At 40.3% G+C, this 144,179-nt stretch overlaps 3 protein-coding genes across 9 annotated transcripts in view; 1 reads left to right on the top strand and 2 right to left on the bottom strand.

Moving 5' to 3' along the window:
- dachd (dachshund d) overlaps nt 1-62,388 on the bottom strand; it is an 88,887-nt gene extending 26,499 nt beyond the window's left edge. For all 5 annotated transcript variants that reach the window (XM_026295759.1, XM_026295763.1, XM_026295760.1 and 2 more), the window contains exons 1-3: nt 61,586-62,388; nt 16,154-16,269; nt 9,589-9,741 (exon numbers count right to left, since the gene is read on the bottom strand). In XM_026295759.1, the coding sequence (XP_026151544.1) occupies nt 9,589-9,741; nt 16,154-16,269; nt 61,586-62,142 (826 nt within the window). In that variant the 5' untranslated portion in view covers nt 62,143-62,388. The remainder of the gene's footprint in view (nt 1-9,588; nt 9,742-16,153; nt 16,270-61,585) is intronic.
- A 31,937-nt stretch (nt 62,389-94,325) lies between these two features.
- Nucleotides 94,326-98,313, top strand: klf5b (Kruppel like factor 5b). The gene is made up of 4 exons (XM_026294511.2): nt 94,326-94,745; nt 95,432-96,329; nt 96,439-96,498; nt 96,894-98,313. Exons 1-4 carry the CDS (start codon nt 94,575-94,577, stop codon nt 97,070-97,072), a joined length of 1,308 nt encoding a protein of 435 aa, XP_026150296.1. The 5' UTR covers nt 94,326-94,574; the 3' UTR covers nt 97,073-98,313.
- Nucleotides 98,314-100,447: 2,134 nt separating this feature from the next.
- On the bottom strand, nt 100,448-140,605 carry klf12b (Kruppel like factor 12b). Of its 3 annotated transcripts, none has more exons than XM_026295196.1 (6): nt 140,465-140,605; nt 120,303-120,385; nt 114,139-114,685; nt 110,979-111,114; nt 105,372-105,529; nt 100,448-104,332 (listed from the first exon to the last, which is right to left on the bottom strand). In XM_026295196.1, the coding sequence occupies exons 1-6, from the start codon at nt 140,556-140,558 to the stop codon at nt 104,151-104,153; spliced, it is 1,200 nt and encodes a 399-aa protein (XP_026150981.1). In that variant the 5' UTR covers nt 140,559-140,605; the 3' UTR covers nt 100,448-104,150. The 3 variants fall into 3 exon arrangements, with proteins under 3 accessions (XP_026150981.1, XP_026150983.1, XP_026150984.1); XM_026295198.1 differs by lacking the exon at nt 140,465-140,605 and adding an exon at nt 140,170-140,432; XM_026295199.1 differs by lacking the exon at nt 140,465-140,605 and adding an exon at nt 122,023-122,104.
- Between the last annotated feature and the right edge of the window lie 3,574 nt (nt 140,606-144,179).

The raw sequence follows: 144,179 nt of genomic DNA, 5'->3' as shown, positions 1-144,179 counted from the left end.
CAGACAGAGGTGTTTGTCCTTTAAGTGTATAAAATCTAAGGCAGGCAACTTTTACAGGATAATTTAAATCCTCGGCTCTAATGGCACGCATTCCTTATGAAAATTGAAAGATCAATCATTTCTTTGACAGATCTATTGTGAAAAAAGTTCCTCCTATCTTTGAAGAGAAAATGCTAAACACGTTTCGCCACCACCCCACCCGCACTAGCCCCCATTTTAGCTGTCTATTTGTCTCTTTGTTGAAAATGTTAACGCACAGGGCAATAATCAAGCCATATGCTTGCATGTGGCAAATCTCATTACAGTAAATGACCTTTACCAACCAATGCCAACATCCTTGTGCTTGATAACACAGAGCGTAAAGAGCGGGAGAGACAATGGTGGGCTTAGTTAACGCAATCATGCACATGGCTGGGGGTAGCTGGGAGAGCCAGGCCTTCAGGACACATTAGCAGACACTGGTCGCTTCTCTAATTTGGGTCGGAACCAGGTTCACTTTGCATTTGTAACACATCACTCTTGATAAATACACAACGTCAGTGTGAGAGCACAAACATCAGATTACTAACAATAAGCCGTGGCACAGAAAGTGCTGTGAGCAGAAGAGGAAAGCAGAAGTAGTGAAGAGATATTACTAGCAGCTGTTACTACTGCGGGTGCAATATATTCAAGCCCAATCAATAAAGCTCCTACAGACAGTGACACCCAAGCAGACAGAGGAATCATTTTCATCTGATACTTAGCAAAGGCTCCCCTTTTAAAAAGATTGCTTTCAGTCAATGACAACCAGTTGTCATTTGACTAAGGCTCCTGAAATGAAATATATTGACGAGCGTTATCAATCACAGCCCACTCTGCCGTCATATCACTTTGATGGAAGGGGGGGGGGGGGGGGGGGGGGGGGGAATCAGTTTACATGTGGTCATCAGATCATCTGTTTTAATTACAAAATTAGCATCACTACCTCCTGCACTCTCACTTCCTCCATTACAATCACCTCATGAGAGAAAATCAGTAATGGAGTATAATTTACAGTTGCAGAACTAATGAGTTCAAGGTGAACTGTGTGATGTATTTGACTGTAATGTGAATTTTGTTTCACTGCAATCTAGAAATATGCAGTTAATTTGGATTAAATAAAAAATAACATTATGTTGAAGACATTTTAATTATTTTGCTGGAATGAGTATTTTGTTAGGGATTCTAAACACAATTTACCAAGAAATACCTTCCTCTGTTTGTTCACACTGTGAAGGACATGCTGAGATTGTGAAATTCCTTAACACTGTTTGAACTTGCTTGCTCTCTCCCTCTTTATCTTGGTCCCAGAGGAGAAGCTGTGTGATGGTGAAGATGTCTGGGCTCAGTATGGCTGATAGCTCTATTTGGATGAGGGTCCCCATATCATAATTGAGAAGAAACACCTTTTGGTTCAGGCAACCAACAGAGTGCTTTTGTGGAACACAACCAAGTATTTGTATCACACAAATGCTCTTTGATTCTCCCCATGATTGCTGCATAGTCGGGCACTGGAACATTTTTACAGCGTAATCACAGTAAAAGAGATTGGCATTTTCTTGTTGTCATCACTGTATTGTTATTACTGTTATTTTGTACACAGCAATATTATTACTCCATGCTAATGTGTCCTCTTAGACATAATCATACTAAAATGAGAGCACATGATATCCAGGCTCTAATGCTGCACCATCTTAGTTGTATGTGAAAACTGCTTCACACTGTATGCAATTACATGCTGTGCATATTTCACATTACTCCAACCTGCGAAAGCTCATCATCACTGAAAGGTTGAATGTCATTTATTACACGTATCACATTTACACCAAGTGACATTGTCTTTTCGAATTGTGTTGATCTCTTCACTTTCAAAGGTCAGCCCCTTCCCTGGCTAAATTCAACCTGACAGAGAATAGTGAGGAGGGGACAGCCGAACGCATGCATCACCCCCGCAACACCCCCGCATCAAAGCGCTCCAAATTAATCTATCCAATTAATGAAGAATGAGGCCTAATGTTGATGAGAGATGACAACTCGACTGGTCAGTTGTTTTTTATAGCTCTGCTCTCGCTATTGTGAACTAACCACAAGAGACAATCAAACAAATATTTCCATGACACGAGGTTTGTCTAGCATGCTGTCTCTCCGTGTGTCTCTTCCTCTCTAGAACACTGCAACTCCGCTGTCACTCAAAAATGATAGAACTTGATATGGATCATTACGGAAATAATGTTTAATCAATTCCCCCTGTTATTGTAATCTATTTCTGCACTTGTCTGCATTTGTGTATTTTGTAGCTACATCAGTGTGCCACACGATTTCACAATCATGCATATTCAAGTATTACGCTGATGCTTAACAGCCAACGCAACTGGAATTAGAACGAGGACATTAGACTTCATTAAAAAGAGAAATCATTATCAGGTTTATCTTTTGAAATGTCTATTAAAATGTGTGTGTCGTTCCTCACTTATCTGTCACCTGGCTCCCATGAGTCTGGCAGACTAATAGAGAGATGGTGAGGGCCAAAGCCCAAGAGAGAGACAGAGACCCATCAAGCTCTTCACTCAAGCTGGAAGGCTGTCTGTCTGCTCTGCCACTCTCTGTCTAGCTCAGTGTGTCTGACTCCTACAGCCACTACTCCCCTTTATCCCCAATACTGGCAGCTTAAATTTACCCTATTTCGTCCAGTGCAGTCTTGATACCAGAATAAAGAAAATCAAAACATACCACTGTGATTGCGTAAATCAGACAAGACAATAATCTGTCAGTAAAAGAGGTGTTATGATATATTCATGAAATGAATTCTATTCAGCCTATGGCTACAATCTAGCTTCTCTCAAGAGCTCTGGCTGACAAAGGCTCCCACAAGAGAGCTAGAGAGGAAGATGGATGCAGTTGCCCCTAGACACTCATATCAGGTCAGTATGTGCTTTATCCCCTAATGGTTAAGGTTAGGATTGAGTAGGGGGTGACATGAGATCTGAGCCTGAGGGCCATTGTTCTGTCTAGAGGAGCAGGAAGTAGCCACCATCCTCCATCATGGCCCACATTTAGTTGCGCTGGGCCACTAGCACTAGTTCAGCTAGCAGGTTGGAGCACGCAGCTAGCTAGTTGGATGTGTCCTTCCACCCAGAGAGCTTTATTATTAGAAAGGACATAAACAGACTAATTAAATCGCAGCAGTGGAGCTGGGCTGACAGCTGGCGCAGAGAGTGTGACCAAACAGATCCCTATCAAAGAGCAGGAGCAGTGTCTATATATGTGTGCTACTTTTGTGTGCATGACTGCCTGCGTCTGCTGACACTCATACTTGTATGCTCCGTATGTATGCATGCGTGTCTGTTAATTTTACCTACTTCCAACTGGTGTTTATTTTATAGCTGATGACTATAATTTTTCTAATGTAATTTCATTCATATACACTGTCATCTCAAAGTCTTATTTATTGGTCTAGTGCAAAGCACATTGACTCACTGATATGATCCAAAATGGTACAAATGCTATCCAGCAGAGCAGTAAACACTCCAGTAATTAGTGCATGGTCTCCAGGCTGACTCCACTCAGCTCTGCAGCATGGCCAAATGCGGACCCCATATAGAGAGGAGCCTAGTTATGCATTGATCTCGGAAAATTAAGGCTAACTGCCCCAGATTGCAGCGTCTTGATGTACCTTCTGGATGAGCAATGTACTATACTTGTATTGTTTGTAGAGTAAACAGGATGATTTGGACTTGCTGTGCTTTAAAATGAATACATCTTGAATAATTAATGACACCCCTTAAAGTGTTATCTGTATGACCGCAAATCTAGAACCAGTGATGATGAGAAAATATGGTTTTAACAAGTCAATAATCGTGAGTGCAACAAGAACAGCCTAATCAATGAGTCTGCAACGTTTGCAAACAAGGACTTGAATTATAATGCCAATAATTGATCCCTTCCATTTTTTCCCCTTCCCCTTCATGTGATGTCATTGGTTATTGATTGTTTCCTGCCAGTGGAGGATGATGGGAAGTTTCAGAGTTTGTTTTTGTTATGGCTTTTGCCCCCTTCCTTTCCCTCTACCTTTCCCTCATCCCCCCATCATCTCCCCCTCCACCATTTGAAATTTGCAAGCTGTAGCACCAGCTTAACCAAAAAGGATTAAGTCCCATACCCAACTGAGAACACAGATAATGCTCAGTAATTGGTAAAAAATGAAGATGAATGGGACAGCTAGATAAGGACCAATTAGCTGCTGGGAGTGTACAGCTGTGGTCTCCTCACAGAGCGCTCTCAGGGGCCAAGGCCCCCTCTTTCTCTCTCATGCAAGCATGCACATGTGTGCGCTCACACTCGCTCGCTCGCTCACACACACATACAGACACACACAAACTTGCAAACACGCAAACATGAGGGTGGGGCCTGCAGAAATTAGCCTGATGACCCTGGGAAGAGAGAATGATGCTTCCTCATCATCTCACCCAGAACCTTTGCTTTCGAGCCTCGGTCAGGCAACACTCCAGGTACCTGTCACCACCCGTCCAACTTCAGCCTAGCATGCAGCTCTGCACTCCCTGTTGGGTGCAGGCAGTTTGGACTTAAGCCACAGATGTGGGACAAAGGGCTTCTAGGTTTTTGAACAGTGCTGCAGAAAGTAACTGCTCACACAGCTTACTTATGGCGTTATGGTGGGTTTTGGCCCGATTTAAAATGTACAGTAAGGTCTCTAAGTTAGCAGTCTTCTCTTTTTACTGCGGTGAGTTGTTTGGTCCGCATGTTGTGGCATCATCTGGCCGATGCCAGTGGAATTCCCATATCTAATTACAAACAGGATTTCAGCTCCATTAGAGTTGTGTGGTGAGGAGTCAGATGAGTGGCAGGGCAGCACCCAGTGGCCAAAGAGAGACAGAGGGTGAAAGACAGAGAGAAGTGAGAGAGTAAAAAAAGAGACAGAGAAAAGAGGACAAAGGTGAATGCTGCCTTGTCTTTTCTTCCCACTGCTTTTCTGAAGGTCTAAGAAACATTATTTTTTTGTGCAGCTGAAAAAAGCAATTCCTTCTCTTGAAATTGGCAGGTGTTTGTTAGTGGGTAGCTGACAATATTTTCTCTCCCAGTAATGAAGGTTGTGGCTGGGGTCAGTGCACTGGGAGGGAATGGCAGGCTGTTTATCCCCCTCAAGGCCCAGCGCCACACGTGTTTTGCTTGGTCTGTGATCTGTAATTGTGGCATTTCCTGAGAGGTGCAGGAACAATCCGCATTGTGCTTGAGAGGGCTCCCTCTGACCAACTAAAGATTGTGAGGGAAAAATCAAGAAACCCCCACATACCTCTAATTTTGTCTCTTTTTTTCTTGTTTATGTCACTTGATCTCTATCTTTTATCTGTCTCTCCCTCCTAAAAACAATCTGTTTCCTTTTTCTCCTCTAACACAAGATGTTTGGTTATTACGGCTCAGAGTTGAACTGGCTGTTTTTTCCTTATAATTAATAACATTGATGCAAACAGGAAGGTCTAATTGTGATGAATATTTAATGTGAGGGAGAAACATCAGCCTGTTCAATTTACATCAACACAAAGACAGCGACAGGCAATCCAACAGAACAAAGTGTCCTTCACTGGCTGGCTCTGCTGTGCTTTGCTTTAAGTGCTTCACAATACAAGATCTGCTTCAGACAAACACTGACATGGGGCACCTGTATTTTAGCCCAAGGAGGTCCCCCCCTCCCACCCCCCCAATGGGTTTATGTGAATTGGACCAATGTGCTTTTTGGTATTATCTGAAGCATGTTCATTATCATATCAGGTTTATCATGGTTGGTTGGATGACTGTAAAACTCCAGACCATTTCCTCAGAGCAGCTGTGGTCTGAGTATGTTAAAAACAGCATGAAGTCATACCCCAGTCATCACTGGGTCAGTCAGGCCAGTCCCAACAAAGCTATGCCCAAACCCAGTTCCCCTTCTCCCCAGTCCTTGCTATATCAGTCAAGTGATTTATATGTTTTGATTGCTGGTGGATAATAGGCTTGAGAGCAGGACATATTAGGCATTCGCACTCCAAAATAGTTTGCGTAAGCAGACCAGAGTACAACACTTTTGGAATGTTAAATAATCCTGTAATTATAATTTCTTTCAAGGCATTTGATATTTTTTGCGAAATGACTTAATTGAAAATAAACATGTGAGTGGAAGCCTGGGGATAGATGAGGAAGGCAGCACACTCCTAGCTGTTTTTCATGGCCCTGTGGTGCAGAGCAGGCCATATTTCTCCAGCGTATTATCAGGATGACTCCTGCTGGCCACCCTGTCACAGGAGAGTGCTTGATATAAACAAGAGATTGCTGCGACACCCAGTAATCAATATTAGGATGGTTTCAGTACCAAACATCATTTGTCTCTGCGACCATTCCTTTGACCAAACGAAGCATTAATTCAAATCATAAATCTGAGCTGATTTAAATCCGAGGAGAGTGAGGGAGAGAGAGAGGCCCCTGTCTGACTGCCTGCCCCTAATGATTTATTTTCTACATTTCTGCGAGCGAGAGATTTGTCCATACTCACTGACAGGTCACCTTCAAACGCCAGTGGCAGACTGTTCATCACCATGCAGACGAGCATCTCATCGCTGCGAGTAAATATTAAAGGAAAAGAATCCAATTGATTGTGGATGGGGCCGAAAGGCGTCACTGCCATATATTTCACTCAGAGAGCTAATGCTGTGGCCCATGCACCCACACCTAGAGCTGCTCCCCCTTGCCAGAATTATGATTCTACCGGGAGCCTGTGTGGCTGGCTGTGGGCTCAAGGTTACAATTTAAATTGTAAAAAGATAAAACAGTTTCTTATTAGCTCCATTGCCATAGCCTTGCTGTTGGTACTCACATTTATCTTTATTTCCGTGACCTCGTATGCTCATATTCTCTTTTTTACACACTCCATTCTCTCGGAGTGATGACCTCACGCTTTATGCATTTTGCATTGTTAAATCTGCTTAGAAACACATCCTGTTTTGATCTCACACACCATAAGCTCCATGGTGTCATGTATTACTGCTGGAATGTATTCAGGAGTCAAGCCATTTATTACTGTAAGTGAATCAAAACCTCCATTTAGCAACCAAAGCTACAGGGATTACATTTTGTCTATAATTTGGAATGGGCTCTTGAATCTGCACTAACATACATTGTCATTGTCTTTAAAACACTAAGTGGTTCTGTGTGATATTATGAAAAGCCTTCTGCATTTTGAGCTAATAATTAATTGAAATACCAAATAGTGAAAAACCAATGCTCTCACAGCAATTCAATTAGACCTTGTTAAAAGCTGATAGCTTTGGGAGACTGTGTTCACACTTTCAGCTAGCTATTAAGAATGTTTTGTTTTTTTTTCAACACAGAAGTATAACATTTAAACTTACTTACACCTACCTTACCCAAGTCAACATTTACAGCACATACAAACAAAAACAAAATATTTACAAAATAATGTTATAGTTGATAAAGTGTGGATATAGCAAGTCATTTGCATTTAGGGCATTCTCTGTGCATAGGATGACTTATTGAAAACTGATAAAGCATTAGTTTACATTAATTTTATGGTATGCTTTATCACATTCTCATACTTGGCTCCCAGTTTCTTGTAGGTAACTACAAGCAAACTTGTAAAATGTGGTGTAACAGAAATATGAAGCTTAAAACTTTTTAGTGATCGTAACTCTGAGTCACTTGAATTTCTAACTTTCAAACAGGATTTAAGATTCCTACAAAAAACATGGCTGGGATCACTCAGTCTTCCATGATATTCAAACATTATGTATGCAGCTGCAGATTAACACACACATTTAAATTTGGTCTTTGAATAATTGTGCAAGCCCACAATTAATTTAATTGACGGGTCCACACATTTACTTACTTCCTGCAAAATTTGACGTAATCTGCCAATAGGTGGTGCAAAACTCAACTCACAACCCAAGTAACATGATTCTTCACCACACAACAATTTAAAATACTTTTTTTTTTTTTTTTAAATTAATGGCTGTCATCAGCACTGACAACAGTGCACTGCGATGTGAGGGTAGATGGTATAAAAAGTACACCAGTAACATTTGCCCTGTGATATGGATTTTGCCTATATCATGCTGATCATATCATGCATAGGACATATTTCACATAGTAGAGGTATTTTAAGAACATTTATTGTAGGGGTGGATGGTATAAAAAGTACACCAGTAACACTTGCCCTGCGATATAGATATTGACTATACCATGCTGACCAGCTGAGCAGGATTCAACATCATAAGCATGCAGCAGCAAATTGGCTGGAAATCATAACAGCCCATGCTGTTTTGTTTGGAGACCAAGAAATGGGTAAAAGCACTGTGGACAATGAAGGGGAGGAGTTGATAAAGGAACAATTCAACTTCTATTACATGGACATGGGTTGGGTTTAAAAAGTCAAACAAGGAGCAGAATACAATCATCTGGAAACCATATAAAACATGGGTTGTTGCGAAAGGTGGTTAATAGAATCCATCTCTTCTATCAAATCAATTGAATATGAGAAAAGCAAAAGAATGTGTCCAGCACAAGCGACAAGCGAACTGTCAAGCAGCAGTGAGAAGAAAAACAAAACAGAACAATATATTAGACCTCACTGTCTCAGGCAGTTTTCAAAGGCTGTCCTTATGAGAAACACAGCGTTGGACTGAGAGTTGTTTTATAATTTTACATTATGAGTGTTTCATTGTGTATACTGGTTGTCCTACTGCACTTAAATTTACTTTTCATTATATGATGTTAGATCTTATTGCATTTAAGCATACACGCAATGAGTAAATAAGCACAGACAAGTTATTTTGGGTTATGCAGAAGCAACCATGTTGGTTCCAGCAATACTGTGACAGAAGTTACTCACTTGACCTAATTTTGCATTTTGAGAGTTTCATTTGAGTTTGAGTTGAACCTGCTGTACTTGAAGTCAGTTTTTATTGTACTTCATGAAATAGTTTTTTATAATTACAGTATTACTGCAGTTTTGCACAATAAATGTTCTTAAAATACTTCTATGTGAAATATGTCCTATACATGATATGATCAGCATGGTATAGGCAAAATCCATATTACAGGGCAAATGTTACTGGTGTACTTTTTATATACCATTTGTGTGAAGAGTACAGTGCTGTCATATCACTGCTTTATCCCTTCAGAAGCATTTATATTTAAATTTAAGGAAAATTGAGTACACTGATATATACCTTTAATGTCTCTGTTTCAAATTATACTGTGGATTAAATTTTAGGTCATACTGCCCAGTACAATTTAGATGAAGTTTATACTGTAAATGTCCGCATGCTAAGGAAATGCTAAGGGAGAATGGAAAAGGTATGAGGTCTCTAAGTTTGTTTCAAACGATAGGAGATAAGTATGCCAAGTCTTAATGTGTGTGTGTGTGTGTGTGTCTGCCCTGCACAGGCACAGAGAACCATTTGCAGCATGCATTTGTCTTCCTTTTCCACGAGCATAGATGTGTTGGTAGGTGTCTGTGACAGTTTGTGTGTGTGTGTGTGTGTGTGTGAAGGGCATTCTCACCGACGCTGGAGCTGAGGTCTCCATTCTCTCCGTCGGCCCCATGGTGGTTGGCGTTACCGTGGTAGCTGCTCATCGCCTCCAGCTTGATCTTCTTGACCTTCATGGCCTCTGCGATGGCTGCGTTGGCAGCTGCTGCCGCCGCTGCTGTCAGGCCTGCAGAGAGAAGGTAGAGGAGACAGAGTGCTTACAGACCACTACATGTCTGCTGGGGCTGAGCCACTGCACCTGCAAAACCTGCCCTGGCAATCAAAAAAAATAAAACAATGAAAGGGGAATTTTAAAATAATAAAACAGAATAATTTCAAACGCTATGGGAAATAATCATCTAAGAGTTTTTTTTATATTCTGACAGGGAATCTACACAGCAGGTTATCATGCTGATGGGATGGATCCCTGTGTGTATGGCAGCATGATTCTTATAAATGTTTCACCAACTCCAGGATTCCTCACCACTATATTAATGTATTTGCACTGTGGTGGAAACAGATGGAGTCAAGATGATGCAAGCATTTTGTGTTTACGACTTATAATACACAGTGTGAGTGTGTGCGAAATGGAGGCATAGTGATGATACAGTGTGACACAGGAGGATTAAGGGAGAGAAAGAGTGAAACGGGATGTGAGAGGTTCAACATGTGAACATTTACAGAGAACTATGTCTTAAAAACTTCCTATCGAGGGTACTTCAATGATATCTTCTAATGTATTCATCAGCTCAAATAACCCTGAATAATGCCCAACATTAGTATTCAAATTCTTCACAGTTATATACTGTAGCGCTTTATAATAAGAGGACTCTTCAGAAAGTCAAGGCCAGTCATCATGCAGAATGGAAAGCTCTAAACAATATACCAAGGATTCAATTATTGGATTTCTTTAATACTTACAGAAGAGTTTAGTAAGATTGAGAGTATCTTGTACTTTTGGGGGGGGGGGGGGGGGGGGTCATGTCATGGGGGTCATGTGTAAAAATTAAGTGAGGGATAGGATCCATCAAAAAAGAACCCAATGTGTGAAATTTGTTACCATTGTCAATATATTCTTACAAATAATGTCAGGACTTTTAAAAAAAAAAAAGGTAATTAATGAAGCAATAGAGAAAATGACCCCTCATCTTTAATAAAATGGGGCCAGGACTGGATATATAGGTACCAAAAAATATGGCAAAAAATTACAGAAGCCAGAGAATAGATTCTAATATTATGTGATGTTTTGTGCTTGTCTGTAAGAAATTTTTAAGAAAAGTGTTAACTGCTCGTAAAACCTCAAGAACTCCCCTCAAAATCAGTGTACAGGAAAAACAACAGAATCATAAAAACTCAATTTTCTCTCCTCACAGTCTTGCCTCCATAAATGTTTGTTCTGCTTTATACAAAACAGCAATTATAACATGGTATGCATATCACTTGAAAATTTCCAACAACATGCCAAATCTCTTTGAGAATTTAAATAGATTCCCCTCAGGCTCGAGGCTGCTGTTTTCTTTCTTGAGCAGGCTAAATGACTATTGACATCACATTTTAAATAATCATTCACATTTCCACTGCCATCCCTGAATATATACTGCAATAGCAATATCTGACATGGTCGTCCACCTCGATCAAAATGGACTTGATGTGATTGATATAGTAAGTCTGAGATTATAGACACACATATGCTGAGCGCACTGCAGAGATCATAAAGCACTGGTTTGTCATTGTGATAGTTCCAGGGTTCTGGTGTATCGAACGTGACTGAAATCTTTATTCATGAGGCTGGTCTCAAACAGCAGGGACAGATAGTGCTAAAGCCCCTCTAGTCCTGGTGTGTCTCAGGAGAGTCCCACTACTCTTCTCACCAGCAACAAAATCAAAAATGCAAGAAGAGGAAAAGGTATGTACCCATTAGTGGAATCACTCATATCCACAATACAGTGTATCACCTACATTTTACAGAGGCTGTTTAGATTTGATATGTAGGTTTGCCTTATGTTTGACGCAGAACAAGGCAATGTCTGCGTTTATCATCACTAAGCTGTCACATCTCCATGATGGGACTCAAGAGCAGCTATTAGCCATGCATTTGATGGGAGACAGTAGTACAAGGAGCAGTAGAAATCGAACATGTGGCTCTAATGGATACATGCAAGGATCTGCACACACAGACAAACACACTGACAAACACGCACACAAGAACATACCGGCTTAAGCACCCTCTCCTCTCATCCCCAGCTGATAGGCAGATGGCGAGAGTCACTCTGAGCCACTGACATGGAGGTGCATATAATTTAAAGCCTTGTTTGCATCTTAAAATACATCAGTACCATATTGACGTACAGTATACATCATGTCAACGAGGGCCCTCTCGTTTGCAATGGGCCCTGGCTGCTGTTCCATATGCATAGGCTGGGCAAGAAAAAAAAGCCATTGCCTCATAAGAAGGTGATACTTCTTCACATAATGAATGTGGCCTCTGCCCAGTCTGAAGGTCAGCCTTCATTTGTGTATAATGGGCAAGAGTCAACTGTTTTCCAAATGAGACGTATGCAGAACAGACTGCCGAGTAAATATTGAAATCACCTCTGGGCTGTTTGTGTGATAAATTCCCCCCACAAATCAGGTGCCGCTCAAAGGAGTGCCGCAGTGGTGCTTTCTGATGCTCTCCAACTTGGGCTGTGAGAACACTGTGGTTTATGGCACTGCAACCTGTGTGCGCTAAACGTTTGCTTTTCTCTAGCAAACTGACTGACCAGTAAAAAAATAAATAAATAAAGAAGGTAATCCATGCAGAATAAGGCGATAGGCTTTTGATCAAATGTGTAGTGAATAGATAAAGACCTGTATTATTTTGAAACAGACAGAATAATCACTTTTCCATTTCCATTTATCATTCTGCTCCAGCCTCCTCCCTGTGTTTGACTAAGTGACACACTCCATAAATCGAAATCTTTGTTCTGATAATTGTTTCATTTCAAAAGATCAATTGTCATATCCACATAACACACACCTCAATACAGTGGATGTAAGATGTTGGGAGATGTTGGCACCCAGCAACAAGTCGATTAAGCCACTAGAAGTTTAAACATCAACAATACCAATCCCAGTCAGTGCTAATCTGCATTCATTGATATGCAAACAAAACAATCCGGCCTCATATATTCTTTCAAAGTCACCTTTAGATTCAGACACTTTTCTTATATAGACGCACAGGCAAGTCAGAATCCTCCCGAGTACAAAACAAACAGTGCATCGCGGCCGCATGTAGAGAGCCACACCAGTCAAAGAACAGAAAAGGGAACATTTCAACAAACAGAGAATAGCATGGCACTGTCACATGGGGAGCACAAAACAGCAAATAACAGAGACAAGGTCTGATGGTAGCCCTTGGAGCAGCTGTCATATTAAATAATAATGAAGGATCTATTAATATGCAAAGGAAGCAGCAGCCGACTGGCTTAACGCTGTCATGCCTCTGCATATTGTCAGGATCTTCATCATTAATTAACATGCTAGCTGCCCCATACCTGCGCCAATGTCAGAACATTCTTACAACAAACACCCCAATGCCTGTGCCCTCCGCAACTAACTCGTATAATTAAATTAAAATCAGATTAACTTCACATCAGTACACAAAAGACTGACTTTTATGACTTTGTCTAGCAGTGATAAAAAAAAAATAAAAAATAAAAAAACATAACCAGGGATGATCTGTTGTGTTTCTGTTCTCTCTCTGTTAGGGACTGCACCATGGGCAACGATGAAAACACACTTTACTTATCGGTGGAGCAGGATAAGTAGAGAAGAGACACTCCATGTCAATGAGCATGTGCGCCTAATTTTATGCATGGACTGGTGGCAGCAGAGCAATGACAAACAGGGGTTGGAAACAACGCGACTCTTAGGTACACTGCACCACTTGAACTGTGCTATCCACATCATGACGAATTTAGTATCAATTACAGAACGCGCTAACCTTATGACAAGCAGTGGACTGAAAGAGGAGGGATACAGGCGCACAGAACTGACACTAAATTACCTGGTGCATACTGGACCTATTTTAAAGCAGCTTGAAGTGGCACTGGACTAGATGATCTACTCTAGAAGCTGACATGCTAATTGTACATCAAAAGAACATAAATATTACAATATGTGTCCACCTGCTATTATCCACACTCATACATGTACAGTAAAGCAGAAGCAGTTAGCATCAAAAAATCTTTTTCATCAGCAAAATATTGGATACACCTTCCTTAGATGTAGGTGACATTCATTTCTCTAATGGTAAATGCAGTACTTTTGCATTCAAAAGGTTGAAGCCATATCCAGGACATAAATGAATTATACTGAAGCTGCTGCTTAAGTAGTGGCCAGAGTGTGAGTGGAGGCCCTGTCCCTTTTAAAGGAGATGTCATCTCAGTGTGGTGTCAGTCCACAGCAAATAATCCGATTTGGAGGCCAATCTGCCTGTAATGCATCAGCAACTGGAAAAGCTCCAGCTCAAACCCACCCTTAGGGCATGAATGCAAGCATGCACACATTCAGACACTCACACATGCATACATGTGCTTTCACACACATATGAGGGTATTTCCTTAAATGGAAACCTAAGCATATTAAGATGTCCTTTTCTAAATGGAAGTGGTGTCAAGGGCAAAGATACATATGTTAACAATGTGTTTCACATAGACTCTCTGGTCCTGTTAGACTGTGAAGAAGACATATTTCCATTGTGTTGAATATGGTCACTGAATTTAATCTAATGTGATTTGAGTCTGTCTAAAATCACTAAAGCATTTGTTGATTGTGAATAAAACAGTAAATTGGGTGAAAAATGATGCATGTTCTGTCAGCTATAAGACAGAAATATTAGATAACTGGAAAACATCCTCTGTCTATCGTAAAGTTAGAACTTTTACCAAAATGTAAGCTACAGTCAACCACTCCTAATGGATAAGGGACTGGCTAAGAAGCAACGGCATCATGTATTTGCAGATGTAACACCAGAAGAGAGATGACATACTACTGTGAACGCAACATTTCGTGGAGCGTTTCGCTCTTTCTCTGCAGTCCAAATTAAATGGTGCAGTGACTTTTTCGTGGCGTCTTGGAGAACTGGGGAAGCCTCAGGAAGATCCGTCATCTGAAAAATGAACTAATACGACATGACATGATAGTGTAACTATTTAAGACAGTTTCTCAATGTCGGCTTTTTATCATCAATCAGAACATTTGGACATGACAGGGAGTTCAATTAGACGCCTACTTAGATGCTAACTTGTGTGTGGTCAATTATACTTATTATTAATCTGTCAAAATCTCTAACTTCCTTGACGTTTAATGCTTAATACTATCACCAAACAATAAATGGTTTAATTATAACACAGAAATTGATAGAAAAGTTCTGTCTCACCACAGTTAGGAAGCTTAATGCAGTTACGAGAAGACCAAAAACCTCAATTACTTTATCGCTGCCCTCTGAATACCCCGACTAAATGTCAAGATCATAGAGTCCCTCTGGGCTTAAAGGGGATGATATCAAAAGGCTTCTCTGTTGCTTTATGTTCCACTAAATAACATGGGTCTTTCTCATCATTGTCCTCCTCTGTGTTCACTTCGGCCTTTAAGTTCGCCTTCTATACTACAGCCCAGATAGCCAGTGACCTCACTCTATTCCCAGAGTTCAAAGCACTAGCCTGTGAGCCTCCATTGTACTGAATCACAGGGATGGCTTGATCTGTGTTTAATACTGAATTTCAAACCCCCTCACGGATGCTCCATTGCTAAAGAAAAAAAAAAAAAAAAACAAGACTGTTTTTACAAAGAAGAAGAAAAAATGTCGGCTAAGATAAGTAACAAGTCTTTTAAAATTATTATACACTGCAGATCACCATGGAAAAACCAGCCCTGGCGTTTTATCTCTTTGTAAAGTACTACAGTTAATACTTGGTTAAGTACAATGTGTACTGTATGCCGAGTGAGCATTCAAAGAGCTCCTTTCGACATTACAATATCATTAAAGACATATCAAGAAGGAGAGCAAAATATGCAAATCAGAGCACTTACAGCCAACATCAAAGCAGTCACAATGAAGCCAGCCACAAATAGAACAAAAGCATTAGTTGCAATAAGACTTGGCCCCGGGGTAAGTTAGGGCACAAACGGTTGTTGTTGATTCTTGTGGCGATAAGCTTGCTTTAGCATCACCACTGCCTATGTACATATACCAGTGGAGTGGATTTAATCGCACTAATTAGAATGCACTCAAGGCAAAATGCAACATCCACTGGAATAATCTGAGAGAAAAGATCTCCACTCCGATTTATTCTCCCCTCTTGGTTTCCGGGGTTTGAGCAGAGGATCTGTTTATGGTAAACCAGTGAGCGGCTGGTGTCTGGTGGTTGGGTGCATGTGTCACTTTGGACTGGTTGCCATTTCGAGGACAAGCTGCAGGGAGGCCACGCACAGGGGAGGTTTTTTGGTGTGCGTGTGTGTGTGTAACAGGGGAAAAAAAGGGAAATAGAAGACACCCAGAATGAATCAGAGCCCTAGCAACAGCAAAAACACTACAGAATAAAACCAAACCGTACCTGTGGGAGGGATCATGCCGGGAGACATGAGACCAGGGACCGAGTGGGGCATGATGTGGGGGTTCTCTGGTGATGTCACACTCTGGGTCCTCTTCGGAGGCCGGCCGGGTCTGGAGCTAAAACAGAGGCAGAGAAGGAGAATATGGGTGAGAGATGAGGAGACTGGCAGACGGAGGTGGGGTTGTGTGGGTGTTGGCGGCAGTGGGGGGGAGTGTTAACATTTGGAGCACTCCAGAATGCAATTCCATTCCAAAGAGCTAACATGTACTGTAAATAAATTTCTTTTCAAGGACAGTTGCTTTCTGCAGCTCAACATAATAGACTTCCATAACTAATTAGATTACACGGTGAATTCATTTCCTTTATTGAAGATCAACCACTTTTTGATGCATAATTCATAACCCGTACCTCGTTACCTGTTCCTCCGTATTAATATCCCCACACTATTTGAATTGCCTCGTTTGCATATGCTAAAATCCAGAGCGCGGCCCTCGGCCTGGAAATTACATGTTAACTTGTTATAATTATTGCAGTCAGGCCACTATTGATTTATGAGACTTTTAAAAACCAAATATGTGTAGTTCTGGTAATGAATGATATTTTAAGGTTCTTCAGGAAATTAAAAGGCAATGGCTGCCTTAGGAAATGTTCTGCTTGCTTGATTTAATGCGTGCCTTAGCTGGAAGGTGGTGTGACAGAGTGATTCAGACCTGTTGGACGGTTCTGATGGGGGAGTTTTATTACACCAAACGAGGGGCACAGATCCAGCTGTGATAAATGACTATGCCACCTTACTATGGAGGAGAAAAGGCCTTCAAAGCAGATACACCCATGACTTTCCACACATCTTACTCATTCACTTATTAATACAAGCTTCGAGTTGCAATCAATACCTACTTTGCTGGCTTATAGTTACAAAGAAAAGCCTACAGGGTCAGAAAAAAAACGCAATGAGCATATAATGAGGGGGGCAAGATCGCGTTGAGGTATATTCTTTATGAACAAGGACCTGGATGTCTCAGCTGAAGATGAATTATGGTCACTTGACACAGGTGACATATTGGCTTCATACATTATTTCACATACAATAGTCCATTTCAAGTTTTACCAGCTTCTCTCCAATACGACCAGAGTCTAATCTGTCTTTAACAGTGGGAGAAAACCTGGAAAAACATCAGTAAATTTTACACAGAAAGGACAAAGCTGGAAATCTATCGTGTGGAGAGTTCGTTAAGTGGCTGTTCTCCTCCTAACAAGACTGCATACAAGTGCATTCTTATAGTACGCAACTTGTCAGTAGTAATTTCCTCTCCATAAATATATAAGTATGGATTCTACTTTTAATTCATTATATATTTGATATGAAACTATACTATGACTATTTTATTGTCTCACTATAAGTAGGTGAAGTTTAATTTGTCAAATAATTAACGTGATCACTGGTATATGGGTTTTTAGAAGTTTACAAGGAGTTTATAACCAATGTGGTTTACAATTTAATTAATAAAAGTAATCAGTTGATTTCTTTTTTTTTTTAAGATGGCTGATTCTAGACTTTACCATATAGTATATGAGGCTGTTTGTGTTACAGTACATTTCACTACATTTCCCAAAGGCAGTATCTACAGTGTAATGTCGTGTTTTAGTTCAGATACCACACAGCTTTAGCAGTTGAATTTATTCAGCCGTGTCTTGTGAGGTTTATTTACCTCAGTCCTGCTAATAGAGTGCACTCGCTCTATCTGTCTGAATGTGCTGACTCTCTCACATACCAGCTCTGGAGATTTTAGGACTAAAAGCAGACCTTCAACCAACTGTGTCCTTTTGCAGCGAAAACACACAAGTGATAGAAAGAAGTAGCAAGAGGTAGAGCGAATGACAGAAAGTGAGACGAGAGCAGCGAGAAAAAGGAGAGGGAGAGTGCGGGAGAGGGGGGCAGAAAGAGAAATGAGTGCCCGTTCAACCCAGGAACGTCTGGAAATGTAATTCCTATTTCTATAGAAGCACCTCTTTGATCTTATGAGAGGGAGAGATCGCAGACAGTTTTGCTGTCATCACTTTCACTTGTACTCTGGCTGAATTATTTATGAAAGACCTCAATAGAGGGTATGTGATGGGTAAAAGGCTTTTTACCAACAATACTAAAAGCAAAAAGACCCTCAAATGGGCAAAAAATGTCACATCAACCTTAGATCATGTCAAAGGATGTGAACCCAGGTACAAAGACCCAGTTAAGTAAAGGTAATGTTTAGATAGCCTGCTAGAGAATCTGTCTGTGTGTTTAAAGGGATAGCATTTCAGCTACTCTCTGCACACAAATAACACTGGCTAGCCATGAAAGCAATACGCCAACTGAAAAAAAAGCTTTGAACTAAGGAACCTCCAAGCAACAGGAAAGCCTCTCAGAAATTAATGTTATTGTTTCCTTTCCTCATAACTGAGTAGGTGTGTAGATTTACAGAAATGGCATATACTTTAGTTTAGACAGGGTGCAGCTATTATTTTACTTATTGTTATTATGTTTTATCCAATAATAATGTTATATATAACATTAACTAACAGTAACTAATGACCTAATACATATATATTTGTATGTATTTACATATTTAGCTCCTTGAAACATCACATATGAGGCATGCATGCTGACATTTGAACAGATCTGCGATGGTCAGAGCCATCCTGGTTAATAAGCTGAGTCCAGAGAGGAACTCAACCTGGCCTCAAACAAAAGAGCCAGGCTATTTATCAAGCAGCAGATGCTGATTCCCTAAATAGCCTGGCACAGAAACTGCTCCAAACTAGGCCATTATTGCAGAAAAAAGACAGAACAACTGGATTTATGATTGAAAATTTGGTACATCTCATTTCTAACTGCTGTTGTCCTTTCTACTCTTTCTCACCATCTTTTCATTTTGTCTTCTGTAAAATGTTTCAGACTATAAGAACCTCTGGGTATTAAATTGGACTTATTTGGACAAAATTATTTCTATGTTGGAGGTCAATTATGAAAGAACTTTATTCCCTGCTTTATTTATATTTATATTAAACATATTCAGGGTCCTGATATCTCTGGCTTCAATTAAGGAAACAAAATAGGCCCCACCAGCTTTGGAGTGGTGCCACAAATATGTTACACATCTATTCTCCCTTTTTTGTTTTGCTGCCATGGTGAAAAGAAAATAGTGGTGAACTTTCCCTGAACCAGACTTCCTTTAATGGCCCGGCCGTGTGTTGACCCAGCAGAGTCGGCTGGAACCTGATACTATCCAACACACTACGCTGCACAGGCAATCAGATTACACGGGGCTCAACAATACACTCCACACGAGTCCAGTTTCAGCGCTACAATGCAATAAAAGCACAATAATTAAATTCACGTTCTCACCCCGTTTACAGGAAGCCAATACAAGGTGATAGGTATAATAACAGGCATAGTATCACATGAGATATCACAACGGTTTTTGATCTCATGGCAAAATTCTGACATCTCACTATCAGACACTTTTCTGTCAACGGAAGCAGCGACTCAGATCTTATTACCCAGAACGCCGTTAATGCAGTGATTATGATCTGTTATAAATCAATTGAAACCACAAATGTAATGTTTAGCCCAAGTGAGCACACTCCCTTAGTAGATTTAGTTACACACAAAAATCATCTGCTCACCCCATCTTCAGATATCTTTAGGAATTCAACCTGATTATGTCAATAGCAACTCCAGATTGTAGAGAAAGAGCATAATATTATTTCCTGGTGGTTATGATTGAGCCATTAACCTTTTATCTCAGTCCTTTGTTTGACGTTTCTAAAAGGTAAGGATGAAGATATTTATTCCATTTCCGCCCAGTCAGCCAAAACAAGCGAGTGAATCATTCCGTCTGGGGCTTGTGTAAACAAAAGGCCTCTCCAGGTCTCTGCCAATCAGGCCTTATAAAATATTAACCCAATGTCATTGCCCTTTTAAAATCTCTCACCTAGAATTCCCTAATTGTTCCTTTTCTTTATCTCTCCAGTGCAGAGAGTAAATAAATTAACAAAATAGCTTTTATCGCCCTGAGTAACCTTTTAACTGAAGGATTATCTGGGGTTTATTTTTCATTTCTCTCACAGCGATAGCAGAGCATGCCCCATTGATTGGTTTGCTGGGGTGGTGACCAGCCATGAAAACAAGGTCTTATTGATAAAACAAAGCAGCTCCTTACCTTTTAAGTGCCAGGTCAGGCAGAAATTCAGGGGTCTCAGACCATCAGTAGCTTGAATATGCTGAGATTATACTTTTTTTTGTTGTTTTGTTTTTTTGTTCAATTAACTATTTTAATAATATGCATGCAACTCCCCCGAGAGTTAAAGCATGTTTGTTTAAAGACAGGGATAACATGGCTGTGCTGTGCTACCAATTTAGGATCCATACAGATAACAGTGGTGGTAAAGGGTTAAAGATGAAATGTTTAATCCTAGAAACTGGGTATTTTAGAAAGAAGCATTTCTGTATTGTTTTTCCCTTGAAGGAAAAGCTGCCTTACGGCAGCACGAGATGGACTGACGTATAAGCATTCAAATAAAAATTCATTTCAAACTACACTGTGGAGTGAAAATGAACCAATACACTAAATTCCCAGTGTGGATTTGTGATGATAACAAATCTATCTAATTAATTATCAGATGATTTGAATGTGATCTCAGTTGTCTGGGTCCCTGTAATCAGCTGCACAGAAAACTGTGCACAGACGCCAACACAGCTGCCCATACAAACTGACAGAGGAATTTATTAAATAGCTACTGTTTCGTGGATTATTCTTAACAACTCTTTGACAATATTAGTCAATATATTAGTCATTTTAGTGCAAAAATAAAAAACATTTTTCAACTTCACACTTTTTTTTTTAACACTTTACACACAACATTTTATGAACCAAAAATTATTAAAATAAAACCTTAGATTAATTGATAATAAAAAGGACAGTTTGTTAAAGCCCTAGATAATAATGGGAAATAATGTTCATAATAATCTGGCCTGTGAAAATGACAGGAATACATGTTGCTTTCAACAAAAGGGGGAAAAAAAAATAGATGATTTATATTTCCTGCTGACCTTGGCAGTCTATTGGTTGTGATGATCATAATCTCAGAGTCACAGTGTGATACATGGGAATGTAGTCACTCATCCGTCTTTTTCATGCATCCATCTATCCTCACCTTCATCTTGTATCTGTATTTGCATTGAACCTATTCTTGGATTATCTCAATCAGCTTCCCCTTGCACCTGTCAAACACTGCCTCGCACAGGTAGCCACATTGCGCTTATCTGATCTAGATAGCTGGATTACAGTGAGTTTGTGAGTGCAAGGAGGAAAAAAAACACACTTTTATTTATTAGGGGTAGGAACAGCTGCATCCGCCTGCGAACTGTGAACCTTTGTTACGGAACAATATATCACAGATCAAATGGTGTGAAATCAAAGGCGGGAGAGTTAGCATCAATCCCACTAAAACCCCTTTTAAAGTGATGTCTGCGCTATGATCCCTATGTGGACTAATGTGCAGCGTTGAGATCAGTAGTAGTTAGGAGAATGGGTGCCTTCCTAGTGCTTTTGTCTGGTCTTAGACCCGATTAGGACCATGCTGGGTGAGACCATCACAGCGTCTGATGGTACCGAGGAACCTGGAGTCAGACACGATCTTTTCACTGTCCAGCCTGTTTCATGAAACAGCCAGACTTCAGGAAAAAAAAAAAAAAAAAAGACACTTACAGTAGCTACAAAGATTTTACTCTGGTAATCACATTCTATTACAGCTGTTTGAAGCTTCTCAGCTGTGAAATAGAGTCTAAAAAAGATCTAAAATATGATAAATTGCTGATTATTCCCATGCATCATTAATGTTAAAAGCTGATTTCATAATTGTATGTCCCATAACTACAGAGTCTAAGATTGTTTAGCATCACATCAACAGACTGATAATGAGTAAGCAGACTTCCTACATCACGGGAGCTGATGAGGAAAGCCTAATTGGTTGACTTTTCCATGCCTAATGGATGATTCTCTTAATTAAAAAGATACTGTACCAAATGTTAGAAATCAGATAGCGCTTAAAGTAAATGCAGTTAATCAAATGTATGAGAATGAGCAGTTCCAGGAAAGCCTAAATGAGATTGGTAGATATGATTTTGCTCCAATATTTATTAATTGCAAGTGCCTTTGGTTAACAAAACAGAACAGGTCTTATCTTCAAACTGCGAGGAAATTTCATCTAACCACTCTCACTGATCTCTCTTTTTCATGAACTGCGATGCATATGAAACAAGTCTTCAAAACAAGGCTTTAAAAACTTACCCAGTCAGGGTGCCTTTGAGGATATTTAATTAAAATCTAATCCTGCATTCATTAAGGCTCACATAAATTAAGCTGTCATTCATAAGATTTATGGATTCTCATTTGCATATTGCATACAATTCATCAATTACTCAAGTATGAAAGGAGCGCATTTCCCTTGGAGCTGCCTGCTAGCCTGCCAACATTTGAAATGAGAGAAAGAGCACGACTGTCAGGCATTCACTGCAAACTTTTCCCCACAATGTCTGTGCACTGATTAATCTCATTTTCTAGGCATCCCTTACAAGATTGTACACAGTCCAGCTGCACTTTTCAATTATTTCTCCTGTCCTCTCAACTAAGTTTGAAAGCAGGACAGACTAAATGTGGACTGGGGGCTACTTTACTCTTTATGTATATAACATGTCTTTTTGCCAGGGTAATCATAAATTAGAGACAGGGGTTTTAGAGATCCTAATGGAAAGGAAATGTAGTAATTTTATTGCAAATCCCATCAGGCAAATATTCTGCATGCTATAATAGCATATTTCCTGTCACATTTAGGGAGGAATACATCCAGCAGGCATTCTGACAGTGGGAGAAAAAGATAGAGGGGGAGGGTGGACGGATGAGAGGGCGAGAGTGGCAGAGAGAAAACAAAAGAGAGGGGGAGAATCTTAGTGCTGAACACATAAAAACTCCCTGTTTGGACGTGATGCTATGGGAAACACAGTATGGAGTAAGTGCTTAAACCAAGCGGAGCGTGAACGCATCTAAGATAAAAGGTCAGGCAAAAACAAACAGACCACTTGCGAGGATGAATGGAATTAATTGACTCATTAATATGCATGGCTAATAAAGCTCAAAATCCTAAAACAAAAATCATTGTCAACCATTCCCTTTTAATGGCTCTTATTTTCAGCTTGAGAAGAGCTAGTCTACAGGGTGTATCAATCTTAGGAGGGGTGGAGTTCCTCCACCAAACAGGGTTGGGGTAACCTCGGTGTTGTATGCTCATGTCCTCCCCAGCAGACAAAGGCAGAGTTGTTCTGGTGGAGGGATTAATTGAGAATTAATCCCAGTTTCTGGCAGTGGAACAGACTGGCAGTTAGAAGTGAAAGTCATCCTGAAGGGTAGTTAATTGGTTCCCCATAGCAAAAGCTTTGGAGAACAGAAATCAAGCTGCATTTTCATTAATCCTCCCCATTGTTTTGTGAAATTGTTGTGGAGAGTGACTTCAGATAGAGTCAATAGTTAAGGCTTTTAATTTGCTTTTAATTCTGCCAGTGGGGTGACAATTAACAAACCCCAAAGAACAATAGCTGTGAAAATGATGCGTTCGATTGACTCTAAATGACTGAAATCAAAAACCGATAAGCAATTAATATACTGTACTCTACAAATGGTTAAGTACCTTCAACATGCTTGATGCGCTTGTCTATATCTCCTTCCATCTCTCTCATTCTCTATATACCATATATCACTCTCTCACCACTAAAGCTTTTCGACTTTGAGAATAGCGCTACTAGATAGTCGGATGTGATTAATTCCAGGTCTAAATGGACACAACAGACAGAAAGGGTGATGTAATCATAACACGAGGAGACATGGTGACTAACAGCAGAGATGGAGAAGGAAGAGGAAGAGCAAAAGAGAGCGAGCATAAGGGAAGAGAGACAGCAACAACTCACAAACACACTCCAAGTTCAAACTAAACAGGAAGACCATGGTGATTAGCATTAATTGCACTGAGGATTGGAATCCTGTGTGAAACATTAAACAAAAATTATCTACTGTTTATTCTTTTTTTTTTTTTTTTGATTTTCTTTTTTTTTCAATAATTAATGAAAAGTAAATACAGTACTTGGAGAAGTCCAAAAATGATCTAGGGAGGAAAAGAACTGTTTACATAATCTGAAAAAATGTTCCTGTCTTCTCTCGCTCTCTGTATACATGGAAAGGTTAGGGCTGGGCCTGTTTCTCACTGATTCCCCATCAGAAGTAACAGTGTCTGTTCCCCCGAGTGTCGACTGCTGTGAGAGTGTTTGCATATTTAGATACAAGCAGTCCTGTTTATGCAGCCCCACTCTCAGCTGCTCAAGTTCACTCCAATGCAAGCCCTGATCAATTTGGCCAGCTGTGCTTTAAACGCTGTTTACAACAATAACATCGCAGCTAACAGAGCAGAGCTTAGCGTGCAAGTACACACACTTCCCAGAGAGAGAAAGCAGAGGCTGAGGCAGAAAGAGAACGAGCGAAACAACTTCACAGGGAGCCCCCAAACTGCACATTCCCAGACGAGCATTTGTACTGAGTTAAAGACGAATCAAAGCCCGACTCCTCTGCAAGACATGGAAGAATTGGATTCCATCTGTGTACATCTCTCTGATCCTTCCGGAAGAATCTCTGACTGCAAGCAAAGACAGGAAATAACAAGAACTCAAACTAGAGTCCCACCCTGAAGTGGGACAAATTGAAGGTGGCAAGTTATGGGCTTTATTCCTGATGAGTGACTGGCATTGAATGCAAAATATAAAGCTAGACTCGCTAAAATCCCCATATACAGTACATGACAATTGCTTCTGACAAGCTGTCATGAGTTTCACAAATAACTCTGTTTGGGTGAGACACTACATTCCTTACGACTTCAGAGCTCACTTAAAAGCTTCATGAGATAGAAAAACTCCATTTAAGCCTGGCAGGAGAGCAAATAGGTCTACTCAGCAGATAGCAGTGAAGCTGCTGGTGTCCTCTCGCTTGATGATATAATTCTTAATGTACAGCCTGACTAGACATAAATCTTACCCAAGCATCACCTCACCTGAATTCTTTTCTCTCTCTCTCTCTCTCTCTGATGATGAATTGTTTGCTACATCTCGGAGACTAAAACCCTTCAACCTCTTCAAACCCGGGTTTCTAATAACGCGTAGGTGCTGGGGAGAGGTGACAGCATGATGAATATCACAACAGACAGCTCCAATATGGGACAATTTTACCAGATCGATATCTCACTGCAATATCAGAGAAAAGGAGCTGATATTAGTCTACACAGTGTATTACAGATGGGGTACATTTCTTCTCTCTGCACTCCCTGTGAACCTAGGCTATATTTCATCCATGTCGGCAATGGTTTACACACTCACAAACGCTCTGGAAACTAATCATAGCATGGTAGCCACGCCAGATGCATCTGCTTAAAATTATCTGTGTGTGTGACGCACCCATAACCCCTTGTTCAGCACTGCGATGGACTTGCAAATAAACTGTGAATCACATTAGAGGATGTTACAGACCATTATTTCTAGTGAGAACAAATGTTTTGTCACATTCTAATAGAGATCTCGGATCTCATATGGGAGATGCAGCTTTTTAGAGGAAAGCTGACACCAAAGGGGATTGTCACGTTTAAAAAAAATGTAGAAACTACACAGTCAGGCTGCAAAGAGTAAAAGTATCATTGAGTCAAACACTGCAATAAAGAAAATACATATAATTTGCTGAAAACTATTAAACTATTTAAGTTTCACTACACAATTTAATATCTAGTAGAGTGTCAGTGTGAATGAGAAATGTCATACAGGAAAATTTATCAGACCTTTAACATATTGTGATACCAAAACAGGGAGAATAACAGGGTCCTAACTATTTGTCTACAATAAAACAAAAAGTCTGCAGAAAAAAAATCCTCCATAACAAATTCGTTCTTAGCTTTTACATGTGGCTACAACTTTTGTGCTTAATAACTCTTGGACATCTTGGATAAACTTGGGTCCCAATAAGTCAAATAAACATTTTTTAATCAAATGGTACACACATATAAATGTGTGTCACTAGAGGTCTGAGTTCAATTTGCAGTATATTATGGTTCAGGGGATTCATCACAGTGCAAACATTTGTTGAGCCCTAGATGAATAAATCAATCACAAACACTGTCTGACAAATTAACTGACACGGTTCTCTTTGTCAGGCTCCATGCTAAACACTGTGGTCAAGTAATGTGTGCCTGAAGAAATAGAATGAGACACCTTTTACTTCCAAGGGAGACAGATTCATATAGGGAGAGAGAGTGAAGGAATGACAGTGAGACTGAAGGAGAGACGCTGCTAACGCTTAATATCTTCCCTCTCCAGGGGTCTGGGGATGAGGGCCCCTCTGCTGTCAGCTGCAATAGGACCAGCCTTTTTCTGAGTGCCCAAGGTTCGTTAAGGGCTATTAATGGAACACAGTATCCCTTGTGCAGGGAACCTGTCAGTGTTTCATTAGAGACTGATAAACATATAATACATAAGTGTCAAACACAGTGTGTGTGTGTGTGTGCACTGTGATGTAGTGGCAGGATGTGAAAAAGATTTTGGGATTGCAATGTAGCAGTCATTCCCATGCTCTACACTGACAATATTAATCATTTTATAAAGAGGGAGGAGTGTGGGGAACACATCAGGATCTACAGAGCATACTGCTGGCAACACAGACAGGAGCTGTATAACTTGGGTGCAGCCTAGCAAACACTGAACTGTGATTTCAGCTTGAACTCTGATCTAAGTAAAGAAAAGTATTCTTGGGTCGATATCTCGCCACGATAAGACAAAATGGTATAGCTCTGTTGTTCTCTCCTGCAAGAAAAAGAAATACATCATTTTCAACAAAAGATCTTCTTTCACCACTACAGAACAAATCAGCCCACAGCTGGGACTCTGGGTCTGGTTCACAAAGTCCTTTTGATCATTGTGTGGCAGTAAGAGAGTTTTGAGTCCCATGGAGTATGGGACCAAGCTGATCTTATTATGATAATTGGAATACATCAACTTCAGATAGCACTAATGGAATGAGATTTCAGTGACCAAGTGCACATATTCGACTGTAGAAGCAAGTTCACTTTTTGAGAAGGAGGTATTATGCAATGCTGTGATTGTGTTCCCAGTAGGCTGCTACTGAGACCGCCAGCACAACCAAGAGTATGCTTTTAGCTTTGGTGTTGGAAGCTGGAAGTTGGAATGCTATACTCTGACGTTTAGCTTTGAAGAGTGTTACTGTGGTGAAGTTACATCTATTTCCCCATGAGTGAGTAATTGGTTACCATGACCATTAATCAGTTAATCTTCTCTTTTTACCCCCTCATTTCAACAGAGAAATATCAGAGGTTCAATAATTAAAAACGTGTCAGGTGAAAGTCCAACGCGCTTCCTCACACTGTATGTTCTCACATTCCCTGCTTTGTTCATCTTATTAACCTCCTCTCCGCTCGCCGCGCCTTTAAATGAAATCTTTAGCCCCTTACATGTGAAATTAAAACTGCCCTCCCTTGAGCGCTTTTAATTATTCTTCTTCAGGAGAAACTTCCACTTCCACTTTTGTCAGGGCGGCCTTCTTTCTTCCCAGTCGCCCTTTTCTCACTCCCACTCACTGCCCAGGTCTGTCATGCTTCACTCCTCCCTCCAGCCCGTTGCTCCCTTTTTTTCTTTTTCTCTTCTTCTGCGGGTCTGTTTAATTCTCACCTTGCTCTGCCCTTGTCATCAAGCCGTTGAAGCACAAAGCCAGGAGCAAGGGAGTGTTTACTCATTTCCCCACTACATTACCCCTCCTATTAATCACTGCATGGAAACTTCTGGACACTGAAACATCTCTGCAGCCACTGCCCCAGCTGCCCCCTGTGCTAACAGGGCCAACTTTAAATAACCTGCAATCTGAATTTGACTTGTATTATTTTAAGCTTTAAAATGAATTCCATTGTTAACACCAGCCAAGAACAACTTATTCAAGACAAAAGTGACAGTTATGAAGGGTTCAATATGTCTAATTATTGAAAATCTATTCTTTTAAATGCCTCAAATGATGCGTTTGTGGAAACGAAACATAATGATGGCTCATGATAAACACTAAGCTGAAGTAAACATGGGTTGTTTGACATTGAAATGCAAGATACATAATGTGCACACAGGACGGGCAGAGGTTAGTGTCACTAATTAATCAAATTTAATTGCATGTAAATTGTATTTTAAATGCAGATGAGGAAAAAAAAAAAAAAAAAACATCCTCCTGTTACTCTTCACTTATTCTATCTACCAAGATCAGAGAACAGAAAAATTAAAATAAAGTAAAAGTAAATGAATGGAAAGCTGCTATTTAATACCAGGGTTTAAATACTTAAGTTTCTCTATTATATCTTCAAAAACCAAAAAAAAAAAAAAATTTAAAAAACAAAAAGATTTTTCAATTCAAAGTCCTGTGTCCACATTTACTCTTTAACAAGGCAAAGCTGCTGCGAAGGATTCTTATGAAATTCAATTAACACACCTACAGCTTTTCTTTTCACTCCTGCTCTAATTCCCACATTCCCGCTGAAATGACTGCATTCCCAGCAATTATGCTAACCGCTTGGAGTGCACCATAAATTCACAGGTCTGGGAAAGGCTGTAATGAGAGCTCCTTAAATATGGGAAGGAGACATTTGAAAAGATGGATCGCCATAGGCTAGCGGTCGACCGGCAGTGGGCAGGGGGAACTTGTTTGTGAAACACATGCTACTAGCTGCTGTACTGCTTCTAATGAGGCTATGGACATAAGCAACATTATCATTAATGACTGAACCCCTCCTTTTCCTGCTCTCTCTTCATGGTTTCTTTTTCTTTTTTGCCACTGCCCCCTGTCCTTTTACAATTATTGTTTTACTGGATGGCCCGAGGCAGCAGGCTGCATGTGTGTCGGCTATATATGGGAAAGAGAAAGAACCCAAAATATTTGAAATTCAAATAAACGAGTAATGTAAATAGTTTTGAGAGAGTTTACCCAGTGAACAATGGCCCCTTATGAGACACAAGTGCGACAGAGGGAGAGAGAACAGGACTGCTGGTGTGGGGACCAGAACGGTGGGGGTTGGAGGGATGATCCAACACAATGTGGCCCTTCTCCTAAAGCAACTTGTTATCAGGCGCTACGCAGAGCCCCCCATTCAATCTGCATTTAAATACATTTCAGTCCACTCACTCATTTGCATTAATTTCTCCCATTATATTTGAAAATGGCCAAATGTCTAGCCAGCACAATGTGAGAGCCTATCACCGGCCAGGGGAAGCCCACACCTGATGCCAATTTAGCCTGCTTGGATCTATTCATTGCCATGGCCTGATCTGACAACTCCAGCTCTTCCCCATCCAGGAGACTTTTCAATTGGATCTGCTTGTGGTGACAAAACTGTTTTGCTCATTGAATTTTTTTTTTCTTCTGTCCCCCCCCCCCCCCCCTTTCCATCTCGCTCTCCCTCTCTCATCGTCACTCCCTCCGTCTGAGTTTGGGTGTCTGTTTGGGAGCCATGGGAAAAGGAGAGGCAAATGATTCTCAGTGGCTTCTGATTTCCACTATTTGTTCAGCATTAGGCCCACTTATCTCTGAAAGAAAAAGCAACATGTGGAGAGAAAGTGACAGGCAGAAATTCAGCCTCACTAACAGGCCTATTGTGTGCTGAAGATCTGCATTCAAACATGAGGGGCCCTCTAACTCTTTCTCTCTCCCACTCCCTCTCTCGCTCGCTATAAAACACACACATACTTGTGCATAGACCTCTGTCGCAGTCAATTACTGCTGCTAATCTGAACTGCAATAGAGAGTAAATATTTCATTACTTTTTCAAATAAACAGTTGGTCTGAGCTCATGAAGTGTCATCTATCCTGTGAAAGGAGTGGTGACGTTCACATTCAATTACACCATGCAACCGCCAAGTTTCTGAAGTGGACTTTTTTGTGCTGAGAGCACACTACTAAAATCATTAGAGTCGGTAGCAACATCTTGAGATAAAAAGCTGAGTTGAGAGCTCACCATTTACAATACAGCACCTTTTTTTTGGCCCCAAAAACATTCTGTGAGCACTGCCCCCACCTTGCTTTCCTCTTCCACCATAATGCACTCTTCCCTTGCTTTTATGCCTCGCAGAAAAGTTCATCAGAGCTGGTGTCTACGCAGCTCGGCAGAGACACAAAACACTGTTTTCTTCGTGACATACTAACTAAGTAGTGTTGTGTGAGATTAGCAGATGAAATAATGCAAAGAGCGGTGAGGGCAGGAGGGGAGGGGGATTGGTGGGGGGTTGACAGAAAGATCCCAGAGTCTACTGCTCATTAATCACTGCAGTGTCTTTGACCTTTCATTTGCCAAGGGCGCAAAGAGAGGAGGAGGAGGGTGGCCACTGCTGCTAACGCTGCCCAGGAAAGAATGAAGGCGATCTACAGAGAGGGAAAACACTGTAGAAGAAGCAAAAATATGACTAAGAGACTGTGTGATGGTACAGAGATATGCTCCAGACCAGAGAAGATGCCACAACATATTCTTAATGAACAGTGAAATTAATCAGCTTCACGGGCTGTTAGATGAATCAGGCGTTTCCCAGCCCCTAGGTGGTATCAGCTGCTCTGCTCCGCTCGCCAGGCCTGATAAAGACCGATAGGCCCCTTGCCCATTTACACATGTTATTAAAAGCATTACAAAGATGTCTGCTCCAATCCCTCCCTTCACACCAGCCTGGGCTTCGGGAACTGGGTGCTGGAAATGGCACAGGGGTGTGACATTAGCGTCAGGCATATTTTTAGTGTCTGGATGCTCAGCTCTAAGTTACCAGGTGGGATGGGATGACTGAAGGCAGCCAGGCTGTGGACATGAGAAAAGCATCATACCACAACTACCAAAGAAAAGCCAACATGTCTCTATGTGTGACAGAGTGAAAGAGAAAAGAGTAAGTGACAGAGAGAGGTGTTACACAGCTGTAAAAGCTGGATTGTGACCCTGCTTGAGAGTGTTGATTGATATGTAGAACGATGCCTGTTATACATCATTACATCTCTATTGTCTATTGTAACTTGGAAACACACTCCTGTAATTAGATAATGAAGTCTCAATGTTTCACAACAAGAGCGCTATAAAAAAAATACTCTGATCTAAATAATTAAGCTACAAATAAGAAGGAGAGAAAATAAATGCTAATGTAGGCTAATCAAGTGAAAACAATGCCACTTACACAATCAATACAGGGGGAAATGAGCGATACAAGTGTAGTATAGTTTAGCATCAAATATGGTGGCCAGTTATTAATATACATTTTAGCTTATTTTTAACCCTAATTGATGTTCAAGGTTAATCTAATCAGACCAATTGTACCTCTGAAGAGCCTGCTCCAATTTAATTGGCTATTTTTATTGCCTTAGCGAGAATTTAATTGAAACCAAAAGGGATCTAACAACAACTGTGACATGTTGATGTCTGGGGGATAGTTATAAATATGTGGCAAAATATGTGCATTATTAATGTGATTTCTTAATGCATTATTGTAATGTGTCCCCAGAAAGACACAGATATTATTTTATGCAACAAGTAGGGGAGAAGAAAAATCATTTCATCCCGAATATGTCAACAAAATAATACAGACATTTCCCTCTGACTCCAGGCAAAGTATGAGGATTTAAGTCATTAACATTGCAAAGAAAAATTTGAATTTGTCAAAAAAAAAAAAAAAAAAAAAAATCCAGCAGTGGCACGAACAGAGTAAAGTCTCATACTGAGATGGTCTGTACTGTTGAAACGTGTGTTTATGTGAATATAAAAATATCACAGATTCAAAAGAGATCACACGGGCTTGAACTACGCACAAGACTCCTGGATCAAATTCTGTGTGGCAGCAGTAACTATTGATGATTATCCATCAGAATCATGGCTACTACAAATATACCCCAGCCAGTGTGCTGCCACTTTAAAAACAGGCTTCTTCTCCTTATAAATATTTGTGGACATTTTCCTGAATATCTGTATGAGTATGAGTTGCTCTTTCATATTTTCCTCCCATTTTGGCAGAATTGTGATATTAGAGCTAAAAGGCATATTAATTGCATGCTTGCATTCTGCTGACAGATCCACTGAGAATTTAGAGGCACAGAGGATTCGGCGCTGGTGGAGTGTTGTTATTTGTCCTCTAAGGGATGACAGTTACTCTTTACCAGTGCTTTAAATATCAGACCTATTTACAGACCAGGAATGACAAAGGTTAAGATATGGAAAGATAGAGGCAGAGGCAAATAAGGAGAAAGAGTAGGAACAGATAAAAAGTGCTTACTTAGTACTGTTCTGTCCTCTGCTAATGAAAAGAATCTAAGGGGGCCCACAGTCACACAGTAAGAATGGAAAACACCACCTATTGAAGCCTGACATCTGTATAAAAACAAAAATAATCTGCTGTCAGCAGAATGTTCAATGGCTCCTATCACCCGGGTGCTGATAAAGACTCTGGCCGCTGTAAGGATTGGGCCGATATGCGAGGGGCTCAGTGGATTGGAATGCATGCTAATTGCCATCAGAAATATGTGGTGAGCCTTACAATTTCTGGCATTGCTCCACACCTTGGCGAAGGACATGCCAGAAGGGTTCTAGCAAAACCAAGATTAATGAACAGTGTTGAATCGCTGTAATGCCATGTCAACAGTACCATACATTTCATTACAGAGGTCACCAGTGCTTCTGTGTTAATGCCATGCGAAAAAATTTTTCACAGCATAAGTATTAGTACTTCCAGCAAGCTGAAAAGAGGAGATAAATATTTTACTTGTTGGATGATATTATACTGTTGATGTGATTACATGGACCCATTTACAGTGGCCAAATGCATTTACTCAGCCAAAGGTATAAAAACAGGGCGCTGAAAATGGAAAAGTTCACAGCATCACCACAGTGACAGCAGAAAAATATATTCAACGTGTCAGTATAATCCAGTGTGTCAGTAAAACCTGATGTTCTAAACAGGAGCAAACCTCCCCTTTTAAATAATTGATATTTTCTGATTAAATGTGGCAGTTTGGAGATAATGAATTCTTTATAGTGTGCCTTGAGCAACTCAACAGCTTTGCCCTGCATGACAGCTTTATGGGGCATCTTTTTGCCCAAATTTTGAAAGTTTAACCTATGTAGATCAATGTGCTTCCTTAAAAGAGTTTAATAAATTAAAGTGCAGGGGGCTTTTTTTCTCAGCGAGCAGAAAAAGCTGATGAGACAGGTTTAGTTTAATCTCAGGCAATAGAAGTCATTAACCATTCTCCCAGGAATTAAAATATAGCTTGCCCTTTTCTTCTCTCACTTATCATTAGCATCACTTTAATCTCCCCGCGTTTCACACTGCTATTTTAATCATTACTTACTGCCTTTTGACAACTGAAGAACATGGCTTCTCCCCGCTCAGGCAATATCCTGATTTTAGCTGACAAAATGTAGGACATCATTTAAAAATATCTAAATTTCCTCTTCCTTTTTTATTCTTCTAACTTCCACTCTTCAGACCTCTGAATGCCTGTCTATTTATATCAAAGAAAGCACAAAAGACGAGAAGAGATTGCATGGACGACATTCAAGATGTAATTTGAGTTAGCTGCAAGGGTAACGAAATACAGAATATAGTTTATTTGTATCTATCATGTTATTTTAATGGATGGTGAACTGCATATATTGCTCTATGTGGGTCATGTAGGGTGTTGGGGGTATAATTGTCTGCCCTTGAATCAATGAACATTTACAACAGAAACCACATATCTCCAGAGTGGAATATAAATAAAGTATTATGGCCAGTCTTTCAATGACAATGACAGATGTAGGGCAAGCAATTTCTTCAACTTTTGTTTCTTTATTGTTACTAGTAACAGTAAAATTGAACAATAGGAGTGGATCTGGAGCATGATTAATTTGAAAAGATGACATAAAGCTACAATAGATAGTTCTAATAGTTTATTATATTTCTAAATTGGGTGAAATTTTTAGTTTGGGGATTTCATGATCCAAATTCAACAAACTTGATTTAATTTTCAAACAAAATACATCAACATGGCTACAGTGGTAAATGTATTCACTGAAACAGCAAATACGTCACCTAACTCTTTGCTGCTAATTTACAGATTCAGTTGCAAGTTTCTTCGTGTTTACGGAAACATACATTCCTGCATCACTACATTTCATTTCACTGATTCGACAATGAGCCATAGAAGATAGTGTAGTTCTCCCCTAAAATACATTAAATTGAACTAATCAGCTTTTCCCTTAGTGACTCACTACTTCGCTGCCTTTTCTAAAACTGTGCCAAGATTAAAGGCATTACCAAAGAACAGAAACCTCAAGTCCTTTAGATTAGTGTTCAATTACTTAATCCTTTAATAGAATTTGAGTTTTGTCCAAAACAACAAAGCACCTCAAATGCACATTATTACTGCTATCAAAAGACAAGTAGATTAAGTATAGCTGCTATAGGATGGTTTAACTCTTCAGATTCTGTACACATGCAACTCTTTCACTGACATAATGATCATTTAGCAAAACATATGGATGGTATATTGTCCTAATGAGCTACACAAGTCAATGCAGAGACTTTGGAGTAACCTGAAGACTGTATCTAAGAACACTCCTCTGCTGAGGGGAATAAAAGACGTTGTTTTCCTTTCCTTGTCACTGGGTGAATATGAAACCGGCACCCTCCCGCCTTTCCTCTCTTCAAACCCTTTGCCTCCCTCCCTTTCTCTTGCCTCAATTTAAAAATCAACACTGAACTTGTTCTCTAAACGGTTGGAAGCAGTTTATGAACATTTCAACAATAAAATCCCCTCCTCTTACATCAAAAAAGAAGCTCGATTCATTTCTGATCTCTATCCAAGTTCAAAGGCTAAGTTAAAGTGATACTTCAAAGAAGCATGTAATCAAAGACATGCAGCTGTTAAAACAATCTTTTGTTAGTTCATTGTCTTCAAACTAGACTCTTCACAAAATCCCCAAATGAAGGGAAGCAGAATCAAATAAGGTACATTCAATCACTGAGTGGGAGGCTTTGGTGTCATGCTAGAATAAATGCAACACTAAAGATTTACTACTATTTACAGCAGCTGAAGCAGTACAATAAGGCTGGTATCCTGCCGCAGGAAAACTACCATGGTCCTCTTAAATATGCCAAGGGCTGGAGGCACAGTAAAATATGCCCTAGACAAAAGTGAGGCATTTTGACAAATAAAGCACCTAGTTATGAAGGCTACGTTGTTGTTTTTGATGTTGTATCCTTGCCTCCTTTTTCAAAAGCTCTGTGTAAGCAGTATAATGTCCTATCAGTCTTTTCACTGTGGCCTGCTGCACCGTGTCATTTGATTTCCTCCACAAGGGCAAGTTGCAGCTGTATTAACAAGTCCCTATCACTACTTGATGGCATTGAAATTCTAATGCTAGACCGTCCAAAAGGTGTTACATGGAAAAGAGAAAGAAGGGGAGGAAAAAAAAAAAAATGAAGGTTTGCCAGTCCAGTGGCTTAATTTTTTAATATGCGTTAGCACCTTGCTTTAATCCGACTCTAATGTACATCATCAGGGGTTACTGTTGAGATAGAGAAAGGGGCTGTCAATCAAGGCTTGGTCAAATTATACCCAGACTCCATTAGGTCTAAAATAGAGTGATGAGGTCTAGCGTGAGTCAATCAAATCATTTAAGGATGGCTGTTACGGTTATTACGTTCTACTTGTTATGGAACCTGCTCTTACCTTTATTACCATGGCTGGCAAGCAAAAGTGAACAATCACTGAAATGCACCTGTTGTTTTCATGTAAAAAATGTTATTGTATATTTCCCTGGGATATATCCAACATCAGTTGTTTCTCATACAGAAAAACTGACACTGTACTTACAGGACATGCCATCTGTCTTTTTCAAAGATAAGTATTAAACAACAATGGATTTTTTTCAGTTGCTCATGAAACGTAGAATAGATAGAGAAGGTTGTCTTATACACCATTAAGACCAAAAAAAATAATAGTTAAATAATTATTTTTATGCAGTACATAGAAATACAAATATGAAATAATAACACAGAGGATTAAGTGTAAGTGCATTTAACTGTACCTTATATTTTGGGAGTTTAAAGACTACTAACCTGTATATCAGGAGATCCAAACAGGAAAGGAGCAGGACACCACATGGGGAAAAAAAAGGAAACAAACAAGAAAAAGTAAGTATTATGATAAAAGCAAACCTAGAGTATAACGTTTTATTAGCTAAGTGACAGGAACCATATTGTGTTGCATCTCCAGAATAAAGACTTTCACATTGTGCTTAGCTTTTTAGGCATAACTCCTTAGATGGGTGTAATTGCCAAATAAGACAAAGCAGATGCATCTGTTCTGCAAGGCATCCACAAATTCTTTGGAGTGAAATCTGTAAGAGAATAACATGCCAACTGACAATATGTGTAAAATGAGAATATTGTTGTGAAACATTTTCATTTGGGCTGTTTGTAAACATGACATGAGCTGTATAAATGCCAGGCAGCTCTTAACAGCCACATTTACAACTAACAGAAAAGTAGGGGAAAGACAAATTGCCAAAAATGACATTATCATTTCCGTATATGTCACAAGGCGAGTAGATCTATGTCAACCTCTGAAACGAAAGTGTGTGAACCTGCCTGTGTGTGTGTGCATCTTTCTGTGCATAAGCAAGTGAGTCTGTGTGTGTCTGACCTGCTCCATCTGGAGGATTCGAGCACTCGGGGGCTGTCACACAATAGGGAGACGAAAGCCCGCTGAAGGATAACAAATGACTTCATGGCAAAACAGCCATTGAAATTCTTTCAGTATGTGGCATTAAAAACAACTGAACAAATAGAGATAAGAAGGTGGGTAGGATTTGAAATGAGATTTTTTTTTCACTCTCCCCTCTCCCTTCCTCTCTCCCTCAGCTTAAAAGCTAAACAAAACAAATGGAGCTTATTACTGCAGATTACCTTACACTGGACAGATTCACCGCATGAGGCCTAGTGTAAACAATGTCTTTCTCTCTGTGCACTAACTATGTGCCATTTATAACAGTGAGCAATCATATCCACAGTGCCCATAGATAAAGGGAAACATATTCCGGCCAGCAGTTTTAAAATATAATTGTTTAAGGGGCCGTTTCTATGTGAGTTACCACAGCAAACACTGATAAACCTATTAGAATCTGTTATATTACTGCACCTCTGCATAAACAGTGGCTGCCATAGGAGGCTGACTGGGTGTCTCTCAGCCAGGGGGAAAGCTGAGCCCTGTATCCTTCTCTCAGTGTCACTCAAAACCCATTATTAGCATCACTAATAGTTACTATTTCCATTGACTGAATCATCGTATAAATCATATTAAATAAGGTGGATTGTCTTTTTTTTTTGTTTTGTTTTTTTAAAACTAGTTTAGCCATAACTTTTCTTATCTCAAAAGCCAAGTTTGCAAATTTTAATCAAATGTTCAGAAAATCATCAAGAGACACTGCAAATTAAATACATGTTTCTGGCTAATCCTCTAGTCTGAAGAAGATGGAGGAGCAACATAGCATGACAAAGCGAGTCCTGTCAAATCACAAATGAACAATAATGTGGAAAACATGGAAATCTATAGTTTCCCTATATGTCAGCACAGGTATGAATTTTCTGTCTATTGCAAGTTATCAACTCTTCCCTTGTAAAGTAAAAACTTTTTCCAAAGCTCAGATTTTTTTGGGAATTTCCAGCATTTCTTTTTTGTTTTATTCACAATTTGCAAATGCATGGACAACACATTTAATGGCTGATGTAAAGCAGCATCACCTTCTCTAGAGGCAGGCAGTGTGTCAAAAATGAGAAAAAAAAAAAAAGGATTTTGTGAGGTAACTTCTTTTACTTGTCTCCAATTAAACAGCTATTATCTACACTGGGAGTAGGTGGTCACAGGAGGAGGAGTGGAGTTTAAAGAAAGTGTGATTCACGTTAGATACAAGGGGCAGCAAACACACAGCCATTGCACAGAAACGATGTTCTGAAAATTTATCATGCGACCTAGTCGGCCTAACAATCAGGCATTAAAGAGAACAAAAGCCCATTCCAAATAAATTCCCACTGTATTTGTGCTGGGATTTGATTTACTGGTCTGTGGGGAGGCACCATTTGGTAGCACAAGAAGAGGCGGGGAGAGGTAGGTGGTGTCTGAGAGGAGTGTGTGTGTGTGTACATATGTGTGTGTTTGTGTGTATGTGTGTGAGGGGGCTGGGCACCAAGGGATGGTGGGTAAGGGGGGTGCTCATGTGCCAGAAGTGTTTATTGTGTCATGGTGATTTATTGAGTGAGCTTCATTTCACTGAATGTTCTCAGATATTTATTTCCCTAAAGGCCTCACAAAGATATGAACAGGCCTGCATCCACATATGTCATCATTGCCCATTTTACAGCGTCAGGAGATTTCTCTCAAACTAAGAGGGGGAAGAAAAAGAGAGAGGGAGAGAAACAGCTAGTGGCGATCAGGGCACCTCTCCATCAAAGCCCTGTAAACAATGGTACCTCAGCAACACGGAAATGGCATTTTGGAATATGGCTGACGACTTTTCAGCATTTATCCCTCCTCCTCTTCCCCACACTTTCCTGCCAAATACATACTTACAGAGCATACATAATTTAAATCAAGACTTTGAAGGCCCACTCAGCAAGACTGGTTCAATGTTAAAGAAATCCTCTAAGCTTTAAGTTTTCATTGCATCAGTTTCTAGCTCCTTAAGCAGAAGTTAAGGTTTGACTAAAGACTTGGACAGTGTTAGGATCTGCAAAGAACTAAGGACAAAACCATAAGTGAAAAGAGACAAATCAGAGGATTTTATAACTCTGATGTCCATTCTGCACATCTGGCAAGCACTGGTCTAAAAACAATTTGGTTTAGTTATCTTTAAATTAGCATTTAATATGAAACTGCAAAACTGATATATGAGGAAAAAATGAAGACATTTTGAAAACTATTATTCCAAAACATATAATTCAAATGTATAGTGGAGATCTGAAAAGTGAGCATGTGAGACTGATTGAAAAACAATGATGGATAAACATGAGGTTTGGCAATAGAATAAGCATATGTTCATTTTAAAGTCTGATTTCAACATATGATGTTCGACAGATGAGGGTCAACTCCATTTCCCCATCTTAACCATGTTTACGAATGCCGAGAAGCGTTTTTCTTTTTTTAAAAACTTAAATACAGTTTTACCAGACTTTTTCTGCAAAAGGCTAAGGAGTGTTATGGCAAAGTACTATCTGGTTGATTCTTATTCTGTGGGGGTAGAGAGTGGGTGAGGCAGCCAGATGGTAGGAGTCTTTGATTCTCCAGATGGCTGTTCTGTGTGGTGCTCAGTGACACTGGGCAGGCTCATTGACATGCTGCCTCCCTCCCCTCCATCTCTTCGCCTCCTCTTCCTTCACCTCCTCCTCCAACATAGTCACTGTTACAAAGATGGATACCAGCCCCCTGGCCTCTAGCTGAAGATCTTGAGAGGATGAGATGAGTCTTTCCACTTAGCCCACCAAAGAAAATGTCAGTGTTTGGTATCATATTGATGACACTCATTTGCCACTGTCAATTCTACCTAAATTGTCTACGAGAGGTGACTGATATTGAAAATAAAATGATTTGAGGGATGAGCAAGCTCTGATCTTAGGTCAGTTACAGCATGTCTCCAGGGTATGTTTTAAAATATAGCTCTCCCCCTCTGCAAATCTTCAGCCTCACATAAGAGCATGCCAAAGAACATACGTGCAGTCTGTTTATTAAAATTATGTGATTTCTCTTTGCTGCTATTAAAATTAACTCTGGGAATGTAACAGTACCTAAAATTTTTTAGTTCTTATATGACAAGACAACAAAGACAGACATGCTGTTATTAGGTCATTTTGTCAGAGCATATAAATTATTATATGAGGCGTTGGCTGCTGACACAGAGAAAATTGTCATCTTGACCCTCATAATTATTTTTATGGGAGGAGAAAACACACCCTAGCCATACTCACTGCTGGAAATGAATCTACATTCATGCACATCTAAATTAGCCAGTTAAGCAAATCTTGGTCTAATTTGAATTGGACCAGTTAGGACCGTGTTTCTGCAGATCAGCCAAGCTATGGCATTAAACACTCCCTGCTTTTATTCCCTGACCTCTGGTGCACCTCTCCTTTTGGGGTCATATCATCATTACCATAGTGCAAGCTCAGAGACTATGTTTGTGTGTGCCTTAATTAATGTGTGTTTATAGGGGGCCACAGGAGTGAATGCACTTAATGAAACATTGCTACGGCAGCCTCCGGGGTCCAGAAGAGACAGCTTCTCTATTGTGCTGCTGATTCTTACAGGCTGTAAACACTTAATTGATCTGAGTAGCATATTTCACTGCACATTCTAGGGAAATCCTTTTTGAATTGGGACCATCCATGATTACTTTTTAACTTCTCTTTAAGGGGTTTGAAAAAAAAAAAATTATGTCTATCTGGTGTCTGTTTATTTGTGCAAAGCAAGGGTTAATTAATGATAACCCTGCATACAGGCTGAAAGCAAAACAAAAGAAAGGAAGATGGCAACTAAAGGTGTAAAGAGAAATCAAGACACAGAAAGTGTGTGTGTTTTGGGAGCGGGGGAGTGTCTGGTTATGATGACACCACTGCAAATGATCTCTGATTGTTGTGATGTCACGTCTGGGGGTCTTGGGGGGGGAGTATTGGTGCTATAAAAAGGCCTGGAGGTCCCTCTCTTGTGGTGGATTGGTTTTCTCTAGCATAGAGTGATCCTGTGTGTGTGCGAGTGTGTCTATGTGCATGTGTGTGTCTGTGTGTGCACTGGGGCCGATGACAGGGGCCATGGCCTCCACACCCGGGGGACCGCCAATGAGAAAGAAGCATTTCCTCTAACATTCCATGGGTCACAAAAACAATTTGCCCAGAGAAAAGTGGCTAAACAGCCGCAATGCTACTCAGCGGAGCTGGGGGAGAAAGCTAAAACTAACTGCCAGGTTTTCTTTCACTCTTCAGCTCTAATGTGCAATACCGTACAATTAAGCAGAGAAAACGTGACAACATTTAAAACTATTATTCTGCTAGCTCAACAGTGCTGTATAATTAATAAGTTTACTGTGTGTGTTCTGAAACAGTTCTGCCTTGGAAGAAACAAATTCATTTTTCACGCTTCAATTGCTTTGTGATTACTGTTAATCGAGAACACAGAATGATTCCCTACTTCATTATCCTGTACACAAACCATGTCTGCTGCAGAAATGTAACTACGTGACTAACCCCTCTGAAGTGCCCCCATCCCAGCAATTCCTATTCTAAATACGTCCACTTCAGTTGGCCATATTATCTAAATATAAACATAGACGATTAGCAGCTCACACACACACACACACGAGCACACACGAGCACACACGAGCACACACGAGCACACACGAGCACACACGAGCACACACGAGCACACACGAGCACACACGAGCACACACGAGCACACACGAGCACACACGAGCACACACAAGCACACACATGATTATCTTGCTGTCCTTTAATCAGCACAGTGTCTGGACCCCCGGAGAACATTCATGATGACATAACATCAGGTCAAGTGAAACTCGGAGTAGGAATGCCAGGCTAAACCCACCTCCAATAAGCCTAAGCTGATACAGACAAACAGCCTGAATGCTGCTAGAGCACACAGACCACTCTCTCTTTCTAACATCCCACATGGGCTGACTTCTGGGACTGGGACAGAGAACAGAGCGGACATTCCTCAAAATACTCTCAATGTAGGACAAGTGAAAAACAGACAATGACAAGTGGCTGGTGCAGTGTTACTAGGACAGTAATCTGAGGACATGAAAAAATAAATAAATAAATGACTTTTGTCAAATGACTGTGAGGCCTGCCCCTGATAAACTGCTGTGTTGTGGGACACCGCGCTGTGATTTAGGGGAAACAGCACAGCTTGGCTTATGCTTTTCACTCATCCAGATAAAAGTTGGCAAGAGCGTGAAGTGGAGTTCGCTCGCTGGCTGAGTATGAAAATGTGTTTAGCAGCAGTCTTAAGAGGAGTTGATTGGGGGTGGAGGATTCTCCCTGAACACAGTGCTTTCCCTGGGAGAGTGAGGCCAGGTAGTTAATAGGGGTCAGAGCCAGGGCTGAAGTGTAAATTGGCAGGGGTGCATCAATTAGAGGGTGGCAGAGGCTATGATAAGGAGAGGAGAGAAGAGCTAGATGGAGCAGGAGACAAGCATATAATCTTTATCACCACTGTGAGATGCTGCATGCAGGAGGTCTGTGCAGAAAAAAAAAAAAAGAAGAAAAGCTCAAATATTGCACAAATTAATAAGACAAAGTACTGGCTTCACATTCTTGTCCAGAATGAGATTTGACTAATCACTGTATTATGGAGAAGCTTGTCAAGCTTAACAACTCAGACTACATCAGACTGGCTATATGATTTTCAAAGTCTTTTTCTTTTACTTTTTCTAAAGAAATACAAATAAGCTTTTTCTGCTTCTCAAGTATCTGCTTTTATTTGCATGAAGGGACAGAAGCGACCACCCAGCCCACCTGAATACAGAAGCACTTCAGTGTATGTAGAGTTACACAGGTTCTTTTTCTCTTGTACAGAGCAACTGAATGGATCTGATTGTACACGTATAGATGTGAGTGTGTGCGTGTCGGTTTGCCCTCTGCTAACATGTGTGTCTTTATGTGCATGTGCAGGAGTTATTCAAAAGGAGAGGTATTTGATTATATTGTGTTCACCTATCCAAGTGATCCAAATGATTTGAACATTGAGCATTGGAGCACACGGGCACTACGGAGCTTACATTTGCAATCTTATACCGTTTAAGTGTATATTGGAAAAAAGACAATCTCGCTTATTGAACACATTCACCCTGGAGGGCAAACTGCTACGGTAATGAACACCACACTCTCAGAGAATTACAGTGTCCTTTATCCTGCTGTAGTGGAGGATGAAAAAGGATCTGGCCGACACGTACACACACACACACACACACACACACACACACACACAGAAAGAGGCAGAGAATAGACAGGAAAAAGCAGAAGAGAGGGAAAGAGAGCAAACATGCATTTCAAGACCCCATAAACCTGTAAACAAAATCTGTGGAGCAGATAAATTATAAACGGCACAATGCAATTAAAGCCAAATTCAATTTGAGCACACACTGTCCATCTGTCACGGTGAAACAAAAGCAGAGAACCTCCATTATTATCAAATCCCTGCTCCTGTTAATTTGCTTGCTGGGAGATTTTTAGTTTCTAGGAGCGGGCCATACTTAAATGCCAGTGTTGCTCACTCAGGGCTACGTCCTCTGAAAACAGCCTCCAGATGCTTCCAATCAGCCTTCATCAAACTGCCACCTCTTTTTCTTCAAAAAGAATATTTTTTCTTTTTTCCTCTCTGATCTTAATGAGGTTTTTTGTTCAACAACAATACAGCAAAACAAGGATACCTCTGGAGAGAGGCGCAATAATCTACATTCTCCAGCACTTCCTAATGGCGCAACAGAAATTAACATAAAACTCAGAAAGAAAATCGAAACATCTGAATAAGAATTTGTACTGGAGTGTGGCTTTTTAAAAATGCTCTTTTGATCACACCAGCATGTCTTACAGAGGATGTCTAAAAGCCCCTCTAACAGGTGAGAAAATAACAGCTGATACTGTCACAGTGTGCATCTAAGATCTTTAGTCAAGCTCTAGTGAATCATTGTGTACGCTTCCTTGGTCCTGGTGAAATAGAAGCACTCCTCTTCCTAATCCTGTTTGGCCACTTTAGAATGGGAGATAGAGATCTGTGCCCTAGAATCTGAGAGTGGGGTTCATGGGACTGAGCTTTCTGTGCTTTAAGCCAGTGGGAGGAAAGAGAGAGGAAAAAAAAAAAAAAAAAAAAACCTATCATCTTCAAAGGTGGAAGAGTGTGTCAATTTAAAATCAGAAATCTATCTGGCATCTTTATGCCTCTTAAACTACAATACATCTCGGCTGATTAAAGCACATCAAAGACTGCTCATTCATTCCTCAGAGCGATGAGGGGAGATTTTAATTGCAAAATGTTAAACCTCACAATTAAAGGCTTTGTGCTACTCTCAGAACTAACCCAAACACAACCATTAAGGACAGCATACAAATTAGCCTCAACACGGATGAGACTAAGGGACATGGATGGTACTAACAAGTGTGCTACGCAAATGATAATCTTCCATCAGAACCATCTTAAGGCACCATCCATGCTATTAGAGAGTGAGGATACAGCTGGAGATGGGCTTTTCATGATCTCTCCTTTTCTCTAGAACACTTTTTCATGCACACTCTGGGGCAGGGCTACTAACGAGGATAGAAGAAAAAACAAAAACAAGAAAGGTATTGAACACTGTTACTTAAATCTCTTTCTGAAAAAATAAAATAGATTTATATAAATAGTACACTACAGAGAGATATAAATACAACTTGAAGACATAGATATATGCATGCAATCAAGTGCCTAAACATACACAAAAACACACACACACACACACACACACACACACACACACCATTGAGGTGTCAGTGTGTCAGAAAGGGCTGTGCCTGCCATGATAAGAGGCTGACAATGATACTGTACAGCTATTAGGCTGGAAATAGCCTGCCAATACAAACAGTTGTCAGGTCAGCCCATTGTGAGGCTGTGGATTTACAGTGAAGCCCAAAGAATTTAGTCAACTGCACTTTTGTAGGTAGTTTCCTGAGCCTATTCACAACATTGTTTTTCTTCAAAATACTGGAGCATTAATAAAGAAAAATAAACACATTGGAAAGGTGTGACAGCAAGTGAACAGAAACCCTGATGTTACCTTGCACACACACAATGCACACACATGCCTCCTTGTAACAAGCACAGAGCCCCCTTTTACAACCCCTCAGAGTAACAACCGTGTCTAATTAAAATTCACATTTCAACCAAAAAGGGAAAACAAGCCATCTTTGAACAATCCTGTCCGTCCTCGCCCTGGTCATGAATTTCAGATAAACACTGCGATACACCGAGAGTAGTGCCACATTAATTAAAAGCCTTGATAGACACGGCTTCCATCTAACCAACCTATCAGGAATTAAATTTGTATCAGTGGCAGAAAGAGCAGTTGAGGGGTCCCTCAGGGGGATTAATGAAACAGACTTTCATAGAGGAGTCATCAGAGCCCTGGGCTGAGGGGAGGAAGAAGGGAAGAAAGGGCCAGCAGCAGGATGTCATGTGTGGGACTGTCGCGTCACTGACCTCTCATTTCATACTTTAATAAAGTCGCACCCAGGTGTCCTTGATGCCTTCCAGTCGCCTGGGGCTCTGGGAAAAGCTAAACAGGAGGCAGCCATAACATAATTCTGAATGCTCACCCCTCCCTTTCAGTGTTCCCTCTGTAGTATTGTGTTATACATCCATGGGCATGCACACACAAGCACTCCTCTAAACACACAAAAACATACACTGCAGACACTTGATATGCTTTATGTTGCACTGGCTGTACAGATTTTAGGACCTTTATCAAGATGAAACTGTGCTTTAGTTGAGAAACACAGGGCTATTTCCCCATCAAAGTATTCACCTCACATATTCAACTTGTGCAATACAAAGTAACAGTGTTCTGCAAAACAAGCCTCAAATTCTGTCCTGTTGGTACAGCGTTTGCCATGTCACTTCAGCTTCATGATTTACTATCATGTGCAGTTGGTTACAGGAAATTAGAACAGCGCTGGCTTTCTTTTGAATTGTGGTTGAGACAGTTTTCTGTTGAAAACAGAAGCAGATTATCTCGATGAAAAGGCAACAGATTTAGAGATGTACAGTATGCAATATGTTATCACAACAGCCAGCCCAGACAGCTGCTATCTGTCATAAACTCTGGCTATTGTTGGCCACACTACACAGCAACATGTGACCTAATCAAGATGAGCAGCCACTGAGCAAATATAGAGTGGAATGGTGTCATTTTTAATAAAGCTGTTTTATGGACTCCAGTCAACAGAGCCAGAGGAACAGGCTGAAACTTCCTTGTGCAAATGATATGGCAGTAGGAGTTTCATAACTTCCTCTGCTCAGACAAGCCTGTGGCAAGTCTCCTAACAGAGCGCAGTGCAGCAGAGAGAGAGAGAGAGAGAGAGAGAGAGAGAGAGAAAGAAAAAAGTAACCTAAGCCTTATCAAGATTTAACAGAGACATTTCTTTAATTAGTTTTAATATTTCTTGTTTAGATAATGTCAGCCAATTGACAATTGGGTCCCAAACGGAACAGGGGGGAACTCTGCACTTCTCTGATACAGAGAAAATGGCTGATTAAAAAGATTGCTTACTTCATTTGATTTAAATGCATATGCATATTTTGGACAGGAATCAAATACCTTCGCATGCACAAACTTTCAGTACTGATCTTATCACTAATGCCTGAATGGTATCACACCATAGTATTTGTTAAACTCGTGAGTAAATTGTTGAAGAAAGAAAGCTATCTGTGAAACATTAATTGTGTAAACACACTCACGGCAGCTTTATGCTTTCCTAGTGTTAATGTGCTCTATTTGCTGCCTGGAAGGAGACGTGGACGTGAAGCGTTCTCACTGGTGATGGAGTGGTGATGGAAAAATAATTAGCGTTGCTGAGGAAAAGTTTCCTCTCTCGGAGATCTCAGACAAACATGCTGGGCCTCAACCCCAAAACAACGTTGATTAAAACACGTAAACATCTGGAGCAATGAGACTTCGGAACAAAGATATCTATTTATATTTTTCCAAGTTTACCACTAAAGATAACCAGACTGTGCATAAGGGAACACTTAGAACACCAAAGGTTTAGAGTGATACTGTAGCCTACCTGCATATCCCCACCTGTCTCTCCTCTAATCTTTGTTTTTTTTTCCACAAATCTCACTCCCACATTAACACATTCTCAGGCTTTTGTACTCATGTCGTCTCTCCCTAACCACCTATCTCTGCCCCCCCTCCCTCACACACCTTTTCTCTACACCGGGCAGCAGGTGTTGAGTGGTTGTGTTTACTCCCCCCGCCTCCCTCTCACTAAGGCTCTCTATCCCTTTCTCTCTCCATCTTTCTGTGTGTGCCTCTCTCACTCTCTGGCAGCTGGTAGGAGGAGGGAGGAGGCTATAACAGCTGCACAAGAGGGCGGGTGGAAAGAAAAAAAAAAAAAAAAAAGCACACAACGCAAACAGTTCCAATCCCCTCAGGGTTGTCAACTTCAATCCTCCCAACCTCTGGCGTTTTTTAACCAGGCAAACAGAGGGGAAACTGTTGCAGTCAGAAGACATCAGGGTCCCCATTCCATCAGCCCTACCTGGTGATCTCAGCCACGCTGGGAAGAGTTGACATTCCTACAAGGTCTCATTTCAGAGTGGTTTAGTAGTGGCCTGCATGAGAAGTATCCACTTTAATCCACTTACTACTATTTAATAATTTCAAGTTTGAAAAACATGTCACTTCCACATGGAAATTGTGCTGGAGGTACTTACATCTGTTGGAGAGAAATACAAAACAACAGACACCATCAGGGTGCTTTTCTCTGTCTTTTTTCATCGCTCCGTAAGTCTGAGCCGTGTGTGTGCGCGTGTGTGCGTGTGTGTGTGTGTGTGTGTCGTTTTCACAAACAGCATCAAAATACATGAGATCAGCTCTCGGGCTTTGTTTGGCCCTGGCAAGGTTAGGCCAGCCTCATTCCAAATTTCCTGAGGGGGAACAGAGAGAAAAACGATTCCATGCAGATAAATCACTCGCACAGATCAAAAGACAAATCAGTGGCAAAGACAAAAGATGCTGACTTGCAGAGAACAATGGAGACAGGGAGACGTAGGTATCATAGGAGGCGGCCCTAAGATCCCCGGCCCTGCTCAATCAAACCTGCTAACTAGGGTTTGCATTGTAGGTCAAACAAACTTTGCTTCTGCATGACAGAATGTGTATGTAAACCGATCTTGCTGAGCTATTTTTTTTTTTTTTTGTTTTGCAGGAGGTACAAGTAGGATTGAGTTTCTGGCTTTGCAAACTCATCTTCTAGGTTTGATTTAATAGCTACCATGAGAGTGGGAGATGCCCTGGTTTGAAAAGAAAAATGGGAAGAGAAAGAAAGAGAGGGGGTAAACTATTTGATATAGAGCATCGGTGTGTGTGGGTAGTTGTGCATGCGCACGTCTGTGTGGTTTGATGTATGTGTTCAGCCTGGCTTTCTATAGTTCTGCATCTAAGACAAGAAGTCCTGTCCCATGCAGCCCTTCACGCATCACAGCCCACAGTCTTCCATTAATGTCTTCAATACGAGCAATAAATAAATATATGAAATCCACAACTCTTTATCATCTATTCAGCGCTTTACAGAATCGAGGTGTCACAGCGAAAAGAGCCCTTTGGGAAACAACGTGTGGCAGACAAGTACCAGCAGAGACCCTTCACCAATATTGTCTTCTGATCAAACTACTTCACCAAAATCAGAGGGAGCGACACATCATTTTAACAGCTCTGTTCTCTGTTTAAAAAACAGTTCCTACAAAAGGAAGGGTCAAATGAAAAGCACCTCGTGACATAGCTTTAAAGTGTATTTTATAATGCACCAAACAGAAGGTTTAAGACGCACCACTGACATTATTTGATCCCCTCCTCTGAGATCCATGTATGATAACACATCAATTTAGATTAAGGTGATATGAAAGAGAAATGTAAAATAGCTTTCAAGGAGGAGGAGCTGATGCATTTGAGATGAATAAAATGATATTAAATTAACACGTTGAGCTTCGGCAAAGTCGCAATTGACCTGTGAAGTGTGCTTAATAAGGAAATATTTTAAATTGTAGCACTGAGTCCAGATAGGTTGTAATAGCCAATGTCTGCCGCACCTGTCAAAAAAAAAAAAATGTCACACAAGTCTTGACATCAGGCTTTATATTCATATATCGTGGGGGATAAGGAGGCCGATAAGGTCAAAGGATTTACCTAATAGATTTGGATAAGGCTAAGAGCTCCATTGAGGTGTCATGAGGAAGATTAGCATGAAAATGTAACCATTAAGTGGAGCTGGGTTGAGCCCGTGATGAAACTGACCCACGTTCCACACTCCATTTGTTATCTCCAGTCCAAACAAGAGAGATTTGATACCGCTGTTCTGGCCTGGAACAGAGGGAAAAAACAAGCCCACTGCCACAACAAAGACAGGAAATTCAGCATAGATTCCTACTTCTCTCTTTTCTCCTGCCTCTCTATACCTAACAATGCTGGTAATGGAGAGAGAACAGTGCCCGGAGCTGGCAGAGACACCTGCGACATATTTTCTCCCCCACATCACCCCCCTCCCACCCCACCTCCCGCTCTTCCCACCCCCTCGACATTAAAGTCCTTCACAGAAATCAGAATTTAATAAATCACCCCAGAGCCTGACAGAGTTTATCTCCGGGGGTCGCCTCCACTGTGCAGAGACTCACAGACAGACAAAGCCCGGCCCGATAAGATGTGAAATTAAATACAGTTAGCAGTTTGAGACAAAGGAGGGAGAGTGTCACACCGAGCTTTGTAAGGCGTAAACGGCTGGCTGCTACTCGGGGCACACACACACACGCGCGCACATACACACACACACAAATGCTAGACAGCAGGGTGATTCATTTCAGGTTTCCTCTCACATTTAGCCTCATTTGCATCATCCACTGTCAACATATCGCCTCTCCCAGATATGTTCAAGAGCTTTCATTAGACGTCCAGGGGATGACATCCTTTTTACCCAGATGCACCATTATTAATCACTAGCTCTACTCCTATGTGGACTCATCTCCATCACGGATCAAACGCTATCTGCCTGTGTTTCCTTTCATTCAGCAGACATTCCTGACACCAGCCATCACTACAGCTAAAGGAGACTTATGGGAGTGTGGTGGGGCTCAGACGACCTTATGAATGCAGTACATAAGCATTTAGTACTGAGAGGATATAAATGCGAGGATTTGTTCAACACTGGTAGGATCTGTCAGAGCAAACCTCCGGCAGCCTAGCGCACATACTGTACAGCATACCAACTGGAGGGCTCTGTAAAACAATTAGCGGTACTTTAAAAAATGAAACATGCAACATAAAATCGCTGCCTGGTGTTAAAAAGAAGCCTGATTGCAATGCTTTCATATGAGCACACAGTAATAGTCTTTTCAATTAGATGTGGTCTCCAGTACACATCAGGATATGGCCAACCTCAGCTGTTCAAAGCTGATTTTTCCCCTGCTCGGTAGTTAAGAGAAAGCACAGTCAGGTTTCCAGGAAGAAGCAGTCCGGGTTGTTTAATAGGCTTAGCCTGGTCGTTGGACCTGACCTTTCCCTTTAACAATACTGAGGCCAACAGGCTCGGGCCTGCTCTGGGAACACAATGACCCATGGGTGAAGCCTAATCTTCTCCAACTCCATTCTCTCTGCTGACCAGACGGCCTTCATCCACTGCCTCTCTGCTGCTCCAACTTACGTCTTCCTACTGAGAAACATTGCCAAGGATCTGTCAGCAGGCCCGGCCGAGCAGGGTCCCGACTGGGCCTCTCACACAGTGCCCTTCAGGGTCCACAGGCACCTCCACCGCACACTCAGAGCACGACTCCGTAGAATGTCGAGAATGACAGGAATGCTGGGTGCCATCATGCATCCTGAGCACATTCTACATCTAAGACCATGATTACCATTCTCTATAGACAGCCCAACTATGGATGTGATGGGGGAAAAAAATCGGCTGCTGGGTATTGTAGGCCTGCCATTACAGGGGAACAGGTTGTCATTTTGAATAACCCGATTCTGAATCTCCCACATCACACATATAACCATCAACTATAAATTATATTGCAGTAGCAGTATTAATAGAAAATTATTATATGTGTAAATTGGGGCTGCAAGACTGAGGATATAGTAAGTACAGCTCAGAAAGCTAACATTAACCAAGTGCTATTAAATAAAAATGCAGTGGTGATCTCACAGTCACACATTCATTTCACCTAAAGCTTTGTCTTTCTTTGGTCTGACTTTTCTAATTACACATTGTGGACAGCTTTTTGGTGGGCAGGATCAGGTGAAATTATATTAGCCTAACTAAAGTGTAGCAACAAGAAAAACAAATAGCACAGATATGAAGAAAGCTTTCATTTACGTTAGTTTTCTATAAATAATATACTCTAAAGAGCAACACAAACAATACCGTAAATGCGTTTTAGCATGCTCTATATGCAAACACACACACACACACATTTAGGAGCCTACTCCCAGATGATTATGAATCCCCAAACATAAAGGCCACTGCTGAGGCAAGAGCATAGTAGATAAAGGAAGAAATCAGAAAACCCAAACATATCCGATGCTGCATTACTTAAACTTTTTACTTGTTTGATCTATGCAGGCGCTGACAAGGCATTTCATTATTTTCCAAATGTGTTTTAGTTTTATTTCTGCTATGTTCAAATGAAGCGCTGTGAAAGATTGTTCTTTCTTCACCGTGAAAGTAAACTATACAAAGAGGCGTTTGATCTCTGAAATCCGATCTGTATTTCTAGCATTGTCTCCAGTTCCTACTGTGGCATCTTAAAGGTCAGGAGTGAAAGGCCATTTGATAACTACAGAAAGACCTTTTGGCTTTATTACACTGCCTTTCATCTCCTTTCCTGCAGAGGTTAAAACAAAGCATTGCATCTTTTGAAAAAGAAAGGATAAAATGGATCGCTTTGGAGCCTCAAGCATTTTTTTTTTTCCACTGGGGGAAATCTGGCATCCAGTGTACAAGGAAAAGTCATGTGGGATATGGTTCTAAGAGAGTGGAGCCTTCTCAGGCACAATTAGCATATGTCCTCTCAACCTTCTACCAAACATGATGAGACCCTGAAATCCTATTGAGATATTACTGCTCAATCAGGGCAATACACAAAACATCTAAAGCATGCACCCTCACACTCATACAGGTACACACACGCACACAAAATCAAAGCTCAATGACACCCACTTCCCACTGAATATTCCTTTCTTTTAATGGTAACCTTGGGAGACGGGCTGCATTGGCGCGACACTTAACAGCCACTAGTCTGAGAAAAATGTTTTTGATATGCTTGTGTCATTTAATCATCCACATTCTGCCGAGGCTGTGCAGGACAATTTTGCAGGATATTAACTCCCAACTAAACCCTGGCTTGTATCATTTGTGGGGCCAGTCAAGCAGGAGTCCCAGGAGGAGCTGAGACTTCCTCCTCACAGTCGTAGTAATCTAAGCTTGACTGTGCGTGCACACTAAGACGCACACACACGCGCAACCACACAGACAAACACACAGCTAATAGACAGGTAGAATGAACCATAAAGGAATAAAGGTGTCAGGAAATGTATGGTGTAAATGAAGCCCTTTACCGACAGTCACAACGGTAAAAGGATGAGTGTGTGTGAGATCTGGGTGATCAAGTAACAACAATAATACAACTGATATAGTACAGTAAGACATAAGTGGTAGTAGGTAACGGCTTAGTGGGTGCTGATGATACATATAAATTCACAGATAGCAAAATTACTTTCTTTCCCTCTTATTTCCACACCAAAGTTAGAGATTGAGGAGCATTCGTAAAAATGTCACTTTAACGTGATCCATTTGGACAGCTCACATTGCTTAATGGGGTAGGAAATTCATTTTTTCTGCTGTGGAACAGACATAGTGGATGATGTGATTCTATGCAAAATATATGAAGCCATTACTAGAAAAATGCACGAGTTTCAATAGTTTGAGGGGTGGGAGGGGTAAAAAGTATTTCATTGCATGGAGGCTATAACTATTCTTTACCAAGGAGAGTCTCTCTCTCTCTCTCTCACACACACACTCACACACACACACACACACACACACACACACACACACACACACACACACACACACACACACACACACACACACACACACACACACACACACACACACACACACACACAGCAAAAGACAGCAAAGGCAACTGATGAAACCCATTTTTGTTCCATCACAAAGAACTAGGTCACCCTCTCATAATTGTCAATCATGCAATAAATCTCTCTGTGGCACAAATGAATACAGCATTGGAAATGAGACAAAGCTTATTGGCATGCTATGTCAGCTTGACTCAATTCATCCTCCTTTTCACACAAGACCATTCATATGTGAAGTTGTGTGAGGGTCTCTCTCTCTCTCTCACTGACACACACACTCCTCTCTGTCACACTCACATATGCATACTCTCTTACTGAGCATTAAACATACACTTGCACACAAGCAAACACGCTCACACACACACACACTCCTAATGTGAAAGTTACGCAGTGATAATGTATGTGGACAGACCATTTCAACCAAGGGCTGCTTTATTATCCTAACCATGTTTATTTCCCAGGAGAACGTGTCTCACTGTATTTTCTGCACTAGTGTGGAATAATGCAAAACATACACAAGTAACTGTTACAACACATTGCTTTGAAGGAATTAGCACATGCATAGACAGTTTGACGACTTAAGATCACAATGACAGCGACTCACGCCAAACAAACTTTATTTTTCTGTTGAGTGTGAAACATCTGACAACCGTCTACAATGATTAGATGCAATAAATATTAGATTTTTTTTCTTTTTAAGTAAAGAAATCTATTTTCTAATGTATGAAACTGAACTACACAGTCTCCTCACTTTTCTGCTAACTTCCTAGCATTCCAGGTGTACCGTGGTCTGTTTCGTGCTATCTGATTGGCTAGGAGCATCGGCTTGACACAGCACTACAGCTCCATCCACCTAGGTTTGTGTCACGTCTCTGAGGACTCGACTGTCACTCTTTAAGAGGAGGGTAATAATAGCCGGGCGCCACAGCAAGTGGTGGCTCAGGCGATTTTAAAGAAACATCAGGGAGATGGTGACATTTGAGTCTACGAGGAGAGAAACCCAAGCGCTGCAGCCAATAAAGACTCCCACTGATATTCTCACCAGGCTCAAAGAGAGCGAGACAGAAGCAGAGAGAGAGGGTGAAAGGCAAAGAGAGATGTCAGTGTTAGATGAAAATGTGTTGACCTGGTGATATTGATACCCCGCTCATAACCTCTACAGGTGTGCAGTGCCGTCAGGAAGCAGCTCCGGGTGTGGCCATCTCTATGGATGAAAGCCAGAATTGCAGACCTTATCATTTTACAGGACACTGAACGAGTTGCCTAGTCGGCTTTGAACTGCTGACAGCTGAAATGATTCTCTATTGAAAATAGAACCACTGTGCAACTAATACGCTGATACATTTTGACTTTTAATGTTTTATCCTTTCTTTTCCTCTTAATTTGAACATTTGGAACTTAAATGTGTAATTAGGTTACTTTAAAAAAAAAAAAAAAAAAAGGAAACTCAGCCAATAAAAACATTGGTTTTATTTGACTGTGGAACCACTATAGCCTGTCACTTGCTTACCAATTCTCGAATTTGAGATATGTTTTGCTGAAAATGAGCTTGATCTCATGATTAATAAAGCATGACAACATCCAGCAACAATCTTCTGATCAGTGTTTAACATACTACATAAACAAGTCATCTAGATTTGACCTATATGTATAAAAGTTTGGTTTCCTTCACTACCTGAGGGAGACTTATTAATTTAATAAGATTTTTATTATACTACACCAATTTACTGAAGATTAAAAGAAATGCCTTTCAATAAAAAAAAAATAAATAAAATAAAAAGTGACTTGGCATCAGCATTGTATAATTATTCACTGATGCTGCTGATTAAGTTAAACATCAATTTGTATTTTTTTTTTTTTTTTTATTCAGTTCATTTCTTTCCAAAGTCGATCTGATGATTGAATTGAGCACCAGAATCTCCAAAAACTCAAAAAGCAGAGAGCAGTTTAGGATCTAGCCTGCTGGCTCAACACGAGCCCATTTTATGCACAGTGTTAGTTATAATTCAATGCAACAAATTGACTACATAACACGTTTCTGGTGTCTAAGTGAATTCAGAATTCACATAAATAGCTGTGGGGCCATTTTCTTAGTTTTTCTATCAGAAGGCAGTGACTTAGCAGATGCTTTGAACCACCATAGAATGTGCTGTTAGTCTCAAGTGTCATTAGCTTCAGGGCTTTTGCAGCCAGCACCAGGTAAAGATTAGATAACAATCAGCCCTTTAATAGATACTGTTGGAGGTACTGGAGCCGTTCCTGTGCTGTGCCGTTCATCTGAAGCTAACAACAGAAGGAGAGAGTCGAAAGCGATGTCATTTCCTCCCTGGTTCCTTTTCTGTGATGTACCACTGAGCCCGGCAAGGAACAAGGCTGCTGTTAAATTACATGGAACTGTTGAGTCAAACTAGTGTCAACATACAGTGTATCCGTCTGTCTGTGTTTGGGCTGGTTGATGTGGCACATTTCTAGTGTCAAAGTTATTAAACAGAAATATAATGTATTGCAATATATGAAATACATTTTGATTCCTATTATTTTAGCATAAGTTGTTTTTAATTATCACTAAGTCTTTCAGTGCATCTACACTGCAATCAGCTGCCATAAACATACAATATCTAACTCTTAACTGTCGTATTAAACTTGACACCATATGTCACTTGAATTTACATAAAAGACGGTGCATCTGGCTAGAGTGGCTTTAACTCTCGGTAAAGGAAAAAAAAAAAAAAGTTGCATTATATGATGTGCTTCACTTCACTGAAATTCCAAAAGGACAAAGAGCTTTCTGTTGGATGACATTCCTTTCTTAATACACTTCAATTATTAAGGAGGAGTCCTTTGTAATGAGAAGAGGGCTCCAAAAACACTGACACTGGAGAAATAACATCAGCATGTTTACTCAGGAGAAGATTCATCCCTGATAGCCTCCACGAAAACGAAGAGGGGGAGAAAAAAACAAGTGGAGGAAATTTGTGGAATCCCATCTGAGATTGCTTCCCTGATGGATTCCTTTTCCTGTCAGCTCAGACGAGAAATGAAGCCAGGGAAAATTAACTCCTGATACAGCTACGCTGAATTAGACAGAGAGGGGGGGGGAGAAAAAAAACCTACACACTTTTTAAGGATTCCAGCCTTGTCATTTTCAATTTTCTGCTCTTTGGACATGCTTGTATTCAGATTCCCCAACATCTATTCGCCATATCAATCCTAATTAGACAATCTGGGCCCACGAAGGATGGGAGCAGAGTTATTTGCATAATTTAATCATAAATACTCAGTGATACATATTTCCAAATGCATTTGTACAATTATCTTTTCATCCTTGGGGCAAAAGTATTAATATGATTAGGCAATAATTCTTTAAAAAAGGAGAAAATAGGAAACCAGCAAGTGTGCACTCTTTTTTAAACTTCAGCTTTGGGCTATATGAAAAATTAATTAATTTCTGAAGAAAATCAATTTCTCTATGTGACCATATTAGACAGAGCCAGGCATGGGCCTGCATTCCTTCTTCAATCAGGAAATCTCATCTGCTCCCTCTAACTTCTGTCAGTAGTATTTAACATCCTGGTACGAGTGTCAGTGACTTTCGCTATGCTCCCTAAATGTCCTGTAATGTGAAGGAGGCTGTGAGTAAAGACAAGCTCTGACTGAGGAAAGAGAACAGCAATCAGAGTGACCCATAATCTATTGCTCACCTGTCAAATGGTTTTAAGAGCAAATTCATTAGTTAAATTCACAATTAAAAGTAGTTTTATATGCTAGATAAAGCATATTAGCAGATATTTTTAAAAAGCATATGTCTGTTGTCTATGAAAATCTTAGTTAATACCACTTTATGCTTGGCCAACATGGCAAAAATAAGTAATTTTAATATGCCCATCAATTTGGAGAGACCCCATATTCATGTGTGTTTTTAAACCATTTCAGTTTGCAGAATTAATTGGTAATCCAATTGCTGTTGCCGATCCAGTAAAGGCATGCAAATAAGATAGGAGCTTGGACAACTAATGCATCCGACAGGCAAATTAACAAAACAGGCCTCTCTGCCATGCAAATAGCCTCTAAATCCACAAATGACATTAGACACTGTCAAACAAAGCCTCTTTAACAAGTGAAATCTGTAGTATCAGCAGTCTTGGCTCAGGTTCACTGTAAGCTACAAAAATATGGTCTTAAAATTAATGAAGAAAATGAATACTACTTTTGTTAACTTAACTAGTCTGTTTTTTTTAAACCATGTTTTAATTTGCACTTGTTCCAGCTGAATGTCAAGTCCATAAAGCAATCCTGATTTTCAAGGAGACTATTTATTTAAAAAGAAAAAAACACACACACACACACACCTTGCCGCCATCTGCCAACTGCACAGTTGACTTGAGCACATGTACTGTACCTAATCAAATTTAGCAGAGCCCCACTGAAAGAATAAAACTTTAAATGTTTTTTTTTCACTTGAATAAAAAGAAACAATACAATATATGGGCCAATTTGACTTTCAAGAAAGTACTTGAATAGATTTGGATTTTAAACAGCTTTGTATAACATTATCTCTCCCTCTCCTCTCTCTCTCCTCTCTCTCCCCTCTCCTCTCTCTCTCTCCTCTCTCTCTCTCTCTCTAATCAGGCATCTGTCACTCTGTTTTTGAAGTTATTATCGCCCAAGCTCCCACTTGGATGTGGTTGCTGGGTGACGGGTATCTTAGCACCCACTCTGACTGGGAATGATTTGAATGGAATCCAGAAATCTCCCCTGAGTACCTGTAAACACATCCGTGCGTTGTAGAAAACAAATATATTATAAGAGAGCTCAGCAGAGGAGAGGAGGGAGAGAGACAAGCTGGCACCCTCAGTGGCAGCTCACACTGAGCGCTAAACAAAACAATTACCGTCATTTGCAAATATGTGTGTTTAGGCATAAACACTCTTGAAATAGGAACAAGAGAGGTGATAGCTCTCATAACACTTGCTGTCATATCAGTATCAATTAGATATATTTGTTAAAGAAATAATTTGTTTCACTGTGACATGTCACTCCAAAAAATTTCAGTCAGATCTGTTTGACTGAAAGCAGCCGAGGAAAATCTATTTAAGAAGGGCATGTAAGTGAAAAGCCGTCCCATTCCCAGTGGTGGGACATTGTCTGGGGCGTGTGGTTAACCTTCAGGGGTAGACAATGATTGTCAATTAACTGCCGCATTTCTGCGCCCCAGCATCGGATAGCTTGCCTCCACAAAGCAGACCAATGAAAGATATGCGATATCTCTGCACCGCCCCCAATGTTATAATAACCTTTCAGAGAGTTCAAGTGTCACACAGCAATAAGAACCTTTTCCATCCCACCACAGGGAAAATGAAAAGGAAAACAAGTAGCTGGAACAGAGAGCTCCTGGAGGGCTCCTGGAGGGCCAGAGTCATAATGTAGGGGAGATTACTGAACCTGGATCAGTATGGGAACAAGAGCGAACACTGCTAATCTGGCACAAGAGTGCTTAAGAAAATGAAGGGGTCGAGAATGACTACATTACTAGTATTAAAGATTAACAATAATTACTAAAATACTGTGTCACTTATTAGGCAAAGTACTCACAGTTCAAACTCTCGCCATGAAAGTATGAAAAAGGAATTTTTCCATCATAAATTCTCATTTTCAAATCCATCACCAATACAAGAAAAAAGAAAAAAAAAAACATTTCTGAAAAGTCCTGTTTTCCTATTTAATGCATTCAGAAAGTGTTTTGTTCCGCATGTTTGAGTCCACATCACAACTAAAACAGTGGGTTGCAGCGGTGCTGTGTGACGCTATTCACATTCATAGTGTGTGCAAAATGAGAGTAATGTTTTAACACAATAGACCATGGGAGGGAAAAAAACAGCATGTGAAATGGTAAGACCCATTGTACAGGAGTATTATTCACTGCATTGTTACCATTCTGCCACTGCATAAAGAGTACTGACACTGTGGTAATAGGGAGATAAAAAGCTAAACTATCTCAGGCAGCAGGCTGTTGTGTAACCTGAGCAGGTTAACCGGTGAACTCGGATACTTTTCATCTCACAGAAAGTCGGTCCAAAAACGGAACATCGACTTTGGAGAGAGAACTTGTTTTCACCTACAGGGCACCCAGTGTCCTGTTTACTCTTACCAATTATTTTGTCAGCAGCAATTCAGCAACAGAGTAAAGCACATATACCAGCAAATAAAACGAACTCTTTCTAAGTAACAGAAGCCTTTTATCCAACGGATGCCTCACTGTTCCATGATGTAATTCTCCAAATGGGGCAGGCAAGCAGGCAGGCCGGGTCTGAGTGATTGATTTCAGCCCAGCACCAGGAGAACCTGGCTGCTTTCAAAGACAATTACAGTCCTGTCCATGTGCCCGTAATAGCCCAGCACTTTAGCGTCATTAAAGCGACGCGAGGCACTGCATTATCCTTTAACCCCATCGCTGGCCATCCCCCCACTGACAACCCAGATAGTTCAACCACATACTTTGTCACCTGAATCCCCAGACCAGGCTTGATCAGCACACGATATGTTTCTCTCTACGGAGCGACAGGGTGCTCCTCTCCCGTGGTGCTTTATGTAAATGATGCTTAAGCACCAAAGTGCACAGGTGAGTTGTTGAGACAAAAGCCACTGGAAAGACAATATGTAACTGCAACATTCATAAGCTCCAAATGATGTATGTAGACTGGTTGAGCTATTAAAGCAAACAAAGAAAAATGGAAATGTTTACTCATAGCAAAAAACTATAAGTCACTAAAAAATGTTAAATGAATAAAAATGAGAAAACTTTTGAATTATAATGTGTAGCTGTAATAATACCCCTCTCAAAATTCCTCAAAATGCTGCCTGACTTTATTGATATTGCATATTTTTTGACCAGGCCTAATAGTGCACTTACAGATGTGCAGATACAGCAAAAAATCCAAATGTATTCCATCTCATCAGTCACATGGATCTTAATGGCACAAAAACAGTACATTAAATGTTTGCATGTATGTGCATATCGGTTTTCCACATGCTTGTGATCCTGAAGCGTGTACCCCAAAGTCAAAATTAAGTTTAATCTTACACAATCATTTTCTAATTCACCAAAATGATGTGAGTAACACTGAAATAACAAGTGGCTCACAGTGTTTATTGCTATTCCCCACTGATGTGAGCCCTTCCATCATATTTGCATTTCCAGCTTATTTCTGGGTATGAGATCAATATGGAATCAATCATAGTGACAGGTAAGATGGTAAATTTGACCAGGCTGAACCATCCTGTGAGACTGAGCGATACATCAAAGCTAGGAGCAACAGGACAGTAAAAATAGCTTTTAATCAAATATTGATCCCCAGTTAAATCACTCCATATTAAAACATAGAAAGCTCAAATATTTGATTTGGTAATATGGAGCAATGAATTATTTTCACACGTGTAGTTATTTACTTCATTTAGGCAATATTAATCTGCTTGTTTTATAGACATCATAGACGATTAATAGGGGCACATTTCCATAGACTGCATCTGTGTGTGTCAATTATCCCTAGTATTTACAGTGTAAGAAAAACTGGCTTCATGCACTTTTTTTTTTTTTTTTTTGCAGGAGCCGTGAGTGTGCTGTGACCTCCTCAAGACATAACTCTCCACACAAATAAAACTAATGCAGTGTGTGTAATACAGAAAAAAATAGACCATGTCATCTAATCTAGATGTCTTTACTTTCTAAAAATTAAACTGAAAAACGGAACTGAAATCATACTGCTCATGTAGCAGTCACATATATTAAGGCACAACCTAGTCACTTAAAAATAGAGGTGAGCCAGAAGTTAAATTAGAGAAAATTCACAGTAAAGGAAGCTTCATAAAAGGTGACAGGGTTCTTGGGTCTAAAAATGTCTTTCCAGTGGCAGCTGTGCACCTGAAGTTTATTCAACAGCATTGTGAAACTCAGAGGAGGTGTCGTCTACATTATCGATTCATTTGTTCTGAGGCAGACAGGCTATCCATCACGACACAGCGCTGCCCTGCACGTGTTAAAAACTTTCTCTCAACTTTTTCATCGACGTTGCGCGCTGGTCTCTTCCCGTCCAACACACAGCTACGAGCACATCACTTGGCTGCCTGGACAAAGTTTTGCGCGCGCGCACACACACTTACACGCACGCACGCACGCACGCACACTTACAAACACCACGGTAAGCGATTATTAAATTCGGCTGACAAGTTAATCGCACTGCTTAAACCGCTAGTTTCAAAAGGAAAAAACGCCTCCCACCTTTTCTTGCCCGGCGCCTTTACGCACGGCTGTCCATAAAGACATTGACAGCAAAATGTCAAACACAGCTCTGCACTAACCTGGCATTGGTGCAGTCGTTGTACAGAGTCTCGAAGTCTTTTCTGGAGATGAGTTTACAGCGGTTCACCCCCGGCTGGATGGCGCCGAGCCCTCTGAGGATGCGGACCTGCTCCACATTGCACACCACCGGCGTGATCTCCAGCCGCTTCAGCTTGGTGTAGACCGTGTGCAGTCCGCCGACCAGGTGCTTCAGGAACAGGTCGAAAGCCTGAGGAAGGCAGATGAGCTCGCAGCCGTCCACGGTGAAAGAGGCCACTTTGGCACCGCGCAACTCTACCATCTTGCACTCATTGTTTTGCGGTATGTTTTCAACAGGCGACGGGGTCGAGTACACGGGTTTGCTGGGGGGTAGAGCCGCGCTCGGAGTTGGGATGCCGGGGCTGCTGGTGGCGAGGAGCTCTGATCTGAACAGGTTCTGTCCGGCTCCGGATGGGGGGGCCAGGGATGGAGATGGTGATGAAGTTGTCGACGGCGGGGACGTGGTCGCGGAGGGAGTCGAGATCGGAGGCGGTGGGACCAGAGGAGTTGGTGGGATCAGAGCAGCCGGCACGGCCATGGTCACCTACAGAAGAGGAAGAGAGTAGCCGAAGTTCAAAGTGTAAAACCCAGCCTGCCGAGACACCCCTAAATGAAAGAATCCACGAGAGTTTAGCTCCTCAGATAAGTTGGGAAGTAAAAAGAGCTGCCGAAAAAAAGGCGTGCTGAGTGAGGGTTCTGGGGGGGCTGAGCGGCGGGACAATGATCAAAGATAGGAGGAGGAATGACAGGAGGAAAATGAGCTGAAAAGTGCAGCTCCGCTCTGTGGATGAGTTGTTGTTGTCACACGGTACAGAGAGGGAGGAGCTAGGGGACAGTGAAGCCTTAGAAGAACAGATAACTGGGCTCTGCCACTGAAATGTATCAGGTCTATTTAAATGTTGCATTGTTTGTTGCACAAAAGAGACAGGCTGTTAAATTGAACCATTGCGGTGTAAAAATTTGCATGAGTGTTTCTTCCTGTGGTCAGAAACATGAACGCAATAGGTGTTTAACCAGTTATTTCTGAAGTTTAACAGGCGACACCTGTCCACCAGTATGCAAATCCACTGCACAACCGTGACAACTGTTCAGCCTGAGCACCACAGTGTTGAGCAAAGTTTGTTTCCTTCCATCCTAAGACTGTTTACATGCTTTTTGTAAACTTTTTTTTATTTTCATTCACGTTTTTTTTTTTAAAACTCTTAAATGTTTTGAAGATCTAATTCTGACCGATCCAAACTGTTTGGACTTTCTGTCAACACATACCTCCAGCTTATTCAGTGGTTGTGCCATTTTATGATGCCGAGTCCTAAAACCAAACTAAACTCAAACTTTCCTTTAATCTCTAAGACAGTTCAGTTTAGACGTTTATGAGGCAAATCATAAATAAATCAATCTGCTGTTGTAGAGCCACAGTATGTAAACAAGCAGCAAAAAGTAGCAGACAATTCATTCGTGGATTACACCCTAATAAAATCAGAACTCGTAAGATAGGTAAGATCGATAGATGATACTCAGCTTTTATTTGTTATCCATGCTATGTGAGAAAACCACAAATGGACTTATTCAACTCTGAGTTACAGGAAGCTAGTTAGTTTTTATTTTTCTGGACCCCAAGTTGACAGCGCTCATTTCCTTGGGTTTTCAGATTAACCAGTGGAGACAGGCATATTATCGTTTACGTCACAACCAGCTTTACTTTTGCTTCCCATAGTTTTTAATCATAATTGTCATTTTGTTATGTGATTGTATTAGATGCAAAGTGCATCTGCATGTGTCATATTCCCATTAGGCGGAATGAATGGGGTGCACAATAGTGTTGCTTATCACGGTTTCCATTTGCCTTTATATTCTGGACATTCCTGTTGTCCTGTTGTGTCAGATCAGGTTTAAGATAAGCAGTGTGCCGTTTCTAAATTATCATTCAGGGAAAGAGGTAGCTTGTAGTGTAAAATCAATAGCTGCTTAAAATTCATTGCCAGGCAATCCATTTGCCCTTTATGTTGCTAACCTTTCACTTAAATATGCACCATATTAAGATTTCATTATATACAATGAATGTCACAACAGTTTGCCCACCATTTCTCTTGTTTGCATGGGTTAACTGCAAATCATTGTGCTTGTAATGTCTGAACAATGATTTCATTAACATTATACAAGAAAAAGCTAAAATATGTGAGCTTAAATAGCATAATAGATATTAAAAGGGACCACGGGATATGTATGGTATTTTAAATACAAAGACCTTTCCATAGACTGGGTGGGCTGCATGCGTTTGACCCTAGTTATGACAACAGAGCAAAACACAAAAATGTAGTCAGTAGACTGATAAGAGTTCATTTCACAACATACTTCATTGATATAGTTCAACACAAATACAAAATCATTACTGCATGTAAACACTGGTTGGGAACCTCTCGGAGGGAAACGGCTTACTAAGAAAATGGTTTACTTGACAAAAAATGTTTCAGAGATTTTCCTCAGGCATAGTGGAAATAGTAGTACTTTAAAAACATGCTTGCAAAAACTTAGTATTTGGAAATTAGTACCATTAATGAAGTTTCCAGCGTGACTGAATACTTGGTCAACTAAGTCACAGAAGGACACAGAACTACAGCACATGTGGATGAGATTGCAGTAAACAAATGACTACGTCAAAATGTAATCACCCAGCATGATGTATGGCATCAGGAAAGTGTTTGAAAATGTATAGATATGGCACAAGACTTGTGTATGATCAATGACACAGTATATTGTTTGATGTAATAATTTATTCAGCCCATAAAGCTTTGATAAAACAATGTTGAAAAGCAATTTAAATTGAATTCATTTAAATGTCAATTCTCATGGTTAGGATTTTTCTATAATTGGCTATTTAATTAAAATAATTTTCATAGTCATTAATACAGCCAGCAACTTGTAGCGCACTGACGTGTTTTAATTACATGGTATTAACAAAATTGATATGCTTTAGAAAGCATGGTGAATAAGAAATAATTAGACCAATCATACATCATCCTCTTATGGACATTAAGTGTATCACAATATAATTGATGAACTTAAAAAACGAGAGAGATAAATAACTTTAATTGTACAGAGTTGGTGTACAGAGCTTGGAACAAAGAATCATACTCACGATGTATTATATTTCAGAGGCAATTCATTATCTGTAACATCACTTAGCTCTCTGGCCAGCACTCTCCCCTAACCTATGATTACATGACATTTGAAAGCAGGGATACTGTGTAGTCTTTTAAAATGTCCTTTTACCTAGTCTGCATAAATCTTCCAACTGCTTCTGCATGGGTAAATAAGGGAGAGAGAAGAAGCTCCATACATAAGAATCATTTAGATGCTTGGAATAAAGCACTTATTGATCATGAATATTTGTTTCTCCAAGGTTACACTGCCTTGACCCCATCTATCCATAGACACCATCCAACACAAACATGCCACTTGGGGTGAAGGGAAGATGCCAGAGAGCACTCTGCAGGTGGAGGCTGTGTGATAATATTCTGCACTGGCCACATCAATTTCTTTCCAGTTACGAATAAGAGCACAGACGTCCTCAAATGTCAAGTTACTAATTTTTTAGTGATATTTTTGTAATCATCATAATCACTAACCTCAGTCACAGTGCAAAATGTGACCCTGTTAGACAACCTACATTACAGAAGCATTTAGTTGATAAATCCTTTTATACAAAACCTCCAAAAATCCTCAGATTCCAGCTTCTCTGATGATTCACTGTTTTTTTTTTTCTACTTTGTATGACTGTAAATTGAATTTGGATTTTGAGATGATCGTTGGAAAGAAAAGGCATCTGAAAAAGCTCCTCTGGAATCTGAAAAACTTTGATGGATGTTTTTGATCATTTTATGGCATTTTATAGACCGACTCATTTAATCTTAAACATAATTGGCAGATTCATTTATAATGAAATTCATTAGTTGCAGTCTCTGTATTTTTGTTTCACAGTTGTTACTTGCACATACTTTGCCAACTACTGTAGCTCTGCCCAAAGTTTTACATGAACCGTGAAGTCAAGTCGATTTATGTGTAAAGCACCATACTGTCTGGAATATTTGTTGCACCTGAGTATTAGCAAGAAACAGGTTGTTGAAAGGAAAAAAACAAGTCAGTTACATGTCTAAGCCCAGGGGTTACCTGGGCACAGAGACATAACCATCGACAGGCCTCTGCCAGCAGCTCGCCGTTTAAGGACATGCAAGTGGACTTCTTGTTCCTCCAGTCCAGGCCATGATCAGCCTTCTTTGTTTGTTGTCATAGCATTAGGAGTTGTCTTTGTTTTGCAGTGAGTTTTTAAACTCACTCCAAACTTTTTCCCTCTCTGTTGTTCAGTTGCTGTGTTGGCCTGTTTGGCTGCAGGCCTCATAATATTCATTTTAAATGCAGCAACATAGCTCTTTCTTGTTGCTTATAGTTAGAATTATACCTCAGTGATGTGTTAATTTAAACTGTTTTCTTTTTCAGTGGCATTATTTTAAGTTGAGTCGCGAGTGTAAGCTATACCATCTCAAGGCCGTATGAGAGCAATCGCATGTAAGTCAGTTTGAAATCAGCCAGATGACTCAAAAAAGTGACAAAGTCTGGAAAAGCCAGTGTATTGAAAGCAACACGTTTAACCACAATGACCAAATATGCAAAAAGGAAAACAGAAAACAAATTTGGACAAGTAAAAAAAAAAAGGAAGACAGAATGCAACATTTAGCAAGAATTATGAAATGTGTGTGTGTGCTTTTTCTTTCTTTAAAGGCTGTCAACTTTGTAACACAGAAATGAGATCAGTTAGCAACCTCTTGATATAACAGCACAGGCAGGACTGGGTTTCTGCTGAGCTAATAGAAAGCACCTTCACACAAAGCCTGCAAAATAACAGCTTTCTGGTAATGTAACTGCTCAAAAGAGAAGCAAATGGAGCTCACTTCATTTTCAAACAGCCAGCCTAACCAATAGTCCCACAACTAGAGTAGTCACAGCCCACATCCTACAGTACTTCATTTGATGCCATGCAGCTTCTAATATAGCAGCTGCAAGAAAGAGAGATTTGTGGATATCTAAATTGCTAAAGCAGAAACCTGTATAAACAGCGGTAATTACTGGGCCATTGACAGTCTCTCAGTGTTGTGCTCATTCTGCCACAGCCGCAGTGATTAAAATGAATCCTCATCGACTTCTCCATTAAAGCGCTGGCAGGAGCGATCCTGTGACCTTTCCCCATTGATTGAACATAACAATCACAATTCAATTGTAATGCAAAGAGAACATTTGTTATAATGTACACGAGATGCATGAGCCATTTCCTGGGAGCGGGGAAGGGTAATCAATGGAGTGACTCTTGGCGTGATGCAAGGAGAATGAGGCTGTGTTTGCAGGCCCTAATTCATACAGCCTGAAGTGTATGATGGAGGGCAATGATATGCATGTAAACACTCTGACTTCTCCCTGGTCATCGTTCAATAGGATAACAACAAATCTTGATTTCTATATCCATATACACTAACAGCCCAATGCTGCTGTGATTGGCAGTGATGTACATGTGCACACAGCTCGATAAACTTTTAATTCAGCCGGAGATTCAACGTTAGGCTCGTTCCACCTGCTGATACCTGTTGCAAACTATTTTCCAGAGAAAAGCAACTGCCATCTTTCAGGAACATAATGTGACATTATGACCTCAGAGACAACAGGTTGTTACCATGACACATGAACGTATAAGCAGAGGGCTGTGTACCCACGTAAACCTATATAATATGGGAACAATCCAAAATGCAGCCGTACTGTATGTTCCAGTGACAGTCAAGCAAGGACATGCTTGTAAAAGCATAATTACTAATGATTAGCTAAACTCAAGGCATAACAAACCATTGCCATTCAGTCCCACTTTAAAAGCTGCACTCGATCATGTCTTTCAAAAACTGTCTTATGAAGAGTGTATGCGAATGATGTCCTTAAGGGATTTCTTTTTAGAATCAGGAGATTATAGTTTACACGGACATTAAACAGATTAAACCAGCCAGCTCTCTAAAGGCAGTTTATCTAATGGAGAAAATGTGGTATGCTAATTGAGAAATTCCGATGGTAAAATTATATTTAAACCCTTCTCTCTCTCTCTCTCTCGCTCCCTCTCACTCAGTCTCTTTCTCTCACTCACTCTCTCTCCCTCTCTCTCGCTCTCTGTCTCTGTTAGAGGATTTTAGTTTAGCTTGATGAAATCAAATAGCTAATCACAGCCATAAGCTGTGCGACGTTAGCTGAGTCAAACAGTGTTTGCCATGCTAAAAGGTAATTGTCTCGGAAAACTTCATCGATGACAGATTCAATTCCATTTAGTAAATGTTTAATAAATGCTGTACAAACAGGCAGGCCTATCTCGCTGTGCTTAGAAAACAAAGGGAAACTTTAATTGTGTTAATCATCCCTAGCTTTGACATTGTTATTGGCCTTAAAAATAGCAGTTAACAGAAACTGTCCTGCTGAGGAAATTGAACCACATTTGGAAAACGATCCGTAATTAAGATAGGGGCATCCCGAGCAGCTAGGTCCAGGCATACTGTTGTGACTAGGAGAAACATTCCAAGTCATACAAAGCTATTCAATTAACAGAAGGACCCAACGAAAACAACCTCCCTATTATGTATCACTTACTTTAATCAGATTGAAAGCGATTGTATCCCTTTTTTGAAAATCCCTTAACACAAACATGTTAATTAACAGATACGAGGGTGGAAAGATGTATTTTTCATTAGTGGGTGAAATAATGTTCCCCTTTAACATCAAGGAAAATCAACTGCTTACTGCAGTTAAACCAGTCAGCGGTGTAAATTCCCTGCCAGCATTTTTATTTAAAACCTCATTAATGTGTTTCAACCCAGCATAGCTGTACCTTTAATCTGCACTAAAAGGAAATAATGCGTTTCCTGCTTTATTTACCAGCCTTACTTAACAAGTGTTCCTGTACAATTAGAATTGTTAATAGATCTGGAAACAAAAGGACTTTGAAGGTGGGAAAGTGCTGACATTATTTCACAGGGGAAAAACACTCTTGAGAAAAAAGATCTGCTGTAAATGTAGTTTCCTGGAACCCAGGCACACTGCAATGTTGGTCTCTCTCATTAGAAATGCCATGCACAGGACATAAATCAAGGCCCGTAAAACATTTCATTGCCACACAACACTAAATTACACACTTGCTGGTCTGCCACACTGATTGTGTTTAAACATTGTAATTTTACTTTATTCCCATTAAATCTATGTAGAGTTTTACAATCCATAAACAGAGTATCTGTAAAAGTTAATAAATGTCAGAATTTGCATTTGGAAAAAAATACCCTGCAACATTTTTGCAAATATCAATCTATGAACCTTTCAACGTTTTGTCAAACAAAATGCTAATTGTACCTTTAGGAATTTAGGAGACAAGTGACAAGAAATGAGATGCAATGTCCTTTAGAATCAGGAAATCAGCTAAGCTGGAATATATTAAGTGTAGAGCTGTTGTGGTACAGATCAAAAGAAATGGGATTATATACTATGTTACAATAATCAGGGACAGGGTATATAGGAGTTCAATACACTGTAATCCTGCACAGTACGGTATATGTTCCACTGTAATTCAGGTCATTAAGCAGTGAAAACTACTTTTTTTTTCATGTGAGTGTGTGTTTCTCTATTCTATACTAGTATCGCTCCTCCAGATTTCACTTTTCATATTATTACTATTGAATTATACTGATATACGATACAGAGAATTGATCATGGGAGCATTAGAAATGGGACATTTAAAAACAGGTTATATTACAGTGACTGAGGCTGAAAATAGTGTCAGGCTGAACTTTCATTGACTGTAGTGTTATTTTAGTTAACACTAATCAGTAAATGACTGTGGCTCAAGATCTACAAACCAGTGAAAAGATTTGTGCTACTTTGTGAACTAATGATCCTCTCACTAGTGTTTGTCTCCTGATACTGTTTCTCTCGAAGGTATCGGCCAATACAGAGTACCGTTTTCAATTTAAAATTTGTATTCATTTCTGTGTGCAACAGATTTATTGAAAAAAAAAAAAAAAAAATCATTTTTACATTTGAGTGTAAGATAATATGAGGCTGCTATCCCACTTTATTTCTTAGCTAATAAGATAAGATAGGTTAGCTATCTTACATTTAATTACTTTGTTTAATGTCCCCCAATAACAGATTAACAGAGGGATAGTAAAAGAAAACTGACATGCCATGTCCTTCAAAGTTAATAACACTAACTGGTTAGCAAACAGTTTACTACTGACACATTGAGCAGTTGTGAACCAAAACTAACATTTACTTTGAGTCCTGTTTCTCGCCACCTGAATATAAGTCCAGTAATCACTGTCCAATAATTTGTTTTTGGGCTTTACCAAGTCCTAAGGAAGTTGAGTCTGCAGCTGCTAAATGCTCCACTATGTTCATCAGCAGGTAATTACTTTTAATGTGGATCGCCAATACTTAATCAGTCAGTATCAGCACTGATCCCGATTCAGCTCATGGATCACTGTATCATTAACAGGAACACCAGACTTCAAACTATCATACATGTAAGCCAAAGTAAATGTAAGTTTCTCACTAATCCAAAGAGAATAAAACACAAGGAATCTGTGATGTGGAGCTGTAGTTAGTAGGTCACACTGGTCATATTGATATTTATTTATCATGATCAAAATATGATCCTGAAATGATGGCGCATGATATGATACTAAAATGTTATATTAACAGTTTGTATAAGAAGTCGTTCTTCATTTTAGTATCAAAGCTGCAATATATCAAAAAGTCCTGGCAGGCCAACACTATGTGCTATAATATCTTTCAGTTTGTAGTATAGGTCACTATGCTCCGCTGACTTAATAAACTATGCATCCAGCAACAATGATTATTCATGTCATTCTTCAAAGGTCCTTGAGAGAATCTCGATGCAGCAGCAATTCAACCTTTCGTATTAATTCAAGCTTGGCTAAGATTGTACCATCTGGGCCCTTGTACTTAATGATTAATGCCAAAGAGTTGATTCATATGTGCAATTGGAGTTTAATAAACAAGGATTTCAGAGTTAAATGGCACATACAAATGCTTGGGATGAACTCATTCATAGTATCTCATTTGTGTTCTTGGTAATAAAGCCCACTCATAATTGCTTACAACTCAGAGATACACAAATATAGGGATTTTGTGATTAACTTAATGTGTTTCTTCCAGAAAGAAAATAATCCTACAATGCCTTCAGACATATGTACATAAGATTTTATATTTGGTCCAAATCAACTTCCCACTGCTACAGCATGATTAACAATGGCATAAAAAATAATTACTAGTCATCACTGTACAGATTAAGCACCAACAAACTTTTCCCTTTTAAATTATGTTGTTTGTACTAGACATTATGGCTTGGCAAACAAAATTAACTTTGTAATCCGTCTCTTGCTCACATTCCTCAGCCTATTTCAATGTCACAGTACTTGCTGCAGTCTTTATGAAAGAAGGCATTACAGCTGCTGATGGTATCCCTAGCTGATAAAGAGGCTCCACACAACAGTGACCTCTACAGGACCACAGGACACATCAACTGCAATCTAGTTCATCCTTACTATAATACATGTCTTAGATGTTTTAGGATGTCATGGATCCCAAAATAAGACATATTAAGTATTTAAGTCAAATAATTTTGTACTACAATATTAGGATGTTTTTTTTTGTTTTGTTTTTTGCTGACATAATATTGGATTATTTATATTATCACAAAATCAGACCATTAAAGTTGTTCATATAAAGGCTTTCACTTTATACTGTGTGGTCTATGACAAAATTGTTTGGAATTTAATTTTGGATCATTAGATCTGGTTGAAGGGCCCATTACAACCCAAGGAGTCATAGCAAATGTTCACAGTGGTTAAAAACAAAAAGTTGTTGCTCTCAAAAGTTTTTTTAAATATTGCAGATCAAGGTAATGCAAACAGATGAGACTGCTGCGTATCAAAAAAAAAAAAATTAAAAGTACACACTCACACACTCACCCTTCAGATTTTAGTTGAAGGCAAAGAACAGTAGAGAGCAGTGTCTTAAGTGGTAGAGGAGGAATGGGAGGGTGCCAAGCAACGCAGACCATGGCCAAGTGCAGGATCATGGAGGAGGAATGAATGATGCTCAGATAAAGGGCAAAGTAACGAGGGCAGACCAAACAGGAAAACTGAGAAGAGAGAATGTACGGGGCGTTGCCTGCTCACGCAGGAAAATGTGCTGATACAAATATGTTGCATTCTTTTTTGTTATTTGTTGTGTAATGTTGTGCAGTTTTAACACAATAAGTAATTACAGAAAGCATTCCAGTTCAGGAAATACACAATCCAGGCATTGGAACTATGAGGCACAAAGTAGTGGAAACCTCTTATGATGCCATCTTTAAATCTTCAATTGTATTACGTCAAATTCTATAATTCTATATAAACAAATTCTTTAAGGTTTGAGATCAGGTTTCTGTCAGTTTTCCAGCTAATATAAGACAGTCTCCTAGTAGGGAACGTGACATCCACAGCACTGCCAGTACGCTCTTTGACCCAAGCTCCATCTGTCCAAACTTTGCACAAATCTATTGAGGTTTTGAAACATCTAGCTGACAGACAGGCTGAGAAAAATAACTAGGCACGAACATGTGACCTCTTTAGTGGAAGCAATAAATCTGTGCTACACTTGCCATGATGCAATGCATCTGTAACAGATTTGTGCACTGGTAATGGACACTTTCATTAGAAATAAATGAACTACCATTGAAGAGCAACACATATGACACTTACCAAGTGTGGTGTGCGGGGGTAAAATATGCAGTTGTTGAGTGAATGTACTCACGGCACAATTGCAGACCTTAAAATGCAGAATTAGTCATTGAGAATAGGGCCAGAGTAGAAAAACCACAGGGTAAACTGCCTGTTTTCCCACACAAGGGACTAGGAGAACACAGGCTATGTTGTACTCCCCTTTCCTTTTTAGCCGAGTTCTCCTTTATGTATTCAAATTCACTTCAGCAGCATAAAATTCTCCCAAGAGACAGCATTGTCCTCCTGCTTGTCCCTTGGGCTTCCCACCTCTCAGTAACATCTCTTCACTTCACACAATTTAGCCCTGCACCTAGCAGACATGTTCCCCAGTACCCTCTTTTTACATAATTCAATGCAATTGAATAAAAATTAATTAAAATAATTTTAAAAGCATCCACTGTATGCATGGAATGTTTAAAGGTTTTTGTTTTTTTTTTCAGTTTTTCACTAGGGCAGTCTGAAACAAATGTACTGAAAAGCCTTTCACTGGTATAAACCCCTGAATAATAATCTCTGTTGTGTTATTATGTGTGAAAATAAAGGGTACACACATTTTTCTCTCTCTTTGTCTCATTGCATTCAGGAAACCTAGAATAGCAAATTTTACACTGATGGCTGAGTTGCAATTGCAGTTACAAATGTACGAACACTATACTTTCACAATAATGCGGTCCAAATGCTTCAAAAGGCGTGCAGGTCTGCTCTAGTGAACTTGAATGAATGGTCCTTGGTGCATAAAGTAAGCATAAGGCCAAGTCTATAGCAATGAGGCTTTACTGAATGAAATGAAAAGCCTAAGGCATCAGAGTTAATACATTAATACAGGAGAGGAGGAAAATACTAAAAAGTGACAGAGTAGATGACAGAATAATGGTGAAGTTATGACTGTTTGGACTTGTTTTTTAAGTGTTTCTCAGTGAAGGTGCGATCATGAGCTATAGTCTAAACGTAAGGTAAAAAAATAAATGAATACAAAATGTCAGTGTGGACTTCTCTGAAATCATGATGGGTTCTGCCAGAGGCTCTCACTAAAGAAAAATCATCACAAAAACCACTTTGTGAGAGTGATTCGAAAGTATCACAATATTATCATATCTATTCACTGCTAGCATGATGCAAATAGGCTCAATGGCAGGCTTGCCTCTACAAAACTCTCCCACAGGGTTCTAATAAAACAGTACAATTTCTCAGTTTCCATTCTCCCTCAGAAACGTACCAGTCTGCAGCCCTGTGATCTGCGACAGACAAAATGAGACACAGCAGCTACAACAGAACTGAGACGCAGTCAGAGTATTCCCTGTGCTCCTTGAATAGATAATGCTTTTCCTTCACATTCCTTTATTCTTTCAAAAAGAATGCATCAGAGGCCAAATATTAATTCTTCACGTCATATGGAGCAGCTACGCAAGTGGCATACTAGGATGGGCTTTTGAATGATTAAGGGAACACATAAAGGGTTTCTTGTGGCGCTTTGAACTTTCTGCAGAGTTCTGAGCACTCTCAACTTATTCCCCACTCTGCAGGAGACTTGATGTTAAAAGACAACATTAATGAAATCTCTGTAACAGGTAGAGACAGAGGGATTAATGCAATCTAAACACAGCAAGCCTCACAGAACTGGCTCTGGCTAGCAGGTGAATGGGGAAACACTTCCTCACTTTTCCTCTTTCCTCCCAACATGAATCTCCTTTAAAGAAATGCCAATAGATCTGATTGCCTAATTCTCCATTCTTTCCCTCCCTGCCTCCCTCCCCAGGCCCATGAAGATGCACATGTGGGGGAATCACTTCAAGGAATGACATTGACTGGGCAAGTGCTGACTTGCACCACTGTTTGTCTTTTGATGCAAGAGATCAAATCAATGTACACAGCGTTCTCTGAGCAATGTGCAGGCAGAGCGGCATTAGCCTGAAGGTGCCTGCTTGCCCTCAATCATTAGCGTTTACGTCTGACTCTCCAAATAATCAGGATTTACTAACAGCACAGCATTGGAGGGTAATATAAGGTTGTCATAATGAGACTTACACCTACAAAAGCCATAGGCACTGCCTGACACTGACATTTGTTATTGGTGTGAGCTGTGTTATTTGTCACTGGTCTGGTGTGCAATGGTGCCTTCACATGGAAAATACCGCGATGAGATCTCCTGACTGCTTAAGTCAGATGGATTGAATGCTCTTGAACACTGATAAAGGTTGATCTCAGGTTGTGCCAACATTATTGTGGGCAAACTAATGCAGAATAATTGTCATATTTTGTCCTGTCAAAACCCAGAACAATGACATAGTTAATGCTGTAAAGTTTGCCTTTACAGCAGAGATGAATTACCAGATTGTATCAATATATGAGTATATTTAGATTTATATTTAGGTATACTTTGACAGACGCATATCTTAACTGTCCTGTCAATGTTAAAACATAAGTACTCAAACAATAATTGTGTAAAGAAACTATTAAGGGATGCAACTGAGATTAAAAAAGCATTAGGATCTTGGCAGTGCATATCTGCCATATTTGAATTCATACTGTTTGCCTGTAACTTCATGCTAATGATCAAAGTTGGGGGGGGGAGATTCTCCTGAGTGCAAGTTATGAAGATGAGATTGGGGGGGGGGGGGGGGGAGAGGGAGAGAGAAACTGCTTTGCTGCCCTGCTTTGAACACTTTTACACTTTCCAACAAGCTTTGTTTTTTAATTGGCTGAAATTAATCTTAGGGATGTAGATGCCTGATTTGCATTCATTAAAACCCAACCAAAAGAAGTCATGCTTAATTCCAATCAAATTTGCTTAATTATGCATGGCGAGATATTCCCAAATGAGCTGTGGATTTTTGTTAGACCCTTTTTTTGTTTCCTATAGCAAATAAAATGTAATGAAGCTGTCTTTTTGTGTTTTACTGAATGTTGAGGAGCATATGAGGAGCACCTTGAGCCCGAGTTGAAAACAATATTACTGCTAAAGTAATTATAAGAATCTGCATTTTTCATTGTTAATTGTGGATGTCAGCATCATTAATTTTAATTTACGGCAGGCAATAAAATTAAGAATACTTTGTGCTGATGTTTTAAATCATGCCTGTGAAGGGGACACATAATGCAACTTAAATCTCAAGTAGATATTGATTGGGGTGGATGGTCTTTTCTATGAATCTTAAATAGGCAGACGCTGGGAATCTGCTTGAGACTTCACTTTTACGAGTTAACTACAGCAGCAGATAGCACAAGTGCAATACAATTAAAGAAGTGTCAGTTTATGCACACACGCATATGCGTGCGTGCACACACACATTTCATCAGCAAACTGCATAACAAGAGAATGATGTTGCACCGGACAACAGCCAACAACTCATAAAGGAACAAATGCAATTCCATATAATCTAACCATGGCTAACTTCTTTATGAAGACTTTAAAATAAGAGCATGCCTTCATAGACAAAATCAAATAAATTGGCATCGCGCTACCTCCTCTGAGGGATGTTCAAGTTCTTGTTTTGATATTTTGACAGTCATATTAATTAGATTGTCGGACACTGTCAGACTGTTTGCACAAGCAGAATGCAAGCAGTATGGAGGAGTTTGAGGTGCGGTGTGGTACTGTACAGTACATGGTCTATGGGGGATGACATTATGTGTTTCTGCTCCAACACTTGATTTATAGCTTCATTTGGACCACGCTTGTACGAAACACATCCTGCTGCTACAGGAGCTTTAGTGCATTGTAGTCTGAAAACAAAGGAAGAATAAAATTGATCTTTCTGGACACACACAAAATCAATGAATGGCTATTTCCTGTTCCATGGCATGTTAGTCCAACTGACTTGCTCAATCCTTGAACTTTCCTTGTGTCCTCATTGCTGGAGAGGAAAGGTCTTCAGAGTTCAGTGGAAACTTAAGATGATGTCATTTCAAATTCTTTGGATCAGAGAATTTGTTTTCACTCTTTGCCTTGACCCTGAAAAGAAAACATTAAAAGGGTCTTGTGTTCATATTCATGCCAACATTTGCCTTATTGCTTATTTTAACCAAATGATCTCATTCCATTATTTGAATTTGTATTTTGCCAACTTTTTCTTTCATATATTGTGAGATAACAGTGACTGGAAAAAAATAACATAGGTATGTCCTGGAATCCATGGTCTGTTTTGGCTGAAATCACCAGGTTTGACTATTATTCTGGAGGATGTGCTTGTACCTGTTGTACAAAGCATTCTGCTCTCCAACAAGGTGATTGTGTTTCCAGCACAAAAAGACTCGACAGTGATGTTCAATTGTTCTCTTTCAAGCTGGCTGTTAGCCAGTGGCTCCTTCATGACACATGGAGCTGGTACACTATCAGCTCCCCTCTCCTCTTCCTGTCTGTTTTCCTGGCGGTGACTGAATCAAGTCACTCTAATGCAACAATGATGGTGATTTCACTCTGCTTATCGAAGCGAGTAAGTACTTAAGCAGCTGCTTGTACTTTGATCCAATTTACTTCCTGAATGTGTGGTTCCTCATGCACAGTAAACAGGCCTGCCTAAACTGTCATTAGTTCAAAGCCAAGGCAAATAGTTCACATGATTATTGTTTGCTCATTTCTGATCTGCTTTGTACAGTAGCTCTGTTAACAGAAGTGAGTTAACTTAAGTGACAAGCCCTCTCAATATGGGGCATATTTCAGGTATCAATTTGTACCTTATGGCAATGGCTGTAATTCAATATTGCCAGTGAAGCTCGTGAGGTTGAACAGGAAAGCCATAAGTTGAATACCGCAACCTTTAACATCATTGTGTGCTTGACTCATCCCCAAGGACAGGACAGATAAAAGATGATCAGTAAGAAAATTGATAGCACTGATTTAATAAACATCCTCAAAATGATCTCTGTGACCTGCGGGTAGCGCAGCAGTCACTCGTACTTCGCCTGGGTTAAAGAATCAAGTGAGATGATTCATTTGAGTGACTGAGGTAGTTGAGTTTGATGGATCATTCCTAAAAGCATCATTGCTAATCTTCAGCTCCTCTTTTTTAGGTTATTCACAGATCAGTGAATTTTCCGGCTAATCCTGGACCTGACGCTGCTCTTGTCTGTGTACATGGTATTCATCATACTCTGACAGGAAGAGTCCTTCAGACGACAAATAACCTTCAGAGAGGGGAGGCAGGCAAGCAGTAGGTGTGCAGTTATTTTGGATACATTTCACAGTGGAGTAGGAAAGCTGCATGGGGAGATGTATGGTGTCCTTGTTGGGTACGGAGAGATGGACCCCTCTTCGTTTCCTAGCATAATCATTCTGAGCCTCAGCCATGCCTTCGACAACTCAATCAGACAGCCCTCTACCTGTAAAGTGGCTGGGTTGATTTGATTGCCATTTTTATTGGATCCCGGTCACATAAATCAAACCAATGGGGACGGCTGTACAGACGTGACCACTCGTCATTCGCTAGTAGCCTTGGAAACATTGTTTCGGGGCCCGCGTGGCTGTCATCGGAGGTAAATCAGGGGTCTGAAGTTTCTTTCCTCCAACACAGGAGCATGGAGTTAAATCATCTTGAAAATTGATGTCACTGTGCCGAAGTGTTTTCACCTATCCCTTGGATAGAGTCCCATCAACTGGTGACAATGTCAGCACTTTTACCCTTCTCTCAAAAAAGGATGATTCCTGTCCTCGGGTCCACAGGCCTGTTGTAGCTGAGAGGACCTGTTAAAGTTTCTGCCTTTTCCATTACAGATGTTTGTCTATGTGATTAAAACACAATATACAATATACTTTTAGTTGCTAATTTCTAATTTACAGATAGATCTATTTGTATTATGACAGTAACGTATCCTGTAAAATAAAGTAGATCTCCTTTTTAGGTAAGTTCAGAGACCCAGTCTTTGAAACTTAATACACTGTTCCTCACTAAGCATTGTCTGGTGAGCTTTTGATTCAGTGTGAACTGATTAAGTCTATCATGTCCACCAGCGGTTACAGTGGGAACATATTAGATTAAATACAGGTAGGTAATTTCCTCCTCTGCATGGGTGAGTGGGAGTATGAATGAAAGTGATGTAAAATTAATTTAGACCTCTAAAATTTTGATCATGCCGAGGCTATTTTGGTTCTCATGATGTAAAGTCATAGGAGATTGTTGCTTTCTAACCTCACAATATTACCACGTTTGCCTATAGGGCTTTCAGGATCAATTTCATTCAGCATAAATATCACTTGATCTGTAAAACAAATTAGAAATAATAAAAGCCATAAAAATGCACCCAAGCTCTATTGAGATGTCCCTTCTAGCCATGTGTCAAGACTGAAGACATTAATGATACACGGAGGAGAGAAAATTACCATCTAGGATACGTCCAAACCAGTAAACTGGTAAACAAGCTGGCCGTTAGGAGTAGGGATGATTTGAATCAACAAGGGTGAACAGATATGGATACTCGGCGCATTAGTGTTAATAGGAATAGATTATGGAGGGATTTCGTGGAGTGACCTTCAGTGCACTAATTGAAATAGTATTCCGAGTCAGCAGTGAAGTAATCAACTTAAACACAGAATCATAAATCATCATGAATAGCGCTGTCACAACCAAGCCATTAGCCTCGTGTTTTTTCCCCAGCAACCTCATGAAAATATCTGCCACACCGATCCGTAGGTTAATAGGAACAGAAATGGCATTTAGAGTCTATTTGGATCAAATGTACTGTGAGCTTGAAAGTAGAAGTTTACTAATTTGCAGGTAATGTGAATTGATGTAGTAAGGGTTGAAGACAGTTCAGGCGACGCGTCAACACAATAACTCTGTGGAAAGACGCAAGAGCTTGATAAAGCCTCGATCATAACACCGCGTCCTGACAAGTCCTCTCTCTAACCAAGGGGCCTAGTAGTGGCTAGATATGTTATCAGGCAGGGGTTAGGTAATCATGTTTGCTTAGTGTGACCTTTGTCTTTTGTTATTAATTATGGCTGACAAAAACACAATAAACAGTGGGACTTTAGAGCCACACTTGCTCTCACTAAGAATGTGCAGGGAGCAACCCTGGCTGATTACTGCACAATTGACAACAACTCCTTGTGTGCTATTGCAGGTTGTTAGTAAATACACTCTTTACGAGGTCTAATTTACATAATGCAAGTTACGTATTATTACTTAATGCCACATTTATTTTAAGTATCGATACAGCGTGCTTTGTCAAAGTTTACAACATCTATATTAATATCAACAAGTGCTCTCCCAGTAAATAGCTTTTTAATTGCAACTAAAGTGAACGAATTAGATACTAAACAGTCGGTTAGCGTCAGTAAAATGTCTTTCACACAACAATACCCAGCAAACTTGTCAGAAATGCTGATAAGAGGGCCGATCCTGAGCGCTTACACGGCATTAATCAAATAGCAGGTCTAATTAAAAGCGCTTTAAACAAAGCTTTTTTCTAAATGTTGCTCAGGTATGGCAATAATTTTTGATCAGCCAAGCCTGGAAGACAAATAATTAGAACTGCCACAGCGGCCTGATGAGTGATGTCAGCATCTCCGAGTGACCTTCCCCTGCTAATTAATTTTCATTCCAGGGAAAAAAGACCCCGTTGTTGCACATTATTAATTGAGTTCATGAAAAGATGCACCTGATTAATTTTTGTTGATAATACTTGTCATTCTGGCCGCCGTTCGTAATCATTTTATGGGTTTTCATCTTAGTGTTTTTCAAAGTTGATCTAAGTCATCTTTACTGGAGATTAATTTGTCGAAAGTAGAGCTGCCCTGTCCCAAGAGACAGCTGGGTTTCAGTCTGTCTTACTTAGATACCTGACGAGCACATGTTTTCTCTTTATCAACGTTTATTTGTGCCTTCTTACCCTAATACATTTACAGAGGCCACATTGTAAGAGTAAGTGAGGGTAATTATCAACTACTAATAGTCAACTTTATTACCAAACTATGTTAATGTATAAAAATGCCACTATAATACTAAATTATTGCTTCGTAAAATAAAGTTATGGCATCAAAAAACTTTAAGCAGTGGCTGTTTGCTAAATCATTTTTATATCTATCTAACAAAATACAACTAACATTACTAGATGAGACAAGACCTTTTAACTTTACTGTGAGGAAAATGTTTTGTATAAACTATTTTGTAGCAATAATATATGGCAAACTAGTTACAAATTTAAAGGTTCATTTTAGTTTTTTGACTCTTCCTGTTCCAAGTGGAAAAGAAATACACAGCAAGAAGCCCGATTTCAGTATTACAGTAGATCAATCAGTTTGAAGGATTTATCAGATGCCAAAAGACTCCACAGCAGCTTATAATACTACCAGACTGGTTTTTACAACTTGATCCCACTGTAAAATTTGGTATCAGCCTATTCAAGTTCCACTGCACCGAGGAAAGAGCTGTGCCAGGTTCTACTTTACTTATAAGACGACCTTGCATTTTCTCTGCCTTGCCAATGCAGTGGCCTCATTCTGGCTGCTAAGATGATGGAGTTGAGTAGGAAGGCCAGCACTATGTGAAACTAATGTGCTGGTGCAGTCTACACCGTTTGTTTTGTCCCCCCCCCCCAAAAAGCCATCAGCAGCCTCTGCTTCTACTGTTGGGAAGTGCACTGTCTGTCTTTGAGGTAGAAAACATTACGTGTCTATGAGAATAAGATTTGGGGTTACACCGCTGCACTAAATACAGAATAAGATCTGTAAAACAGAGAGTTGCATAAGGAGAATAACTATGAACTTATTTTATCTGATGAGGTCGACATCACTTTGTAGCTGGGAGCGACACAGTTTGACCAGGAGGAGTGAAGATAGTGTACTGCTAAGGAGCTGCAGCCACTTGGCTCAGAAAATCCCAAACGCTGGGAATTCAAGGCATATGGCCTCATTGGGTTGTTAGTTTTTCCAATATCATGCACATAGACTCACTTTTAGCTCTATTTTCACTTGCCCTGCTAAAGTTAAATCCAACATTTTCAGAATTTTAAAAAACTCAAACAAGCTCACAGAAAGTAAATTGGACAGAATCAAAATTCACTTTACAAACATGTCTATCAATAAACAAACATGTTTTAATTTTTTTTTTTTTAAAGTTAATAATCCTTAAATGAATGAATGGTGTCCAGTTACCAACAGTAGCACAGACTACACGAGTGTATCAGTTAGTTTTTATATTTACTATAAACATAAAGCCAATATTCTTCCATACCACATTTGACATATGTTAAAATTTCTCCATTTTAAAGTGAGAAATTAAACAAGCATATGACAAAGTTTACCTGATACAGAGCCCATGTGGCCATTTTGTAGAAGAAAGTGTAATTTGAGCTTAATCTAATTGTTCCTAAGTTATTTGATTCATTGTGAAATATACTGTATTAGCTAATAAAGATGTATGAACAGTCTAATTTAATCTGTAGAAAGTACTACAGTGATAAAAGCTGGCATGGTAATTTAATAATCACCAAAACAGCAGAGTGACATTTTTACCAGTAAAACAAAACTGCACCATCATGGTCATCTCATTACTTTGTACCATCACACTGATTAACCATCACGCTGATGCCTAAACAGCCATTAACTCGCATCAACAACAAGTTTATAGTCACTCTCAGTAAATTCCAGCTGACAAACTGTCTCTAAACCCTGAAGTCTGTTACTTTCCAACAACAAAAGATCAGCTGTGATGTCGTCAAGGAGCTCCTTTTGAAATATGTCATGATGTAATGAAAATATAATCAGGTAGATCAACAGCCCTGTGGCGTAATCTCAACAAAAAGGAGAAAACACACAACAATTACCCACATACCAGAGTCCTCCACAGCTGTAACACGGCACTTTGCAGAGTCACTTCTCCTGTTTGCAGATGCTGTTGAGTCTCCAGTGTCAAAGTCAGTCATTAACATTATGGACGTAACGTTAGATGCTGTAGGACGGAGGCCTGGACAAAAAAACAAACAAAAAAAAAAAAACAATGCAATTTCAGCTTAAAGTGTTCGACATCTTGAAATTACTCACGTTTGAAATTTTAATTAAGTCTTCGTACTTTTCTCCAAGTGTATTACAGGTGTTTTACACAGACTGCAGTGTCTTTAGTCACCCAGAAACATCTCTCCAACACAGTCTGGTTGCCTGTGTGCGCTCGGCTTGTGTCTGACTTTGTATCCAACATTTCATCCTATCGCTTCAGGCCCACGCTCCTTGTATATTACACAGCACTGGCTAAAAACAGTCCCTGCGCATTTCACTAATTAGTAGGTTCCTATTAAAGATGCTTGTGTGGGTTTATTTTAATCAATTAAACCAGGATCTTTCTAAACACGTGCGCAAACACGAATCCTCCTACGCACTTCCGCCAAGCATTTGTTTGCTTGCGTGCGTGACGTGCACCGGTCACATACAAGATGGAGCTGATGGAGCCAAACTCACCTGACACCTCTGGCTCCTCTTTTCAATGGTCTGGTGGTGCCTGGTTGGCTGATGACTGATCACCAAGGGTCTTATTTGATTCTAAGCTGGGCCGCAGGGTGTCAGGGCGACAGCAGTCCTGACTGAGAGTTAGGATCACCTCTGCTCCTTCTAATTGTACCGATATTAACATATTTTTTAATCACAGAATACAGCAGAGTGTTCAAGGTGACAAAAAAAGAAAGATGATGCAATTCAATGTGGTTACAGCAGCGTAAATGACAGTCTTCTAAATGGCAGGCAGTGCTGAAGGATCACTTCATTCTGCAGTGGTTTTGAAGTGGATTTCATAAAAATTGCATTAATGGTAAATAGTGGTAATTTCTATAAACATAATAATGTCTTGATGATGAGAATTTTATGCTCAATTTGTCAACCATCAGAATTAATAAGGACTATTACCCTCTTTCCTTTTCCTCTATTTTTATGTCATCATACTGGTGTGCAGAACACAGTTGTGGTGTGCACAATTGCATGCGGGGATCGGAGTTGTTTGAGGAGGTAATACAACAATCCTCATCAAAGATTAAGATAATATAGCTTCAGGTTAGTGAGATATTAGCTTGTGTATTTCGTGTTAAGTATATGGATTTCCATTTCTCGTGTTGCTGTGTTGTATCCTTGTTCCCATTAGACTCCTGAAATAGAAACCTCAACAGCATTTTTTTTTTTTTTTCATCTTAATGGAAAATACCTTTACAGCCACAAAAGCCTGCTATTGTATGATAAGCTGCAAATGTAGAGGGGTGTCTGAAAATCCATTTAGAATTAATAATACCAAAACCATTCTTGTTAATGAAAAAGTGTAATTTGTCTGAAGAGGCTCAGAGTCATCTTTGAAATGCAAGATGTCACTGAGCTGGTATAAATGTAGGCTTTAATGGATACACTGACAGTGTTGCAGTATTGTTCTTGACAGAAGAAAATGATGTGAATAGCTTTGCTTGTCATTGTTGTGAAACTATTAATAGATCTGTAATTATGGCGGGCAAATTGTTGATTTTTTTTTCCTCTGTGGTGTTTGATATGCTCAGCACAATGAGGAGATGAATTAGGACTAATAAACAGGTCTCATGATTCTGTCTCTAATTGGAGGATCATTATATCTCTTCCAGAGAGATGCCCACAGCTAAAGCCTTTAACAGCACTATTTCAAACAGGACACAAAGGCCTTAATGAATACTCCTGTGACTTCGCACCATCTCTCACAAAGGGAAGCACAAATTCTGTTTTTATCTTATACATAGCTTCCTGTAATTGTTGGATAGAGGTGTAAGATCAGCCCTGTTTCCCTTGGAAATCACAATAATTATACCATGACTGCATTTAGGTTAAAGAGCTAACAGATCATTTGAGAATGTATTTGCAACCAAAATAGCACCATACTATATTTAATAGAGGAATATTTGAGTGTGTGTGTGTGTGTGTGTGTGTGTGTGTGTGTGTGGTGTAGGGAGGGTGGGGGGGGGGGGGGGGGGGTAGTATTTAAAACAAATCAGACATTGCTATGGTGCAAGTGTCAAGTGTTTTACAATGTCCTTACATGCATACTTATGCATTACCATTACAACACAATAACGCAAATACACAGAGCAAATGTAATGCATGCTCAGGGAATGTGCTGAAATCTCTGGGTGCCATTTGCTCCCATCAGTGTAGCTGATAGAGTCATTAGAGAGCTGCTGCGGCTCAGCTCTGGGGTCCCTCTCCTGTAAATGGCCCTGTTGGATGGGTGAAAAACCTCCTCATGGCTCTGTGGCCTCAGAGCACTTTACCAAAGCTAATAGGTCATAGCTGCAGAGATGGGTGACAAAAGCACGAATGTTAACAATCGATAAAGTGAGAATGAATTGCAGTTATCTAGTCCTTTTGCTGTCTCATGATTCAAATGTTTGACTTTACATCAAGTGAATTTCAGGTCTAAGTCACAGTGTTTATTCTCTGACTGCAATAACAGGAGGCTTGGGAATTTTTTACATTACACATATGACCTCCATGCTAATGGAGGAGCCTCGTCTTTATCTATTAGCAACAAACGTGATCACTCTTGAACAGCTGGAAAACCAAAAGTGCTGAAACCGTCTAAATGATGAGCTGAAGGATCTGTGGGTTTTTGCATATCGCACCTCTTCTATGGCTTTAAGAAAAGGGTGAATGAGGTCAGGCCAATATGCATATAATTTGGGGTTACATTTGAAGTTTGGGTTTTAAGCTTCTTGATGAAAGACAGCTATGAATAAATGTAATCTCTTCTCTCACATGTGGTCATTTGCTGAGAGCCAGAAAAAAAAGGCTTTGTATGCGCTTTTACTATTAATATTCCTTATTACTGTTCCTAAGGAGTCATTGTCCTTTTGAAACACACTTAATGACTGAGCAGTATCACTGATTTCAGATATTTATTTACAGAAGTAAAGTTTTCACTGAATTTCAGTATCCAACATCACGAAACGACAGAAAAGTTTAGGCCACACTAGAGAGCAACTTATTTGTCGAGCAAGGGAAAACACAACGAGACGAGGGCAGACTGTCAAAGGACTGAACGCCATTCATCTGCTAACCTGTTCAAGGTGTGCCTGGTTGATGTCCTCCTCCTTTGGTGGCGAACATATGTCCACAGCAGCTGTGCCACCGTGAATAGGCAGTGATTGTGTGCTAGCTAACTGCATTCCTGGGAGCCAGGCCAAGTCTGAGTGGAGTGAGCTGTCCCATTTTTGATACAAGCATCTCCTACATTCCACTTGATTTACATGTCTCCTTTTCCAAAGAACTAGTGGCCATTCACACAGGCCAAAAAAGCACCTGACTTAGAAGATGTAATTTTTCTCACGTCAAAGATGCTGAAGAGGTGTTTCTGAGACATATTTGGGATAAAGTACTAGTAGGCGTGTGACTTGAACAGCTGTGTTACTGGATCATTGCAGTGACACAGTTTCCCAGACTACTCTACACTTTCTAATGTGGTGACTTTTGTTGTACTGATCCGTGATGGAAGTATAATAGATGCTGGACAGGCATGTTATTTCTGTTTGGGATTGAATGAAAGCAGACAACAGAAGTGGATAGTACTATTTTCCCCGTTTATTTTAAAACACACAAAACAATTAAAGGCACAAAGCTGCAGAAAAACAGTTACAATTACATTTCTAATGTATACCATGTTCGGGAGTTTACTTTAGTGTGTTAACATGCTTGGAGTTGCTGATTAGCATTAAACCCATGTACAGCTGAGGCAGATGGGAATGTTATTAGTTAGTGGGTGCTCGGTCAGATGATGGCAGTGTAGTAGATAAAAAGTTAAGGGATGATGAAAATTATTGCACTGAGTCCTGAGGAACATGAATGTCTGTTCTAAAGTTCATTTCACTCATAAACATAAAAGTCGACCTCATGGTGGCACCAGAGGTAAAGTCAGGGAATCACAAAGCCAACAGGGCACATTTCCTGGGGACTTTAAATGTCCAAACCAAACTTCTTAATAATTCAGTCAGTATATGTGAAGATAGTTCAGTTTAGACCAAAGTGGTGGACCCACCAAAAGAGTTATTATTTTGCTTTTGTGTAAACAGAACATCTTCATTATATACCAAGGTACAAAGTTAGTTTGGTAGTTGGTTAGTTTAAAAATCATCTGCAGGTTATGACTAAATAATAATAATAACAATAATAAAGCAGATATGAAAAGGAGAGCGCCCTAGCTCTAATACCTACATGACTTAATGGCTTGAAATAATTGCATGAAACTAATCAGAGCTGAATAATGTTGAGTACTTCATCCTTCAACACGGTCGTTATTTTCAAATACAACATTCATCCTCTCTTCAATAAACCGAACCACCTGTAATTGTTATCAGACAGTTGCACAGGAAGACGGGGCCTGTAAAGTCAATCTAAATGTAAACATTAAAAGGCAGTTACAAAATGGAAATGTCACTTCTGTGTGGGCCGACGTGTCATCACAAACAAACAATAGACATCTGCAATATTTCTCTGTCCTATCGCCGACCGCCGTCCCATGAGGGACAAGGTCAACAGAAGAGCTCCAAATGGGATGGTGATCCCAAAATAACAATCCCAAGCACCAACAACCCCCCACCCCACCCGCCCGATACAACACAATCACACAATCAAAGCCCTACTGCCTTTCCCTCATTGTTTAATTTCTGTTGGCTATCTTAGATATCTCTGTGGCTGTTCTTATCTTTGACCTTCAGCTTGTTGCTTTGTCGTCAAATCCCCCCACCACCACCACCCTCCTACCCCCAACCTACCTGCTCCCACCCCCACGCCAATGTGCTGCGACCTTCAGAGGGGTGTCATTACTCCCTGACCCATTTGACGATCCCCTCATGTGGAATGTGCATATGCCGAATCGCTGTGGATCTGCACAGTATGGGGTGAGGTGAAGTACTTACAGAAATATGACTTGACACGCTTTATCAAATGGGGAAAGATGAAGACGAAACAGCTGCTGGTGCTGTCGTAAGCAATCTGGCCGTGATTGAATAAAAGTGTCAGGAAAAGGGCCGCTTGATGGTCTTTTGTTCTCCCCCATCCAGCTTGATGTTAGTTTGAGCTGTCAGGAGGGAATCACAGCTGGGTGATTTATCAATACTTGGAGTGACCTTGCAGCCACACTGCTGTGTGCACGTATGTGTGTGTGTTTGTGCACATGCTCATATCTGTGTGGCTCTAGTGGATTAAAGAGACACAAAGTGGAATATTTTCAAAATAGTTGGCACGCATAGACAAAGACTTGGCTTGAGTTGGAACAAAATTCTCTCTTCTCTTAGACACAGTAAGTGGATTGTTCTGCCAACACATAAGGGTATTTTTCTCAACATCAGAGCACTCAAAGTACCAACAGCAAATGTTTGAGAAACGTGTGCCTCTTTTAACTAACACTCCTTTTGAACATGTTTTTCCCTAACTCTATTTTTCCTAACCTGTCCACACTGGCTCTTCACCTCTCTACTTTCTTTGAGATGTACTTGGACAGCCTGTTTTCACAGCAGCCATTGACTGTCTCTGTTGTGATTAAGCAGATGTTTTATTGCAGACCGGAACAGTCATTACTGCCATAAACCCATCTGTGGAATTGCTTTTTATGCAAATTTACAAAGCATCTGCATAAATAAAGTTCTAATTAATACCTTTCTGCAAACCTCTGCGCTCTTTGATTCCTAAGTGTTCTTAATTGTGTACAAGCAGGTAGAAAGTACAAATCAGTGCTCACAACATGAGAGGGTTTTGTTCTCCATGTGCATCATTTGCAATTTTGCTGTAATGCTTTTGGTAGACCTGAAAAAATAACAGAAAATTGTTGCTGGCACTATTTTACAGGTTTATAGATTTTTGAAAGCACACTGGTCAGCTGTTATTCAAAGATACACCGTATATTTATACACAATTAGATTTTGACAACCCAACATGGTTAATTGACAAATCTTTGATTAAGAATGAGCTTAAAGCAATTTCAATCAAGGATAACATTTATGTAAAGTTGCAGTGAATAGCATTTCTAGCTCCTGTTGTAGGTTACAAGGGAAATAAAACAAAATCTGCTGCTACCGGTTGACTGGGAACTACTGAAGAGTAAAGTTTCCCTGAGAACATTAAGGCTGCTTTATAGATCCCTTTGTTGTGAGGGTGCCAATGGAAGCTCATTAATTTCCCCAGGTTTTAATGGGGAGTGTTGAACATGTGGCAAGAGTTGTCTTGGTGGGACCCTTATGAGTTGCACCTCTGCTGTTGAATGGATGCCATGCTTTTTAATTGTAAAGGTGTGCCTTTGCTAAGTAATCAAGTGCATTTTATTGTTTGGAAAATTGTACAAACCAATTTTTTTTCAGCAGCGTGGCTGATGATTTATTTTTTAATTTCTAATTTTGTCACTTTTATGCTGTGTTATGTTAGTCAATTGTCTTCGCAGCAAAGTGGCCACAGTTTCTTTTGTAGCAGCAGAAGAATGGTATTATTAATTTTCCTTCCTTACATCCTCCCATAAGTCATTGAAATGGTCTTGACCTGCTGTGGCTTTAATATGAGTGTTCTTGTGTACCACCGTATAGTGGAAAAGTGAAAAGGCATTTAGAGGGAACTTGAAATTCCATTACCTCTGAAATCAGGAGATTAAAAGAACTTTTGTTAATAAAGAACAACTTTGTTTAATGATGAAAAGAGGCATCTGAGCCATGAGTTAGGAGGAGGGGCTGTAGTCAGTGAGGTCAGGTAAAATGAAGAAAGGCTTCAAAGAGATGGATATTTTTCATTTAATTTTTCTTTTTGGTGCTGTTCCAAAAGCAAATGGCACTTTTTTATGCTCTATTGGAGTGCAAAGTTGATTCACTAGGTGGCAGTGTCACATTTAAACACATTATGTTGTCAGCGACTGTGTGTGAACGAGCACCTGATTGTTGTGATTAGTTTATTTGGGTCAAGACAAGAAGAAAATAAACTAAACATTTCAAATTATAAAAAAAACAAAAACGTATATCTTCCGATGGCTGTGGCAGGTACAGTATACACACATTTGTATTAAATCCTGTTCCACTCACTGTATTAACTTGGTAAAGGCGCTCTGGTCTGTGTAAATACTAATAGAGCAGAGTCTGCTTTCATCAACATCGCAATGCAGAGCCAATATGTTTTTTTATGGTAGAAAATACAAACACAGATTATGCTACTCTCTCTCTCTCTCTCTCTCTTTCTCTCTCTCTCATCAGGTAGTGAGATCTAGCAACTTTTAGCATAATGAATTTAGCAAGGATGCCTTCTCTACACAGTCCATCAGTCCTGCCATCTAGGAGATTAAATTATGTCTGTAAGCATTAAAGCTTTGATGCTGTATTTGGGCGGCATGCATGCATCCATTTGCAAAATTCTATATAACAAAATTAAAAACATGGACACCTATGGAAAATGGCTTGGCTCTAGCACTTAAATCCAACCACTCCAAACAGTCTGCTGACTAATGCATTTCTAATCATTTCTGTGATCAATGTTAGCTACTGTGCAATAAGATTAATCAGCCATATGCAAAGCTAGGATCACCTTGAACAAGGCAAGAAGAAAGGGAGAAAAGAGGGAGATGAAAGGACTGAAAGAAAGTGTCGTAGCTATTGTGTATGATAAGCACAGCACACTGAAAACAGCACACCTGCATTATTCACGTTTTTCATGCCATTGGTTTTGTGTGCGTTTCAGCTGCATTACACCGTTGTGCCCCCCTCAGCTGTGCTTTGGCATCTGTGCATGGCCATCTCACTGCTGAATAGCTGCCTGATTATTCCAAATCTAAGGGAATATTCAAACAAGGCTGATAATGCATTCTTCCATATGATTCTCCAGAGTTGGGACAGCTGTTCAGCAGCTTTCAGTGCCATGTTCGGAAAGAGACCGATTTTCCTGCTAAATTAATAGGCCCAATTAAAAATCAGGGAGAAGTTTGACAAATGAAATAGTGATTCAGTTTGTCTTAGGTCTCATGTTGCTGATAATAGCTACACTAACCAACATTTTTGAGAAATTTTTGTTTAAGTTCATAATCCAATTTTAGTGGCTATTGAGACAAACTGGACTGATGTATGAATCTGTTTCTGGTAACACACAAAGCCTGCACTGTATGAGAAGTGCCGTTTATGTTTCTGGACAATAACTGTCAGTAACTTCTTCATAAATGCAGTTGTCCAACTCAAGCAGATTACAACTGGGTCAATTTCTCAAACCTGTTCAACAAAATGATAAAACTTTAACGACAAGAATTTGTCAGCCGTGTCAGATGGGGGAATTACTGGAGATCTGTGTCTCTTTGTTCACTTCACTTTGGCCACACAGTGAAAATGCAGACTGGTGCTGCTCGGCTGGTGCTTTGTAAAGTTTCCACTGGCAGATGAATTCTTTTGGTCTGGCTTTCCCCCGTCTCTCGCTCGCTCTCTCGCTCTCTCTCTAGAACAACGAGGAGGTTGTCTGTCCAAGGGCACACCTGTAAGGTGCAGACCCTGGACAGGCTTACCTCAGTGGCCTCTCCTGCTGTACTTAAAAGGCAATTATTCCTCCCAGAAGATAGAACACTGTCAACTTCAAACACAGGACATTCTTTAGGCAGATTAGACTAAAATTATGTTTTATTATTTGGGTCCTGAAGAGTGAATTGGACTCTAGTTGGTCGTCTTTGTGGTGAAATCCAAGACAGTTTAAATGGCAGAGGTATGTTTGGAGTCAGGGTAATACTCTGGTGTCTTTATGAAAGGGCAACAGAGAGGATCAGATTAGAAGCCGAACAGCAAGAGTCTTTCAGTGAGGCTGTACTATCATCTCTGTCTTCTTGTCCATGCCTGTAGAGAGGTTAAATTAAATGGCTGTAATAAATGTTTTGGTCTTGCTGATGTGGAATGGCTGGCTATCAAACGAAAACACTGTGGAGAAACGGCATGGTGGAAGATCAGACGGAGGAACAAATGGAGGGTGGGAGAACTATGTCAGCACATTACCAACATTAGAAACGGACTTGTTTTCACTTAAACTTCAATTATAATGGTGGCTCCAGAAACAATTATATTGATGAATGCTTTCTAAGTTACTGTAATTAAATTATTCCATTTAATTAACGAATTATATTGAATTTCTCCCCAGAGGACGGCATTAGCCTCATCTGCTGTTTTACAAACAGCAGTACTCTAATGTTGTGTGCTATGGAAATGATTACTAATGCCTAATGAAACTGTGTCAGATCAGATAAATGCTGTACGGAGTCAACAAGCCAAGCTTGTAACACAGCCAAAGTTGAGACCAAATAATAATGCCAAAGAAGAAATTATTGATTGCATTTTTTCAAGGACAGGCTTTGTAAAGCTGACATCAAATAAATTAAAATTCTGAGTCTCCGCTTGGTGTTTTCAAAAGTATATAGAAAGTTAAACTAAATATGCATTAAGCAGGTGTTTGAAAATAATTGTTCTTGTAGAAATACATACATAACAATTTGAGTTTATTATAAATGTAATGAATATTTTAAAATCAAATTGTGTGTGTCATTAAAACACAAAATCAAAGTCTAAATGTTTTCCATAAAAAACATCCCACTGCAGTTTCCATTCACTGGTTAAGGCATTTATACACAATATGAAACTGAAATGCATGGGTGCCGTGCTACTGTGATGGTCCAGAGCTACAAAGCTACAGTACGTAAATACACAAATGAAGTTCAACTGCAGCTGACCATTGCCCTCTGCTGGGAGTGCCAAGCACCTGCTTGAATATAGACTAAAATTAGCGCACATCAAAGATATGTTTGTATTTCTTGTGCTACACTAAATGTCAAAAAGTTTAGGATAATTCACAGAAAGCAAAGATCTAATAGCTGTGCACAAATACACACTATTAGTCAAATCAATTTCATAAATAAATACAATATTAAAAAATTCATTATCAAAAGTTAATTTACCCTTTCAAAGTAAAAAACACACGGTGCTGACAGTAACTTGCAGTGTGCTGTATGTGTTTATTGTCCCGTCCTCCCTTGGCTTGGCCATATTAGTCCATGTGAGAGCAGAGAGGAGTTGTGATGCTGTAAGCACATACCGTGCATTCTCTCTCCTCCGCTGTGCAGTTGTTGGGCATATTGTGAGGTTTTAATACAGGGGATATGGAGGAGGGCTTGGCTCACATTCACTGTACAGGAAGAGCCACGGCCAAGAATGACAGTTGCTCCTCTTGGAGCTGAGACATCCATGGATTTAAATTGCACTTTAAAAGGTCAGCACATGACAAGCAATCACTCAGCTCCTAATTGGATGATCAGCAGTCATTTGAATATGTTTCAGATTTTTACTGCATCATGAACATGTGGATACATGAATATTTTTTGAAGAACAGTCTTACTGACTAGATAATTGAAAAATGTATATATATAAAAAAACTGTTTATCTGTAATATGAACTAGTAATACTAAGTGTTATTTATTGCAGTAAAACAATAATATTAAAACTACAAAAGATAAATTTAAATGGCAGAAAAAGACAACAAATCAGAAGACAAGCAGTAGGTAATAAGATCAAAATTACTTCTGAGGATGGATTTATAAGACGAATAAGATTATAATACCCTCAGTCTTGGATTTTCACACCTGTGGGACCTGAACTGTATGTGTGTGTCATTTAATGTCACTTAGCGTTTACAGTTCAAATATAGATTCCTCCCATTTCAGTGTAAAAAGGGTCACATGTTGTTTTATGTAGTAATTTATGCAGTTTCTTCCTATTGCACATATGACTGTGTCTATCCTCAGAGATATTCACATTAAAAACATGTTCAGTCAAGCCTGCAGTGGGTGCAGTTATATTTTAATGAGAGGACAAAAAATGCCTGAAGAAAAACATGGATGGGAGTGGCATTAAATGCCACATTAAAAAAACCCTTACACACATTGTCTTTTTTTTTTTTTTCTTATGGTGAAATGGTGCTTAGCCCTGTTCATATTGACGCCAATGTTGTGTCATACCTGTGTTTCCAGTTCCAGCATGTTGCACGAGTGTTATCATTGGCACAGGTTCATGCTTTAGAAGCCTACACCTGTGTGGGAAAAAGCAAATTCTGACTAGACAATTCTGTTTAGTTAGGCAGAGGAATTAAGCTGCTGTCACTGTGATCTAAAGAGGCCTGGAAACTGGATCACTGATTCTTTTTCATTGCTGAGCTAAATGTCTAGTGAGCAGCATATATCCAAGAATGTAAAAGGGAAAAAAGACAGATAAAAATATCATATAGTCAAACAGACAAACACAAAGGTAAGAAAGGAGTCAAAGTAAACACAAGATAAATGCAGCTTTACAGTGTAGTTTGGTTTATTATAGGAGAAGGTTCATACAGCTGCAGGAAGGTTCAGTCCAGATCATTACCAGTCAGTGTAAGTTTGATACTGTGTATTCTGATGGAAACATCCGCTGCCAATATATGTGTGTGCAGGCTTCACTGCTGGCGCAGGAATGTTGGCATCAAGTATGCAGTCCTGACAGACAGCTGCACTGCAGTGGCGTTTTTAACATGCCACACCAGGACCCAAGTGTGCCGGAGGCTCAGAGAAAATCAGAAACCGCAATACAAAAAAAAATTTGTTAAAAAAAAATATATATTTGTGCTAACTTGCCTCAATGTGCTGCCAGGTGAGAACTCACCTCTGAATTTGTCCAAAGATGCCTCAGAGATTTTACTTTTTTTTTTTTGGTGCATTGATTTCAAGGTGTTTTTGCCATTACGAGTAAATGAGGGTCAGTTATATCAGACAGTCATGAATCTAAAGAACAGTGACCTGGGAATAAGCTGCTGCTTTGTGGACACTCGACACGTTCATGTTCCTCGTCACTTTGTCCCCACGTGTTTCCGTGTTTAGTGTTTTTTCTACCCTCGGCCATTTCACATCATCACACCGCAGTATTCATTACGTTAGGTCTATCCCGATCGCCTGCTTGTCCTGTTTATTTTGTACACGTTCGGCCCCGCCCTGCAGACGCACTGATACCACGCAGTTGCGTAATTTGACAAGCCAGCGCAAAATAGGGAGAATGAACGTTTGACAGCTGCCGCTGTTTTTTTTGCTGGTAGAGATTGGTTGGAAAGAAAAGAAAACATATGCTTAGTTTATTTGTTAAAGATTTGGGATAATTAGATTGTACCTCTGCTTTTATGGCCGCTGCCGTAAGGAATAATGTTTGGGTTGCTCCGGGGCAGGACGCGCAGCTTCTCCATAAACCCACAGCACCACTGACAGCCGACGGTCTGAGAGGTGAAGATCAAGTGCTGTGTAACACGAGGGATGCCGTCCTAGGAACTTCCTCTTTTCATGATTTCAATTTGGTAAGAGATTGAATTTTTCTTTTTGCATCTGCCTCCGAGCATCACACTGTTTACTGATTACTGATTGCGTTGACGTAGAAAGATTATTTATTTACTAATAATAATAAAAAAAAAAAAACATTTGATGTGTGTAAGCTTAATACTGAAGGTAGGCCCGTGTACCCACCCGCTGTCATATTCACGCTTCTGTGCGTAAATATTCCGCGCTTTGAATGTCCATTGATGCTGGCATTCACTGACTTGGCTGAATCGTAAGCAGGGCATGGCTGGGATGTGAAACGTTGCACTCGCTGCTGAAACTTGTGAGGAAGAAATGCAAAGCGCCGAAGAGCAACTGGATATTCTAATTTCAGCCATGTATTTCCAGACAGAGCAGCCTGCTGCGTTTCAGAAGGGCGTCTGCTGCTGGTACAGGGAGGGGGCGTCTTTGATGTGGCAGTGTGTACACAAGTGCAGGCCCCGAATGCATCCCCAAATTTATTCATACTAGTTAACCAAGTGTTACAATGCTTTAACATCAGTGGGGAGTGGTCGTGGTTTTAAATTAAATTCATGAATATTCAGTGCTGACTATAAATCTTTTGTGATGGAAAAGAATATGTCCAAAGGAGGCTCTTAAAACTGAGCCTGGATTTTTTTTGCTGGACCACGGCTGACCTGGGATTGTCTTTTATTTTGTTTTTCAGGGAAAATCAGAGATGGACAGTTACCTTTCTCCGCACCCACAGGACATAGTAAATTCCAAAATGTTGTGCAGGGATGGTGCTCTGATGCTTGAGCCGTCTTTTACTGAGGACTTCACGTCCCCTTACAGCGTCAATATGAGCCTGCTACTTCCTGATGTCACATACCTGCACCCGGGTTTCTGCAGGACTGTGAGACAGATCAAAACAGAGCCGTCACACTCCCTGATGCACCCCGCCTGTCAGGGCAACAGCGTGCCATCAAGTCTCCCCGATTACCAAGGTGTTTTCAGCACAGCCGACACAACAAGCAGCAACTTTTTCATCAAACAGGAAGCGCCAGATTTTCAGGATGTTCCCCTGTTTCAGCTTTTGAACTCTGACTTGGAGCAGCTCGTTCATGGATCGCAGATGAACTCCATCCCCATGGCCCCATTAAGTCTTCCAGCTGGGAATGTCCACGTAGGCCCAGTGCAGAATCCGGCTAAACCCACAAGCAGTCCTCAGAACGAATCGTTTCCATTCAATCGACATTTAGGCCATCAGCAGAGACCAACCTATTTGCCACCTTCTCCACCAAACTCTGAGCCCCCAAGTCCAGACAGGGGAAAGGAGCTCATTCACAATCTGTCCCCACCTCCCTCCTACGAAGCCAGCATCGCCTCTAAGTTAGCTTTTCAGACCCATAATACTTCCAGTGTAGCTCCAATCCAAAGTCCAGACCAAAATTCCAGTGCTGGATTAATCCAAAGTCCTGGGGCTGGACCAGTCCAGCGTTCGAGCCTGACACCAGGTGCTGGCCCCCTGTCCCCAGTGTTGGCCCAGTCAGCTCCAGTAAAGTACAATCGAAGGAATAATCCTGATCTGGAGAGAAGGCGGATTCATCACTGTGATGTCCCAGGTGAGACTTCTGCCCAGTCTGCACAATAAGAGATGACCTTCACTCTATTGAAACAGAAATGTTCCCTTTTTAAACACATGAAAGTACTTAATGAGCTGTCTCTGTTTAGGATGCAAGAAGGTATACACCAAGTCTTCTCATTTAAAAGCCCATCTACGGACCCACACAGGTAACATGTTTCGAGTTGCATGTTTAATTTTGGGGGGAAGGCAGTGATGTTGCCAGGCAGAAATCTGTACTTGGCATACAGATGCATTCTGTCTGCTGACAGACCTGACCCACATCTCACTGCTGTCAAATCACACAAAAACCCTGCAGCTCTCATAAAGGCAGCAGGGAGAAAGACAGAGCACATTGTGATTTATGGCTCACAGTTGTGGTGTAGTGTCATCCTCAGCACTCCCTCCTTAAGTCATTTCAGATATGAAGAAAGACTTTACTTTTAAATAATAATAATTCATTGATGGAAATGCATACAAATATGGAAAACTTAATTTTACTACTTTTTATATTTATTTATTTTTATATTTATTTATTTACTTATCTATTTATTTATTGTTGAAGGAGAAAAGCCTTACCAGTGTTCCTGGGAGGGATGTGAATGGCGCTTTGCTCGTTCCGATGAGCTAACTCGCCATTTCAGGAAACATACCGGAGCGAAGCCTTTCCAGTGTGGAGTGTGCAACCGCTGTTTCTCCCGTTCTGACCACCTGGCACTACACATGAAGAGACACCAGAGCTAGAGACAAATCTGTCTCAGTCTGTATTTTTTAGTCAACATGGACAAAAAAACATGGCACCTACATATCAGCAAACAGATTCAAAGCTGTGGACTTACTCCCCACTGGTGACACTCTCAGAAATGTTGTTTCTTTTATGGTAAGAAGACTAAATATTGCTGTTGCCTTATTTTATTTCCATGCATGTGCCCCAAATAAGGGGGACATCACCTAAAGTGTCAATCAACACTCATTAGACAAGTGTAGAAAGGATGAAATAATATTTATTCTTTTTAAGTCTTTAATTATTTTTTTTTTTTCACTACAAAGTACATGAACATCACTGGAAATATTATTATATACTGTAGGTATTTATTTAATTATCAAATAGCAAACTGCCAAATTTTAAATGCTGGAAGGTCAAAGGTTGTGTTGTTTGGGACAGAAGTTAAAAGCTCTATGTGTGATATGAAAATATATCTTACTTAAAAATGAAAAAAATTGGGGTTTTGTAAAAGACGCAATAAGAAAGTGTGAAGAGAAAATAGATAACGTTACTCACAGCAAACCAAACGCTGCATGTAACCTGAAATGAAAGAAGGACAGTGGTTAGATGTTAATCACATTACATGGATTGTAGTATGAAAGTTCCACATCTATGCCTTTAGACCCACCACAGTACATAAGGACATTAGAGAAAGTGGTAAGTGTTTTTAAGCATGGATAAATCCAAATGGTGCATTTTTTTTTCAGGACTTTTATAATCCCTCCATGGATTTTATTTAATTACTGAGAAGGTTTAACCTTTTTTGATGGGCTTGTTTTGTCCCATGTTAACTACAGCAACATACTGCAGCAATATGTCATTTTACAGTAAAGACAGTGCAAGTGCTTAGAACTGCCTGGATGTAATTCCAGCAGTAGGTCAGAAATAATGTCTGTCTCCTGAAAGTCATAATCCTGTCTTCTGGTTTAAAATCATATGTCCTAGCATTTATTATATTTTCTTCTTCTTGTTACAGGATTTTAGCATCATGTCACTGATGATCTGTTTTTCTATGTGTTTTCAAAGTGCTGTCTCTGAGTTTAAAATCTTTTTTTTTAGAGTTCAGGTGAGCACCTGCCAGTCTCAACATCTGTTGCTTTTGGTTTCTTTGACTGCTCTCCATCTATTCAAACACCTTTTCAAAAGTGCCTTTAACTGCTTTTTTTGGATGAATGAAAAGCAAAGCTTCCCCACTGGGACAATGTTCTTTCATCAGGTACTATATTCTGCCAAAATGATTCTGTATGTTGGCTACCCCTCCTTAATTCCACAATATAGCAATCTCTATTTATGACCAAATTTATTTGTAATTTGAGCCTGGCTGAACAAAATTGATTTTTGAAGTTTCTATAACTTAAGGTGTATATATTTTGTATCTGCTGTTTGAGGATACAATTCATCAGTTGTATTTGGGTGTATAAAGATGTTAAACATTGTTTTAAATTGCAGAATGCTGATTTTTATTTTTGGCAAAGTCTAAGAAGGATCAAAGTATAGGATATTGTCACAGTCTGCACACTATCATCACTTTCTCCAGCCAAGGTAACAGCTCAGTGGAGTATGTGCCAGTGAATTATTGCAATACTTTTAAAATATACATACACACACACACACACACACAAATATTTTGACATTGGTTGACATACATGAAAAGTTGTACAATATTTTCTGTCATAGCTTCTTAACGTGAAGATAGAACCTAAATTGATGGACTGTGCTATGAAGCCATGTGACACTCATAATGCAAATAAAGGTTTTATGAATATTAGAATTGTCTTATCAATTTATGTTTCCTCACTGTTTTATCTGTTTTAACCAAAGTTTTCTTTTAAAAGTTTTCTCAGCACAAGAAAGAGTCCCTAAACAAGAGTTTATTCTGAAATAGGACCTTTCTGGTGATGGGGTTGCATAGGTATATCGAGATTTTGTTATTAGAAATGCTGTACATATACAACCAGAAAACAACAGGCAAGATATTTCTTTAAAATATTTGTAAACTTTGAAAAAGCACAACGCATTTTATTCTGCCTTCACATCTCCCAGTGTTGTCATCTTTCAGGTTCTCTCTTGAACAGCAACACTCAGTTTGAATTCTGTATGCAGCAATTATTCAGGAACCAAACTTTAAAAGAGCTGTACTTATTAACAGTTCTACGTAATCACAGCAAAACAGGATCACTTCTTTTGTTTTTTTAATTTTTGGAAAGTGTCCTTGACATGAGTCATAATAGAGTTGCCGACAAAAGGAGCCAGAGAAGCTGTACAAACCAGAAAAGATGTCTGAGCTTGTCCTGAGCGCAGAGGAAGTTTCCTGTGTAGCTTTTGTTACTATCACTCACACTTGCTTTTAGCTTCTTTCCACTGTACTTTCCTTGCATAGAATAGCTCACATAGTATGGGTTGTTGTGAGTGATAAATCATGCATGTGACATACTGTACACCAAAATGCTTAGTGCAATGGGAATTGGAACCTTGTTATTGTAATCATCTGATCCTTTGCTGGCTGACAGAAACATTCACTCAGATCCAGTTATAATAGAGCACCGTACAGGATGTTCTGGGCGTGTTCTTTTCAGTGCAACCTGTTCTTAGAAAATGTATTCACTACATGCTGTGTTAGTACATACCAGGTCTTAAAATACCACTGTAAAATACCATTTGTACCAGATAATAGCAACAAAGCAATATGATATTACACAAATGTGTGTGATATTTTACTTGAATGTTTAATTATATATGAGTGAGGATTTTCAGATTCCAAAGATTTGTTTTGTATATATTGTTTTTTTTTTGTTTTTTTTTTTTAAAAAGGCAAGTAAATACATGGTTGCATGTGATTTTGAATTCTTCTTCTAGTGATCAGATGTATTTTGTGTACAGGCTACTCCACTGTATATCAACTATCATTTAAAATGGCTTCCCTAATACCACGATTAGGTTTCTGAATGCCAGTGAATGTGAGCACAGTACTCAGATGTCTAAGAGACATCAAAACCACATACCATCCATCTCAGTCATAGATAGCAACTTGTTCCAAACCAGTGAGTTACATACAAAATGCAACTTTATTAACCTTCATGCCTCCATCCATATTAATATACATGTATATGTTTGAACTTATTTTAATTTCACAGTTCCATCCATATGAAAAATACAGAGAAAAAGGCAAAACACTGACTGAATACTTAAACAACTCTTTGAGGAAAGAAGAGTAACAGAAAAAAGGGACACCTGTTCTTGAAGTTTTGAAAAATATCAGGATTAAAAATTTCTTTTACAGATGTGAAATTCTGTGAGCAGAATCTCCCTTTTGAATCAATGCTGAACAATATCACAATTTTTTAAAATTTTTAACGGTAAGAATGAAAAGATCTGAATATATTTACACTACACTCACTTTACATAAATACAGGAACAACAATTACTGTACGTAATATCAGCAAACTTGAAACATAGGCATTGGCTTCACTACTTTAATTTTCAAAACCAGGAAATCAAAAGCAGATGTTACACAGAAAGTAAAACAGATAGTGAACTGATAGAAAGTGTAAGATCCGTATTCATAAGCAAAGGCATCACTCCATAGCTGGAATCCCAGCCACATTTTTTTTCCTGTGAAAAAGGTTCTTCATTAACTTCCATAGAGTCACTGTGTTGAATTAATCTGCTGAAGCTAAAACATCAAGAGGCCTTCATAACTCAATTTTGTTCCCCTTAGAGGAAGTGACTTATTGCAAGCAAAGTAATAATGTGTGCTATAAACAGCCTGTGAAAGTGTTATGGGAGGATGTTGTATTTGACACAACAGCATAAGGCTCAGAGCGAAAAAAAACAAAAGGTTAAACATAAGAGGTCCAACTTGCATAATGTTGTCTGTGCTTTTTCCAAAATTCATGATTTTTCATTTGAAATTTATTAATTTGAGCACACATGTTGAAATTGAAACACTGCCCAGAGCAGTTTATATTACAAGTTTGTGATATGAGGCACTATTTATTATTATTGCATAACTTTGACCCTGGTTACCGTTACAAAATTATGCTTTAAAATGAAGAAAGAGACGCTGAAGGGAAATACAATACACCCTGTCTTGTGGAAAAACCATCTTCAAGTCTAATTGAATTTTTTAAAAACTGGTGTATTAAGGCATGCAACGTCATATACTGAATGTGAGAGTGCATGTGTTGCCGATATGTGCTTGTTCAATATAATTTCTTGTCCAGGTATAGCAAAACAGCAACACGGGGAATCGAGTACCTTAATACGGTCAGTGTAAATAAATAACACGGGTTCAGCCTCGGGAATAAAATGATTTGATCATCAACGTAGTTAACAACAAACTGACAAAAAAAAAAAAAAAAAATTACAGTTACATAACACCACATGTGATCATTTACATGATGAAAACCATTAGCCCCATTTCACTGTATATCAAATTAGATAAATTACAGTCTCTGAAAAAGACTTTACATGTATAAATGTATTTCCTGCATCTACTAATCAAAAGCCCTATTTTTCCAATGTATATACAGGCTGTAGAACTTTGTAATAAGTTTTATCTTCACTATCACATATATTACAACATTTCAAAAGATCCTTTTTACAGAAGAAAAAGAGATATATGCAATGACGAAGTGCCCCTCAATCAGAAAATGTTTTTGTACATTACATGGATGATAAAGTATGATGATTATTATTTGTTTATAAATTGACATCTGAAATAAAATAATTTGAAAATCATACTAATAAACAAACAAGGTGCTGATATGCTTTTGCCAAAATGATAATACAACTGGGCATAATGACGTTGTGCACAAACAGTATACATAAATAATGATAACATACTATTCTCCATTACATAAAAGGGGTATCACATATATTGGGTGCATGTGTGGAAATGAATTCCCGGATTTGGCTATTTACTGAAAGTGAGGATGTTGAATACAAGTGTGCAGGTGTGTGTAATGTGCATGAGTGTGTGTTATGCGTGTAAGTGTATGGTTTTCATGGTGCTATTATCAAAAAGGTTGCTATTTCCTTTTACTGGCTTCGGTCCAATAAATACATTTAGTAGCACTATCAAAAAATATGGGTTGGCCTGATACTCTTTGAGTTTACGTCTGCAGCTCAGCTCTTACACAGCACTGAGAGCTGGAAATACTTGCAAAATGTCTGTTATTATGATTATATTGTTTATAAAATAAAACTTAAGGTGAGGTGCAGTTCTCCTTAAGGGATTTCTGCCTGTAAATGCAAAACAAATTCACTGCCACATACATCATGTATTCATGTATGTGCGTGTGTATGTATTTTTTAAAATATGTACAATGTATGCATATGCAATTCCTCTATATTCAGTATTGTATATAGCCGAATCTCAGGTAAATAAGATAATCTTAACACATCTGGTCTGAGGTGATAACATTTTGAGTGACTGTCTGTGTTTCAGACACACACACAAATAGAAAAAGAAAAAAAAAAGATTTGGAATAAATCACTAACCAAACACATCAGATCAGAGCCTTGTGCTGGAGTTACAAACTGATTAGCGAAAGAGTGGCATCATGGTACAGGTGAGAGGAGCTGGTCGAGCTTGAAACTTCTCCTTAGTTCCTGACATCAGAAAACAGAACAAAGAGAAGGCTGACGTTTCTTCTCATTGCTTTGTTCAGAATGTATTGCTCATCTGTATTGTACTTCAGGTACCACACTATCCCCATAGCAATGTGGCTGATGTTAATGTCAGCTTATGGTCAAGTGCTGCTGTGCAAAACCACAACAAAAATTCCTTTCACTATCAAACCCAGCTGAAAAATCAGAGCTGAAGAATAAAAACAGATAGATCAGGACAGAATGAAAGTATGAGTCTTTAAGGTGCCTCTATTTTTTTTTTTTCACACACTGGAAATCTCCTCTGATTGTTTCAAAGTTCACTGTACACGAGGGGTTGTATTTTTCTGAGTCAAACATAAACAGTAAGCAAGCAGTTAAAAAAAGAAGCAAGATTCATTGAACAAAATGCTGTCATACTGAAAGTATATTTATCTTTTAAGATTGCACTTTACTGATTGCTAATCACAGCACAAAATCCACCAAAGATTTTTTAAGAAAATGCTTTTCAAGAGGCTCAACATAAAGAATAGCATTGATGAGAGTTTGGGGTTGTCCAGCCTGATGAGTAGGTCATCAGTGATGTGTTTATTTGCTGGTGTAATGATATGCATGTCCAGTTTTCATTGCAATAGAACAAAGAATAATCTGAAACAGTGAACATGTTGATGAGGTTGATCCATACACATTGTGGCTAGTTATGTTGTTTGTTGCTTGCTGGCTATGGGAAAAGTGAAAGTCCAGCCCTCTTTCAGCTTCTATATGGGATATCTCTGATATGACCGCAGACTCCAGCAGGCAAAGAAAACCAACTGTGATGAAATAGTGCCCTCTGCTGGTCATAAATCAGACTCACAGGGAGGCATGGTAAAACAATGCCTGTACTTCCAAATTTGCCCAAACCCTTTCCTGTGATCCAGACCTAACTTCTTTCCGCTCACGCAGAATATCCTTTCCATACAATGGGGTCTTTCACATTATGAATGCTGCAAAAGCAGCCATTTGAACAATAATGAAAAGAAAGATACTAAAAAGAGACAGTTGCGATTGCATTATATATTTTTGTCCAAATAAAGAGTGCGAGTTCATCTTAAAAATCAAAGTGAAACATTTACGAACAGTGCTGTAAAAGACAGTTCCCTATTATACTCCAAACAATGACAATAAAAGATCCTGCCGACTATACCTCCCAACCCAAAGAGGATCCTGAAGTGACCCTGTTTTGTGCTCCACAAGCTCTATGCACCTCTCCATCTTCTCATAACGGATAAGAGACAGAGAGAGAGTGAGTGAGTGTGTGTGTGTGTGTGTTTGTGTGTCTACATGTGTGCGTGTGTGAGTCCAGGCCAGCTGAAAAGCATTCATAGGGAGATCCCGCTCCCATGGCTGCCTGTATGTGTGTGTCTGTTCCAATGATCTCTCTCTCTTTATCTCTCACCAAGTGATTCACACCAGCATGTGTCTCCGTCGGTGCAGGGCCAAGTGGTCAGATCTGGAGAAGCTGCGGTCACAGTCTGCACACTTAAAGGGCTTAACCCCTGTGTGTTTTCTGTAATGCCTCGTCAGCTCATCAGAACGGGCAAACTTCCACGTGCAGCCGTCCCAGGTGCATTTGTATGGCTTTTCCCCTGGAGGGGAAGACAGAAAACACAGGTCATGCTCAATTGCTTGTAGATTATATGTTCAGAGGAATCACCGGATACTTCATATATTCCGAGTTATTCAGTTAATGACAGTACTTTGACCTTAATGCTGTGTAAATAATGACATGCCTCCCAAAAAGCTGATAACGTTCTATGTGATTTGCATCTACAGTAGTTTGCAAAAGTTTTACACACTGAAAATACACTGGGGATGCCTTTAATATAAATTACATAAAGTTTTTTTTTTTTAAATCAATTAATACAGTGCAGTAAAGGAAACAAAACCTAAATCTAATCAGTATTTGCAGCTCTCCTCTTTGTCCTTAAACTAGCAGCAGTTCTCTCTGGTTTGACCTACACACAGTTTCTCCTGGTACTTTGCAGCACCTTGGAGAAGCTGCTGCAGTTCTTCTGCAGATTCAGAAACAGTGTTTCTGTCACTTCATGTGATCACAGACTGACTCCACACTGCCCAGATCAGGGCTCTGTGGGGTCAGACCATCTGCTCCAGGACTCCTGGTTCTTCTTGCCTCTGAATATAGTTCTTCATGCACTCTAGTGGGTTTTATGGGCTTGTTGTCCTGCACAATAGGCTGCACAATTAACCTGGGACTAATCACACCTGATGGTATAGTGTGATAAGACTCTAAAACATCTAAGGTGCCTAAAACCTCTGCACAGTACTGTATAATGCATTATGAGAATAGTTAGAAATTGTTTAAATTGTATTATAATATCATATGCAATATATGGTATTCTATAGAGTAATTGCTTGGACAGTAACCAATATCTACCTAGCATGAATACTGAAAAGGTCTTACGAATGTTAACGGTGCTTCCAAAACATACTAAGAGTGTGGTGATTAAAGTGTGGAGTTCTTCAAACTGACTGGAAAGTGGCCTTGATGGCGACACTGCCTGGGTTGCATATTCGTTAGTACATATCGCTGTGGCAATAGAATTAAAAAGGATTTTTAAAAATTAAAATCACACCATATTAAAAAACACGCTCAAACTTACTGACCTGTATGCGTCCTCCGATGTGCTTTTAAATGGGAGCTTTTGGTGTACACCTTATTGCAGCCCTCAAAGTCACATCTGTGGATTCTTCGCTTTTTGGAATCTGGTGACTCTGACCTCCGTGGGCGCCGTATGCTGTCAATACTGAACGGGGACATGGAACTGCAACAATGGAATAAAAATCAACATAAAAGCATTATTACATTGTGTAGAAGACACTGCCACACATTTGCCTCCAAAATCATACATATTAATTATAAAATAGCATACATTTTGCAGTGAAGAGGAAGAGGTCTCATTCTTTTTGTTGTAAAGGAACCTTGATTTTGTAAAATTGAAATACATATAAATATATATATATATATATTTCAATTGTAATGCTAGCAGAAGCTTTGCCAGTAGATGGCGGCGTAACACTGTTGTAGCACAACCAAGGAAGATGAGGTAAGACGGATGGTATTCTTACTGCTCACATACTTTCATTAATCAAAGGAGAAAACTGTTTTATTCCTCGATGTTGTTCGGTGAGGTTAATGATTCCTGAGTTATTTCTACCGTCAATAAATTTTAGCATGACATTTCCTCTCCAATAACAAGTCAATATTGCTGATTATATAATTTATCATTGTTACCAGAGAAGCTCTGTAGCAGAGTGTGCACTTTTGTGTGTATGTCTGATTTGTTCCAGTGTAGTATCATATTTGTAGTAAATAAAAATTTGCTTTCAAATTACTTCTCCGAATGTAAAGCAAACAAATAAATCCAGGAAGGAACAAAATGAGGGCAGGGTTCTGGTAGATGGCCACTAATTCATGCCTCATCAGTGACTGTCAACTTTGAAACACCTTTCATACGATGATAAACACATGACTGCGGCGCACACGGCACATTTGCAAGAAAGATCAAAATACAGTAGAGAAAGCCAGAACATCTCTATTTACTAAAGGGGAGGAGTAATATCGTATTTAACAGCGTGGAGGAGCACAGATGTTTTTTGTTCAGTTCTCAAGTTGTAAATACTGTAGAAAAAAAGTTAAGAGGGTAACGGTGGGGGGGCGGGGGTGAGAAAAAGCTTCAGCCATGTTTGGGGGAATCGAAAGAGGAGCTGGGGCTCCCAGACAGGCCCTCCAGTGAACTGTCTCCACCACACACAAGCCACTTCCTGTCTCGCTGTCTTTCACTGAAGCATAGTTAGTTAAATGCAAACTCAGAAACACACATGAAATCAAGATACACAGATACACACCAAGCTATAGAAGTACACAGAATTACAGAAAAACACGCATACGTACAGATCACCTGTTGCTCTTGGCTTACTGCCTCTCTGAAACTGCACAGGAAATGAGCACACAGGTCAGATATGAACTGAACTCCAACTCCCCTCTCATGTCTCTGTCTCTCTCTCTCTATTTCTCCACTGCATGTGTCTAACGTCAGAAAATATCAGACTGCAACATGATGTCAAGATTGAATGTTTAGACAAAGAAGTGTATTCATACAGCTGAAGGCACACTGCAAGTCTTTATTAGAAAAGATTAATGAGATATCCAGGCCATCCACTGAGATTACTGAGCTGTCTGCTAATTTAACTGAGAAATGCAAAAAAGCATCTAGATTCCAAGGTACCGCGTGTGTGTGTCCAGGAAAGAGAAGAGAGGCAGGATTTACAGTGGAAACACTCTGAGCTCAGCCATCGAGCAGATGAGGCGGATGTTTACATTCTGACTTCATCCATGAAGTGCCTCCATGATTATGATATAATTTAGGAAGGTCTGACTACAACAGCTTCTAAAACAAAGAACGTTCGACAACTCATTACTCATGATAAATTAATTCATTTAACTGCTTCTCCTCGGCTGGTGATAATTCTGTCGACCCTGTTGTTCCAGTTTGAAAGAATTCATATAAATTTAGTGAGCTCCAGTTCTTACTGGGACACAACCATTACGCACCAGTCAACAATGCAACATAGGTAAACAGACATCAAATTTCATTAAGACGCCACATTAATGATTCCTAAGAGGAAGTTCGTCTCTACAGAAATGTAACAGAATGAAAATGAAAAAGATTAAAATAAGGCTATGTGGCAGTAAAATCAATAACTCTAAAACACTGCGAGCTTATATGAGTGCAAGTAGGGCTGAAATAATTAACCAATTAATCAATTAATCAACCTGTCGATTAACAGAAAATAAATTTCTATGTTCTATTTTGACTATCGATTAACTGTTTAAATAACATTACAGGTTCGCCGGTAAGTGTAAAACAACACTTTAGTTTCTGGATTAATCAATGTAATTAAGTGAAACTTATTATTAGCTGTATCCTCCAATGCAAGCAATAACTTCAAGAGTTTGAATGTGCATGTGTTCATGTTTTAAATGCAGGTGGAAAATTTTTCATGCTTCTGTGTGGGTTGAGAAAAATTCAACCGCTATTGGTCTATTCTGCTTTGCTTTGGAAAGATGCTACTAGCAGTGCAAGCTGCTATTTATACCAACAGGCTTACAGTATGTGTAAATACATAGTAAAAGATCCCTGTACTTACTGTTGTTCAACTAGTGTGTAGAATCAAGCAAAATCACCCAGTTTTTAAACTGGAGATGTTTCAGTCGTTTTTTTCAAAGTGAAAGTCTTTGTAGGCATGTATGATCACAGCATGGAGAAATTATACTCAGAGGTGTGTGTACTATAAGTGCTAAGTAAGAAACAAATGGTTGTATGTTGTCATATGAGTTGCATCATGACTGGGTGAATGTGTCTGTCTGGGTCTCACAAAATAGGAAGTAGAGCTGAGAAGAGTTTCAAACAGAGCTGACCTCTGTTTTAGTTCTTTTGTTTCCCTTCCCCCCCCCCCCCCTCTCTTCATCCACTGCTCTCTACAAGTTCAACAGAGAAACAGGGACACACACACATAGAGGAGTGTGTGTCACCTGTAACAGGGGTTTCCTATAATACAAACACAATAAATTTTTTTCTAACTTCTCATCGGAAACAGGGTCATAACAACAGTTTCAACACAGCAACGGCAGCACTACATGGTTCTTAACCAGACCTGCAGAAACAGTGGAAATGTCAAGAAAACAGGAAAGTGTGTGTGTGTGTCTGTGACTGTAACTGTGCGTGTGCACTGGAAGACTGCCCATCAGGCATTCCTGTACCTGTCCAAGGATACTACTCACCTCACTCCATTCTTCTGCCTCCACCTGCTCTGCTTCGTGGCCTCCAGGTCCTTAGGGACCACGCAGACTTCAGCAGAGACAACCCATCTAAACCCCTGCCTTCAGTACACACACACACACACACACACACACACACACACACACACACACACACACACACACACACACACACACACACACACACACACACACACACACACACACACTTCCTATCCCTTCTTCTTGCTCTTTCTCTAACTGTCTCTCTCTCTCTTTCCCTCGTGCTCTCCCACAATAGCCTATCCTCTGGTCCCCAGGGAAACGCATGAATATGGAGGAGGCTGCCCAAGAAGCACATGACACACACACACACACACTCTCTATTTCACTCTTTTCACTCATTTATTTATATATGGATACCTGGATTGGAGGCTGCAGGCACTCCTATCCTCTGCCCTTCCACTTCCTCTCCCTGACGCTCTCTGGATGACTGCTTGTGTAAATATGGATACTAAATTACATAAAGCAATTCCTCCTGCACTCACAGTGTGCATGTATAAATGAAAAGAAAAGCAACAATACAATAGAGTGATATGTTTCGAAGAAGTACTGTCAGCTTCTGTTGCAGTGCAGATGTCCATAGAGTGCATGTGTTGTGTCAATACAGAATGCACATTCTTCCTCTATGTGGCCAAACCAGCATGTAACTCAAGAAGACTACAGACTGCTTTGTTTTTCACAGACAAACATGCAAGTCTGTGTTCCTGTTGACAATGGCTGACCTCCTTCTGGAACCAGCTGTTCTGTCCACTGTGCAGAAACACGTGCATGCATACAGTACAAACACACATACACTAGAGGACTAATACTTGCAGGCGTGCACACATACTTATTCACACACACACAGTCAAAAACACAGCGTGCACAGTTTCCACACAGCACAGTCTGCACTTTGCACATAGAGAAGTGAATGTGTGGGCAGACCCTGGCAGGGTATTGCTAAGCCTGGCTGGTGATTTATCTCCATAGTGAAAGCTTGGGCAGTGAAAGGTTGGGTCCTGCCAACCTCTGTTCTCTTCTGACCACCCAGTGCCCACGTGTGGCACTCAGGGGCACGCCTGTCCCTTTCAATAACCTGCATTGAAACCTGAGTCCTCTAGGACTCACGTCTGTGAGTGTGTGTGTTTGTATGTCTGTCCTGAAACATGGCAACCTCTACTTGAACCACTGAACAAGCACAGTCAGACTAGAAAGTTTTACCACAATGTATTACAAGGTTCCACCATAGTAGCTCATTTAGTTTCATTACTGCAAAAGTTCACACAGCTATGTTCTTTCAGCCCTGTAAGATAAGAGCATTACCACCAGAACAGCCAGTTGGGGCTGGGCTGCTGTCAGCCTCATCCTTGTTAATGTTGCTACATCATTAGCAAAAGTCTCACACAGTGATTCCTTACAGTTAATCTAAATAAAAGTCCTATGGGCATTAGCATGAGTCTTGCCAGGCTTCTAGTTATGATTGTTCTGGGTTTATGGCTGGCGGATGGCACAGGGGAGGGGAGGGGTGGGATTGTGGGGACCACAGGGGGCTGCAAGGCCGAGCCAAATGCTCCTCTGAATCAGATTTCCTGTTTCTGATCAGGATACCGTAAGTTTTCATTTGCTGGAGAGGGAAGAAGTTTTTTCATTCAACACAGATGGACTGGCACCACAGGAGTTGTGATGTCTGTAGGCTGCACAGGGCATAAAAAGTATGTCTAAGCCATATGCAGTCAGGCATATAGATGCACACCTACACATATACTTCCAAGAACACTAAGTTTGTATGTAGAAGATGCTCTCACCCAGAGTGACAAATCATGTATTACCTCTGTACTCTAAGCACTTTTTTTGATACCTAGAAGTGATCTATATTGTACTTTTCAATTACAAGACAAACAAGTATACTGTTAACTTCTAGTGTACTCTTTAAATAGTCAACTCCTTCTTCAAATTTGAAATAATCTTTGTAGGTTAAGACTTGGAAACGAATAGCTATTCAAAATAAAACCATCTAATAAACCTCTGTACAGACTATATAACATTAGAATCTAGAATATTTTTCTCTAAAGTAGCTATTCCGTTTAGAAAAATGTATCCACTCCTTCTATAAAAAGTAATACTTTAAAGTTCTTGTATGGAAGTCCATGGCCACGTAATAATGAAAAGCAACTACCGCTAGGTTAAAAAATACTTTTGTAAATGCTGGCAATAATTGCAAAAATGGAACAAAAGTATTAGCCAACAGTAGGAATTAATAATCATCACACTTCCCAAACATGACTGAACAGAAACAAACGCTTAAGACAAAGGTAACTGTTTTTCAGAGCTGTTAAGGTTAGTAGATGAGAAAATGTCAGTGTGGGGAGTCAACATTTCGTAGGCACACCTATAGAGATCATAATACTTACTCTTGTACCGCGCGGGCTATAGACAGCGCAGTGGAGCCGGTCTCATTAACACTGTCCAAGGTCACGTTTGGCAGGTCATCGTCATCGCTGTCACTTTTGATCTGTCTTGGCGACAGGCCGTTGGGGTCTGTGTGTGCTGTGAGGATGGGACACAGACACAGGAGACAGACACATGATACTGGAGCCGGCCCTGGAAACTTACAAGGCCTATCACATTCTGTGTGTTGGAAAGTGTTTCTAATTGTAATGAGGTAATGGCCTTCATATATCCTCATTTCATCCATCACTTTTCAGAGGAATCTATCTACAAAGCTACTTTTTTGTCATCTCATGTCATCATGTATTAATGAGATGGCCTTTTCTGTCCTCAATTTTAAAATTGAGGACAGAAAAAAAACACCCACACCCACCCACACACACCCACACACACAGTCTATCAGTGAGATAAGGAGCTGGGTGGAGCACTGTTTGGACAATGCTGTTGTCTCTGTGTGTTGGAACATTTGTTCATTTGTTAGTATGTGTGTATTCCTATTAAATATGCTCAAGTTAAAAGTACACATACATGCATAAGTGCAACTTTGTTGGGCACTCTGTTCTCTTCCTCTACGTGTGCAACTGAAAAAGAGAATCACACTCATAATAACGACAAACTTTTACATAAAAGGCCTGAAGACACTTCCCTGATTCTTCTGCTTTTTTACAGTAACCAAGAATAAACATGCCGAACATTTGACTGCTCTTAAGAGGTCTGTGTTTCTTGAGCTTCATGAAAAAGTTACATCTATTCCACAAGTTGTGACAACCTCCCCCTGGAACAGATCATTGGAAATATTGCCAGAGCCTGGAGCCATTCTGTCCTCTCTGTCTCCATGGACACAGGCTGCGTACACATCCTTTATAACTCAAGAGATTAATGTCAAAGTAAGTATAGACCTGTCGGAGACTACTTGCAAAAGAAAGTTGTTGCAAATCTACAGCATGAGATGAACACTGATGAAGTAAATCAGTAATTCAGGAAAAACTAACTATAAAATACTAGCTGTTACTGTTAATGAAAATAGGATCACCACAAACAATGAAGCATATACATTTTCCACTAAGTCCTGTAATACCCCTGCCTACTGTAAGCCTGGACCTTTTATAAGCTATCAGGACTTTGCCTCTTCTGCCCTCTCAGCTGAGACTGTGGTCATAATGGCCCATAATAAGGGTCTAGAGTTAGGATCAGACATGGTGTTATTACTGAGGGGGACACAGAAATAATGCTGTAACTCTGCTGGAGCTTTTGCTTTTAAAGGTTTCTAATTGTTGTTGCACACTAAGACATGCGGAGTGGTCACCAGTGCGCCTACCCTATGGAAAACCTGTAATTAGTTAGAAATGCATCGTGCATTGGAAAGGGGTATTTTGAGCGAGGGACACAAAGGAGGAGTGGTGGAGAGGTGGGCAGTGCACCGGATTTCTTTCTTTCTCTCCTGTTGTTTCCAGTCAAGCCCTGTTTCCATGGCAACCTCTTGCCGGAGACAGGGAGACAGCAGTGAAAGGAAGGGTACCCGCCCTCTCTTAAAGAGGATGGCCAACCTGTGTGTGTGTGTGTGTGTGTGTGTGTGTGTGTGTGTGTGTGTGTGTGTGTGTGTGTGTGTGTCTGTGTCTGTGTGTGTGTGCACATGCAAGTGTTTTTGTATCTATGGTGAGAGCTTCAATAATCACATTAAACTTCACATGGAGGGAAAAGGGCTTTAGTTTGTGACTCATGATGTCAACAACTTATTTGTTCAGCTCCCAACCAATAGAAAATACCTGAGAGAGAAAACTCTAAAGCAAAAGCAAAAAAATTCAGCTCATATACAAACAGAAAGATGTCTTAGAGCATTACATTTCTTTTGACTTCGACAGTAGGAAATTTTATGTAAATGGTATCACCAAGTCATTAAGTTATATTAGCTAAATATTGTTTGTCTGCTGGTAGCTACCTCATTAAAAGTGACTGTATCCACCACACCCAAAATTTACCCTAATTCCTTTGTATTTGTGCCTCCAGAGCTGGGCAGAACTGATGTCGGACTGTGTATATGTGCATTCAGGCTCTTGTGCCACCCATCCTAAATATCCATCCACACCCTCTTACGCAAGTTTTGTTTTTCCTGTCCTTCCTTCTTTTCTGTGCTCGGGAACAGACATCCAGCCTTTAAACGCCCATCTCTGAGGGCCACCCCACCCAGCCAGCCATGCGTCTGCCTAAGCGGATGCTCTAATTACACATCTCAGTTTCTTTGCTTGTATAGGAAATAGTGCAATAAATGGCTGTGAGTTAAAGTTTAAATATGTCTGTCCATCTTGCAGAGAGTTACAAGATGACGTGACCTCTTTTACAACCAACAGTTGCCCTGTGTGCAACACCTATACTAGGCACACTCCCAGTGGTTGGCTGTAAAACCACACCCAGAAAGAAAACCAATAACACAGTTTAGATTTGGCGAGAGAATTCTAATACTCAAGCTGCCCAAGATGTTTGCTTCTCTACGAAGGAAAAACAACAACTGATGTGGCCCTAGTTACCTGCACCTGAGGCTATTTAAGACAGCCAAGCACAAGTCTCTTTTAGTTAAAGATGGGAGAGCCTTTCAACCTGTACACCTCATCTGCACTCTGAAAGTGTACCATTGCCTCCTGAGGGTCCATCTCTAAAAGCACACACACACACACACACACACACACACACACATACTGTACAGTGAGCATTCATGGCACTCTGCCTGCAAGTGGTTTGAGTAAAGGCAGCACAGGGCATCTGGCCTGATAAACATATCACTATTCATAGATTGTCATTGGAATATGCAATATCACATTGCCAGTTCTTCACTCTCTAATGTCAGCATGGACCTTTCTGACACCCCTTGTTTCTGACCCAGAAAATAGACACAGACTAATTTTATTCAAATTCAAATTCCAAAAAGTTTTTGGTACTATATGTTTATCAGTAGGTAGAGGAAATATCTATTAAAGCTGGAGGCTAGAGCTTTGTGGGAGACACATCATGCAGCAATAGTATTAAGACTGAATCATAATGTATCATGTCTTTCTTACTTAAAATGATGAAAGAGGATCAATAGACATCCCTATGAATATGGAGTACATTTGGAACTCATGGTCTCACCTTTGCCCTGGCTTTTGGCCTCATCCAGCAGAGGTAGCATGATGGCGTTGTTGAGGCTTGAGGGTGATCGAACGGCAGTGTTGTACATGACGGGCAATGACTGCACCACAACTGGGATACGGTGAACATGGCTAGCCAGCTTCCCTGCTCCCTGCAGGCTCAGTGGACTGGATGGAGGCGGCACAGAGTGCAGGATGTGCAAATACGGCTGACCTCTCACCCCGCAGCCAGGGGCAACCAGAGAGCCTGGTGTGAGCACCGATGAGGCTGAGGTGATAACTGATGGAGAGGAGGAGGAGGAGGAAGATGATGAAGATAAAGAAGAAGGAGAAAAGGCGGATCGGCGAGGGGGTGATGATGAGATTGTGGTGGTGGGGATGGTGGATGACGAGGAGGGGCGGGGTTTGTTGATTGACAGGTCAACAGGCTCGGTCTGTGTGTGGAAGTGCAGGTCGTGAGCGAGGAGGTCTTCTGGAGGTTCAGGTTTCACTCTGCTGAGGAAGAAAGGGACACTGTCCATCGCAGAATAAGGGCGCACTTTGGGTGACTGTGGGGGAAAAAAATTAACACTGTTGTTAGATATTCCATAACACACCAAACAGAAAAAATAAAAATTGAAACAGTTTTCCTGAAATTGATATATTTACGGCATTAACATCCACATTTCTACTACTGTCCTGCAATAACTTGAACTGTCTCAACCAAAAAGTGATACTGTATGATAAATTGACATATGATTATGATAAATTAAAGCCAAGGACAGATGTTTTTTTACAAATATTCAGCTTCAGAAACATACACAACAAAGTTTGCAGCATGGAATGGCATTTAAAGAGAAAGGAGCAATTAATTTTCTTTTCTTCATTCAATCATTCAAACTCTTCCTGTGAAGTTCCCTCAGTTAGCATGATGTCACAGGCAGATGAAATGCAGGAGTAAAGATACTGTCTCTCACACTCGTCTCTTTTCACTCTCTCTTCTTCTAGGCTTGGGTTGCTCTCTCTCTCACTCTCTCTCTCTCTCTCTCTCCTCCTGGTTTCCATCACCCCCACAGAAACACTGCTCTCTTGGCTCTTTTTTGTATCTCTCCTAAATCTCCTTTGTGACGGTGGAAAAACATCATATGGGCTCAATTTCCTGACCGTCTCTCTCTGTCTCTCAGCAATAGGCCTCCTAAGGCCAACGCTAGTGGCTCAGTGTATCCCTCAGCACATCTTTCACTTAACACCAAGCAGACTGTAACACAACCACTCCATCTGTCTTTTCAGGAAACCTGTTTACTTGGAAAAGATAATGGAGAACATACACAGTAGGAATACAATACTCACCCTGCTACTATTTGTTTCTCCAGACTCCCAAACTTTGGACTTTTTTGGCCCCTTTGATATATTATAATTTCAAATTAACCAGATTTCATGTAATGTAACTGATCTAGACTGTCAGTGTTTAATGTGGGAGAGGTGTTAAAGTATGTAGTAAGTGGTGCTGATCCCTTCAGATGCTGAGGCACAGTTAAGGCCATCAGGGAGTGAGCACCACCAGGGATTTTGACTAACCATACAGGAAAACTCATTCAAATTAGGGGGAAAACTCTGATCGCAGCTGGAGCAGGAATGAAAAATGTTCTGTGCTGTGGAGTTTCATCCTCAGTTTTGTTTTTGAGACTCACATTTCTTTCCCCTTATGTAATGCTGGCTGAGAGTGGATCTGTGGTGAATTACAAATGTTTCAGAGTGGTGTGTGTTCTTTTATGTAGTAGTCTACTATTTTTACTCCAGACCCGTTTTCAGCCTACAGGAAATATTATGACCCCATGGATCAAAAAAAAAAAAAAAAAAAAAAAGTCTTCTCACTGTGTAACTCCTCCTCAGTTGGAAAACAAACCCTACTCCATGAAACACGCCCTCTAATGACCCCTGGACTCTGGTGAAGTTCAGCTCAGGGTGAGGGGTATTAGGTCAAGGTTCACAGCATATTATGATCACCAAGCATTTTTAGGAGCATTTTTATAAGACCATGTTTAAAATTATGCTTTAGAAGAAAACATTTTAATTGTTTTTGCTGAGTGTTTTATTTCTGTATCATAAGAAGATAAAAAACCTTGGCTGTCACAGCTATAATAACATTAAACACAGTAAATGTTAAAATTGGATAATATGACCCTTTATGGTGCCCAGTGTTTGAAGAAACCACTATGGAAAATTGTACTTTCACGTATCCTGCAGTTCAGTTAGTGACACTTCCCTCAAGGAATTGACCATTTATAGAAAAAAGTTATACTATTATATTTGGTGGAAAAGACTGCCCCTTTGAGTGAGCTCACAAAGAATCTGAGCCACACTAATGATTCTCCTTTGAGAATTAATCCTCCTAGTAAAGACCTAAGTACAGAATGATTAGATCTAGTAAAATCAACAATACCGAGAGCTCCAAGACAACAGGAGGAGTTTGGGGTAGTAGAAAAACCTGTAGCAGCAAATGGCCCTGACATAAAATCAGAGGTGTCATTTTATAATAATCACTCTGCATGCCAGTGTAAATATGATTGGATCTGAACCGTCAGCTGGTAGCCAGTCAGCTGATGAATGAGCCACTGATTATAAAGCATGAATGAGCACTTCCTGCCAGTCAGATGATGCAGTCTTTAAGTTTGTTTTCAAAACCAATGCAATGCTTTTGTGCTGCAAATGCTGTTGAGTGGTTTGTCAACTCATGAAGCCAATACAGCCATGGGGTGATTGTTATGTTACTCTGATGAGTGGGGACTTGTATAAACAGTGTTATGCGGCAATGACACCAAGTTTGCCATGAAGGAATCATTGTTATGTGCACATGAAGCTAAAAAAGCGAACAGCAATGTTTTTTTGTTTTTTTGTTTTTTTACATTTCCTTCCTTCTTAGAGTCAGTGAACCAAAAATATCTGTCCCTTGGGGTATATGGGTCCTAATTTAATTTTATTTCTGGTTGTACATTTGTTATCTAGTGTCTACAGTTGCTGTTCTTTGCCTTTACCTTACAAACATTTTAAAAGAAATATGACTTAATTGTCAACAGGTATGTTTGTCAAGTCAAATTGTGCTCTGTGCTTCATGTGCTCATGATACAGCCTTTCTTGACAGACCCTCAGGCTATCATCCAGCTGCTTTTGCACGTGATGTCTCTGTGTTTGTATGTTGTTTGTAGGATGTGAGCGTCATGGGCTGCCTGAAGCTATACCGCCTTAAGGCTGTAAAGCCATTAGATCCATTGAGGCTGATCTCAGTGATTTGGAAATGTTGTCTTTCTCAGCAAGAGCTCTTAAAGTATGTCTCACTAGCTCTAAAGTTCTGTCAGTGAAAGAATACAAGGGACAAAAGAGGAAACTGAAGAAAACATATCCTGTGCTAACCACAAATGTAGTTGAAAGAGACTTAAACTCAGCAAAGCAGAGTTTAAGTCAAAGTCAAGCAGCCAAATCTGCAGCTGACATGGTAAAAATATATACACTTGTGCCTGCAACTGAATACTGGATTACAGGTCATGGCTCATATTTGCTTGTTGTAGCTGGAACAGAATCAATTACTACAGCATATCAACAATTAGTGTGAGGTAAATTGTTCCCTTTAGAGCACTTAAGATTATTTAAAAACTTTTAAAGCATTTCCTTAAAAAATTGATATTTATAAACAAACAATTAAATTCATCAGATTTCTTTTCTATATTCAGATTTAATTAAACTAACTTGCAAAAGTAGCTGGAATAACTTAAAAAACTTTTTAAATAAGGTCATTGGCTAACCTCTGGTTGCATCCAGTTGGGCCTGACACTTTCTATTTTAGAGCTGAACTACCAATCCAGTGTAAGAACTTTTTAAACATTAGATTTTAACACACTTTTTTTTATTCAAAAGCTTTATATAATGCATTGTGAATGGGAGACTAACAAATGGGCTGTGCTGAATGAATAATCACGACACCAAACCCTTTGAGAAGTCAGGAAGCAGTTTTGATCTGACACCACAGATAGAAAGACTTTGGATTAATGCAGGCATTTTCCTTCCCACACCGTTAGCTTGTCAATCAGCAGAAGCAGGAGATACGCTCTGTATTATTGGAACAATGTCAATTCTCCAAAGTGGTTAGGGTAATGTGTTTTAGTTGATTTTTTTGAAAATATGACAGCCCTTATACACTACCAAGAATAATATGCCAAAGCATTGCAGTGGACTGATTACTGTTCATTTGTATAAAAACTTTATTCAAAAGTGTCAGGTTTACTTTTATGATAAAACCACAATCGTGAAATATAGTCCGTTTCTAAGAACATGTAAATATTGGCCAATCCTCTGTCTCTCTTGTGGAAAAAGGGGGAACACTTGTGCAGAAAGGTCAAAACAACAGGGTGTGCAGTCTGTTTTTTCTGTAAAAAACAGAAACTGATTTGCATCTTGGGGTTAGGTTCTCAACACATTTCAGTCAGCCCAAATGGAAAACTTAAGCCACCCCCACTTTCACTTTGACAAACAGATGTATGACCTCAAACCTATACCTTCTCGCGTACACTGAGAACTTATAAAGATGTGCTCAACCTGCCTGCCTTTCTCTGTCCTCATGACATTGTCTTTATTAGAGCATACTGGTTAGTGGGACAGATTTTCCAGGCCCTTGCGGGTGAATTGCCGAGACAGACCATTTCCAGAAAGCCCTTGGCCCCCCGCCACCCAAATGAACACCACATTTCTACAGCAGTCTAAACTGTCTGTGTCTGTCGTCTAAAGGGAAGCTCAGTCTGTTAGGGCAAGATTGGATCTCGGTGCACTTCAAAGTCGTGTGGGCTGCAGTGCTCACATCCTGTCTGTGACTGACATCATTACACGTATGGCAAATGACTTCAAACCCCAGGTATTAGGTATCAGTGCAAGAGCACAGCTCTCAAACCCTTGAGCCACGGACGAGAGCAGGACACCCAGAAAGTAACCACCTGCTGCCTTTCTGTCAAGTTCTTAGATGTGGAGAGACAAAGTCAATTCTTATCAACACAAAGCACCTCCACAGCCAAACAATTCTCTACAAGCCCTGAGATAACCTGATGGGTTATCAGCAGCTGGTGTTTTTCTCATCCATCACAGGTTAATGCTCTGGGGTTCATCTCAGCAGAAACTACTTTGCTCTCCTCCTATAAAGTGCTCTCTGTGACATATTAGTGGCCACAATATTATTGATATGTTTTGAATGGAAATCAATAATATCTGAACACTAATTCATCATGATTACAAATATTAAGTGGCCTGTACTCGCCGCACGCAAAGCTGTGGTAACAACACAAAGCCCCTGTAACCTAGCAACAGCTTCACCATAACAAGACCACTTTATTTCTAGGTATGTCGGATCAGAGAGCACTGATACCGTATGTGGGCCATGAAAGCCCTGCATGAGGTAACTCCTTCATACCTAATATGGTCAATATTCACAGCTTAATTAAACATTAAATCTCCAAATTAGATTAAACTGTGTAATGTAGCCTTCTGAGTAAAACAGACACAAACAAAATTGCCAGTGTGAAGTTAGCACTCACAAGGCCTGTAGTGACAAGCTTCTTGTCTGTGACAAATTCAAATTGAGTGGCAGAAACAACACAGAGCAGAGGCATGCATGGGATGCAGTAGAAGTAGAGATGGAGCTGTGATAGTGCTCACAGAGGAAGAGTATAGCATTATGTGTTGTGTTTGTGTGCATGTGTTGTGTATTGTGTGTATAAGAGAGAGATTATTCATGCGTGTTTGTGAGAAACGAGGGTAAGGGAGGGTAAAGGGAAATTGATAGACATAAAGAAGCAGGAACAGACAGAGATAGATAAGATTTAGATTTTCCCATGTGACCCTCCTCCCCGGAGCAGTGACTCCATCTGTGCAATCACCCCCAGCCAGCACGGACTCACTGCTGGCCCCAGTCACCTCCCCGAAACCCCCCAATGCATTCCTGCTCCAGCTGTGGCTGAGCTCGTCTCCTCTTCCTGCTCACTACCATGCTCTCCGACCACTCCTCTTAGCCCCCACACTCATTCTCTCACACACTCACTTGCTCAGGCCTGGGAGTGATTATCGGCCCATTGCCGGGAGGAGGAAAGAAGGAAAGGAAAGCAGGAGAAAAAAAGGGAATTGTCTGGAAAACAACTGCTCTCTTACCCCTTGTTCCGATTCCAGGGGCTCAGCTTTGACTCGGACTGCAGGCATTCCGTCAAGCATTAACATCCTGTTTCTTAGGCTGCCTGAGAAGGGACACAGAGGAGGTGTAAGATGGGTGTTTTAGCATGACTAAGCAGGTCCCACATTCAATTATTCACACATAGACATCTACAATGTTTTGCCTGCACCCACTGAGAAATAAACACATTTTAAATAGACATAAATTCAGGTTTCAAAACCATCAGAAGCTGACAGAAAAAAAGATGTGAACAAACTGTGTAAACTCAGTCAGTGCACCGCCATGACTCCCTCTTGTCCATAATAAAGATTTTCAATTGCCTGGTGGGCTGCTGTGGGGCTAATAATACTTCACAGTGCTGAATAAAATCCTCTTAAGACTCATATGGAAAACAAATAATTGCTCTGATATGCAGTTACTCAATAGCAATGGCAGAGTTTCCTCTGGTCACTGATAAAAAACAACAAATGTCACTTGAAAATTTAAGAGTGAAATTTTGACCCTTCACAATATAATGATGTGATTTTAATACCACATTATGGAACTCACACAAACATACACAAAAACACAATTTTAATACATTTTAACATTATTTCTTTTCCTTTGGCGCCTCAATGTGTAATGTATCTTTGTAAAGTGGGCAGCAGTGCCCGGATCCCCTGCTCCGTGTTGTGGCTTTAAGGCCGATATTCGGATGGAGCCAGTGACAACAATGCATGTTCCATATCCCTCAGCTGGTGCCGACCTAAGGTAACCCTTCCTCTTATTATTTTAGCAGCAGTACATGGAGGAATGCAAGCAAGGCAAATAGACTCTAAACATCTCTATTACTCTCCACTGCTGGCACCAGCAGCTGGATGTGTGGCCCAGTTCTTGCAGTCAGCACTGCTGTGGCCATCCTTGCTAGTTTTGTGCAGTGAAAAAACCTCAGCCAGTCATGGATGGCACATATTCTCTCCATACAGCTGGTTATCTGATCACCTAAGTGTGCCAAGCAACTAAGATCTCACACAACGTCCACAAAGCTGTCCAATGCTGAATTGTTTTTTTCTTACTGGAAAACTACTACTGCACATTTCATTCAAAATAGCCACAACAGAACCACGTAATGCTACATAACTGTTCCAATAGGCCTACCTCTTAGATTCTTAAGCAAACGGATAATCCTGACTGTGTGTGTGTGAGGGAGGTACAGAAAGAGGGAGGATTTACTCAATCTGCAACACCCCCCCCCCCCCCTCCAAGATCTGGCCTCTCAGGTCTAAGTCCCTCAGGTACCCTGGCTCTGCTACTATTGTATTGTTGTCCAGTATGTCCTTCGGCTTCAGGTCTTGGTAGTCCCAGATAGCGTTGCCATAGTAACAGTTAAGCGGGTGGAGCTGCAGCCTCAGTCCAGCCTCAAGCCATGTATTGAGGAGAACAAGAGGAGTGCACTAAAAAGGCTGAAAGTGACGTTTGTTTTTCATCAAGATGACCACTCACTGTGGCAGAGAATGTGTTTTTTAGAAATAGACACTTTTGGTAAAATCTTTATTCACTTTTGCACTTTTTTTCCAAGCATGGTGCAGTCAGAATGGCACATTTCTTGAAAGCACCAACCTCTCCCCATGTGCCTGTGGTCTATTCATAAGAAATCAATGGCAAGCCCATATACTTGTGAATGTAATGGCCAAAGAGCAAAGAGCAATATAAGAGACGTACCACTGAGTAATGAGCTAACATAGGGTAGTTGAGGAGTTCCAACTGTAAACTGCTTTTGTTCCTCTGAAAGGATCAGCTTGGCCAGTTAGGACATGAGGATCACAAACCAAAAAGATTAAAAATGAGATTGGCTTTAAAAGAAGGAGAATTTGTTCAAGGTAATAAACCACTGCCTATCCCACCTTCTCTGTCATTTTATTTGGTGTGATGGCAGCAGGCTTAGGCAGCTAGCACTGTGCTGTCCATCAGCAGTATGAGGCTCTGTGTGTGGGAGATGGGGGGGGGGGGGGGGGGGGGGGGGGGGGGGGGACAAGGTAGATTAAGATCACCTTTCCATTTGCTGCACTCTGAAATGAAATGGCCATCCCAGGTGTGTGGGGGAGTTGGATGGAGAGAAGAGAGCAGTGGAGTGTTGAGGCATCTCATTTCTCCCTCCTACCTGCCCCCTTGTACCCATCAATATCCAGAGGGAAAAAAAAAAAAAAAACATGTAAAAGGAGCAGGTAAAGAGTGAGGCCAGTACTCACAGCAAAAGAGATTGAAATATATGTGTGTCCTGCTCGCCTTACTATTCTGTTTGTGCTTACTTGTGTGTCTGTTAATGCACTACCGAAATATGTACTGTAACCCCCAGTACATATCCACATCTGTGACCTCAGGCCCACTGTCTGCCAGTTTGCTGATGGCTATCAGCTCTGTGCTGACTGATAGCAACTAGGTGCAGTGAAAGGATATGGCTCAGCTGAACAAACCCCAAATATACTAGATGGATCAGTTATAAGTGACCTCTCTTAAAAAACAAATTCAAATGATGTCCATACCAGTGGCATCAGTTTCAAAAACTTGGCGTGTAAAAATAACAGGCCTACAAAATCTTCAATAACCGCTCACTGACATGGCTCTTAGCTTTAGTTTAGCAGCTGATATTGTAAATTAATTGAAGATGGACTCTTTTTAAGTAACTGGTCATTGTAAATTTCTGAGATTTAAACAGGAAGTACTTTAGTTAGAAAAAAACCTCCAAGGTGTGTGTTGGTTGAGTGGGTGGTGTAAATCACTGTGAGTTCATGTTCTCACAGCACATGAGAGTGTGAAGACAGATCCTACTTAATACTATCTCTGGGTGTTCACGCTCACAGCTACAGAACACATTTTTGTTCAGGAGAAAGTTAAGCTTAAATAAACACACGACACTAGATTTAGTATCTGGCTGTGTGCACTCTCTCCTGCTTTTGCTCTCATCTCTATCATGCACATACTTACACACATGCAAACACCACACACTCCGAAGCACACTGTAACAGACGGGCCAATGCTTTGTTCCCATGTCGAGCGCCCAGAGCAACTGGGTGCATCTGTGTCACAGAGGCTGGACCTGCTGCCATGGGCTGGGATGCAAGAGAGGGAAAGGAAAGGGGGCAGTGAATTATGGGAGATACATGAGGAAGGATTAAGGAAGGTGATAGCAAGAGAAGTGAGCGAGGGTGGGGGCTTGTCAAAGAGCACAGAGTTGCTGGCAGGAGAAGTGGTTAGGGAAACAACCAAGGGGAGTTGAAGAGGTTGAGGAGGGAGGGAGGGAGGGTGTTTAGTGGGGTGGAGGAGGGGCGGTAGTCAGAGAAGCAAGAGAGGGTAGAGAGGGGATATGGACCCGAGCCAAGGCCCGGTCGAGCGCAAAGCACACGGTGCAAGAATGCCAACAGACCCCCCTCCCACAAGGTCCTCTACCACAGAGAAGAGAGCAAGAAAAAGGGAAAGCCAGAGAGGGAAACAGCTAAAAAAGCATTTTTAAATGTTGCAAATACAAAACAAATGATTAACTAGTGCTACAAGAGGAAATACATAAAAAAAACAGTGCTGTAGGTGATGTGACATGTGCTTTTGTGTTTTTCCCTGTATTGTGTGCTACAGCCCTCTTTGCCACAGCTCACTTCCCCTTTCTGTGCCCCTGGACACCCCAGTGTGACACATTGGCCTGATAACCAGCCTACAACTGCTAGCTCACCAGCACACTCCTCCACTTCCTGTCTTTTGACTCAGTGCAGAAACTTTTAGAAAAGCAGTGAAAGCTGAGTGCATTTACAACATACTCAGGTGACAAAGAAAATGCTTGTTAGAAAAAGACAACTGGCTGAGTGAAAGGTTTGTAGACCCTGCACAATAAAAGCCTAATACATGTTTGTTAAAAACATATTAATCTTGTTTGCTCACAGCATCAACACAATAGATCCACAGCTGATTTTTAACCTCCGTCTGCTTCAAGTTAACCACTGTCTGTTCATGATCTCATCTTGTTGGCCTCATTCTGGTCTGGAGAGCCATTCAAATAGTTCCCTGCAGAGTTACTACTTAAAAGGGAACTGCACTTCACCAAAAAACAGTGTCTGGAGTGGCCAAAGGTTTGACAGACTTAAGAACCTTAAATCAACATAGAAATGTGTAATTTGTAATCAAAGAGATGAAATTACAAAATTACAAAAACAAGCAAACTTTTCTGACTTCTGTAATTCTGTTTCCTGTAATTAAAAAATTGATTTTGTTGCAAAAACTTCATAGTAGAGTTTGTTATACCAAATAAATAAGACAATATCTAAATGTAACTGGAATAAGTTATAAACCAGATATATACTGGATACACCATAAAACAGATAAACTAGTCTTGCTAAAATGACCTTTACATTGTCGGTACATATGATCACCACCTTAGGCAAAATATTAAGGTTTTGCACAGAGGCTACATTGCCTTCAAATATAAAACCCTTTTTCTAAACATACTTTGCAGTTACTGCTGTATTACTACAGTGTGTTTTTCCCATAAGAGCTGAGTGGAGTGAGTGGAAAATCTCACAGTTTCTATATTTTGCCATTCTTCAAAAACAGAAGGTAAACTCCAAAATTCCCTACGTATAAAGCTTTTAATGGTTTGTTCCAACATTACAGCATTGCACTTCCATAAAGTTGTAAGCTCACAAAAGATAGATTTAATAAAGAAGGTCCAAAATCAAAGCAACTGAGACCAAGTATTTTGATTTTAAGTCCCCTGCATAAAGTACGTCAAAGTCACACTCATAACACAGGATTCTACATTTCTCATAATGCAACCTGCCACTTTTTGCAGACCAAAGGAGATTGGCTACTCCAAAGTGACAACCAGGTGAAACCTAGCTGATTAGGCAGCAGCAGAGGTGAGGCAAGGTGCAGTTGCATATAGGTTGTAGGGACGCTGGCAAGTATGGGGTTGAGACAGTGTTGGTGTCTGATATAGAGCTGAGGGGAAACCGGGCAGACAGTGTACATGTTGAGTAACATGTAACTAGTAGAAGTCAGGCAGACTAATGCACAGAGTTACCAAAGGGAAGCCAGGCAGAGGTTCAGGTAGGCAGAGTGGCAGATCAGGCAGAGTCACCAACTGGGAGCAAACAGAAAACTAGGTAGAGACAGACTGGTTCAGGAAGGTAGATCAGGGCGAGTTGCCAGTGAGGCCCTGAGGAGACAGTGACTCGGGTTTGTATAGCAAAGGAGAGAGAGATAAATAATGAGGGAGCCAATGACTGAGTCGCAATAAGGAAAAAAAAAAAAACAAAGAACCAGAAGTGCTACAAAATAAGAGCATGGGACAGGAAGTGAGCAGCGATCATGACAACAACCAAAAGTTTCACACTGATGGGCTGAGTAGCATTTCCTATGATGACGGAATTAACCTTTAACTTCCTAACTCACACACATCATGTAAGCAGTGTTGGTGCTGTTTGATAAACATGTGTCTCAGTGAGCAAGGTGGAGATATGCGTTTTGCTTAGACTTCACCCTAGATGTACTAAACAAACATTGAGTTTTTTCTAATAATTCCTGGCACTCTGTGAATGGTCTCAGAATTTCCATTTCATAAGCTGTATTTTCCTTGGCAGGACCAGCAGGCAAAGTTTTTTGGATGCTTCTGGGACAATTCTGAACAGGGCTCAAGACAGCAAAGCACTACTGCCTCGCTGCTCGTGGGAACACTACTACCTTTCTGCACAAGTACAATGACATCAAACTAGTAATGCACACTATCATTAATAAAAGAGAAAAAAAAGTTCCCGTTAGAGTTAAAACCCCCTTAGAGATGCACTCAACTGATGCACTTTACCTCAAAACGCCCTGCCCTTTTCCTCTGGGAATAAATCAGTTCCAGAGAGGAAAAACACAGATCCCTTCATGAACACATCTGTTATTAGACAGAATACACTTTTCATGTGTTGGATGTTTTTAATCTCTGGGACATACAGCCAAACCTGGATAGCTTATCGGGTCCCATCAATTTAAACAATGTCATTTTGTATCTGTCTGGTTCTATCTATGTTTCACCTGTTGTTGAACTTGATGTGGCTGTGCTCCCTGCTACACTCAGACATATAGTCTGCAATTCAAAAGACTATTAAAAAAAAAACTAACAATTTTGTTCACTGACATCACGCAACTCTGCTGCACGATAAACACAATAATTTGCACAGGCTGAATGGAGATGGTAAACAGTGAGTAATAAGTCTGTGTGCTTAAAAATAAAAATCAAACACTGGCCCACTATAGAAAAACACTCTGGGGCTCTTTCCATAGAGTTTAAATTACACACCTTTATCTTTAATGCTTAAAGAGTATATTTTTGGGGACAATCAGATATATATTTAGCATAATGTGGAGACGGTGTCAAGTAAGGTTAAATTATTCTGGGTTCATGATGTACAGTATCTGCACATGGAAATGGCCTCAGCATGTGTTGAAAATTTTTTTAATTCCTTCACAATGACCTCATTATACACTCCTGCAGATACCTAATACAAAAATGTTCCTTTATATAACAAGATATAACATAAACGTTTCTCTACACCAGTGTGTGTGTGAGTGAACACACACACTCTCACTCACACACACACACACACACACACACACACACACACACACACACACACACACACACACACACACACACACACACACACAGCAACAGAGAAACAGAGAGATAGAGAAGAGGAAAGTCATGTTCTTGAGTCAGGAGTTCAGCACCTGGGAGGAAACCAGTTCTATTTATAGAGTTGATACCCATGTAAAACACATACACACGTACATGCACACACACGAACAACACACACTGATGCACCAGAAAGGCCCATGGAAGTTCCCATATTCTGTTGTATTGCCCTTGGGTTCTTGCTATTTCTGCCAGGGGCAGGGGGATCCTGTGTCAGTAATCCTGTCAGGATGAGGGGATGAGGTCGACGGATGCAGCTCAAGTCCACTGCTTTCACCAGCGCACACAAACACACACATATACACACATACACACAGCACAACAACTATATTAAAAAACTATAAATATTAAATAGATGTGCAGCTTTTTAATAAAAAGTATTAAATAACAAACACTGTTTAAAACACATGCAAAAAAAATTTAATTTAAAACTCATATAAGAATTGTGACACAATTCAGTCCAAACACATTAGTTTGTCTAATACTAGTTGTACCAGGGATTAATACTACAACCAGGTAATAAAGGTAAAACCACTGCCTATCCCACCTTCTCTGTCATTTTATTTGGTGTGATGGCAGCAGGCTTAGGCAGCTAGCACTGTGCTGTCCATCAGCAGTATGAGGCTCTGTGTGTGGGAGATGGGGGGGGGGGGGGGGGGGGGGGGGGGGGGACAAGGTAGATTAAGATCACCTTTCCATTTGCTGCACTCTGAAATGAAATGGCCATCCCAGGTGTGTGGGGGAGTTGGATGGAGAGAAGAGAGCAGTGGAGTGTTGAGGCATCTCATTTCTCCCTCCTACCTGCCCCCTTGTACCCATCAATATCCAGAGGGAAAAAAAAAAAAAAAACATGTAAAAGGAGCAGGTAAAGAGTGAGGCCAGTACTCACAGCAAAAGAGATTGAAATATATGTGTGTCCTGCTCGCCTTACTATTCTGTTTGTGCTTACTTGTGTGTCTGTTAATGCACTACCGAAATATGTACTGTAACCCCCAGTACATATCCACATCTGTGACCTCAGGCCCACTGTCTGCCAGTTTGCTGATGGCTATCAGCTCTGTGCTGACTGATAGCAACTAGGTGCAGTGAAAGGATATGGCTCAGCTGAACAAACCCCAAATATACTAGATGGATCAGTTATAAGTGACCTCTCTTAAAAAACAAATTCAAATGATGTCCATACCAGTGGCATCAGTTTCAAAAACTTGGCGTGTAAAAATAACAGGCCTACAAAATCTTCAATAACCGCTCACTGACATGGCTCTTAGCTTTAGTTTAGCAGCTGATATTGTAAATTAATTGAAGATGGACTCTTTTTAAGTAACTGGTCATTGTAAATTTCTGAGATTTAAACAGGAAGTACTTTAGTTAGAAAAAACCTCCAAGGTGTGTGTTGGTTGAGTGGGTGGTGTAAATCACTGTGAGTTCATGTTCTCACAGCACATGAGAGTGTGAAGACAGATCCTACTTAATACTATCTCTGGGTGTTCACGCTCACAGCTACAGAACACATTTTTGTTCAGGAGAAAGTTAAGCTTAAATAAACACACGACACTAGATTTAGTATCTGGCTGTGTGCACTCTCTCCTGCTTTTGCTCTCATCTCTATCATGCACATACTTACACACATGCAAACACCACACACTCCGAAGCACACTGTAACAGACGGGCCAATGCTTTGTTCCCATGTCGAGCGCCCAGAGCAACTGGGTGCATCTGTGTCACAGAGGCTGGACCTGCTGCCATGGGCTGGGATGCAAGAGAGGGAAAGGAAAGGGGGCAGTGAATTATGGGAGATACATGAGGAAGGATTAAGGAAGGTGATAGCAAGAGAAGTGAGCGAGGGTGGGGCTTGTCAAAGAGCACAGAGTTGCTGGCAGGAGAAGTGGTTAGGGAAACAACCAAGGGGAGTTGAAGAGGTTGAGGAGGGAGGGAGGGAGGGTGTTTAGTGGGGTGGAGGAGGGGCGGTAGTCAGAGAAGCAAGAGAGGGTAGAGAGGGGATATGGACCCGAGCCAAGGCCCGGTCGAGCGCAAAGCACACGGTGCAAGAATGCCAACAGACCCCCCTCCCACAAGGTCCTCTACCACAGAGAAGAGAGCAAGAAAAAGGGAAAGCCAGAGAGGGAAACAGCTAAAAAAGCATTTTTAAATGTTGCAAATACAAAACAAATGATTAACTAGTGCTACAAGAGGAAATACATAAAAAAAACAGTGCTGTAGGTGATGTGACATGTGCTTTTGTGTTTTTCCCTGTATTGTGTGCTACAGCCCTCTTTGCCACAGCTCACTTCCCCTTTCTGTGCCCCTGGACACCCCAGTGTGACACATTGGCCTGATAACCAGCCTACAACTGCTAGCTCACCAGCACACTCCTCCACTTCCTGTCTTTTGACTCAGTGCAGAAACTTTTAGAAAAGCAGTGAAAGCTGAGTGCATTTACAACATACTCAGGTGACAAAGAAAATGCTTGTTAGAAAAAGACAACTGGCTGAGTGAAAGGTTTGTAGACCCTGCACAATAAAAGCCTAATACATGTTTGTTAAAAACATATTAATCTTGTTTGCTCACAGCATCAACACAATAGATCCACAGCTGATTTTTAACCTCCGTCTGCTTCAAGTTAACCACTGTCTGTTCATGATCTCATCTTGTTGGCCTCATTCTGGTCTGGAGAGCCATTCAAATAGTTCCCTGCAGAGTTACTACTTAAAAGGGAACTGCACTTCACCAAAAAACAGTGTCTGGAGTGGCCAAAGGTTTGACAGACTTAAGAACCTTAAATCAACATAGAAATGTGTAATTTGTAATCAAAGAGATGAAATTACAAAATTACAAAAACAAGCAAACTTTTCTGACTTCTGTAATTCTGTTTCCTGTAATTAAAAAATTGATTTTGTTGCAAAAACTTCATAGTAGAGTTTGTTATACCAAATAAATAAGACAATATCTAAATGTAACTGGAATAAGTTATAAACCAGATATATACTGGATACACCATAAAACAGATAAACTAGTCTTGCTAAAATGACCTTTACATTGTCGGTACATATGATCACCACCTTAGGCAAAATATTAAGGTTTTGCACAGAGGCTACATTGCCTTCAAATATAAAACCCTTTTTCTAAACATACTTTGCAGTTACTGCTGTATTACTACAGTGTGTTTTTCCCATAAGAGCTGAGTGGAGTGAGTGGAAAATCTCACAGTTTCTATATTTTGCCATTCTTCAAAAACAGAAGGTAAACTCCAAAATTCCCTACGTATAAAGCTTTTAATGGTTTGTTCCAACATTACAGCATTGCACTTCCATAAAGTTGTAAGCTCACAAAAGATAGATTTAATAAAGAAGGTCCAAAATCAAAGCAACTGAGACCAAGTATTTTGATTTTAAGTCCCCTGCATAAAGTACGTCAAAGTCACACTCATAACACAGGATTCTACATTTCTCATAATGCAACCTGCCACTTTTTGCAGACCAAAGGAGATTGGCTACTCCAAAGTGACAACCAGGTGAAACCTAGCTGATTAGGCAGCAGCAGAGGTGAGGCAAGGTGCAGTTGCATATAGGTTGTAGGGACGCTGGCAAGTATGGGGTTGAGACAGTGTTGGTGTCTGATATAGAGCTGAGGGGAAACCGGGCAGACAGTGTACATGTTGAGTAACATGTAACTAGTAGAAGTCAGGCAGACTAATGCACAGAGTTACCAAAGGGAAGCCAGGCAGAGGTTCAGGTAGGCAGAGTGGCAGATCAGGCAGAGTCACCAACTGGGAGCAAACAGAAAACTAGGTAGAGACAGACTGGTTCAGGAAGGTAGATCAGGGCGAGTTGCCAGTGAGGCCCTGAGGAGACAGTGACTCGGGTTTGTATAGCAAAGGAGAGAGAGATAAATAATGAGGGAGCCAATGACTGAGTCGCAATAAGGAAAAAAAAAAAACAAAGAACCAGAAGTGCTACAAAATAAGAGCATGGGACAGGAAGTGAGCAGCGATCATGACAACAACCAAAAGTTTCACACTGATGGGCTGAGTAGCATTTCCTATGATGACGGAATTAACCTTTAACTTCCTAACTCACACACATCATGTAAGCAGTGTTGGTGCTGTTTGATAAACATGTGTCTCAGTGAGCAAGGTGGAGATATGCGTTTTGCTTAGACTTCACCCTAGATGTACTAAACAAACATTGAGTTTTTTCTAATAATTCCTGGCACTCTGTGAATGGTCTCAGAATTTCCATTTCATAAGCTGTATTTTCCTTGGCAGGACCAGCAGGCAAAGTTTTTTGGATGCTTCTGGGACAATTCTGAACAGGGCTCAAGACAGCAAAGCACTACTGCCTCGCTGCTCGTGGGAACACTACTACCTTTCTGCACAAGTACAATGACATCAAACTAGTAATGCACACTATCATTAATAAAAGAGAAAAAAAAGTTCCCGTTAGAGTTAAAACCCCCTTAGAGATGCACTCAACTGATGCACTTTACCTCAAAACGCCCTGCCCTTTTCCTCTGGGAATAAATCAGTTCCAGAGAGGAAAAACACAGATCCCTTCATGAACACATCTGTTATTAGACAGAATACACTTTTCATGTGTTGGATGTTTTTAATCTCTGGGACATACAGCCAAACCTGGATAGCTTATCGGGTCCCATCAATTTAAACAATGTCATTTTGTATCTGTCTGGTTCTATCTATGTTTCACCTGTTGTTGAACTTGATGTGGCTGTGCTCCCTGCTACACTCAGACATATAGTCTGCAATTCAAAAGACTATTAAAAAAAAAACTAACAATTTTGTTCACTGACATCACGCAACTCTGCTGCACGATAAACACAATAATTTGCACAGGCTGAATGGAGATGGTAAACAGTGAGTAATAAGTCTGTGTGCTTAAAAATAAAAATCAAACACTGGCCCACTATAGAAAAACACTCTGGGGCTCTTTCCATAGAGTTTAAATTACACACCTTTATCTTTAATGCTTAAAGAGTATATTTTTGGGGACAATCAGATATATATTTAGCATAATGTGGAGACGGTGTCAAGTAAGGTTAAATTATTCTGGGTTCATGATGTACAGTATCTGCACATGGAAATGGCCTCAGCATGTGTTGAAAATTTTTTTAATTCCTTCACAATGACCTCATTATACACTCCTGCAGATACCTAATACAAAAATGTTCCTTTATATAACAAGATATAACATAAACGTTTCTCTACACCAGTGTGTGTGTGAGTGAACACACACACTCTCACTCACACACACACACACACACACACACACACACACACACACACACACACACACACACACACACACACACACACACACAGCAACAGAGAAACAGAGAGATAGAGAAGAGGAAAGTCATGTTCTTGAGTCAGGAGTTCAGCACCTGGGAGGAAACCAGTTCTATTTATAGAGTTGATACCCATGTAAAACACATACACACGTACATGCACACACACGAACAACACACACTGATGCACCAGAAAGGCCCATGGAAGTTCCCATATTCTGTTGTATTGCCCTTGGGTTCTTGCTATTTCTGCCAGGGGCAGGGGGATCCTGTGTCAGTAATCCTGTCAGGATGAGGGGATGAGGTCGACGGATGCAGCTCAAGTCCACTGCTTTCACCAGCGCACACAAACACACACATATACACACATACACACAGCACAACAACTATATTAAAAAACTATAAATATTAAATAGATGTGCAGCTTTTTAATAAAAAGTATTAAATAACAAACACTGTTTAAAACACATGCAAAAAAAATTTAATTTAAAACTCATATAAGAATTGTGACACAATTCAGTCCAAACACATTAGTTTGTCTAATACTAGTTGTACCAGGGATTAATACTACAACCAGATGTGCCAATTGTGTTTCTTTAAGGTGCTAAACGTTACCGTAAAAAGCAGTCAACAGCTAAAAGGGAAATCTTTTGTGAATTTTATATTTTCTGTGACTTTTTGTCTTTTTGAAAGATCCCCACCTCTGCCTATACAACCTCCGTCCCTTCTAAGGTCTTGTGAAACTGTGGGAAATGAAGAAGCTATTTATTCTGAGAGGAAACACTCAAAGTGAAAAGAAGAGTCGGCCGCTGTCTGGTTAGCCTGTGTCTCTGTCTTTATGTATGTCAAATGCACATCTTATGAAGCTGACTTCCTGAGCTATTGCTGTGTTCCACAATATGGTTTACATACACACACACACACACACACACACACACACACACACACACACACACACACACACACACACACACAACACAAACACACAAAATCTTTGTGACCTCTGCCTGCACCCACAATAACCATATTTATCTTAGATTCAGAGACACAAGCACAAAACTCTGTCTCTCAATTTTGTAGCTCAGCTCATGAAAGGATATAGATCCCCATTCAACACAAATAGCCACCCACACACACCTACAGTATGCACACACAGAAGCATGCACACTCCAAAAACACACAGTTACACACACACACACACACACACACACACACACACACACACACTCCTCCACAGTGCTCCAGAGAGAGGTAAACAGAAGAGTCTGACATCCTCTTGCATCATGTGCCTCAAATGCAGCAGAGAAACAGCTAAACAAGCTGTGACCGTGACAGCTCTAAAGTGAGGTGGCATTACTCAAGTGAGCTTCGACTTAGAAGTCAAAGCAATTTGTGACACCATTCGAGACAGTTTATGTTCAATTGACGATCATTTTGATGTAATCATGAGAAAGAAAAGTAAAATATTCTGTGTGAGGGCTGGATTGAGTTCAGTGTCAAAGAAACCAAAAAGATGCTACAAAACACCTCCTTAAGAGCAAATATGCTATAAGGTCTTCTCTTTGTAATTGGGTGACCTCTCTAGAACGCTCTTCTCGTTCATATACATACACACTCACAACTCAGTAAATGCAGTAGGGTCAGTGGCTGTGTATCTAAAATAGACTGTGACACAAAAACCTCAGTTGTACCAAAAGGGAGAGGTAGAGCTGCGTCAACCACGATAAATACATGGAGTAATTGGTATAGCCTTTCAGAAAACACACTGCAATGTTCTTTGCATGTTTATGGTGAGGTTTACACACTGTGGGTCTATATTGTGTGTACATGGGTATGCAGGATATAGAGAAAGAGGTTAGGTCCATTGGATCAATAAAACCTGCACTCAATGACTGTACATGTCTCTTACTCACATCTCTTACTAGGTCCTAGGTTGAGCAGACCACACTGCAATACTTAATCATCTTCTCACCCTGGCCACCATTCTAAACAGAATTCACAGTAAATAAATGGATATTTTCTTATGAATATTTCAATTGCTACAGTCTAAGGAACTCATTACAAAAAGGAGAAACATTTAAGACTGTAGATATAGGGTTTAGAATGAAAGCACATAAATTATTGTGAACGTATATGCAAGTGAGTCATACCAACTAGCCATTGGTCCTATTATGCAAAGGTTTTAGCTGCCTTGTATAGACTAAAACTGAGGGGAAGAATGAAACCCTGCTCTAACAGGGAGGTGGGATGCATTACATTAGCATCCTCACAATAACCTGCATCCTTACCGCCACCACTACCACCACCGACCACCCACATACTCTCTCTCTTTCTTCCTCCCCTCCCTAAGGGATGACAGTACATTCTTGCCATAATGGGGATTCTTTGAGTGGGCTATGGCTTTATCTCTCTTGGCTCCGATAGTGTATGTTAGTTGAGTTTGTGTTCCAACATGTATGTCTAAATGTATTTGTGTGCAATCCCCCTCTTCCACAGCATATGTACTGTGTACATGCTACTCACATTAGCTTGTCTACTACATGCATCACAGCACATGTGCACTCATATGCACTTTAAAAGGCTGCGCTTGATGTTTTACAATAACTACAATGCAAGCCTGCAGAGGCCAAAACACTGACTCATCTAAGGTATACTGTAAACAGCTGAAGTAGAAATAATACTAACTCAAATATACAATATATTTTTAAAATTCTCTCCCTCTGCCCTTTTTTCTCACACGCTATCTCTTGTTATACAAACAAACATGCATTTAGGTATAAGTCAAGCACATTTGCATTTGCCTTAGTGTTTAATAGTCTTGCAGTGTTCTTATGATGCAGCACAATGAAGCGCCTACCCTGTCTAACCTCGATTTGTGCTGACACAATCAAATCCACCTCTAACGCTCGGCATATGGAAAGAGACAATAATGGACCAACCAAAACATTCCAACACACTGACGCTTCTTACATCAAATGTGACTGCAGTTATTTTCGCTCACTGAGTTTTTTTCCCCTTGGTTTGACCCATTCCAGCTCTCCAACACCACTCAATAAATGCCAGCAGCTGTGTTTACCTCTATTACTCATCTACTCACGCCTTCACTTCGATTATTTTTCCTCTCTTTTGCCACCAATGCTGTGCCATGTTAATACCTGGAAGAAGCAGCTAATCGAGAGGAGTTATGGCCCATAGCATGAACCTGCATTTGACTGAGCTAAAGCCAAAGAGCCTGTGGAATGCCAAAGGGACCCCAAATGGATTCCACATGGTGTTTGCATAATTTCCCCTCCTTTGACCTGCAGTACAACTACAAACAAAGTTCACAGTGATCCGTGCAGCATCCCAGTGCAGGTCTGTTAAAACCATCTGTATATAGGCTAGAGAACTAGAAAGAAACTCTTCCTGTAAGCTCAAGAATTGTTGAAAACAATCTTAAAAATGCTGACTTTGACTGCTTTTTGATCTTCTTCCTTTCCTCCTTTCTTCTGTTAAAGAAACATATTTGGCAAAGGCAAACCAGACACTTGGTTAAAAGAGGAAACGTCACCACAGATAAGGCAGGCCCTCTACTGACATACCTTTCCATTCTAGCCATGGAAACACGTCAAGCAACCTTAAATCAGAGTCTGGGGCCCAGCTCTGCTAAATGAGTCACTTCCAGTAAGCACTGAGTGTGCAACTCTAGGGATGGTTTCATCACTAGAAAAAAAACCTAGTTAAATAACCTCTTAAAAAGTTACCTCCATTTACATCTGTTTGTTGGTTGATGAGTTTTTTTTTTTTTTTTTTAATCAAAAAGATGTGCTTGGTTGCTCTCAAGTGGCCATTTTTTAGCATTCAACAAAGCAGCGCAGCAAAAATTCTAAATAGCCACACTGATGTTTGACAAGCTGCAATCATCCATGTTAGATTGTAGTTCTTTTTGTCAGTGTTCACTATTTAAACTATCAACCTCAGAATCACTGCCTGTTGCACAATACTTTCCATGCGCTCTCTCTCTCTTTCTCTGTCTCACAAAACACACATGCTCTAGCACTCGATGTACAACCTTAACTCCATTTTGGTAAACAAATGTGGGGTGGACACTGGGGTCAAAGGTTGAATCCACATGGGAAAATGCAAAGGGAGAGAACATTTTGTCATCTTCTGACCTGATAAAATAACAGCATGAGGAGTTCGGTTCACAGCAATCACTAATTTCATGCACAGGAATTTCAATACAACTACTAGCTCATGGCTTGCTACTGAATGAAACAGGAGCAACCTAACAGCAGATGTTTTTAGATGTTTTACACCTTGTGATCTTTGCCCTTTTTGTCCTGTCAGTTTAGTTGGGTTTTGTGATCGGGTACATCTATCAATACACAAAGTCATTGATTTGGCTGCTGTCTGTTTCACACATGCTCTTGACATGCTGGTCTACTGTAAAACCTGTGGGTGGGTGTGTGTAGCTCTGTGCTTGTTTCAAGGTTTTGCATATGGTCATCTCCTATGGCTGAATATTCTGGGTGTGACAGGTCCATGGGTGAGCCTTTTTAACCAGGGGCTACAGCATATCCCACAATGCACCTTGAGCTTACACCACCTCACTCCTCTTTGGCCTTGGATTCCAGTCAGGGCCCCACATGAATCCATCCATACTGTGCACTGCAGTGTATGTGAAATCAATGATGATACACTCCATAACACCCACCTGGATCAATGATACAGCAGTGAGTCAATATGCCAGCAGTTAACCCAGCTGAATGGGGGGTAATACAGGGAATTTCACATCTCCCTCAATCTGACAGTGAGGGTGCATGTTGTTAAAAAGCACACAGGAGAGCACAGCACGTCTTCCTGAAAGATTCAATCCATCAACATGCACCCAATTTGTGTGTTGTGATCTGTGGCAGACAGATGATGCTTTTACTGGGGGATTTCTGCCAAGCAATTAAACGTGCTGGGCCGAGCGATGTTGATGGACAGATAGAGTCTATCCGTTAGTGATTGGCTTTTTAATTGGGTCGCCCCACCTGCACTGATCTCTATCATAAGCCCTTGGACCATGTCTTTGGGTGGGGGTTGAGCTATTAAAGGAATTATAGTGGTAGTAGTGGCTTGAAGTGGTTGTGGGGGAAACAACTAGGGATGCTACCCATTATATTGTTCATAATAAGACTAGAATAGTGTTTACTGTGTTTTTAAAAAGTCATTGTTTTAACATCATCCCGGTTTTGCATATGTACAGCTGCAACAATAACAGTAAAAGAATACACACAAAACTTAATGTGTAAGTTCAAGAGCCAGAAACCATGGCTGGACACAACACCAAACTACACTAACACATCCTTGCATAACGAAATTACTGAAAATCAAGAAAAATAACAACATTCAGCCATTTCAGAAAATACCCTTAAATCGACACCAAAAATTTGTTAATGTTCAAATAATGAAGCCTGACTGTAGGAATACTGATTATATTACATTTGTCAAGAGAAAGGAGGAGGGAGTGAGCTACAAAGTCCACAGAGGGAGAAGGTCAGGGTGGATGGATGGGGCAACAAATCATTGGACTTTAACATGTGAGAACACTGTTTCCTACAGACAACATTGGCTTCTTTTAAACATGGCCATGGTCATTACTTAACCTAGTAGTTGTTATTGTAAACATGATACTGAAGGTTCCCCTAGCCTTAACAAAGTAGTCATTTTAACCCAAACCATCACCTTTCCCTTTACCTGACCAATTTGTTTGTGTGCCTAAATCTAAACCACCCTTTACCACAGCATTTAAGCATTGACAAACAAAATGACCATGCTGACAGTTAGATTAAAAAATGCATGTTATGTTCTAGAGGAGATGGAGAAAAAATCCTATATTGTTGTCTGATTCTGATGATTTGCTGGAAGCTTTTTTGTTAGTGAAAGATGCCACTCCAAACATCTGAAAAGAAGTTATTAAAAACTGTATGGAAAATGTAGTGAGGACATTGCACTTATATGGGGAAATTACAGATGCCGCAACATTCAGTGCTCATTCTGACTGCAATCAGTACAATACTATGTTCAATCTGTTGCTTGTTCAAGCTGTTACGTTTAGTTCAGTACAAAACTAGCCTGACGCACATGCTGTTTAAATGGGCAGTAGCTCAGCAGTCATTTATTTGCAACAGAGTTATCACATCATTGTTTCTGTGTTGCTCTTGAAGTGTAGTTTTTATTCCTATAACATCTCGACCACAGACATATAATTCAGTGTTCCAGCTATTAGCAGTAAAGTATTCTTTAGCACAACATGAATATTCCCCTGCATAATTATTATTTATCCAATAAAATCACCCTTGGCTAATGTACTCTCCATTGATTTGGGCTTCAGGAAATAGTATGTTTCTGTTTCAGAGCTCCAATAGGATCACTGTTCATGTTCAGTATAGATACAGTAGAGACTACATGTGGTGATAGCAGTCTGCTTATTCCTGAACAGGGAAAAGGCCCCATTGTAAATGGATTTAAGTGAGACTTTAAATGGGCACTAATCTCACTCACTGAACATCCAAGAGTTGCAGGGGTTCTTATCCATACACACATCACTCTACCCCCCTCTTTTTTTTTTTCTTTTTTGTGGGTGGCATCTCCACTTAAAACACAAAAAACACACCCTATGGCTGTCACACAGTTAAAGGCAAAGCAGGGCCTCTCCACGACATGGGGGTAAAGTCACAGAGGTCAGTGCTCAGTTTCCACATCAAACCCAGGAGCAGAGGCCAGAGTCTCATCCCCCTCCCACCTTTCTCCCCCCTCCCTCCACTCTCTTGCTCCCTCCCTCCTCTACTCTTGCCACCAACTCTCCCCACACACCCTCCTGCTCCCCCTTACTGGATGTACAAATGCCTTTGCTGTCAGCTCTGCCCCGGTCCCCTGTAATTGAAAATAACAGCCAAGGGCCAGCCCCTGGCCACTCTCCCCAGCCTGGTGGCTCTCTGCCTCTCTGACAGCCACCCATCAATACCAATGACTATAACCCTGGAAGTGAGAGTGCTGCCGATGACATCCAAGACACCACCCCTGCAACACTCCTACACACATGTATACACACACACACACACACGCACACACGCGCACACGCGCGCGCACACACACACACACACACACACACACACACACCTCCCCCCTAGTGTCCTTCCTCCGCTACCCGAGCCTCCTAATGTTTAACCCGTTACTAACAGCCTCGTCTCTCTGGCTCTAAACTGCTACAGTAGGCTACGGTAGGCAAACAAGCCTGTCTCACACATACACATCACAGTGCTTCACACAAATGCACACCCACACACACACAACTCCCTTAAGACGTGCACACAACTCTGACAAGTAGCAAACTTTCCAGTGAGAAGTGCTGAGAGAGTTTGGTATGGTGCTGTCTACTCCCCACCAAGACACTGAGTCAGTGTTACTGTACAATACTGCTACACTGCTTAGCTGAAATGTTTTGAAGTTGCTTCAGAGGTAAATAAGTAAGGCATAAGAGATTTCCCAACTGGTGCTGGCGCTGTAAAGTCAGGATGCTGCCCATGCCCACAGTCATTCAGTGTATAATTACTTTTTTCTGTCTTGTTGTGGCAGCTTATGATTTTACATTGGGAACGGGTGTCCAGTCAGCACCATGCAGGGTCCCCTTTTCCCCCCGCTGACAGACACCAAACACAATGCCATACAGATGATCTGAGTTGTCATCTGCTTTGACAGAGCAATGACAGCTGAACAAGACGAACTGAAGACAAGCACAAAGCCCAGCAACGTGACAAATGAAGTACACAGCAGCAGCCAGCACAGGAACAGGACGAGAAAAATGCACAGACCTTGTCAGAAGCTGCAGAGCCGTGGAGACTAGGAGACTGCTTTCCTTTCCACAGTCCTCTCTGTCTCCTCTCCTCCTCTCCCTCGCCTCTCCTCTCCTTTTCTCTCCTCTCACTCTGCGTGTATGTACGTGTGTGTGTAATAATGTGTGTGTGTGTGTATGTGTGAGTGGAGTGAGTGTGAGTGTATGTGAGTGAGCAGCTCCCTCCCCTTCTGCCTCTCAGCTGCTCAGCTTAGGCAGTTCTCAGGAAATGAATGGGAGCGCACAGAGAACTGTTGTACTTGCAAATGACTTACCCCGAGTCACATGATCTGCTAAATGTAGGGTGGGCCGGTGGGTGGAGGCTTCATAAGCAAAGGGAAGACAATATACTCTAAGCTTTAACAGCATGCATCGAATTACACGGGGCCCCTCCGGGGAGGTTTGCGACGCGTCCGCTCCTATCCAGCCCGAACTCCCTCTTTACCCCACCCGGAGCACAGCGGACAGCACCGGGCTGGGGGTGAGCACCGGAGCACCTCCCCGTTTAAAGGGGACGGAGAGGAAGGTGTACGGAAAGAACTGTAAAGAGTGTCTTAATTGAATTCTGCATTAGTTGTTTTATATTAGTTTAGTTTGGTGATAATTTCAGATAATTAATACTTTGATGTGTGTGTTGTTTTTTTTTTTTGTGTATTTGTTATATTCACATGTAGTAGGAAAGACTGTTTCCATTTGATAGTTACTATAAAAATACTAAAACTTGTTTATATTGTAATAAAAATTATTTATTTTCATTAGGGCGCTTCAGCAATGTATTAAATATTTTGGCAATTTATTAATTGTTTATATTTACAAACAAAACTGCTCAAAATGTAACAGTAGACAAAAAAGAATTTAAAAGGCATTTAAATCACTAGGATATATGTCCAGTCATTTATTTATGTCTTTATACACAATTAAGCTTCACAAATGTAAACAAACCTTTACGAACAATATTAACAGAGAACATTAACATATTGATGCCTATTTAGATATTAGGGAGGAAAAGAGCCTGTTAATAAGGCTAATAATTTTTCTCACTCTAATTCATTATTAATATAGATTTATGTCTTTATTTGTGGATTAATAGTTATTCGGGTTACTAAAGGGCTAAGAAAAACAACAAATATCCAAGCTTGAGAAGCTGGAACCAGCTGAGAAGGTGTTGCTTGATACAGATCATTATTGATTTCTAAAATAGTTATATTCATTTTAGCACACAGTGTTTCAGCTCTAAATGACTGAATTCCTACATTTTTACCAGATTTTTGTATGTGGGTAGTTTGAATCAATAGATGAAACTACAATTTACCTATCCTCTGTTGGATTTGAGCTTCTGCTCCAGTAATAGCACATTTCTGCCTGCTGTTTAAGTGACTGGCCTTGAATACAATGCTTGAAGAGTTCTCTATAATGACTGCTTTTAAATTCTCATCTGTATAATGCCAGAGTCACTGCACCCATGTCAGTTTTCCTCCAGGTGTTCTCCAGCTTGATGAAAGGTATCTCTGGTATGAGAGGCTGATGGTGATGCTGTGCAGTGCCCACAGCCTCCAGTCTCCTGGGAGCTCTAATTAAGGTAAAGGAAGCAAGACTCATCTGCATGGCTGATGGAGCCCATAACACTTTACAGGCTTTATTGTGGAGCTGGAGGAGCATGACTGACAGAGGTGGAGAGATAATAGAGAGGAAAAAAAGAGTTTTTCAGTAGTACAGTAAGCTTGATCCAAAATTCTACATACTTAATATTCATTCTGTTTCACTTCAGATAGTGTAGGTCTTGTGTTTGCTATGAATGGAGGATAAAATGGTTGGGTGGAGATGAGAGAATGGAACGAAAGGGATAGAGGAAAGAAAGACCTGATTAATAAGGTTGTATAGGTTGTGTAGAGGACTGGGGTATTGTGCCTGCCTGGACAGGAGTGGTTCTAGGTGTCCAGTAGAGAGAGTGGTTGGTTGAATGAATGGATTGATTGACGCATGGATGGATGGATGAAGAGTGATGATGTGATGTAAAGTGTAATGATATATAATTGGAAACTGCCATAGATGGGTGGCTAAATGCTACTTCAGTGGTGTTATTTCAACCTTTTTTTTTTTTAAAAAAAATTGTTGCTGTGATTAATTTTACATAACAGATTATATGTTTGAATACATTTTAAGAACTACATTACAGCTGATACCACTACAGCTAAGAATTTGACATCAGTATCACCACTATTTTTTACTGAACAGGAGTGAAATAAGCTCAGTTACACAATTTCTGTTATCAGTAAACCTCTAAAAAGGTTTTGTTCAATCTGGTTTCCATGACACCAACTACAATACCCAGAAGCACAGCCACCAGCTGAACAATTACATGTTAAGAACAGTTTTTAGGTTGGAAAAATACAAAAGGAACTTCAACAAAATTGACCTGCTGTTAAATACACAGCTAAATGCTTTTGTTACAGTCAGAGTACTGCAATCGTCAGTACACAGTGATGGCACTCTTGAAATGAGAGTAGATGAAAGAACAACTCACTTCAAAAAAAGACACCATAAATACATGGCAAAAACATGCACATAGAGTAAGATACTCAATAATGTGACATATTACAGAAGGTGACATGCAACTGTGAAGCCAGTGTAATACGTTTTGGTTGCAAAATGCTCAAACATCCTCAACTGTCAGTCTCAGCCTCTCAACATAATTTGACACACCTGCTTGCCCATTGTGTGGTGTTTTAAGCTTCAGGGAACCTTCACAATGCTGTGCTATTGCATAAGAATAATGGACACTATAGACGTAGTTATTCTTCTTAAAGTCTTGAGTGCATTGATAAATAAAAATTGTCAATTACAGATTAATGTGATATTACAAATCTCAGAAAAAATTTGATTTGCCTGATGAGAGAACTGGCTTGTTAATAGGCTCTTTGAAAGAGCTGTGTGTGATGGAACACTAATGTAACATCAGCCGTAAGGCCCGGTGATGATCCTTATAATGACGTCCTGAGGAGCTCTTTCAAATGAAATCCTCGCTGTGTAACTGGTGCCCCAGGAGTCCTGGCATGTGTTGAAGGAAGGCAGGCAGAGTGAAGTGCAAACAGGCGCTTCGAGGGAGGAAGAGGGAGGAGTGTGGATGGGAATGGGGGGAGGAAGCTGCATAGATCTGCTGGGGAGAGTGGTAGGAAGAATGAGAGAGGATGATGAGAGATGGTCTCAGGGACTTGGGGGAGGAGTCACAGGAGGGATGTACTGTAGCATGCATGTGAACGGAGATATCTAAAGGGGGTCGGGTGCCTAAGTCAGACTCCTAGGTTCATCCTAATGCCCTCAGTAGGGCTTAGTAAACACCTGAGACACACGCATTTCTCCCAAGGCTCTACAAACTCCATACAGGTTGCTAATCACCCTGCGGTGGGAACAGTTCAAAGACGGCGTGGGTGTCTGGGGGGATCATTTGTTGAGCAGCATAATAAGCAGTAAGACATCAAGAAGAGCATTATCTTTGCACACTTGCATCATCTGAGCCAATCTCATCAAATTATTGTTGCACAATTCATCATTTAGTCACACACTAAAAAATGTCTACACTGTGGGTGTGAGCATTCTTACTGCGCAAAGGAAGCCTGTATTTGACCAAGCAAAACCGAAAAAAAAAATATTTGTGTGTGTCTGTGTGTTGTGAAATGCTGCAAGTGAGCTATGTGATGCTCCCCTCCTGTTGTCTCTGGCTGAACTTTAGACTCTGGACTGAAAGAACAGACATGCCAGACGAGGAAGTAGAGAGCAGAAAAGCTAAACACAACCTGTTACTGCACAGTCAGGAGTGAGGGAGGGAGGGAATGAGAACCCGGAGGAAAAAAAAAAACAAGAAATGGAGGATGTTGTCTTATTGCTGGTTGACTCAAGACGATGTAATTATATTCCATATGTATCTAGAAAAAAAAACATGCTGTTTGACAGGATGTGGATAAAATACACAAAGGGAAGTGTCTGAGAAAA

This window comes from Mastacembelus armatus, chromosome 21, assembly GCF_900324485.2.
Source record: "Mastacembelus armatus chromosome 21, fMasArm1.2, whole genome shotgun sequence".
NCBI classification, from domain to species: domain Eukaryota; kingdom Metazoa; phylum Chordata; class Actinopteri; order Synbranchiformes; family Mastacembelidae; genus Mastacembelus; species Mastacembelus armatus.
Note: the sequence above shows the minus strand (reverse complement) of the source record. Positions and strands in the feature narration are given on the sequence as shown.

What these genes read in the sequence shown, in the direction of transcription:
- klf5b (XM_026294511.2), top strand. Translation starts at nt 94,575, where the DNA reads ATGGCCGCTGCCGTAAGGAATAATGTTTGGGTTGCTCCGGGGCAGGAC. An exon ending in CTTTTCATGATTTCAATTTG is followed by an intron (nt 94,746 to 95,431) that starts GTAAGAGATTGA and finishes TTTGTTTTTCAG; the next exon opens with GGAAAATCAGAGATGGACAG. An exon ending in CCATCTACGGACCCACACAG is followed by an intron (nt 96,499 to 96,893) that starts GTAACATGTTTC and finishes TTATTGTTGAAG; the next exon opens with GAGAAAAGCCTTACCAGTGT.
- klf12b (XM_026295196.1), bottom strand. Translation starts at nt 140,558, where the DNA reads ATGCTGTTAAAGCTTAGAGTATATTGTCTTCCCTTTGCTTATGAAGCC. An exon ending in AGCAGATCATGTGACTCGGG is followed by an intron (nt 120,386 to 140,464) that starts GTAAGTCATTTG and finishes GTCCCTTCTCAG; the next exon opens with GCAGCCTAAGAAACAGGATG. An exon ending in CCCTGGAATCGGAACAAGGG is followed by an intron (nt 114,686 to 120,302) that starts GTAAGAGAGCAG and finishes TTTCCCCCACAG; the next exon opens with TCACCCAAAGTGCGCCCTTA.